Genomic DNA, 144,179 nt, shown 5'->3' with positions numbered 1-144,179 from the left:
GGAGAAAAATCACTTCAGCGATGTCAACAATTTGTCATAAGGCTCTGGAGCTTCACCTCGCCTCAGTCTTCTTAACATTTGGGAGGCCACTGACTTGTCCAGAACTGAGAGAATCTGGGTCTCCCTCGGTTGCATGGTTGCAAAGCAAAAAATAGCCAGGACATGGAAGTGGGTGGCTAGGCCATGGTTCAGTGATTGGAAGTCTGATATGGACTGGTGCATGTACGCAGAGAGGGTCATATACAAAGGGAGGGGCTGCCCATGAAAATGGACAAGAATTTTGGGTCAATGGAATGAGAGTATAGGGATGGTATGTACACCTTTCAGCGACGCTCCTCCATTTTCTGTAGACCTGGACGATGAGTAATATATTGCTTATTATAAAACGGATATGACACATGTCTACGGTATTTATCCCCTGGGTGTTCGTAATACCCGTTGTCTTTCTGTACTGAGACTGTTGCAAAAGATAGAAACTGTACTGCACTTGTATTTTATTAATTTCTGTTTGTTTGGTCCTAATTATTTGTCTTTGCAATAAAAAGATTTATTTTTTAAAAGGACGAAGAAAAAACAGGACTGAGTAAAAGAAAATGATTAAATCTTCATCTATTAGACTTGGGGTGCACCGGGAACAGATCAAGATCTGTAATGACAGGGCCATGATCAGAAATCACAATAGGTTCAATAGAAGAACAGATAAGATTTTGGGAAAGCAATTAAGAGACAAAAATGTGATCCTATCTGGAAAGGGAACAATGAGGAGGGGAAAAGAAAGAAAAGTCTTTACTAGAGGGATTGCAGATTCTCCATGAGTCAACCAAAAGGCGTTGGGAGATAAAGGAAAGAAAGTGTTTATGCATTTTGTGAGGGATAAACTTAACTGGGGATTGACGATCAATAAAGGGATCCATTATTTGATTACAATCACCACCTAGAATGAAAAAGTCATCAGTATGCTGAATACATTCTTTTAAAATATTAGGCCAAGGTATTATCGGTATAGAGACAAAATATCGACTCCAAAATATCGACTGGACATAATATCGAGTTTTAAATATAGACTGGACAAAATATCGACTGGACATAATATCGACTACAAAAATATCGTTTTTCAGGTAAGTGAAGTAATATCGACTGTATAAAATATAGATAGCAAAAATATCGATTTTTTAATAATATATAATATTTTATAGTGTATTTTTATGTAATAATATGTGTGAATAGTGTGTATTAATGTTATAAAATATTTTATTACATGAATTTTGTTTTTATAATAATTGCGTAATGTAATTCTGTAGCGGGTTGTGGGTTTATAGGGGAATAGGGTGGGAAGTAATTTAATAATAATTAATTAATTAATATATGTTTGTTAATATTTTCAATTAATAATTAATTGATAATTAATTAATATTAATTAGTTAATTAATTAATATAATTTTGAACATATTTTGTATTAGTAAATAATTGTTAATTAATTAATTGTAATTATTTAATTACATTAATTAGAGTACATTTTTAATATATATAATTTTGTGTTATTTTTAAGTAATTAATTTTGAAAAAATAATATTAATTATTAAAATAATTACAGCTAATGTTATAATATATTTACTTTATTGTTATTGTTAATTAATAATTAATTGGTAATTAAATAATATTGATAAATTTTGGGTAAAGGAGCATTTTTAGGGTTCAGGGTCAGTTTTCAGTTCATGGGTAAAGGGGTATTTTTAGGGTTCAGGGTCAGTTTTCAGTTCATGGGTAAAGGGGTATTTTTAGGGTTCAGGGTCAGTTTTCAGTTCATGGGTAAAGGGGTATTTTTAGGGTTCAGGGTCAGTTTTCAGTTCATGGGTAAAGGGGTATTTTTAGGGTTCAGGGTCAGTTTTCAGTTCATGGGTAAAGGGGTATTTTTAGGGTTCAGGGTCAGTTTTCAGTTCATGGGTAAAGGGGTATTTTTAGGGTTCAGGGTCAGTTTTCAGTTCATGGGTAAAGGGGTATTTTTAGGGTTCAGGGTCAGTTTTCAGTTTTTGGGTAAAGGGGTATTTTTAGGGTTCAGGGTCAGTTTTCAGTTTTTGGGTAGAGGGGCATTTTTAGGGTTCAGGGTCAGTTTTCAGTTTTTGGGTAAAGGGGTATTTTTAGGGTTCAGGGTCAGTTTTGTGTTTTTGGGTAAAGGGGTATTTTTAGGGTTCAGGGTCAGTTTTGGGTTTTTGGGTAAAGGGGTATTTTTAGGGTTCAGGGTCAACAAATAAGATTTAAAAAAATTATTTTTAATATTTTCATTTATTATTTAATTATTATAATTTAATTTAAGTCGTTTTAAGTATATTTTAGTAATTAAAATTTAATATTAATTTAATTTAACACTGTTTTTAATAAAGTCGATATTTTTTACATCTATATTTTTGTTAACGATATTTTGTACTCGATATTTTTGTACTTACCTGTTTGTAGATACAAACTCGATATTTTGACTGTCGATATTTTGTCCACGATATTTTGGCAAGTCGATATTTTGTCCCTCGATATTATTTCAGTGATCCGGTATTATCAACTTGGGTAGGGGTGTAATGGTTACAAATAGTTAAGGAGATAACATTAACAATTAACTTAACAAAAAACCCTTCTGAATCAATATCTTGAGAAACTGTTACCAATTGTTTATGCCTTTGACAGCGAAGAATAACAAAAATGTTCTTATTTGAGGATGGGGAGACAAAAACAGAACCCACCCAGCCGTGCCTATATTTCAAAGCTTCAGACTCAGAAAGATGAGTTTCTAGGAGAAGAACGCAGTCAGGAGAGTATTTCACTAATTGGGATGAAATTCTGGGCCTCCCACAAACAAACATTTTCTACCATAACAGTACAGTGGGAACTGGCCACAATATAAACCATCTGAACTTTTGCAGCAGCTCTCATTGTCAGACTTCAAGCTCCACATGTGGTGCTGTTTGAAGAGAGCTAGTTCAAGATGCCACCCCACCTCGGGCACACTCTGTCTTCTGACTCTTGCTGCGGCTTTGCGACAACATGCCACAGGAAACAAAACCTTATTGGATTGAAAGAATGCCCTCATTTCAGATGTGCAACATTAATGTGTTGATTTGCCAATCTCTGATTAGAGGATACCCCTACAATGCTTTCTATGACAGCTTGGGAGTCTTGTATGACAGAACCATGACTCCCTAAACAACGTATGCCTTAACAACGACGCATCTTTACCCAACTTGCCTTTACCATGCATACGTTTACAACAAATTTTGTTGTAAAGACATGATTGATACAGATATATGCATTGTAAAGTTCTCACCCCAGCCCCCCGCCTTAAGCCCTAAAGCCCAGTCCCATCCTTGCAACCTACTCTCCCTAGCCCTAAAAGCTACCCCATCACCCCACCCTGAGCCCTTAAACTCAGCACCCAACCCAAAAAACTACCCTGACCCCAGACCCAGCCCTGAGCCCTAAAACTGACCCCCAGACCTGAAAACTGCTGAACCCTAAAACTTGCCCGCAGCCCTAAAAACTGCACCAGCTAGCCACCCTGAGCCCTAAAACCTGCCACCAGCACTTAAAACTACCCTAACCCCAACTCCCCTACCCACCCACCCCCTGGCCCCAGTCCTACTTACCAATCTGCGTTCCGGTCCTTCCTCTGCCGATCCTTCTTGTTTCTCTCCTTGCCTATCCAATCTGCATCTAGAGTGCTGACTGCCTTAACCACACATATGCGTGGTTAAGGCACATGTGTGGTTAACGCAAGCATTGTTCTGCTTGCGTTGAAATGGCACACAGGCTTAAGCCCAGATTGTACAGGCCATTTCCCCTTGGGACCGATGTACTATTCTGACTCCACTGGCTAAGCTCTCTGGTCAGCATGCTCCATAAAGCAAACCATTAGCCCGGCCCCCACACTTCTGTGTCTCTCTCTTTTGGCTCCAGCGCAGTGGAAACTAGGCAGAGGAAGGCGGTCAATACAATTGCAGGGCTTCTTTGTTTTGGGGGAAATAAGATACTGCTTGCTGTGCTACTGCAGCGATATCAGTCAGCAGTATGGCAAACTTCCTTTAAGGGTGCATCTTCCTTCCCCAAAAAAGCACCAAATTTGGGAGAGCAGGTGAAAGCGGGCACCATCCCTTTCCTTGGACTTACATGTTCTCCCCTTCAACTCAAGCTCCAGCACAGCTTACAATGACATAGTTGTGAGGCAGCTAGAGTGATAAAAGGAAGTCTGCAACCCACCAGTGCCATGCTTATACCTATTCTGAATGCATCCATCTCTTCAGCAACCATCACAGATGTTTGGAAACATGCCACTGTCCTCCTATTGCTAAAGAAACCATCTGCAGATTCTTTGACGCTTGTCATCTACTTACTGATCTCACTGCTGCCAATCCCGGCCAATGTCTTAGAGAAAATCATAAGCAGATGCCTGACCAAGTACTTCAACAACTACCAACTACAGATGACACCTTCATGTCTCTGGATAGAGGAAACACATGGTCCTCATCTTCCTGGACCTCTCCCCAGCATTTGACAAGGTCTCCCACCCCATTCTCGTCAAATGCTTAAACAACATCCAAAATCAAGGACACTCACACCAATGGACCTGCTCCTTGCTGACTGGAAGAACCCAATCAGTTATCATGGCACCATACATCTCAGATACCAGTGACATCTTCTGCAGAGTTTTGCAAGCATCCTCCCTGAACTCGACCCTTGTAGCTACAGCACATAATGCAGACAATTCCCCAGCGAAATATGTATTAGGTTTGAGCATCCCCAACATATTTATAGTCAAGAAAACAACGCAACAACATTTCCAAACCAATTTAGAAGCACAGAGAACAATGTAATGATATTAAAACCTTTGAAGTTAGATCAGAGGTCACACAGATATAATTTATTTTACATTTTAAGTCAAGGATGTCAGAAAAAGTGGGGGCGCTAGGTGGCGCACTTGCGGATGGTAGCCTTCCCGTGAGGCTCTCACCGCCCAGTGATCGATATCCTGAATTTATCCTGAAATCGGCAAATATTGGGGATTTTGGAGGCACCAACAGATAGCTCTACCCCTCTGACACGCACTGGCCGAGTTTCAGCGAAATCGGCAAGGAATTCGCGTTGTGAGGAGCAGTTAACTGCACGCCGAGAAAGGGCTGTGGATGTGACCCTACCTAGAGGTGGACCGTGTCAGCTATGCAAGCCCGCGGCATTACACGAGGCTGCAGGCCGCACTGTCGAGCGGACTTTGGAGCGAGGGCTTGTGCGACCGGGGACAGTTGTGGGACACGCTGCGGCGCCTGAGATTTTCTTGCTGGCCCTCCTCCCCCCCCCCCCGTGACTGGACTGAAGGCGGGACCCACCATACGGAGGGTTTGGAAGTGAATCGGAGGAGGGCCCCATTTCTCCGCCGGCCCTCGCGGATTGAGAGGGCTGATTACACCCCCCGGGGTACCTTGAACCTTTCTGGCCCGCTGCCCCCTCCACCCCCCCCCATCCCCCCGGCCTTAGTTACTGGCATGGCCCTGCTGCGCTGCGGGAGACATCTGGGGACACTCCCGCAGCCTTCAAACATCAGTGAGACAGAGGGCCTTGGGTGCTACCGGCCTGAGAGACAGGATCATCAGGGGGGCGGATATTGACCTACCTACGTCGATTCTGACCCTTTGCACCCTCTGGCCTGGCGCTGCGGCGGAAGACGTGAGCAAGCTGCGGCACAGGCCTAGGGCGCTGGGACATGCTTGCCCCTGTGGCTGGACATATCACCATTGCTCCCGGCCCTTGTGAGTGGTTTGTGGCCGATTGCTAGCGCCTAACTACATTCGAGGAGCTACGCGTTGGGCGCTGCATAGGCGGAAAACATCAAAAGACCCTAGTGCCCTGGTGTGAGACTGAAGCGACGGAGGTTGGGCCTTGAGGCAAGAACGGACCCTGTTGTTAGTGCCACTGCTGCTCCTACCGGCCTACAGTCCTAGTTGTGAACGATGGTGTGTAGACCCCACGCGAGGTGCTGCTGCACCGCCAGGAATGTAGCGGTCATGGGCAAGCCTGGCGCGAAACAGCCAAAACTCACATTTGACGATGCCAAGAGAGAGTCCCGGTCAGGACATGATCAGCAGACTCAGGCGGGCGCTAATGGGCCATGAGAGAGCTCTCCGAGCCGGCTGTAGACCTGCAAGATGTTCTCCGGGAGTTTCGCCAGGGGTTTGCCACGATAACAGACAAAGTTGACAGGATGTCCTCAAGTATGGATGCCATGGTACACAAGCTAGATGTCCACTAGGAGCGATTAACGGAAGCGGAGCGACGCTTCTCGGACTCGGACAACACCACGGCTAGACTCACATCGCAGCTCTCCAGGATGGTAAATCTGTTGCGAGTAATTGCGGCTAAGAATGAGGATTTGGAGGCGAGAAGTAGACGCAATTCCATTCGCATTTTAGGCATTCTGGAATCGACCAAGACAGGTAGAATGGAGGAGTATGTTGAGAAATTATTGCTAGCGGCGATTGGGTCGGAGGCCTTCTCTCCTCACTTAATAGTTGAAAGGGCGCATTGCTCATTGGGGCCTCAGCCCTAACCTTGTACTGCTCCGAGACCCATAATTACTCAACTCCTAAATTATAGGGACAGGGATATGGCCTTGAAGTCTGCACGCAACCAACAATCGCTATCCTTTGAAGGTAACTCCTTTACCATATATCCTAACTTTACGCCTATGGTTCAAGAGGAGCGACAAAAGTTTCTAGATGTCAAAGCAAAGCTGTGAAAAGCACAAATTGACTACGCTCTTCTCTATCCGGCGCGTTTGAGGGTGACGCATCAGGGCCGGCAAAAGTTCTTCACAAAACCACAACAAGATGAAGATTTCCTCAAACAACTCAAAAAATGTAACAGGCCTGGCAGTGCGGAGGAGGGGCCCTCGGACTCACCGTTGGCAGTCGTAAATGAGGAAGAAGAATAAACATGCCCAGCACTGCTGTCATTGATGTTCCGGAGTTCCTCTTGTGAGTATTGGTGCATATGATGGAGGGACACTGAACATTACTTACCAATGAATATACTTTGCACCCCCCTCCTCGAGATGCCTATTATTTGATCACTGGGCACCCCTCCCCCAGTAGGGACTGATGCCTCGACTGTGGTGCTGTGGGTGTGAGGGGTCGAGAGGTCACCACCTAGGCAAGGTCCCCAGCAGGAAATACCCTATGGCTCTTCGCCAACTTCTTACGAATGGGGCTGTAGCAAGTCCCCGGTTGGGAAACAGTTCGGGGTGGGCGGGTGGGAGTATAATACTGGCAGGTTGGGGTTGCTTCAGTGGGAGGGGGGTGGAAGATGCGGGTATGATTGGGGGTTCATTGTTATGACCTTGGTAAACACATACAGCCCTGTGCTGAGATCAACTACATTGCGAAGGAGAGTTGAATTTGCAGTGGATACACAACACCTCATGATGAACAGGTATTGTACTATGATGATATGGCACAAGACGCATTGTTTGGTTTTTCTTAATTGGCAACAGTATGGCTCATGATAATATGATACACCATAAATATTTTTCAAAACACAGTCTGAGAGGGTCAATTACTTTGCGACCTCACCTACAGTGACAAATTCAATAAATTGATCACTTTACTGTGGTGTATCTATCTTCTAAAAAGAAATATACAAACTACCATGCACAGACCTTTCATCCACAGAAAAAATGTGAGAAGGAAAGAAGGCACCTCACGGTAGCAACACCAAAGGAGGCAACTGACTGGTACTCGTCAGAAATCCCACTTATCATCATTGGTTATCTTCTTTCCAAAAGGAAAATATGTGTATAATTGTTAAGACAAAGCCTCAACCCAATGAAAACAAGAAGAAAGAACCTAAAAGTAAGTGTACTTGCTATATGTGCAAAAACAATCCACGTGTTCAAGGATCCCTTGAGAACATAAAGATAATCCTCACCATTAAAAATTGGTAAAGCTTACTTGCTGCTCATATCCTTTATTCCTTGCTGTAAGCTTTTCCACCTTAGAAAATGACTCTGATCAAGTCATAATTAATAACAACTAGCCAACATGTTTCGTTGCTGTTATCAAGTTTAAGCAACTTCGTCAGGGCTAGGGATCCAGACTTGCATTTTCATGTGGGATTTACATCAAACCTGTGATGGTAGTAACAAACGACAAGAAAGATAAAAAAGGGCCATAACTGTAACTCATTAATGACAACTCACATGTGCCATATTGTACCACACCAATGTTTTGAAATCTCACAAAAGTTTCGTACCATCAGGTTGCGTCACTACAGCATACCTGCAACCTCAATCAAACGGAAAGCACACGTCGCAAGATCGCGTATCTGCAGGGTGACCAGGTCCTGTCACCTATAGGAAATTTACAAAGCAGGTTTGATGTAAATCCCACATGAAAACGCAAGTCTGGATCCCTAGCCCTGACGAAGTTGCTTAAACTTGATAACAGCAACGAAACATGTTGGCGCAGAGGGAGATGCACTTTAGGGGCAAACATTGGCAAGCCAGCAGGTATGGCAGGACATTGGCAGATAATGTCTGTATACCTAGATATTCCAACTACGTAGTGGAACTGGAAAAGACTGACGGAACGCGCTGCTGTGATACGGCCGGCATATTAACAGAATATACTAATCACTACAAAGGTTGATATATACCACCTCAGGGCCCCCCGATGTTAAGCTAGATGACTTCACTAAAGGACATAACCCTTGGCTGGCTAAGCAATGCACAGCGTCGATTTCTGTGTGCACCGTTTGAATTGGATGAAGTCCGCAAAGCCATAATGGAGCTACAATCTGGTAAGACCACAGGAATGGATGGTATCCCCATCGAATTCTATAAAACCTATATTGATATTATGGCCCCTGTACTTCGGGAGGTTTATGAGGACTCCCTGGAGGTGGGATCTCTCCCCCCGTCATTGAGGGAGGCCCTCATCATATCCCTGCTGAAACCAGATAAACCGGCCCAGCTATGTGGATCATACCGATCGCTCTCTTTGCTAAATTGTGATGCCAAAATTCTGGCAAAACTTATCGCTAAACGTCTGACTCTGCTACTTGAATGTCTTGTCCTCCCGGACCAGTCTGGGTTTGTCCCTGGGAGAGCCACCTCCCATAACTTGAGAACCCTCTTCACAGTAATGAATAATGTGGCTTCTGAAATACCATTAGCAGCGGTCTTCCTAGACGCCACGAAAGCCTTCGATTCTATCGAATGGCATTATATATTTGCGATCATGAGCCGAATAGGGTTCCCACCACTCTTTTTGGCTTGGATCCAACTTTTGTATAATCAACCGGGGGCCAAAGTACTTATCAATGGCCAGTTGTCATCAAGATTCTCGATTACTAGAGGGCCGCGACAGGGGTGCACTTTATCCCCACTCTTATTTGCCTTGGCCACAGAACCCCTGGCAGCGCGTCTGCGTCAATATCACAACGTAATAGCCTTACAGTGTAACATGCGACAAATCCTTATCTCCATGTACGCGGATGACATCACGCTATATGTGAAGGACCCGCAGAACAACTTGAATACGCTCTTGCGAGAATTTATTGTTTTTGGGCACCTATCTGGAGTTCAGATCAACTGGGGAAAATCCTGTATTTTTCCATTAACTGACTCAGTGGACCGCTTTCCGACAGATTTCCCGTTAGAATGGTGTGCGGATGAACTCCGATATTTAGGGATTGGCATCACCAGGAAAAAGCAAGAACTCATGAGGCTCAACTACGGAGTGGCATTCACTCGCATTAATGACAAGGTAAATCGATGGATTAGGCTCCCGTTGTCTCTGGCAGGTAGGGCATCACTGATTAAGATGGTGATCTTACCACAGCTATTGTATCTGTTCCTGAATATCCCCTTCTTTCCGTGACGATATTTTTTCAAGGCCCTTAGGTCTGAGATGATTCGCTTGGTGTGGGGGTGTAAACAGGCTAGACTGAAATGGGCTGTGTTAATAAGACCATACTCGGAAGGTGGCTTTGACATACCAGACTTTGAGCAATATTATAACAGCGCTCAGGCACACTATTTATATTTTTGGATACATCAACCTAAATATATTCCGCAGTTGGCGGCAGAGCATTGGCTTGCTCATCCAATACCGATAGAAAACGCTGTGTTCATTACTCTTCCTGCCCGGGAACGCACTCAGACAACGGTAAATGCCACGATCACGGCGTGGCAGCGTATTGCACGCCAACTTGGGGCCCGATACTGTATTTGCCGCTGCTACCTCTTGAATATCATCCAGATATACATCTCTTGCAGGAAGCGCTCTTTCATAAATGGCAAGACCGCACGTCCATCAAACATTGGGGAGACCAGTATGAAAATGGAACATTCCGTACTTCTGACAGCATGCTTTGCGGGGCGTACTGCACACCACTAGATGCATTCCTCTACATCCGCCTTAAACAAGGTATTAGATCCCTGCATGCAGATTTTCCGGATGAGCCCCCGATGCTTGCACCACTGCAAACACTCTTACAGCAACCGTTGCCGATAAGGCTAGTATCCCTGCTCTATCACGCCATACGCTCTCAACAACATACTGCGGCTACACCATCCCGCTCCAAATGGGAGACAGAGCTAGGCACCCATATAACGGACGAACAATGGGAATACTGCTGCTCGCAAACTGAAAGAATATCAGCCAGCAGCAGGTTGAGGGTTATACACTATAAATATCTCCACAGACTTTACCACACCCCGGTTAGTATGCACAAGTATCGTCTCCGTGATAATGATAGGTGTGATAGGTGCCAGGCTCCACAGGCCGTTTTCTTACACCTGTCTTGGAGCTGCCCGGCAGTACATGATTTCTGGGAGCATGTTTTTACAACACTGAACCAAATGACCAATGTATGTATAGAAGCCACACCACTGTTTGCTTTACTGAGCCATGATAAACATATCCCTTTGGCACACCACCGATATACGGCACTGGTATTGTTAATGGCTAAAAGGCAGGTAGCCTGTAGATGGAGCAGGGGTTTAGCGCCTAAGTTTAAGGACTGGCTCAACGATCTGATACACTGTCAGGAACAGTCTTCCCTATATGCTGAGCTATTACCTACTACATCCAGACCTAGGGACATATGGTCGCCACAAATGATTTACCTGCAGCTGAAGAACCATGGAGGAGATAGCTGATACATCCATGAGCATGCCCCCTTGCACTAGAGCGACACGAGATATGTCTATGACACACCCACGACCTCTATTACTTTATATTCTATCGGAAATTGTGTTTGGTTACACGACCTAGATGAAGCCATGGTGCCTTTCAGTCCAACGCGGCCGGCCTGACAAGGTTGTAGGAGACTTGCTGTGTTATCATATTTATGTAATGTACTTTTACTTTGTTTACTTGACGGTGACATTATGAAGCTGCCGACCAATACTGGTTGTAGGCACAGTGCTGTGTACCATTGTAATCTGCCAATATAGGTTTTTGAAACTTAAAAAAAAAAACAATTAAAAAAAAAAAAAAAGGAGGTCAGAAAAAGTAAAGTGCCATTAAACAAATGTTTTGGACTGACTGGGACAGAGGCTTGATTTCAGACATAGAAAGAGCAGTGGTTGGATTCCCCAAGCGGGTTATCACCATCATCATCAAAATGTTTACCTTTGGACTTAGTCTCTTAAAAGAAGTAAAAATCCTTTAGTGTGGTAAGGTCCAAGGCTGTGATCGCCAAGAGTCCCTCGAAGTCAGATGCATATGTTTCAAATCTTTCAGTGGGATAAGCTGGGTTTGTAGCTGATGATGTTGATTCCTCTTTGGGATTGGTTTGCCATCTAGCCTTGTTCCAGGGTTTTAGAGGTGCTCCAAGCAGGCCCCTGTCTCATCAAGGAACAGATGCCTCTTGTGCCATAAATTATACCAACTGTTTACAACTATATTTTCTTTATCTGCAGGAGAAATTTCTTCACTTATTACATTCACAACATTTGAATTGGCAGTACCACGTTTTTTAGCCCATCTCTTTATAAACACCAAAACTCACAGTGTGCATTTGACAGTGTCATTATTTTGCTTGTCTTTTACTCTTGTTTTTGTTTTATCAGAGGTGACAAAGTTATACAATCTTAATGATAGATTTCCTTTACACAAATCACAAAACGGTATACAAAATAAATCTGTATACAATATCACGAAAGAAAGGCATATAAAACATTGACTTCTATCATCCTATTCGTAATCAATTTGTGCAGTCCTACTGCGATCGTGTGGTATGGGGTCTCTAGGAATGCTAAGACCTCTATACAACTGATTTCAAGGTCCATAGGGTACGTGAGCTTCGAACCCACCCGATATTGTTGCAGCTCTGTAAAACAATTACTGAACATGTGCTTTCTGGCAAACAGATTGTACAGCCTCTTGTAATCATTCACATAACTGCTCTTAATTCAGCCATCAATTGCCTTGCAAAAGGAAATCAATACATCCACCAAGGACTGCTGGGGCAGCATCTGGCTATCGTCAAATTTCTCCATGTAATTTTCTGAGGAAAGGCAATACTTTCTTATAAGTGTGTCTTTTATCGTGGCGGGTGGAGGAGTACCTCATCCTGTTCCCCTTTCCCAAGGCCAGCAGGGAATCCCACCCTTCACTAGGTATGTGCCTCCAGAGACTGACCCCCCAGTCCTTACAGGGACCCAATGCATCTTCAAGTCAATCTCATAGGCTTCAAACCACTTATCTATATCACCCCCGATAATACAGTTAGGGACCAGATCCTTCGGAATGTGGACCCTCTTGTCTCTAGTGGTCACTGTAGGTATGCTGTCACAATTGTTACTGGACTGCACTGCACCTGTTTGACTCTTTATTACTTAGCTCATGAGCCATTCTCCTTTCCTCCAGGGGCAGTTTCCTTTCAGCCATAACTCTCTCTGCCTCAGGCATCCTCTCCTCCATTTCCATTTTTAATTTAGCAAGCTGTAGCTAGCGCTCCCTATCGGATTTTCTGTCCCCCAGCTACTTTGGGGTCAGACTACAGGAAGACACACACACTGCTTTGCTCTTTCCCCTGACTGTGGGAGCCACTCAGGGGGTTAAGCTGTCCTCACCTTCTGGGTGCTGCTGCTCAAGACCTGTGCCCAGGTCCTACTCTTGGTCCTCCACATCATTGTTACCCTTTTGGCCCTCTGCAGCTGCCAGTGATTGATGAACGTCCGCCCAGGCACTCTGAGACATCTAGAGCCCCAGCTTTCTGGTGTTGCTCTTGGCTGGAAGTCCCCTCTGCTTACAGAACTCTTTGAGCTCAACCGCAGTGTTGGCCAGCTCAAACTCCATATTTGCAAGTGTAGCCACAGGCACAGACAATCAGGTAGAATGAGAGTTAATTTCGGAAAAAGCAAAAGAGCCAATCAAGGAAAATTTTAAATAAACTTGAAATGGTCTCAAATTATTTATCTGGGTTTTTATTGTTATACCAAATCACTGTATTGTACTGTGCAAACACAAGTCCTAATCCCACAACTGAACACCAATGTGTCGCAGGAGAGGTTATGGTGCAAAGATTTGGCTCTGATAGGTAGAGAGTTATAAAGCAATGTTTGAAGGAATTTAAAGTGGCTATTATGGAAGAGAAGGGGGTGTACTATGCAAAGATCACAAAGTGTATTAAATCCTCTAGAGAGCTTTAAATGTTATCAACTCTCTCATATTCCTTCCTGTCACAGATCCTTCTGAGGTTTTGCAGGAAATCTGTGATATAATTGATGATTTCTTCCTTACTAAAATAACAGATTCATACTCCCTGTTGGAGTCTTCCAACTCTAAGACGAAGCTATCTGCTCAGTCCACATGTTACCTTAATGAGGGTGCAAACATTGAGGAGGAACCCAGGTTACTCAGTTTTCCTTGCATGTCACCAGATGTTACAGCCAGGTTGCTAGAAGGTGTTAAATCTGGTTCTCCTCTCAATGCTTGCCCTTTGAAGGTACTTAAACTAGGTAGAGAAGTTATTGTTCCCCATCTCACCGCTGTACTGAACGTGGCAATTTCCAAGGGGCAGTACCCTACCTTATGGAAGACTGCAGTGGTTAAGCCACTCCTAAAAAAGCCTTCCTTGGACCCCACGGAATTGAAAAACTATCGCCCTATTTCTTGCTGCCAGTCCCAGCCAAGATTTTGGAAACTTATTTAAACTCTCACCTTAGTACCTACTTGAAGGATCACCAGATACTGGACGGTTCACAGCATGGTTTTAGAAGCCTTCATAATACGGAGACAGCATTAACAGCTGTATTCAACAACATCCGTACTCAGGTAGATGCAGTGCACACCACTTTGCTGGTTCTACTTGATCTTACTGCAGCTTTTGATACCCTATTTTCTTTGAGGCTGGTTGAACATCTCAAGGAAATAGGGATCTGGGTCACGGCCCTTGGGCTGCTCGCATTTCTTTTGTTAGTGATCGGGCACAGTGAAAATGGGCCAATTCTACTTGGCTTCAAACTCCTTGTCATGTGGAGTTCCGCAGGGCACCTCTCTGAGCCTGACACTTTTTAATATCTATGTTGCCCCGTTGGCTAAGATTGTGAGATCATTTGGGCTGGAAGTGTTGTCTTATGCCGAAGACACCCAAATAATGGTGTCCATTACTCACAGTGTCAGGGAATCCACCACTAATTTAAAAAATTGCATGGAGGCAGTCTCTACCTGGATGGTGGAAAACTTTCTGAAATTCAATGGAGAAAAAACGGAGGTCTGGATATTTGGGAACCAACTTGACATCTGGTCTAATGATTGGTGGCCTAACATGCTCGGTAGCTGTCCCTGCCCTGTACCCCAGCGTAAAAATCTAGGGGTCATAGTGGACAATTCCCTTCCTCTGAATTTGCAGATTAGTAGGACCGTGTCCAGCTGCTTTGATAATCAGGATCCTTAGAAACATTTCCCAGTTCCTTTAGTTTGCCTCAAGAAAACAGGCTGTTATTGCACTTGTAATGTCCAGACTTGACTATCGTAATGCCCTCTATTTGGGCATTGCTAAGGGTCTGGTGTGACGCTTGCAGCTTGTGAAGAATGCCGCAGCCAGGCTGGTGATGGATCTCCTGAAATACCACACAGTCTCAGCATCCCTTATTACACTTCTTTGGCTTCCTCTGGACCGTAGAATTCTCTTTAAAACCCTCTGCCTGACCCATAATGCCTACTATGGCCTAGGCCCTGAGGCCATCAAAGCACTATTCCAGTTCTATATTCTTACTAGGCAGCTCAGATCAGTAAATAAGAATCTACTGACAGTACGGAGGTTTAAAAAGGCGAGATAGGGAGGAAGGAACTTCTCCACGGCCGCTGCTAAGCTGCGGAACTCGCTCCCTGCAGATCTTTCTGGTCAGGTGTCACACTCTCTCTTTCGCAAGGCCTTGAAGACTTGGCTATTCACACAGACTTCAGTCTGAGCATGTCATCTTATGTCTATGCTTTAGTCCTGCTGTAGCGCCTTGACGCCCTTGGGCTTAGTTAGCACTTTATAAATGTAATATTCATTCAATCATTCAATGTAGGAAACTGGGTTACTGTTTGAGGCAGTGAAACCCTACTCAAGCAGCAGCCATAATTGCTCTCAGCTTGAAGTCACAAGCAATCCCCATATTAACCTGTGCACAACCCTCTGGTAGCTTGGCACGAAAGAAGTCAGGCTTAACTTAGTGGCAAGGTGTAAAGCATTGTTTAGCACTTCAAACAGCAATACAGTGAAAACATGACACAAGGAAAATCACACCAATGTACAAGCATTTGCAATGCAATCAGTCTCGCCTGTGTGACCTTATATGTATTTAGCTATGCAGCACATTAGCCTGGGTGCTGAAACCTCTACTGTTTTTTAACATGGAGGGAAAGTAAGCACCAAACTGCATAACATGTCAGGTATGGGAACACATGGAGAGAAATATTGCCTTTCAGCAGGAAATGGTATAGTCCAAAGCTTTTTTTTTATATAAAATCAAGGCCTTCGGTGGCCATATCACTGAAAATCGGGTGCTCATGGAAGACAATTTCTATGGACTGGAATCTAGAGAATGCTAAAGTGATTCTGGTATTGTACTGACCTCTGCTGGTCGTTTTGTATCAAGACAGTTAAAAAGAGGCCGTTGCCAGAAAACTTAAAAAAAGAAAGTCCCTCACCTCTACTGGTCGTTTTCTATCAAGACAGTTAAATAGAGGCAGTTGAACAAGCAGAAAGCAATTCTGGTATTTTGCTGACCTCTACTAGTCGTTTCTATCAAAACAGTTCAATAGAGTCAGTTGAACAGAAAAATGTCCCTAAGCGGAAGGAAACAAGTCCAAGGGCTGATCTCAGAGCACACAAATCACATACACATTTAAGGATATACTAAAGTATATCCAAGAGGTCTCGAATGCTCGACCTACAAATGGAAGAAAATGGAATAAATTGACACTAAAACAACAAAAATCCAGAGGTGCTATTTTAAAAGTTTTGTGAAAATCAAGCGCGGAGAATCACAAAGTGCAAACCGTGCTTATCTAGGCATGGTAGACCGAGGCCAACAGCCAGATTCATCAAAGACCCGTTTTGCGAGTCTTTAATAGCGATTCATAAGGAATCGCTATTACAGACTCGCAAAACGGGATTCATGTAGGAATCGCAAAATAAAATGCGATTCCTACACATTCCTTATTTGCGATTAGCAAATTGCTAATCGCAAATAAGGAATAACTCCCCATTCATTCCTATGGGCCAAAAGGCCCATAGGAATGAATGGTGAGTTTTCCTTATTTGCGATTAGCAATTTGCTAATCGCAAATAAGATAGGGATTTAAAGGATGCCAGGGGTGTCCAAAGGACACCCTTTAGCACCCCTTAAATGCAAATTTAAAAGGTGTTGCGCACACACATGTCCAAAGGACATGTGTGTGTGTAACATGCAAAAGAAAAAAATGCACTAAAGTGTTTTTTACTCTTTTTTCGCAATTTACCACGAAGTCAGACTTGGTGGTAAATTGCGACCAAATATTGCGAATTCACAATTTCAAATTGGTTGATGAATTGCATTTAAGGAATCGCTATTAGAGATTCCTTAAATCCAATTCCTCGCAAATATGCGACTTCGCTAATAGCGATTTTTGCATTTGGGATGATGAATCCCAAATGCAAAAATTGCACTCGCAAAGGGCCAGATTCTCAGAATCTGGCCCTTTGCGAGCGCAATTTCGCTTGATCAATCGGGCTGCAAATGATTAAAGTGCTACTTAAGAGGTTGGCACCATCAGTGCTACAGGCCCACTTGTAAAAGGAACACCATCAGTCTATAGGACCTGGGTACATGCAGTACCCCTTTACTAGGGACCTGCAAGTAAATTAATGCTCCTATCAGGTGTAAGCCAATGTTATGTTTAAAAGAGAAAGCACAAGCACTTTAGCACTTGTTAACAGTGGTACCGTGTCGCGAGCCCTGCAGCCAACACAAATGAGTTCAGCAAAACGGGAGGGGTGAAGGCAAAAACTTTGTAGGTGACCCTGCAGAGAGGGCAAGTCCCACAGGAGGGAGTAGAGGTGACCACACCAGCGCATCCTTCCACACACCTCACATCGCACTGAGGGGTCTTCTTGCACTCTTCGTAAAAAGGTGCAGTATTTCCACATTCCACAAGTCAACACATCTTTCTATTCGTTTTCACGTAAAAGCGGCTCATGGTAAAACATTGACCTTAAAAAATCGTGTGCCCAAGCCAATGTTTATCTTGTCTTTCCGAAAAACGTGTGTTTTTTCCAACCTGCACTGGCTCCGAGGCAGGTGTCACAGCGCTGGAGGTGACTTTGACGGAAATTGGTTTTGGCTGCGAAAGAAGATTGCTGCGGTATTACTGGGCTTCGCAGGTGCCGGGCGGAGGTGCTGCGATCGGATTATCCGCCCGCCCGCGGCATTATTACATTCATAACAGAATTACAGGGCTGTCAGGGGCCGTGCCAGAGCGAGTCTGCCATGGCTGGGAGGGGCGGGCGGGCGCGCGCGCTGCCGCCTCCCGGGGCGCGCGACAGAGGCAGAGAACACATTCATGGACAGGAGGGCTGGGGTCCACTCCCCCCAACTCTCCCGTCTCCCTCTGCCCCGGGCCTCGGAAGCGGGACCAGCAGGGGGAGACAGAGAAAACATACCATGTAATATCCGGAGGCCCATCAGGCTTAGAGACATTGAAAGCGCTTCAAATTAACTCCTGATTGCTGGCAATTAGCAAGGCTTATTGACTTTTGGGAAGAAGGACTGGTCTAGAGAGGGAGTGAAATTGCCATCAATAGTGATGAGCCAGTGAAAATGCAATCACCCTTTGCAATATGACGTGGCCGTGCCAATGTGTCACGTGACTGCCACCTAAGCTCCCCCAACAATAACCGCGTGAGTGAGTCCCTGGGGGCGCTCTGGAAATGCAAGGGTACTAGGATGTGAGAGAGGCCCCAGCCTGGAGCCCGAGCCAGCCTCACCAAGTCACTCTTCCCCCTGTGCCAAGACTCAATTCTAGTTCTCTCTGATTCCACACAATAAATCTGCAGTGATTGCAACAACCAATTGAGATCTTATAATGTAAAAGAGTGTGTATCTATGCCCTGTTCTTTCCTTGTTTCTGTTCTGCTCGAGCTGGCAGAGCTAACGCCTATTTATTGCCCTACGACCACCACAAATTGCAGAGCAGCATATCATGGGATACAGGCAGTTTGCGGTTTACAGCTGAAAGGAGTTAGAAATTGACACACAACATTCATCTGAAATGATTTCATGTGATCCAGCCTCTCTTTGTGGATGGAACAAGTGAATCCCAGCCCAGGACATATTTGTGTGTTTCAAGTGTCTGAAGTATAAATTAAGAAGAATATGCCTCTGCCACACTTTGGTGCAAACTAACTGGAAATATGCCTGCTATTGTTAATACATATTCCAGCAGCTGTCAGAGTGAACTTCAGTGCAGAGTCAGAGAGACAGTGCGTGACCCACCCAGGCTGCCAGTTTAGAAGTGCCTGGGGGAGTGTGTCTGCCAGGCTCAGCCCTGCACTGGTGACAGTCTCAGTGGTGCTTGTGCTGCTCTGCTGGCATGGTGCTGTAGGAACTCTCAGGGAGACTGGTTCAGGGTTGCTTCACGTCCACCGGCATGAGAGTCTGCTGGCTGCAGACATGTGGTTGTCGGAGTTGTCACTCCGTGCTCCCTATACACAAAGAAGGGACTAGGGTGCTTTTTTCTCTCTCTGCAAAGAGGGAGGTCCAGCATATATACCCCAGAGAGAGTCTTAAAAAAGAAGGTTATGCTGTTCCTCAGGGATCAGTATCAGGACAAGGGAAATCAAACCCAACTGGACCACAGGGGTTCAAAGTTGGGAGTCCATATATTGGATTATAATGCCCTCACACACCCTTTCAGGTGTCATGCTTCATTATCTGGGCTGCTCCTCTTTGGGTTGGCGGTGCAATACCCAACGGGCTCCCTACAGCAGGGGCACTTAAGCGGAGATCTTTTTCCAATAGCTGTATGGTGAAATGGGGGCGAGGGGCCCGAAATGTGCAGATGTATGGATTGAGAGTGTAATTTAAAATAGGACTGGGAGTGCCTGTGAGAACACACTTTAATCAATAGGTCTCCTACCCTAAGTAAAAACAAATAATAAGACGCTTTGCTAACTTTTATGTCTTAGTTTTAAGTGTACCTATTGGTGAAAAAGGTCAACATGTTTCTCGCTTAATGTAAATTCTACATGCGATTCGTCAGGACCAATACAGGGAAGACTATCTACACTTTAGATTTGGTGACATGGAATCATACTCACATCAACTAAGCAACTACCTATTAGTGTACCAGTCAGACCTGGGACTACCCAATATTGCAAACTGACCAGGAGTCAACAGTAACTGGTAGGTAAAACACGAGGAGTTCCTCATGTACGTTGTGCCAATGTCACGTGTTGTCTCGACCTACCCACTCCTACCGGGTCCGGGAGGTCAAGACTCTGTGATCCCTCTCTTAACTTGACCCCAGGCTCAAGGAATTCAGGAGAGTACATTCACTGCTGCTGTGTGCAGTGCTACAAAGCTAGTGGGCCTTTGGTGTCAGGTAGGTTGATACTTGAGAAGGTATCGCTCAGGAAAGCACCAGAGAGGAAAACAAAACTTGAGGTGCTGAAGTGTCTGAGTCAGGACAATCACAAATAACCCTGCAGCCTAGTCCCAGAGCAGGCGCGTCTTGATGGAAAATATCGACAGGCAAGGCACTGCCCCATGGATCCACGAGGCCCTGGCCAATCTGCAGGTGATGGCAATTCTGTTATCACCAACTGAGGAGCAGTCACACAAGCCAAAAAGACACAGGCACAGACTCAGCTTATAATAATGATTTATGTGTTCTTTTTTCTGCACCAGCGCCTGGGCCGAGTACATTGTTGAGCGAAAAATATATGACATAATGCAAGTTCCCCCCACCCTAGGACGGGGACTGTACGAGATAAATACCGGCTGTGACAGACACAAGTGTGACGCAGAGCTAGCACCACACTATAGGTAATAGGCCAGCCGCAAGTCGATTCCCGGTCAGTAGCTCTAACCTGGATTTACGTCAGCCCAATTGTTTGTACTAGAAGCAAAGTGGACTAATCTTTTTGTATTAATCTCTGTGGACTAGCACATGAGGACACAGTTGCAGCCAGCCACCGCTAAGGTCCCAGTCCAGTGGTGCGAGCATTGCAGCCGTTGCGATATTATAATTGCCGTGCGTGCGTGTGTGCTTGCATGTGTGCGTCCCCTATAAGTGTCCTGTCTCACCATTGGACACATCATTGCAGCCTCATGTGATGGGACGTCACATGAATCAGAATGTCACAGATGAATGTTGCTAAGTCAGAGCGAGCGCAGCCGAGCCGGCCCCCAAGCTGCGCGCTGTCTGCTTTGCTCAGTCTGAGTGCTAATTATTATAGCAGTGCTCCAGCGCTTGACAGATGATAACGGGAGGCTCTAAAAATGTGTGACTTTGCATTTTAGTGTGGTGATGCGGACCACCACAATGAAAGGCTTTAGTCTAACACTGGATGCGTGGTCGTTGGCAGGGCTGACCTTTCTGCTCCTAACGTTCAGTTGTAGCAATGGCAAGCAGTCAAGGGCCTTCTCATTCATGCAATGTAAGTGAGTTCAAGCTCAGAATTCAACAATGAATGAGAAATTTCATTAGCAAATGTCCAACCAATTGCTTATCATTTGAAGATAGAAAGTATTTTATTCCACAATGCTACTAAATATTACACACTACCATAGCCTCTCTGGATGCTGATGTGGCAGGTGCTGTGCCCTCCTGTTATATCTAAGGTTTCTACCTTACATCTTCCCTGTTTCTCTGCCTCTGCTGTTCAGCCAGTGTGAGTGGAATGTTAGTGTGAATGTGATGTGTTCGGAATGTTTGGTATAATGTGAGTGGGACTGTCAGTTGGATCCTGGGCTGAGCAGCAGAGAGGCTGCTCCTGGTGGGTCCTGATTACATATCTACTGGAAAACCTAGCTAACCATCTAAGAAGAAGAAACGTATCATCTGTAACTTAACCAAGACTACTGGAACTCCTTACTAAGACACAACACATCCCTACTCCCTTACTGGCCTCCCCCTTTCCCAGGCTATCTCCTGGGTTCTTAGAGGTTCTCTCCAAGTTCTATGGCAATAGCAAGGTTAGAGTGAATCTGGCTTGGGTGCAAGTTAACCCCCCCCCCCCAAATAGTATGTGCTCTTAGTCTCATTTAGTTCCTTTCCACCCTCAAGTAGGATCGGTTCTCACAGGTTGGCCTCAGTCTGCCTGGTTCGTCTGGTATGCAGACTACAACCGACTAAGTTGAGCAACACCAACAGTCATTAAGACTCTTCTGCCTCGCCTCAGGCACCTGAGCTGTGTTCAGCAGTACACCTACTCCGAATTCTCTGTCATACAGGATACAGCAGTGGAAATATGATGCCATCCCTACTGGACCAACAGTAAGAATCCCCGGATTTGGGATCGAGTGATAGGCCAAAATCAGGGCTGCAGGTCCTCGACGAAGCCTCCAACAGGGCCTGTCAACACATGGCAGATACAGCCGCACATGTCTGCTCACAAATTAGTTGACATAGCCCCACACAGGCCAGGCACAGCTTCAGCAATTGCAGCACTATATGGACTGCTCAGCCCTCAATCAGTTGTATCCCCACATAGACCAATGGTAACTTTGGCAGATGGAGCAATACACGAGCTGATGACAGTGGTGGTTGTGGCCCCACACAGGCTAATCACAGCTGTGGCCGGTGTGGTCACACTGGCTGATCATGACACACAATTGCAGTCTCAACAGGACCACTGCACTTGATTGGCTCCAGAGTTGGGCTTCCCACTTGAGACCTTTAAGGAGAGTTTGAGGGCTCATTAATGCATGGGTCCTTCACATCTGTCTCCTACAGACCTCTCTTCTGGGCACCACACTGACAGTGGGGATGTGGCTCAACTCCCTCATTGTTGGACTATCTCTTCTCCTGAGGTTTAATGACAAAACAAGCACTTAAGATGATTGTGAAATGGACTGAGTAAGCACATGGATGTGTCACTTTACATGAGTGGGCCAGTAGGCCTCTACATCAGTGATGCTGACAAAATCATTTGTTCAAACTATGGACTCTCAAAATATGGTATGCTCCCACTACCGCTTTATAGTCAATGATTTTTTTCAAACAACAAGGGAACCCAAAAGGCAATACGGCAGGGACCTTAGGTGTGTAAGCTATTTCTAAAGACAGTGGCCCCTAGACAGTTACGAATTTGAAGCAACCAATAAACATATGCTAAATAGACAATATGCTCTTTGTCCAGCCGGACAGAAGTTAATTATTAAATAAGTGTATAAAAGGAGACTCATGTAAAATTACAAGTGGGACACAGCCTGCGTCCACAGGACCCCAGGGACCCTCAGGATTGAAGGGGACTTAATCCCCCAAATTAAAACGGCCACAGGGCGCGTTTACCCAGTGGGGAAGGGAGGGGACGGGGCCTGAGGTGGGGTGCAACAAAGTATCAAACATCCATTTACTTGCATATACAGTTATACACACACTATCACACTTACTTCTACAGAAACTTACACACACTTACTCTCTCAAACAATCACTTATAGAAACACCTACTTATTTGTACAGGAACTCTTCCAATCTCTCACTCTCACATATACTCACTTAAATACACCAATACTCACATATACTAGATTAAAACATATGTAGTTACTCATAAAGACACTAATGAGACAGTCATTCACTCACTAACACACACATATATACACTCGTCCACCTATACAGTCCTGGACACATGCTGTCTTCAACACATACAAACAGTGAGTCACTTATTCATGCATCTATGCACTAAGTAATAACCCCCACCGAACCATACAGACACTCAGACACTCATACTGATACTCCAAAAACCATTAATAACCCATGTAGACACTTATGTAGCTACTCACCAACCCATGCAGCCAATTATACACAAAGTGAGACACTGATACAGATATTTACATATTTAAACATTACTCGCTAATACATGTATTCACTAAGATACACTTAATAAGTCAGTTATACAATCAACTTTACAAAAAAAACATCCATTTAGACACTTATTTACCCATTTATTCTTCCATCGACCTTAAGATAAACATATATAAAAAATATTTATTTTTCAGAAAGACACACATTCACTGGATGATGTCATCAGTGATATCGTCAGTGATGTCATTTGAGATGTCATGAGTGATGTCATGAGTGATGTCATGGACCATGTCATGAGTGATGTAATATGTGACGTCATCAGTAGTGAATTGCGGGCGCGCGAGTTATAGTTAGCTGAACTAATTATAACAGGGGAATTTCAATTATTTAGTATGAGTGAAATGTCCAGCTAACTATAACATGTGTAAAATCTATGGTTTTTTCAGTGAATTTCTAAGGTTTTTTTAAATGCTAATTCCTAACTATAATGCAGCTGAAACCTATGGTTTTTTCAGAGTGTATATATATATATATATATATTCACTGAAAAAACCATAGGTTTTACACCAGTTATAGTTAACTGGAAATTTTACTGACATAAAACCATTGAAATTCCCACGTTATAGTTAGTTGGACTCACTCCGGGACACTTCCTACGGAGGTAGCTGATGCGCTCTATAAAACTCAGTATTATTATAACTTGCGCGTGTAATGCACTGCTGATGACATCACATATTACATCACTCATGACATGGTCAGTGACATCACTCATGACATCACTGATGACACCATCCAGTGAATGTGCGCCTTTCTGAAAAATAAACATGTTTTATATATGTATATGTAAAGGTCCATGGAAGAATAAATGTTTAAATAAGTGGATAATGGATAATGGATGTTTTAAAAAAAAAATGATTGGTTAACTGGCTTATTAAGTGTATCATAGTGAATACATATATTAGCGAGTATTGTTTCAATATTTAAATGTTTGTATCAGTGTTTCACTTTGTGTATAAGTGGGTGCATGGGTTGGTGAGTAGCTACATGTGTGTTTCTATGGGTTATTAGATGTTTTTTTTTAGTATCAGTATAAATGTCTGTATGATTTGGTGGGGGTGTTACTTAGCACACAGATGCATCAATGACTGACTCACTGTTTGTATGTGTTTTGAAGACAGCATATGTGCCGGACTGTATGGGTGAATGAGTGTGTATATGTATATGTTAGTAAGTGAATGACTGTCTTACTAGTGTCTTTATCAGTAACTTCATATGTTTTAATCTAGTATATGTGAGTATTGGTGTATATAAGTGATTATATGTGAGAGTCAGAGATTGAAAGAGTTCTTGTTTAAATAAGTATGTGTTTCTATAAGTGATTGTTTAAGAGAGTATGTATGTGTAAGTTTCCTTAGAAGTAAGGTGGTAGTGTGTGTATAGCTGTATATGCCAAAAAATGGATGTTCAATATTTTATTTGCATGTGTGAATATGTGTGTGAGCAACTTATGGAAGACTGTCGGTGTGTTAACGGATGTATAGGTGTCTCACTACATATGATGAGTGAGTACATGTATGACTGACTATATAGAACTGTTGGTGAATGAGTGCATGTGTATATAAATGGTGGAATTACTGAATTGGTTGTTGTAACTGGTATAGGTATCTCCACTTTTTTGAAAATGTTAGTTTCGATTTTTTAATATGTGTTTCAAGGGTTACTTTACAGTGAAAGGAGGTCAGTCTCTCTGTCACAAGGATGGTGTCATCAGTGATGTCATGAGTGATGTCACTGACCATGTCATGAGTGATGTAATATGTGATGTCATCAGCAGTGCATTACACGCGCAAGTTATAGTGAGTCCAACTAACTATAACGTGGGAATTTCAATAGTTTTATGTCAGTAAAATTTCCAGTTAACTATAACTGGTGTGAAACCTATGGTTTTTTCAGTGAATTTAATAGGTTTTTTAAATGCTAATTCCTAACTATAACTGGTGTGAAACCTATGGTTTTTTCAGTGAATTTCAAAGGTTTTTTTAATGCTAATTCCTAACTAAAAGTCTCACTTTATAAGTAAGACTGTTAGCGCTCTAGTTGTTCTTTAGAACACTCTGGTACATACTATCATTGGGCTATAGTTGCGCTACATCTGGCTGATATTTGGGCTATATTTGTATTTTTTTGTCTCTGGTGGCCATCTTTGGGCTACATTGGGCTACATTGGGCTACATTTGGGCTACATTTGGGCTGTAACATATATAAAGCCCAAAGTAGGCCAATATATATTTTTTTAAAGTAAATTTTCTTAAAAAAAACTGGAGCATATATCTTGATACATAGCAAACGCACATCGGGCTACCAGTTCTTACAATTTTTCACATTTTTTTAATATATATTTTTTATTTTTATTTTTTGTCTTGGAGCGCTCCCGGTGCGCGCCCCGGTGAGCGCCCCGGAAAGCGTAATATTTTGAAGCACCCCGGTGCGGGAATCGGGAAGCGTCCCGATAGCGCCAATGTCGCGATCGAAAACAACATCGTGACGCGTCGCGTAAGCGTGACGTATCGCGTAGCCGCGTGATGCGTCTTATGACGCGCTGCGTAAACGCACCCGGAAGCGCTCTGCGGCGCGGCCCGGAGCGCGTAACATAAGCGTGCCGGAGCGCGTAACGTAAGCGCATCGGGTCATGTGACTTGAAAATAACACTTTTCATTGCTTCTCATCTTTTTTTTTCTCCAAATAATGAAAGCCCCCTCCTTTTTTCCTCATTCTTACTTTCTTCATTGAGAGAGCAAGAGCTATTTTGGAGGAAACAATGGCTTCACTTGGTGCTGCAGCTGGTGCACCCCCACCACCACCGCCACCACCAAGAAAAGAAGGTCCACCACCACAGTTTCTTGGAGGACAAGAAGAAGAGGAGGAAGAAGAGGAGGAGGATCAACAACGAAGGCGCTTCCTCCCAGACGAACCCAGACAAAGGCACGTTAAAGTGCACTTCATTTGGCATTTTTTTTCTTTTCCAGATGACCAAAAAAAGGTGAATGCCCCCAAAGTCACCTGTCTTATTTGTGACAAAGTTCTCTCCAGGGGCAATCCCTCAAAGAAATATTCTTTTGGTAATTATACCATGATCCGCCACATGGAGAGGTGGCATCCCAAAAATTTAGCCCAGGCTGAAGTCCAGGAACTTCGGAACAACCCACCCCCTGTGGGCAGCACTTCCTCTTCAGTACCCTCACTTTCTGGTCCTGAAGAACGCCAAATGGTACCAAATATTCAGCCAAAATTTGGCAAGGTCAAATTTCTTTGCATTTTCTGTGGCAAAACATTATGCTACTGTGAACTTAGCGTCACCTTAATAAATAATGCTATAGACAACCACAAATGCAGCAAGGAAAGAAAACAGTAATTCTTTTCTTTTTTTTTGCTCCTGTTGAGCCATTTCCAATCCCCTGTTTTTTGTTTGTTCCCTTAAAAAAACCCCAACAAATATAAAATTGTTCAAAAACACAAAAAAAAAAGTTCAGAAAAATAATAAAAAAAAATAAAACAACAAAAAGAATTTACCTCCCATTTATAAAATATTGCCAACATTTTTTAAACTCAGTCATTCTTTTTTCTCTGTTGTGCGCTTCCCGGTGCGCTCCCCGGTGCGCGTACCGGGCGCTCCCCCCGCGCAGGCCTTTTTATAGCCCCCACATCAAACCTAGGGGATCAGGGGGGGTCTACCCTGCCCCCTTATGGTCATTTCCCCCTTTGTTTTGGCCACCTCTTGTGTCTCGATCCTACCGAGACACAAGATAGTGGCCGCTCCGGACTGTTTCGAATGTTTACAGACATCCAAGAACCAATCAGCTTTCTGCGCACAAGTCGCGTGGAGCGCCCGGAGCGCTCCCCAGAGCTCTGGAAGATCCCAAAGTCGTATTTGTTTCATTCCTTGCTCTGGTTGAGGTCTGGTGTGGACTAAGATATCCTTGAGGTTCTGGGTCCGCTTATTTGAGAATCTTGGTTTGGGCCATGTAAGATTGGCCGAGGTCAAAATTCGCCAGTGTTTGTTTATTATTTTCTTGACTTGGTTGGAAGCCGGACTATATGTTGTGACACAGGTCATAAGATCTTGTTCTTGAATTCTTGGATTAGTTTCCAGAAGGCTTTCACGGTTCTGGTTGCTGGCTCTCTTTTTACAATTCTTGATCACTCTCTTAGGGTAATCTCTTGCTGAAAGTTTGACACATAAATCATCTGCTTGGAGTTGGTATTCCTCAGTTTTGCTGCAGTTCCTGCGTAATCGCAAAAACTGGCTGTAGGGAAGGTTCTCCCTCAGTGGTCGTGGGTGATGGCTATTAAAAGACAGTAAACTGTTCTTTGCCGTCGATATCTTAGTCCACACCAGACCTCAACCAGAGCAAGGAATGAAACAAATACGACTTTGGGACCTTCCACCTGTCCAGGGTCACTTCCCGTGTGGAAGCTGCTCGGTGTGTCATCTAACAGCAACAACGAAGATGATCCAACTGTTACCAGACCTGAAATGGTATATGAAAACCCATACCAACTGCAACTCTAGTCATGTGATCTATATGATCACATGTCCATGCAATATGCGCTATATTGGAATGACATGCCGAAAGATACGCCAAAGGATCTGTGAACACAGAAGCAATGTGAAGTGCAGGAAGGCCACCACAAAGATGGCCAATCACTATCTAGAGAAGGGACACACAGTGGAAGACCTCAGATGGGTCATCCTAGAGACTCTGACTACAAAAGATCACAATGCCGAACACATCCTGTTCGAAAAAGAACAGAGGTGGGTTCACCGTCTAGGAACAGACCTACAGGGATTGAATGATAACATCCCATGGCTAAGCCTGAATAGATGAGTTATTCCACTATAATCCCTGTTTACCCGGCGACTAAACTATATACACCAGGAAATAGCCTTCTATCATCCCGGCTATTTAAAAGATCTCCATACTAGTCAAACTTAGCTAACTGGTTATGCTGAGAAGTCCAGGATAAATAACCAAAATTGACCTTCTCATTATCACAGAGATGCACCTACACATTATTACCATCTACACAGAAGCATCATTGTGAAGTACCCACACACGGGAGTCTTTCTTTTTTCTACACGAGTCCCTTTGCTTTCATGAGTCCCTCTTTTGCATAGGACCAGTTTCCTACGAATCCCTTAAGATGGTATTAATATATTTTTTCAAATTAAATACATTTTTGGCTTAATATCTGGCAATAGCCTTTCAGTGACTGTAAAATAATCTTTGTCGAAGCATTAGCGGAGAACCCGCCACTTTCCCATAGTCTTTCTTTGCTATCCATACTAAAGACTAGCATTTAACCCGGGAACAAGGGTTACTTCCCCATCCGGGCCCGATAGAGGAAGAGACAGCACAAGCTGCACGCTGGATAAGCGAGCGACGAGAAGCACCCCTCCTTCTAACCTCCGGGATCCCGTTTGAGAAGCTAACAATTTAGCCCATGAAAGGTATGTGCAACCTGTGTAACTATTGTTTGCAGTAGTAGCTGCAGAGAGCCACTCTTTGAGGGATAGAATATAAGTTTCAGACTCACTAGAAAAGCGGAAACCCTTACTAAACAACGGGGAGCACTTGCTTAATAATGAAAGAAATAGCCGAGTGCAGTACAATTTCACAATAATCCCACTTCCTCTATTCGATTAGACCAGTGTGGAGGTTATCTGAAAGCATGCCCCGTGATCCAAGAGTATTCCATATAGCGCATGCTAATCATAAAACTTAAGAACTATTTTGCCTTTTTCCAACATGTCATAAGAGGTCCTTATCCCGTTTTTGTTTGTTTGTCAGGATGAGTATGTGGTTGATGTCCCCTTAAGTAGGAAGTCTCACAGCGAAGTTTTTACTCATAAATACCTTTTAAAACATTCTCATCAATATTGTTCAAGCAACGCACACGTCCCTATGACCCACACCCTAGAAAATATTTGTTTTTTCACCCACAGGTCCAATTTTGACCTTCATTAAAGAGTAGACAATCGTCACTCTCTGCACAGAACTCACCTGGTCCTGAAGAAAGCCGAACCGACCTTTATAGGCGACACAAGGCTGAAACATGTCGACCATTGTTTAAACACCAGAGGATAGAATATGTATGAATCCTAATCACTTCTAAGAACGTATTCTGCTATATCCTCAACCTACAATTCAATCCCGGACAATAAAATTGTGTTTTTCCTGGCATGATTGGATTGTTTTTAGAAATTCACTCACATATCACCCACTATCACTAATCACTACTGTTTTTAACCTAGGGTGTTCTCCTCCTGGTGGAGGGTGCATACCAACTGACCCCATGATTCTGCACAGACGTGTAAACGAAGGCGGAGAACCAACATATACCGCCCATACCACCATTGCTACACATGTATGAGGGTCTTTTACCAAGGGTCATTCTAGTTAGAACTATGCATATATATATATGCATATATGTGTATATGTGTGCGTGTAGAGAGAGGTAGAGAGGTAGAGGTGTAGAGGTAGAGAGGTAGAGGGGTAGCGGTAGAGAGGTAGAGATTAGTAGAGAGAGAAGAAGAGAGAGGTAGAGAGGTAGAGAGTAGAGAGTGAGTAATAGAGAGTAGAGAGTGAGTAGTAGAGAGTAGTAGAGAGCAGTAGAGAGAGTAGCAGAGAGTGAGTAGTAGAGAGTAGTAGAGTGAATAGTAGAGTGAGTAGTAGAGAGTAGTAGAGAGTGAGTAGTAGAGAGTGAGTAGTAGAGAGTAGTAGAGAGTAAGTAGTAGAGTGAGTAGTAGAGAGCAGTAGAGAGTGAGTAGTAGAGAGTGAGTAGTAGAGAGTGAGTAGTAGAGAGTAGTAGAGAATGAGTAGCAGAGAGAATAGTAGTGAGTAGTAGAGAGTGAGTAGTAGAGTGAGTAGTAGAGACTAGTAGAGAGAGAGTAGTAGAGAGTGAGTAGTAGAGAGTAGTAGAGAGTGTGTAGTAGAGAGTGAGTAGTAGAGGGAGAGTAGTAGAGAGTGAGTAGTAGAGAGTAGTAGAGAGTGAGAAGTAGAGAGTGAGTAGTAGAGAGTAGTAGTGAGTACTAAAGAGTGAGTAGTAGAGAGAGAGTAGTAGAGAGTGAGTAGTAGAGAGTAGTAGATAATGAGTAGTAGGGAGTGTTGAGTAGCGAGTAGTAGGGAGTGAGTAGTAGAGAGAGAGAGTAGTAGAGAGTAGTAGAGTAGTAGAGAATGAGTAGTAGAGAGTGAGTATTTGAGAGTAGTGGAGTAGGAGAGAGTAAGTAGTAGAGAGTAGTGGAGAATATTCCAAAGTTTGGCACAGCACCACTTTCACAATGAGTCCAATCAAATCATATCACTTAGAGTCCTTATTGAAGCGCTGAATCTTGGTGTATATTCAAATGCTTTTATTTTCCTTAAGTTTATGTACCACAGCCAGCTGAAACGTTTCGTTCTGTACAACAGAACTTCTTCAGGGCATTCTTATTTCCTTCAAGTTATGTCGGTATCCTGTTGTCATATAACTAGATATTTCTTCCAAATGTTAGACGAGACATAAGTATATTCTTATTCAAAGTGACTAGGTATCAATTTTACCCACACAATTCGGGCAGACTTGAGTAATTTATAGCATCCTCAAAGTCAGTCTTTCAAAAATTCCAAAGTATAGGACATGATAATCCAAATCCAAATGTTTCTCAAGAAAAGTCATTTACAATCGTTCGGAATATCAGTGTTTGGGCAGATATGATCCAGGGACCCCCAGTATGCAAGGGGAATTAGTCCCCCCTCTGCAAACGCGCCAGTGGCCTGCATTGCAGAGAGGTGTAACAAGGGTGTGGCCTCATTACACTTCTCTGCAATGCAGCTCCCTTGCGCATACTGGAGGCTCCTGGTGGACTAGTTGACCCCAGGGACCCCCAGTATGCAAGGGGAATTAGTTCCCCCTCTGCAACGCGGCAGTGGGCTGCGTTGCAGAGAGGTGTAACAAGGGGCATAGTCTCATTACACCTCTGCAATGCAGCCCCTGGCGCATACTGGAGGTTCCAGGTGGGCTAATTGGCCCCCAGGGGCCCCCAGTATGCAAGGGGATTTAGTTCCCCCTCTTCAAACATGCACGGGGGCTGCGTTGCAGAGAGGTGTAAAAAGGGTTGTGGCTTCATTACACCTCTCTGCAATGCAGTCCCCTGGCGCATACTGGAGATTCCTGGTGGGCTTTCACGTCTTATATAGTTAGGATTTAGCATTAAAAAAAACCTTTGAAATTCACTGAAAAAAACATAGGTTTCACACCAGTTATAGTTAGGAATTAGCATTTAAAAAACCTTTGAAATTCACTGAAAAAACCATGGGTTTCACACCAGTTATAGTTAGGAATTAGCATTTAAAAAACCTATTAAATTCACTGACAAAACCATAGGTTTCACACCAGTTATAGTTAGCTGGAAATTTTACTGACATAAAACCATTGAAATTCCCACGTTATAGTTTGTTGGACTCACTATAACTTGCGCGCCTGCAATGCACTGCTCATGACGTCACATATTACATCACTCATGACATGGTCAGTGACATCACTCATGACATCACTGATGACACCATCCAGTGAATGTGTGTCTTTCTGAAAAATAAATTTGTTTTATATATGTATTTGTAAAGGTCGATGGAAGAATAAATGTTTAAATAAGTGTGTAAATGGATTGTTTTAAAAAAAAAAAATGGTTGGTTAACTGGTTTATTAAGTGTATCTTAGTGAATACATATATTAGCGAGTATTGTTTAAATATTTAAATGTTTGTATCAGTGTTTCTCTTTGTGTATAAGTGGCTGCAGGGGTTGGTGACTGACTCACTGTTTGTATGTGTTTTGAAGACAGCATATATGCAGGACTGTATGGGTGGATGAGTGTGTATATGTGTGTGTTAGTGAGTGAATGACTGTCTCACTAGTGTCTTCATTAGTAACGACATATGTTTTAATCTAGTATATGTGAGTATTGATGTATATAAGTGAGTATAGTATATATAGTGAGAGATTGTAGGAGTTCATGTTTAAATAAGTATGTGTTTCTATAAGTGATTGTTTAAGAGAGTAAGTATGTGTAAGTTTCCTTAGAAGTAAGGTGGTAGTGTGTGTATAAATGTATATGCAAATAAATGGATGTTCAATAGTTTATTTGCATGTGTGAGTATGTGTGTGAGTAACTTTTGGATGACTGCTGATGTGTAACAGGATGTATAGGTGTATCACTACATATGATGAGTGAGTATATATATGAGTGACTATATAGAACTGTTGGTGAATGAGTGGATGTGTATATAGATGGTGGAATTACTGAATTGGTTGTTGTTACTGGTTTGGGTATCTCCATTTTTTTGAAAATGTTTGTTTCTATTTTTGAATATGTGTTTCAAGCATTACATTACACTGAAATTAGGTCTGTCACTCTGTCACAAGGATGGTGTCATCAGTGATGTCATGAGTGATGTCACTGACCATGTCATGAGTGATGTAATATGTGACGTCATCAGCAGTGCATTGCAGGCGCGCAAGTTATAGTGAGTCCAACTAACTATAACGTGGGAATTTCAATGTTTTTATGTCAGTAAAATTTCCAGCTAACTATAACTGGTGTGAAACCTATGGTTTTGTCAGTGAATTTAATAGGTTTTTTAAATGCTAATTCCTATCTATAACTGGTGTGAAACCTATGGTTTTTTCAGTGAATATATATATATATATATATATATATATATATATATATATATATATATATATATATATATATATATACATGCACGAAGATCCGTCACTGGCCAAAGCAGCCGCCTCAGCCCAACAATTCAATAATGACGAAGGAACAGACCCAGTTCTTGGTGCTTTAAACGAGGTGTTTTATTACCAGCAAGCCTGCCGCCGCCATTACGCGTTTCGCCTTACAGCTTGATCACATGGCCAGTTGCTGATAGCCAATGCCATACATTTTAAAGTGCTAGTGCGCGCGCAATTTTCCAAAGGTTAACAATAAACATGGAAAAAATACTTCATCATCAAGTGCTAACATTTGTATGCAAAATTGTAAACATACCATGTTAAAAGTACAAGTGGCTTAATTTATAAAATATATAAATATATATTTACATTAAAAACCACAAAGTTAAATAACTGTATAAATACGTGTTATTTGCAAAGTGAACGTGAACCCATGAGAACTATCTCCCGGAATCACAAAAAATATTGTTCACCTAGTTACTCTCTTCCCAATTGTACAAGGCACTGAACCGAAGAAAATAAAGCCCAAGTGGGCACAGAACCCTGTGAAATTGCGCTACAATCTTACACATTTCATTTTGACATTGGCAACAATTGAGTGTATGAATAAACATGATTTCTTAAAGTGCTCGTGCTAAGTGCTCAGAATAAGACTTGAAAGAAAAGAAATCAATTCATGAACAAGAGAACATGTTGCGTTCAACCCTTGGTATTATACCATGGGCATATCCTCCTCCTACTTAAAAGAAGCTCTTGAAACAGATAGTGAGGAGGCGTCAGATGGTCAAATGTAACAACAACAATGTTACTATTTAAAAAAACCCAGTACCCATTTCGGCAGCACATGCAGGACATAAAAATTAAAGAATTCATCTTTAGACAAATACATGGCTATGAGAGTGTAAATATACAAATGCTACAAATTAAACTATAAACAAGTGTATAAATCCTCTGTCGCATTTAATCCCTGTGGCTGCTTGCTGTCTAATTCAAGGATGTATCTCGTCTCTAAGAGACGCAATTTTGCCTCACGATCACCTCCTCTTTTCATGGGCCATACTGTATCGATGACAAAATAAGAAAGATGCATGGGATTGGAACTATGCTGTTGTTCGAAGTGCCTAGCAACAGGGTAGGCTTGGTCTTTATTAGAGATAGCTCTAATGTGCTGAAGCACACGCTTGTGGACCGGCAGGCGGGTGCTACCCACATACCTGAGTCCACATGTGCACTCCAGCACATAGACCGCATAGTCTGTTTTACATATAAGGCGCTTGGTAATACTCCTAGGTGTACCGGAGAATGGGACAACATAGCTTGATCTGTTGACCCCATGTTTACATGCCTTACACTGTATGCATTTCTTAAATCCCCCTCCCAAGGCTTTCCACGTTGATGACATCTGTGGTTCCAAAGCATTTTGGACCAAGGCATTTGCCATAGATCTGGATTTCCTAAAGGTCAGGAGTGGTTTTTTCGATAACTTACTGCCAATGACCGGATCCCCCAATATGAGGTTCCAGTTGTTACAGAGTATCCTTCTTATGGCTGAGTGCTGACGGCTGTAAGTAGCAATCATGCGTGGGCTACTGACCTCCCCCACCGATGATATTTTCACCTCCCTGTTCTTGGGGATTAGGGCCGTCTCCCGGGATATCTGTTGGGTCCTTCTTTGTGCTGACTCAACCAACGATCTAGAATAACCCCTTGCTAGAAATCTATTTTTGCAGGCTTCTTGAGCTAAAATACACTCCTCCTCACTGCTACAAATACGCTTGATACGCAACATTTCCCCATATGGAATGCTGCGTATCAAGTGACCAGGGTGGTGACTGGCCGCATGCAGGATGGTATTGCCTGCCGTCGGCTTTCTGTAAAGTTTAGTTTGCATACAGTTGTCACTGATATAGATTTCCATATCTAGAAAGCAGACACTCCTAGCATCAATGCAAGATGTAAAATGCAAGTTCAGATTATTTATATTCAGCCTCTCAACAAATTGCCTTGCCGCCTCCTCCGTCCCTCTCCAAACAAAAAATAGATCGTCTATATAGCGCAAATAGGTGACCACATGCTGTTCCATGGTTACTCGCAGATCCCCCGCCAGGACCTGTTCCTCCCATAGCCCCATGTGCAAACATGCGTAGCTAGGGGAGAAACAGGCCCCCATGGCAACTCCTCTGATTTGATGGTAAATATATATATATATATATATATATACATATATATATATATATATATATATATATATATATATTCTAACAATTTATCCCCGTCAGGGGAACAACGAGTCGCCACACGAACTTGCCTTGCAGATTTTTATTTCAAGCAGAAGCGGCATTTGGACCAACATGTTTCGTTTCCTCTCGAAACTTCTTCATAGGTATGCCCCTCCGATTCAAAACGCCAGGTCTGCCACAGGTGATTTTCAATGTTTTTACCCGCCTCCCTCCGGAGGCTCCGCCCTTTGGGATCTTTTCCAGTTCGAAGTGCCTGATGGGCCCTGTGGTTTCTCCAGCGAGTCAATATTTAAAACCCTCCAGTGGGTATTATATTTTACTGCTTTTTCGCTGCTGCAAGTCCCCTCCCGGTCAGCCGACTTTAAAAGCTGACAGAGGGCCAATTACCGGAGTCCTGTCCCCGGGAGCACCGCATTCCCCTTCAATCCGTTGCCGGTTACCACCTCCTGGTTCATGCGGGGATGCATGGCGCTGCAAGTTTGGCTGTGCGTTTCTCTTCGGCAGAACCAAGCCGATACATATTCTAACAATTTATCCCCGTCAGGGGAACAACGAGTCGCCACACGAACTTGCCTTGCAGATTTTTATTTCAAGCAGAAGCGGCATTTGGACCAACATGTTTCGTTTCCTCTCGAAACTTCTTCATAGGTATGCCCCTCCGATTCAAAACGCCAGGTCTGCCACAGGTGATTTTCAATGTTTTTACCCGCCTCCCTCCGGAGGCTCCGCCCTTTGGGATCTTTTCCAGTTCGAAGTGCCTGATGGGCCCTGTGGTTTCTCCAGCGAGTCAATATTTAAAACCCTCCAGTGGGTATTATATTTTACTGCTTTTTCGCTGCTGCAAGTCCCCTCCCGGTCAGCCGACTTTAAAAGCTGACAGAGGGCCAATTACCGGAGTCCTGTCCCCGGGAGCACCGCATTCCCCTTCAATCCGTTGCCGGTTACCACCTCCTGGTTCATGCGGGGATGCATGGCGCTGCAAGTTTGGCTGTGCGTTTCTCTTCGGCAGAACCAAGCCGATACATATTCTAACAATTTATCCCCGTCAGGGGAACAACGAGTCGCCACACGAACTTGCCTTGCAGATTTTTATTTCAAGCAGAAGCGGCATTTGGACCTACATGTTTCGTTTCCTCTCGAAACTTCTTCATAGGTATGCTCCTCCGATTCAAAACGCCAGGTCTGCCACAGGTGATTTTCAATGTTTTTACCCGCCTCCCTCCGGAGGCTCCGCCCTTTGGGATCTTTTCCAGTTCGAAGTGCCTGATGGGCCCTGTGGTTTCTCCAGCGAGTCAATATTTAAAACCCTCCAGTGGGTATTATATTTTACTGCTTTTTCGCTGCTGCAAGTCCCCTCCCGGTCAGCCGACTTTAAAAGCTGACAGAGGGCCAATTACCGGAGTCCTGTCCCCGGGAGCACCGCATTCCCCTTCAATCCGTTGCCGGTTACCACCTCCTGGTTCATGCGGGGATGCATGGCGCTGCAAGTTTGGCTGTGCGTTTCTCTTCGGCAGAACCAAGCCGATACATATTCTAACAATTTATCCCCGTCAGGGGAACAACGAGTCGCCACACGAACTTGCCTTGCAGATTTTTATTTCAAGCAGAAGCGGCATTTGGACCAACATGTTTCGTTTCCTCTCGAAACTTCTTCATAGGTATGCCCTTCCGATTCAAAACGCCAGGTCTGCCACAGGTGATTTTCAATGTTTTTACCCGCCTCCCTCCGGAGGCTCCGCCCTTTGGGATCTTTTCCAGTTCGAAGTGCCTGATGGGCCCTGTGGTTTCTCCAGCGAGTCAATATTTAAAACCCTCCAGTGGGTATTATATTTTACTGCTTTTTCGCTGCTGCAAGTCCCCTCCCGGTCAGCCGACTTTAAAAGCTGACAGAGGGCCAATTACCGGAGTCCTGTCCCCGGGAGCACCGCATTCCCCTTCAATCCGTTGCCGGTTACCACCTCCTGGTTCATGCGGGGATGCATGGCGCTGCAAGTTTGGCTGTGCGTTTCTCTTCGGCAGAACCAAGCCGATACATATTCTAACAATTTATCCCCGTCAGGGGAACAACGAGTCGCCACACGAACTTGCCTTGCAGATTTTTATTTCAAGCAGAAGCGGCATTTGGACCAACATGTTTCGTTTCCTCTCGAAACTTCTTCATAGGTATGCCCCTCCGATTCAAAACGCCAGGTCTGCCACAGGTGATTTTCAATGTTTTTACCCGCCTCCCTCCGGAGGCTCCGCCCTTTGGGATCTTTTCCAGTTCGAAGTGCCTGATGGGCCCTGTGGTTTCTCCAGCGAGTCAATATTTAAAACCCTCCAGTGGGTATTATATTTTACTGCTTTTTCGCTGCTGCAAGTCCCCTCCCGGTCAGCCGACTTTAAAAGCTGACAGAGGGCCAATTACCGGAGTCCTGTCCCCGGGAGCACCGCATTCCCCTTCAATCCGTTGCCGGTTACCACCTCCTGGTTCATGCGGGGATGCATGGCGCTGCAAGTTTGGCTGTGCGTTTCTCTTCGGCAGAACCAAGCAGATACATATTCTAACAATTTATCCCCGTCAGGGGAACAACGAGTCGCCACACGAACTTGCCTTGCAGATTTTTATTTCAAGCAGAAGCGGCATTTGGACCAACATGTTTCGTTTCCTCTCGAAACTTCTTCATAGGTATGCCCCTCCGATTCAAAACGCCAGGTCTGCCACAGGTGATTTTCAATGTTTTTACCCGCCTCTCTCCGGAGGCTCCGCCCTTTGGGATCTTTTCCAGTTCGAAGTGCCTGATGGGCCCTGTGGTTTCTCCAGCGAGTCAATATTTAAAACCCTCCAGTGGGTATTATATTTTACTGCTTTTTCGCTGCTGCAAGTCCCCTCCCGGTCAGTCGACTTTAAAAGCTGACAGAGGGCCAATTACCGGAGTCCTGTCCCCGGGAGCACCACATTCCCCTTCAATCCGTTGCCGGTTACCACCTCCTGGTTCATGCGGGGATGCATGGCGCTGCAAGTTTGGCTGTGCGTTTCTCTTCGGCAGAACCAAGCCGATACATATTCTAACAATTTATCCCCGTCAGGGGAACAACGAGTCGCCACACGAACTTGCCTTGCAGATTTTTATTTCAAGCAGAAGCGGCATTTGGACCAACATGTTTCGTTTCCTCTCGAAACTTCTTCATAGGTATGCCCCTCCGATTCAAAACGCCAGGTCTGCCACAGGTGATTTTCAATGTTTTTACCCGCCTCCCTCCGGAGGCTCCGCCCTTTGGGATCTTTTCCAGTTCGAAGTGCCTGATGGGCCCTGTGGTTTCTCCAGCGAGTCAATATTTAAAACCCTCCAGTGGGTATTATATTTTACTGCTTTTTCGCTGCTGCAAGTCCCCTCCCGGTCAGCCGACTTTAAAAGCTGACAGAGGGCCAATTACCGGAGTCCTGTCCCCGGGAGCACCGCATTCCCCTTCAATCCGTTGCCGGTTACCACCTCCTGGTTCATGCGGGGATGCATGGCGCTGCAAGTTTGGCTGTGCGTTTCTCTTCGGCAGAACCAAGCCGATACATATTCTAACAATTTATCCCCGTCAGGGGAACAACGAGTCGCCACACGAACTTGCCTTGCAGATTTTTATTTCAAGCAGAAGCGGCATTTGGACCAACATGTTTCGTTTCCTCTCGAAACTTCTTCATAGGTATGCCCCTCCGATTCAAAACGCCAGGTCTGCCACAGGTGATTTTCAATGTTTTTACCCGCCTCCCTCCGGAGGCTCCGCCCTTTGGGATCTTTTCCAGTTCGAAGTGCCTGATGGGCCCTGTGGTTTCTCCAGCGAGTCAATATTTAAAACCCTCCAGTGGGTATTATATTTTACTGCTTTTTCGCTGCTGCAAGTCCCCTCCCGGTCAGCCGACTTTAAAAGCTGACAGAGGGCCAATTACCGGAGTCCTGTCCCCGGGAGCACCGCATTCCCCTTCAATCCGTTGCCGGTTACCACCTCCTGGTCCGGCTGCTTTGGCCAGTGACGGATCTTCGTGCATGTATATATATATATATATATATATATATATATATATATATATATATATATATATATATATATTTTTTTTTTCACAAACCGCCTCCAGGCGTTTCCCTGTAAACGGAGCTCATGGCACTTCAGGGCGGCTTCATGAAAGGGCACAGGGTGGCCCCCTAACACCATCATGGCAAACAAACGAAGTGAGGCCCAATGCAGTGGTAACAGGCTTTATTTCCAAAGTGATGAAAGCGCCTGCCTCAAAGAGTCCCTTAAAGTCATGTCTTTTTCTCAGACTGGACTAGCAAGCGCCCAGGTGTGTGCGAGTTCAATAAAAATGGTACATCACGTGACAGCAATCACAAACTACTGCTCCCAGTGTGCATTGTGCATGTAATGATAATGGCAAAGTTCAGTTTTTCAGCACAAGCACACAATCATGGAATTTCATTTCAAGCAGTCAGGAGATGAAAAATTACCGCTGCTCTGGTAAAGATGTGAGGGCTCTGGAAATGCCGTTTTCCAACTGTAAGATCAGAACGGGATGTATATAACTTCTGTTAGGCCAAATCCAATTTATTCGGCGCAACAAATCAAAATGGGCAGCATCAGGCACATTTTGGCTTTTCAGGATGCCTGCGTACCGTCAGCACATCCTATTTACAATCACGTACAGACTCTAAAATTGGACTGGATGTCATTATTTTTACATGGGGGCCATTTTGGAACAGCTCAATCCATAAAATGGACCATTAACATTCTACTGGATAATTCGCAATTGTAATGTAATTGCTTCATTGTGCCCCAGTAGCCATATGCACTTCTTTCATAAAAGGAAATATTATTCAAGTGCAATCAATTAGAAATAGAAAAAAAATATGATAAAAAACACCCATTATTCCACATTGGGCCAAGTGAGCTGTAATTTGTCAAATGCATTATAATTGGATTCCCTGGGTGATTGCCCTAACATAATATAAATCACGGAGACCTGAAAACACTTTTCCTTCCTGGGCACAATCCATTTAAAGCACAAAGGCCCATATAAAATCACATTGGGCAAAAATTGCTTCAATTTGAAAAACGAAGTGAATACAAATTCACTAGCTTAATCGTGCGCCATTGGGCTTAAAATAATCCAGTATGAAAGTAATGGGAAAAAATTATCTTAGCTCATATGCATTCCAAGTGATTCCTATTCATATCAGTGTGCATTACTGCATACATTTCTGTAAGGAGGCAAAAAATGATATGATCAGTGTTCATTACAGCTAAAGAACAGAACGCATATTCTGTGCAATACTTAACATATAAAATGTAAAACCATGTAAACTTATTAAAACGAAGACTGTTCATATTCCTTCATAAATATATGTACATTTCTTCATCGGTGTTCAATCCTACAGGTTCATTTGTTCCCATTTATAGAATATATCTGCATTCTAGTTGTCCTAAACTTTTTTCTCTATCCTCACCTCACGGTGAGTTCTTTACCTGATCCAACACACTGTAAATCAAAAGATTAGGATTACTTCTGTGGTATTCCTTGAAATGACATGCTACAGGGTGTCGGCTTCATTTTTTACCACCGGTAGATGCTGTAAAATTCTCTTATGTACTTGTAGTTTTGTACTAACTATGTATCTTTTAGGGCAGGGGCACTTGAGTGTACACTCTGCATATTCTGATTCGCAGTTTAGTACTTGCTTAATCTGTATTCTTTCACCAACGTCAGTTTTGATCTCGGTAATGTTTTCTCCTTGCAGACTGGCTTTGCATTTACTGCATTTTTTAAAACCATTCTTAGGTCTTAACCAGCTACCTCTGGTACATTTTTCTATAAGTTATTTGAGGTTTAGCGCTGATTTCCTGGCCTAGCACTGGATCTTGTTGAACAATGTGCAAGTGTTTCTGAAAAGCATGTCTTACTTTATTGTGCTACTCACTGTAGTTAGTAATAAACCTGCACTTGCTTGCTGACGCTATCAATCTGAGATTTTTTTTGTTGGTCTTTTAAATAATAGCTCTGCTCTATTTTATGTGGCTACTCTAGATCTCGCTCATCTTAAAGTTTATTCATTGTGTCCACTGGCCCTCAATCTCTTAGTCATATTGTCCTCTGTTTCTTCAAATAGTGGTTGGGAACTACAGATTCTTTACACCCTTAAGAGTTTGCCATACAGTATGCTATTTTTGAGTGCTGTTGGGTGGTGTAGGGTAATGTGGTGTTTCATGATGTTTCTCTCCTAAACCCGATTGATGTAACGTGTTTGCCTACCACTTCAAGTCTCATATCTAAAAATTCAATGCTGCTGTTGCAAATACTTTATTTTCACAGTAATACATTTAAAATATTAAAAAATAATATAATGTAAAATAAATAATTGTTAATAATTATGTTACACCATATATATATATTTATATATTCACAAACACATATATGTGTATATTTGTGTGTTTATAAAATTATATACATTATTACATATTAGAGGAATTTATTTAATTTACATTATATAAACTATATATTAAAATATTTTACATGTACTACTTTAAACCCTCTTTAAATTAAACAATTTAACATTTTGTATATTTTGTTTTACGATAATGCGGTCAACAATATTTTTGTAATTGCCATTGGGAATCGATATTTTGGTAAACAATATTTTTGGCTCAATTTTTGTGTCCAACGATATTGTATACCTCAATATTGTGTTAGTGATCCGATTGTTCACGTTTGTACTGCAATTGCGACCTGTCAGGTGGCCTACACCCTACTTTTAAATATTAATGCCACCTCTAAATTAGCCTTATATGTCCATAAGGCTGGGTGCATGGTATTTAAGAGTAGGACGTGCAAAAGTTGAAAGCAAAACACATCCTTACAGTAATAAGGCATAAAAAACTATTTTCATTATTTCCACGTAAGAACCAGATAAATAGCTAAACCTTGGACTTTTTTTCATATATATATATTACAAATCCAATTCATTGGCAAAGTCAGATTATGGACAAATATTTTACAAATGGTACTCTAGAATCCTATTAGCCTGAGCATCCAGCTGTCACCTAGGGGATGAATAGGTTTCTAATGAGGGGGGAATTGGCTCCCAGAGCTGTGACAAAAGGCTTGAGTGTCAGATGGTATCCTGTTTCTTGGATGATCATCTGGGCAGTTCCCAGAAAAGTAATTATCTTCAAGGGTATGCCCTGTCACAGTTAAATGTACCTCACACCTAGGCCTTGCCCCTCTATTGTTCTCTGAGGAACTGGGAACTTTTTTCCTAGTGATCAGGGTGGGACCAGGACCTACCCCCACCCATAGGCGAGTGCCAGGTATAAATATGGCACCCCAGGGAACCCTCTTCAGAATGCTGCTGGACCTGTGCCCATTTGTACTCACGACTGAGAAGTGGACTCCAGGAATCCGTTTGCTGACCTCCTGTTAGGCTACAGGGATACAAAAGCTGCAAGACACCCACTTTCCTGATAGGGCCTAGCTCACCAGTTTTCACTGGACCTGCTCTGAACCCTGGTGGTGGCCTCTATAGGAGGAAGTCCTGATCCTCCAAGTGCTGTTCCTGAGCACATAGAACCCTTGGCTGCTGTCAGAGTGTACTCCTCCTGCCTGACAATAAAATGTAGGCCTTAGAAATCTTGTTTGCCAAGATTCTGCGTGGAGAACCATGGGGTAAGACCTCTCACTGACACAAATTTCCTTTATTCCTGAACTGTAAAACTCTTTCAGCCCATACACTCTACCCAACACTGCCCCTAAAACCCCTCAGCACCCCTAAAATCCACTCATTCATGAACCCCAAAGTCCCTTGATGACACCTAAACTCTACCCACCATTGACCCTTAGAAACCCTACAAGCCCGAAACTCCACCCATCTGTGATCCCAAAGAAAACCTCTGATCCCCTAAACTATACACATTTCGGATCTCTATAAATACTCACCACCCAATGTATGAATCATAAAAATCCCTTTCTGTGCCTGAACACAACCCGTCTCTGACTCCTAAAAGCCCCTGGAAACTCATAAACAGTATCCATCCCTGAACCCAAAACCAAAATTCCCAAACACCTCCCAAATTTTAGGGTAACATTTTATTTTTCTTTGCATGTATTTTTCCATTAAAATGTTTCCCTTTGTTATCGATGCATTTATATTTCCTTGAAGTGGTATTTCCTTAAAAAAATGGGGGGAGATTTACAAGCCCCTTGCGCCACGTTTACGCCACCTTGCGTGACGCAACAGCGGCGTTAACGTGGTGCATCACTGCGAGGCATTTACAACGTGACACATCTAGGGGGATGCGTCACGTTATAAAGCCCAGCGCGACAATGGGGGCATTCCCACGCAGGGTGGGCGTTCCGGCGCCTGTGCGCCTCGCAAAAGTGCCTGCGTGAAATCTACAAGATTTCAAGCAGGCACTTCCGCGACGATGCTACGTCAATTCCTTACGCCTGCTTGAAGCAGGCATAAGGACTGACGCAGCATGTTAAGTATTGGGCGGCCCTGAGCATTGCTGGAGTTGCGTCGCGCTTGCGACGTGACTCCAGCGATGCGCCGCCCTTACGTCACGAGATGCGTCACGCATCTGCGTACCCTTGCGCCACGACGCGCCGCATTGTAAATGCGGCGCATCTGTCGTGACGCAAGGGTAGTTTTGCGTGACGCATTTGTTCTGGCATATCTCTGCTGATATGCAGAGATGCGCCAGAACTCGTAAATATGCCCCTTGGTTTTCCATGATTTGTTTTTCTCTAATTTGTTTTTGGATTTTCCCACTCATTTGTGCATCAAGGTCTGTGTGTTTTGTAGAACACAATCTTACCCACTGAAGTTAATCCATGCTTTAAAAATGATTAATATTCGAAGCATTTAATTAAATGACAGGGATGTGCCATTAAGGTAGCAACAGGTCACCTATTTTATTGTAGCACTTTCAGGCTCAGGTGATTAAATGTTTTTAAAAAACGCCTGATTAATACTGTGGAAGTGCAATTCCTCCCGCGGCACCTCATCATTTCCCTGGAGCAGGCACATTGTCACCAGCTCCTTGCAGAAAATGAATGTATGAAGAAAAGGAGAAGGAAATAAAAGCGGTTTGCCAGACTTGATGAGTTTCGGTTGACCTTTAGAAGATAAAAACTCAGTGGCAGAAACTGATCATTTCCGAAGTTTGGAGCTCCGATTCCTGCAGGAGGGCAGGGGGTTGAGGGAAGATTCTAGAAAGGTCATGCAAACAGAGGTGAGATGACACACAAACACACATTGTGATAAATAAAGAAGTGGGTCAGGGGGCAAGAAAGGGGGTCTTATGAGAGCTGACAGATTCATTTTCGGGCAGCTGGCCTGGGAGGGACATTTCCTTTGAGGTTGCTCGGGAGTTGCTCTTTTGATTGAGAGATAACACTCATTTAGAGCACACATGATTGCAAAAATAACGTGTGCACTTTGTTACCTCGCACTGAGAAGCTGGAAATGCCCAGTTCCGAGAGATTCAGCCGGAACCTCTCTCACTCTTTCCAAAGACAAACGTCGAGAATGTCTGAGACCTTTTGTTTCAGGTCGAGAGTAAACAAGCTCTTGAGTGCATTACATGGCGGTGTGAAACAACAAATACATTATTTGTGAATCCAAAGAGAATGTATTAGCAAAGATCCCACAGAATCTGATTACCGTTTCATAAATATGTATAAAGGTATAATCACCACAAACCAATTTGTGAATCGGTATCTGTGCCCTCTGTAATCCTAAAGTTAGTCAATAAAATACACATTTTCAGAGAGATTGTGTTTAACAGTCTAAGGGGCTTATAATGAGTCTGGGGCGCGGTGGTGGCAGTCTTCTGTCCACCCTATTAGGACCAGGGAAGTCGGGCCGCCCTTGGACCACCGCAACCGCCAGGGACTGGTGGTGACGCAGCAGCCTTGATCCCACAATATGTGTGGCGGGGCATCGGCGGCTGTGCTAAGCATATTACAACTTTCCTCACTGCCACACTTTTTATGGCAGGGTGGTGAGGAAACAAAGGGTCACTTGGTGGCTCACGCCATGTGTAGGCGCACCAGCACCTGCACAACATGGACTGCAGCTGGTACTGCCTTTGACTGTCCCATTGAGGTGCCTATATCATAGGAACCACCCTGAGAAAGCCAAAGAACTGCCGCCAGATGGGGGTTCCTACATAGGGTCGGCGGTGTGGGAGAGGGCAAATATATATCTGTATGGATGTTTCATGTGGCGCATGCTTACGCTCTGCGGAGTAAATTACATTATTGCTCTCAGAACAGGCTCCCCCCACACATGCCAACAGACCAGATTAGTGCGGGAAACTCACGACTTAACCGCATGCGCGCTAGCGGTTTTCCCGCTGCGCGCTGAAAATGTAAAAATCACGCATTACGTGACAAAGCCAGCTCGTCATGCGCGTAGCGCAGGTAACGCCCATGACGAGCTGGCTTTGTCATCAGCGCTGAAGGGGTTAAAAAGCCAAAGCAGCTTAATGTGAGCAGTGTCCCGCCTGAAATTGCCTCTTCTTCAATGATATTGAGAAAATACAATCCCCACAAATTCACTCACCAAAGCAATGGCCTACTTAATGCTAGATCACTAGCAAAGCATATGGAGGAAATTCATCTGCTACTAGAGTTAAGGGACTGGGATGTATTATTTAAAATGGAGACATGGACTACCCCTGACTTAGTGGCAATCTTAGGCACGACATCCATTAGGGTTTAAAGCCTTCCACAAACCACGCACTAATAAAAAATGGCAAATCTCAATGCTTGAACTCAATGAGTCAGGTGCCCCTGAGCTTTTGTTCTTTGCTCTAAAAACCAAGAGTAGTAATGCCTTCTCTGGTCTCAATGTTTTACAGACCTCCAGGACTCCCAAATACTCTTCTTGACCCTTTGAAATAATTTCAAAAATGGAGCTCACTCACTCAATTTTTTTCATCTTGGTGCAATTCAGTCTATTGGCAGAAGAGGGTTCCTCTTCCCCGATTAAACAACTGCATGGATCATGTGACGCTATGAGTCTCCATCAACTAGTGCATAGCCCCACGCATAAGCCGGGGCTGACTTTAGACCTTATATTTGCTCCTGATGGGCTTATATCTGTTTGAGATAGTCTTCCATTGCACTGGACTGACCTTGCCCTGATATCATTCCATTCATTGGTTAAGCAATTTAGTCCCCCCCCCCATGCCTTACAAGGAAAGGGAGGGATGGTATAAATTGAGTAGACCTACAATCAAATCACTCCTGCATTTTCCTAACACCTTTGACCCTAGTAAATTACTTGAGGACATTAGTCCAGCATGCAAGCAGGAGATTGTTCGTATTTTAGACAAAGTAATCCCCCTCACTAATTTGAATTATGCAGGCGACCAGCTGTACGTAGGTATAGTGAACCATTAAAAGAGCTCAAATTGACATGTAAGAAGCTTGAAAGCAAGGGACGTAGTGGCTACTCTGAGGATGATAAAACATGTCTTAAGAGTACATTAGGTGCCTACAAAAGAGAGGTCGGTAGAGCCAAAACCAATTTCTACGCTAATAGCATTCTAACAGCCAACAATGGACAAGAATGTTTTTTGAGGTCCCTCTGGCACATAAAGACCTGGATTATCTAAAACAAGAAATCCACTCTTCTCGAGAACTCTGTTATGACTTTTCCGATTTCTTTGATAAGAAGATCAGCAAGACCCTGGAAGATATTGGTACCTCTACTCAGACAACACCCCTCAAAATGAAAATTGTTGACAATCCAGAGACACTGATAGGAGTAACCACCAGTGAGTTCTCTACTGAGTCATAAGGGTAAGGTTCCAATACGACCCTAAAGGACATGGATGCTGGTGACAGCGTCACTAAGCCCGCTAGTTCAGCCTCTCCCTTGGACCGCATACCTCTGAGGATATGGAAAGAGCTGAGAGACAAGCTATTTCTTTCTACTTTGCAGGAGTGCAACCAATCCTTGAATTTGGGTATGGGATCTTTGAGCTAGAATAAAAATGGTCAACCACCCCCTGGAAAAAATCGTCACCTGACCCATCAACAGCACCCTTTTGCTCCTCCTTATCCCTGTGAAGATTCTGTAACGATAAGTCAGTAGGAGATTATCAAAATATCTAGAATCTCACTCTGTCCTTGAGGATGAACCATTTGGTTTTCAACCTATACATGGTACAGAATCAGTCTTATTCATCCCTTTGGAGGACTTACGGATCCTGGTGGATGGTCGGCAGTCGATAGTCCTGATCATGCTTGATTTGTTGGATGCCTTTGACATCGTTAACCACAAAGTTCTTTCTAGACTAACCTCAATGGAGATTGGAGGTACAGCATTAAAGCGGATGGAGTCTTACCTATCAGATAGATATCAGGCTCTGGTCTTGCCTCCCTACTGTTGTAAATTAAAAAATATATGACAGGGAATGCCAGAGGCCTTAGCACCTAGCCCTATTGTGTTCAATCAGTGGCGTAACGAAACTTGAGGGGGCCCACCTGCAAAGTGCATGAAGGGGGCCCCTCCAACCACACACAGGAGCTCTGCTGACAGGGTACTGGGCTGAAGGGGCCCCCTGGAGCTCATGGCCCCCGCACTGCGGGGGCTGCGGGGGCCTTTGTTATGCCCCTGTGTTCAATATCTATATGAGGCCACTTATTACTTTGATAAAGTAACATGACATTAGGTTGGTCAACTATGCGACAACACTCAGCTGATTCTGTCCTTTTATAGCACTAAAGAGGCGATAGTAACAGCATTCCAGAAAGGCATCTGGATATTGTCAACTGGATGAATGCAAATTCATTCAAATTAAATGGGGATAAAACTGAATTCCTCTGTTCCTCTAACTTCTGGGCAATCAGATACTGTTGGAACTTGGGTTCATATTTGACAACAAGCTAGCCTTGGGACAAAAGTGGCAGGCACATGCTTTTCCCTTTTACTTAGACTTAGAAGGTGCTACCTTTGCTGCCTACTCAAGCAACATTTGTAGTGTGCAGCATCATACTCAGTTGTCTAGACTACATGGGGGGCCCCTGACTACTTGCTGAATAGACTTTTGAGTCCAAGTGGTAGCAGCCAAACGTTCCTTAAACATCGAATTACCCGAAGGAATTGCACTGGCTATCTCTGGAGCAGAGAATCTTTTTGAAAGCCATGTGCATCTTGTTCAAGGCATTACAAGGCATTTTTTGCCCAGCACCCCATCAACGATGACTAAAGGGGTATATCTTCGCCCCAGCACTGCAAACTTAGTATGTATTAATATGTTTCAGAAGGTCAGATATGGGGGTCAGGCCTTCCCAGTCAAAGCAGCCCAATTTTGGAACAAATTGCCAACATCTCCTAGATTCACAATGGATCTGCTGCATTTCAGGAAAGCTCTGAACACATGGCTTTTCCCCAAATAATTCTTGCCTTTTTCCCCCTTGTTGGTTATATGTTGGCAGCTGGTACATATCTAGATGCAACTTAGCGCCAGAATACCAGTTTTGGTGACAGTTTGTGCCTTATTAATCGTATAAATAAGTATATACTTATATACACCCAAACACACACACACACATATATATATACATCAACATTCAGGGATTTGGTATTAATCCATTCAGTAGTTTTAGAGACATTAAAGTCAAAGAATATTGATATAGAGGAAGGCATATCCTTCACTGATCTACTGTGGGTCTATCCGCGGTTCCACAGGCCAAAAAAAGGATCTGATTGGCTGGCCACAACCTGACAGAGAAGTTGGGGCCACCCTTTTCGCTTATCGTGAAATGGTCCCTGGGTCTGATATTTCGGCTGTAATGTTCATGACGGTGTTAGGGTAGAGATTTCCTGACCTCATGGTTGAGGGGATATAAGTGAGCTGTAAGGATAAATTGTTAAGTTAAAATGGGTGTAAATTATTTTAAAGTTGTTTTCCAAGAACCCCGGATCCATCCGCAGGGCTGTGCGAAACCCCCTGTGTATATCTGTAGGTGGATCCGTGGATTTCGGCAAACATAAACAAAATATAAATATACAGTCATACAACCACTAAAACAGGCAGCCAAACAGTCTCACAGCCATTCCCTCTTACAACCATTCTTACAGCCCGACAGACACCCTCACACACACTGTACAGCCAGTGACACCCTCTCACACCCAGTATCACATGCAGACATATAATCTCACATTGACTCTAACAGATACACTCACATCCAGAGAGATACTCTCCCAATCAATTTTACACTCAGGCACCCACTCCCTTACTTACGCTCACACCTAGGCACAGTCTAACTCCTACTGTCAGACCCATACAGACATTAAGCAAAGTAAATTGATACTTGTATAGCGCACTACTCACCCGCAAGGGTCTCAAGGTGCTTGTACGAATACTGCTGTGGAACCCATCCTGGCCCACCCTGTGAGGCGTCCACTCCTGGGCACCCCCAAGGTGGAGGCCAGGCATGCTTAGTGTTGTGGGGGCCGTGGTGGAGATTAAGCAAGCTATTGCCCAGAGTTGCAGAGTGGGACTCCATGGTTGGAATAGGCACCGAGGCGAGAATTATCAGGTCCGTGGAATTTTGAGCCCAAGACCCGCCGAGGCGGGGAATTGAACCCTGGTCCCGGGCTAGACCTCTGCATCAGGGTCTGCCACTCTAATCATTGAGCCACACTTCTCCACCCGTTCACAAACTCATACAGACACTCGCACACCCACACTTATACCCATAGAGACACTCACACCCAAGGACATACCCATCCAGACACTCTCACACCCATTCACAAACTCATCCAGACACGCTCACCTCCATTCACAAACCCATACAGACACTGTCACATATATTCACAAACCTATGCAGAGACTTCTCCTCACCCACACTTAGATGTATAGACATACTCTCACACCCACTCATCTAGCCATACAGACACTGTTACACCCATTAACCTACTCTATAGACACTGTTACACCCATAAAGACCCCCTGAGACCCAATGTTACACCCATATAGGCACTGTCATATTCATTCCAAATGTAACTCAGATCTTTTATCAACTTTGAATATAAGAAGTGGCAAGTATATTGCAGTTGGAACTAAATTGGAAACACAAACTACAATTTTTAAAGCCGCACAATTCTCTGTTTCTGGTAAAACATATTCCAGTATAGGTATTATTTTTCATGGGGGAGAAATGTATCTGAACACTACACTATCTCCTAAAAAAATACAAGCCGATGGACAGAGTGTAAACATAGCAATCTTACATTCAATCAGAGATTACCTTATAAACTACCAATTTCTTGCATTCTCTTTCTTGAACCAAAGTTCTAAGGAGGATTACTATTAATATGTTATGTTAAATGAATTTATATAGCGTAATGAATACCCAAGGGTTTCTTGGCGCTGATAGCTCAGCAAAGTACAAGAGCATGGTGGACCAACAGTTTACAAGTTGAAAAGCTAAGTCTAAAGCCCAGCAGGGAAGATGAGGATCTAATTTGGAGGGTCAGGGTGTTCCGAAGTCTGGTGGCTCCTATGTGGGACCTGCTGCTGTCTCATCTAGTTTTCTTAAATCTAGATGGTGTGACTTTGTAGGTACCCAGAGATCTGAGGATACGATAGGGGTCAACCATTAATTTTATTATTTATTTATGTAGAATCTTATAAAGCACACAGCTACCCCCAACAGGGGTGTGCCGACGCTGCGAGCAGCATAGATTCATACAGGACACTCAGCAACTAAAGGGAGGTGAACAGCCAGGTTTTTAAATTGCGTTGAAAAATGCCTTCCGATTCTGTCAAACAGAGAGATAGTGGCAAGTTGTTCCAAGCTTGGGCAGTGATGACTTGGAATGCTCTTCCCCTATTCTTGCGCGACGGAACCTTGGAGTACGTATGAGAAGAAGATGGTTGGATCTGAAGGAGCAGGAGGCCTGTGCATGTTTGAGTCTAGCTCTAAGGTAAGCCGGCCCCTGACCCCGCACAGCTCTGTAAGCCAAAACTAAGGATTTAAAGTGAAAGCGGCTCATCACGGGCAACCAGTGTAATTTGTTTATGTGCGTGAGATTGAGTAGCGATATGGGATGTTATAAATCAATCTTGCAGCTGCATTTTGCACTATCTGTAGCTGTTTAATTTTATAGGCTGGGCTCCGGCATACAGGCTGTTTGCGTAATCCAGATGGGAAGTAACGAGAGCGTGGATGATGGTACGTCGGGCATCCATGGGAAGAAATGGGAGAATTTTCCGGATCATGCGGATTTTGATTTGAGTTTTGCGGGATAGTTTATTATCAAATATGAATCCCAGATTCCTGGCTGAAGCTACCAGAACAGGAGGGGGATTCAATACAGGAGGCCACCAAAGTATAGAAGAAGGGGAGTGTTATAGTTAAAAAACAGCACCACAGTTTTATCTGAGTTAAGCCTGAGGGTATTGCGTGACATCCAGGCTGCAATGTCACAGAGAAAGTGGCAGGAGTTCAGAAAGCTGGCATCAGAGTAATCTCAAAATGAGAACACAAGTTGTGTGTCATCAGCGTAGGACATCACTCCGACCCCACAAGATTCCGACTTTGCCGCCAGAGGTGAGACATAAACATTAAAAAACAGCTGGGCTCAGGGCAGAGCCCTGTGGGACCCCACAACTAAGCGGTTTCCTCTCCGAAACAAATAGTTGGAGGAAAGCCAGTTGGGTCCGGTCACTTAAAAAAGGTCTGATCCAGGCCAGAGGAGTGCCCCAAATTCCGATATCATACAATCTCCCAATCAATATATCGTGGGAGACCATGTCGAATGCCGCGGACAGGTCGAGCAGCACTAACATTGCTGCCTCGCCTGTGTCCACGGATTCACGAATGGTCTCTGAGACTTCCAGAAGTGCAGATTCGGTACTGTAGCCGGCTCTGAATCTGGATTGCAAATCGTGGAGGAGTTGGTGGGACTCAATAAAGTTCGAAAGTTGTTGCTGCACAACTTTCTCCAGGATTTTGGCTGGGTAAGGCAGAAGGGAGATGGGTCTATAGTTGCTAAATACCGAGGGATCGGCGTCAGGTTTTTTGATGATGGGGATAAGTAAGGCCTGTTTCCAGGATACGTGGTAGTATCCCATTTGTAAGGAAGTGTTCCATATCAGGTTCACTGGGGGCAGGAGCAGAGGAGCAAGAGCGTTGAGTGCATGGGCCTGACAGGGGTCAAGAGGGGATCCTGAATTACATGTCAACAATAGTTTAGCAAAAGTCTCTGCGGGGACAGCCTTGAAGGAGCTAAAAATCTCCTTGTTGGTTGCCCTTAAGACTGGAGCAGGGGAATCCCCAGAACGCTTAAACTGCGAGAAGATGTCTAATATTTTGTCATAAAAGAAATTTGAGAGACCATCACAAAGTACTTGGCTGGGGGCGATTGGACTTGAAAGTACGGCTGGTTTCGAAAAAAAATCACTATATTAAAAAGAGTTTTGGAAGAATTGTTGGCGGAAGAGATTTTTCCATTCAAAATTCTTTCATTATGGACCGTTTTAATTTGTGGAAATTCTTAATGGCAGCTCTATAAATAGCTTTTGCCTCAGGATCATAAGAGAGCCTCCAGGATCTCTCAAGTTTTTTGCAGAAGCTCTTCTCAGAGCACGGGGCAGAAGAGAACCAAGTGGCCGAGGGTTTGGATCTACAAGAATGTATCGGTCGTAGAGGGGCAACGGTGCCTAAAGCAGGGGAGAGCCAGCCATTCAACTTTGAGACGTCAGAATCTAAATCCCCTCCTGACTGCCTCGGACCATGGGCAAGAGCTGGGGCCAATGAAGCACAGGTGATTTTACACCACTTCCTACCAGAGGCCCTGACTTTCACTGGAATAACCGTGCGCGGGGGGAGGATAGACTGAAAGGAATTAGGAAATGATCTGTCCAAGTGAGGGAAAGGGGGGGAGAAGGTTTCCAAATTAAGATAGTTAGTGAACAATAGATCCAACGTGTGGCCAGCCATATGTGAAGGGCCACTAACCTGCTGTGTCAGGTTAAGGCCATTCATAGCATCGAAAAGCAGACTAGCTTTAGCACATGAGGTGTTATCCATGTGATGGTTAAAATCCCCAAAAATGGTGAAGTGGGGGTGTTTGAGCGATAGGTCAGCAGCCAAGGTGAAAGAATCAGTAAGGGGTTGAGGGGGGGGGGGCACCGGGAGGTCGATATAGGAGAATCCCTGCTAAAATAGAAAGTGAATCATCAGAAATACTAAAATACATGGCTTCAAAGGGGTCAATATTAGAAAGCTTTCTTGAGCAACCATGAAATGGTGTTACTCAGGAATTCTGGACCTATGCCAGGCAGGGCCTTAAAGGTGAGACAAAGGGTTTTAAATTTGATGCAATTACTGACAGTCAGCCAATGTAAATCTTTAATGGCCAAAGAAGTACCCTGGAAGCAGATTTCCGCAGAACCTGCAATTTATTGAGATATTGTTTCTGCACGTTGATATCTAGGCCATTGCAGTAGTCTATCTTGGATAAGATGAGCAGGGAGATAACTATTTTTCAGTGCTAACTGGAATATATGGGAGAACCTTTCTGATGATTCTTGAAGTATTGTAAGAGGTGGATAAGATAGAGTTAACTTACTAAAATTAAGTTTATTGTCCAGAATCACTCCCAGGATTTTAACCTTGGAAGTTGGAGTAGGAAGTGGGCCCATCGCCAGCAATCCGGAGTCCAAAAGCGAGGATTGTTTCTGAAGAATATCACTTCGGTCATCTCAGAATTAAGCTTATGGCAATGCCTGTCCATCCAAATGCAGATTTCTTTCATACAATTGTGAAGCTGAATACTTGTATTATTAGCCATATTATTAATTATTATTAATTAATGGAATACTACTCTTATGGGCTTTGAATACAAAAAGTTAAGCTATCATTTGGCCTAACAAGGGTGATGACTTTATAAGATATTCCACATCTTGTAATATAGTTACTCTTGCAAGAAAACAATAGAGATAGCACTGAATTGGAAACACAGATCACAAACTACAATCCAGGACAAACATGCACTGAAGAGAAAATGGAATACTGCTAAACGTATTGTTCTTAAAAATTATTTTGGATATTTTATTTATTTTTTTAAACTTAAAGTGGAACCACAGAATATTATAAGAAAATCACAATTAAACATATGTTTGAAGAATGTCTGGAAAACTATATAAAGAATTTGACCACTGATATACTCTACTCCTGATTAATGGATTACCAGATTTTATGACATCACGCGGCCTGCAAAGAGTAAGGTCTTTTTATGCCTTTTCATTTACCACTATTATTCATACACATGAATACATTATGGTTTGATCATTCTCACAGTCTTAGTCAAACAGTTTATTAGATACAATGTTAAAAGAACTAGGTTGAGCAAGATTTGTCCTTTGGCCTAGTCCATTCAGGAAACTTTCTCTGAGAACTTATTCTGCTGACTTGTGTGAAACTATGAAAGTTTTTTTCAGTAACACAATCAACAATAATATCACATGACACAAGATGACATCTAAACAAGATGGAGGACAATGTAAGCACAAATCAGTATTAGCTCAAATAGTGCATTATTTTTATCAACAGAAAATTAGCGCTCATAGAAGTATAAGAAGTATACTTTCAAGAAGGAAGATCATTTATATTACCCTGCGAATGGCAGTGTATTCTAAAAGCATCAGACATTGTCAAAGACAATAGCGGTGACCCTAAAAATGGAACAAAGAGCAACAGGAAATAGGGGGCAGAGGGATGTTGAAAGGAGAGAAGTCTGAGTAAGGGGCCACCAAGAGGCAGAGAAAAAAGCTGCAGGACAACACCCGGGACATAACCAAGCCTTCCATTCTGCACTTGACTCAAAAGCGAAGCCAAAGAAGAAATGTTCGAGGGGCAGGAGATGATGGACGCACATCTCAGTACTTGCAGGGATATGGGGAGGAAAGGAGTAATGGTCTCTTGTATTGTGAAGTGGTTGGGTGGTGGGAGGGGGAATACAAACAAAGAAAAAGAACTATAAATATATAACATTGCACTTACCTACTCTGACAGCCGCCGCCTTGCTCCCAATCCTCGCCTTCCAGATGTCCAGGAACTGCTGCACACTGAACAGGCTCCCAGATGACAATCCTATCGCTGCTCTCATGCTTGAAATATGCCTGGATTGGTCTGAGCTCCCTAGTGTGGTGCTCAGACAAGGGCTGGGAGCCTGTGTTGGTTCTCCTTCCAGCTGTACAACCCACTTCGGGTAGGAGAAAGGCTAAGTGCGCATGATGCTTTGGCTGGCCCCAGAGGGCCGGCCAAACCGCTCTTATCAGTGCCCACCACTACGGCCATAATGGGAGAGCCGCCCCTGGAGGAAAGGGACAATGTGGGGGAGTTTCAGAATGTACTGCGTAAGAAAATACAGGGCACCCCAAAGTCGGCCATCTGATACCAGGCAAGTGAAGCTTATGTCATTATTCTAATGAGAATCTCGATGGGGAGGCTTAGAGAGTGAGGAAAAAGTACACAGAGGACAGGAAGGGGCAGAACTGGCACTCTGTTGGAGCGCTAAATAAAAAATAGAATGCTAAAAAAGTACGGATACACCTCCAATCAAAAGCGGAGCCAAATAAGAAATGATCGAGATGCAGGACAACTATACGAATAGGGATGAACAGAGAAGGAACTGAGATAGACAAAAAAAACTGCACAATCGTGAGCAAGAACCTGTCAAACAAAACTACTGGTGCATCCCCAGGGATGCGCCAGTTATTGTGCGCACCATGGGGCAAAAACGTAAAGGCGGCGCATTGCAGCTCCAGCAATGCTCTGGGGGGGCCTATCTTGTTATTGCTGCGTCAATCCTTACGCATGCGTCAAGCAGGCGCAGGGTTTTGACGCAGCATGGGCCTAAAAGTGACTGAGTGAAATCAGGAACGCCCCCCCCCCCTGCATTGGAATGCCGCCTTATGGCACAGGGCTTTACAACTTGAAGCATCTCCCAGATGCGTCACGTTGTAAATATCCCGCACCATGGCGCATCTTTTGCGCCACCGCTGCGTCACAAAAGTGACGCCCACGGCGGCGTAAAAGAGGCGCAAGTGGCTTGCAAATCTGCCCCCTACTGTGTAGTATTGTGTGCAGTGCTTCCTTTGACAGACAGCTAAAGTTGTCTATAGTGAGAATGTACAAATGTTGCTGTTACATTACAATGGGTCATATTATAATTGATTAAACAATACTATAATTTGGAAGGAATATTGGAAAGTTGTTTTATTGAAGAAACTGAGCATAAAAATCGTCTTTATGAGATGGTGTTAGTAAATCAGGTCAATCAGTGAAAGACCACAAAGCATACAACAAATAGGAAGTATGTAATGGCTGCTTCCGCTCAGGGGGGTTCATCCTGAAAATGGACTGCGGGAGAAATAGGACATGTTATTTCTGGGTCGGTGGGGAAAGCAACAGAATTAGGCATATATAGGAGTGATTGACACAAAATTAGTGGAGAGAGGGTGTGAGGAAAGATCGCTGAAAATGACTGCATTGCTCCACACTGCTAGGCCTTGGACAATCGCCAAATGAAGCTTTAATTACAAGGATGAAACAGAACGGAATTTATTCTGAAATCAATTTTAAATTTTTATTATGGGATTTATTCGCAAGGATTAACAAGCTGGTGTTGATATGAGTAAAACGCATTGCAGGTAAGTGCTGTGTGTTAATTACAGTTCAGACATGTCATTGTAATATAATCAAATGAGAACAGCTGTAAATTGCTTTTTTTAAATTAGAATATCTGAAGGCAAATCCCTGATGGAGGGAGTTTGGAAAATGTGTTGGCAAACGTGAAAGTGCCTGAATGTTATAATTATCAAGATAAAAATAAAAGAAACATGCAGTGGAAACTAATCACAAGACAAGAATAAAATGAGAAAATTAATGATTAAGATGCTTGCTCTTGTTCTTGCTGAAATGTTATCATGAAAAATTGGGGAAAACTTGGGTACGGGAGCATGAGAATCCTGAACCGAAGACAAAGTATCAGCCCTCGTCAGAATTTGTATATATAACAGCGGGCGGAAAGGCTTTGATAGATCATCCATGCTGCGCACCCAATCATGTGTCCTCCGTGTGTCCAACTTTATCCAACCACCACTGCACTTCAGACATACTTCTCCTTGACCTAACCAGCAATGTGCATCAGTCATACCTATCCTTGACACAACCATCACTGCGTATCAGTCATTCTCCTTGACCCAACAACCACTTCACTTTAGTGATACTTCTTCTTGACCCAACCACCACTGCACATCAGTCATACGTCTCCTTGACACAACCACCACTGCACATCATTCTCCTTGACCCAACCACCACTGCCCTTCAGTCATACTTCTCCTTGTCCCAACCACCACTGCACAACAGTCATTCTCCTTGACCCAACCACCACTACACATCAGTAATACATCTCCTTGACCCAACCACCACTACGCATTAGTCATACTTCTCCTTGGCACAACCACCACTATGCATCAGTACGTCTCCTTGACCAAACCACCAAAGCACATCAGTCATACTTCTCCTTGACCTAATCACCATTGCATATCAGTCAGACTTCTCCTCAACCCAACCACCAATGTACATCAGTCATACTTCTCCTTGACCTAACCACAACTGTGTATCAGTCATTCTCCTTGACCCAACCACCACTGCACATCAGTCGTTCTCCTTGACCCAACCACCACTGCACATCAGTCATACTTCTCCTTGACGCAACCACCACTGCGCATCAGTCTTAATTCTCCTTGACCTAACCACCATTGCGTATAAGTCAGACTTCTCCTCGACCCAAACATTAATGCACATCAGTCATACTTCTTCTTGACACAACACCCACTGTGAATCAGTCATTCATCTCCTTGATCTAACCACCACTGCACATCAGTCATACTTCTCCTTGACCAAATCACCATTGCATATAAGTCAGACTTCTCCTCAACCCAACCACCAATGTACATCAGTCATACTTCTCCTTGACCTAACCACCACTGTGTATCAGTCATTCTCCTTGACCCAACCACCACTGCACATCAGTCAATTTTCAATTTCTTTATTTATGTTTTGGAACTCATAATGAAATGAAATGAAATGAAATGAAAAGAGATTTATAAAGCGCATGGCTGCCCATGAGCGTCCCAGCGCTAAAACAAAACACAGGACCACCACCCAAATACAACTGAAGCAAAAGCCTAAAGGGGGAAGAGATAAGTTTTCAATGCCTTGCGGAAACGCACTAGGTTGGGTTCTTTCCGCAGGGCCATCGGCAGAGATCCACATAAAAGAAATACAACATATATTTGTACATACACATACTTTACATGACAAGATAAAAAAGCATATAGTATTAGGCATTTGATTCCCAAGCCCTCTAATAAATATCTAGAAAACATTTTAAAAAGTTCAATATTTTAAAGCAGAACATTTCATTGGGTGGATTGTACAAAGCATTTAAAAAAGAGCTCGCCGACAAGAGACCCAATTTTAAACATATATGTCTAAACCACTTTCTACGTGATGTCCGCAAGGCTGGGCATATAAAGAGAACATGTACAATATCCTGGGTGAACATATTGCAAAGATGACAAATTGCAGGGGACCCATACCATCTAGATGTTAAATTATTTAAAGGAAGGAGGTCCTGCCTCAAGAGGAACCAAAAACGCCGTATACCGTGAGGTATATTCCATGACACGTCGGTTGCATTTTCTTATATAGGCAGGAGTCAATAAATGGTGAGGGGCCTTTTTTTGCAAGAATTGCCTCCCTGTCTAGGCTAAAACTCAGTTTCCAAGTGGCCAGTTTTAAAACAGCCTTCAACTGGCCTGGAGACAATGTAAATAAAGTTAATTCATCTAGTTGAAGGTATTCAACCGCCTTTCTAAAATTCCTCACAATTCTTGAGTGTCCTTTTAAGGATCCCAACAATTCTTTTTTCATGAGACTCCACATGGTCCCAGGTTCCCCCCGAGCCATGCACGACACCCAGCGAACAATCCCTGCTAAAGCCTGCACCCAACTACTACGGATTCCAAACTCTAATCTAAGAGCGGCCGTTGTGCAGGCAGTATTAACTGAGGCTAATTGTCGGAGGATTTTTCCCTCTACAGAATGCAGAAAACTCCATTGCCCCAGATCAATTAATTCAACACCATAGAGCAGGGATGCTGAAATCTTTGCGCGAAAGACCTCTAGCAAAAAGGGGAAATGTCTTTTCCCCGTCGCGCAATATAAAGCACTCAGACTTTTACCCTGAGCCAGAGCCTTTCGAGAATTGTTAGCAACATGATCCTTATCGCTCAAATTGGCAGATATTATCTTCCCTAAGAACACATAGGAATTCACCACCTCCAGCCTGTCTCCTCCCACCATCCACCTAAAGTTCTCATATTTCGCCTTTCTTCTACCTGCCATACACATATTTTTACTTTTTGCTACGTTTATTTTCAGGTGATGATATTCTGCATATATGTAAAGTGCTTGTTTATTCAAACCTTTCGGTGTTAAATCCAATATCAGAATATCGTCCGCATATAGCATACAAACAATTGGAGAGCCCCCTAGTACTGGGGTGTTACCATCACTTGAAGACAAAAACGAAGGTAAGTCCGAGATGTAAAGAGAAAATAATAATGGCGCTAATAGACATCCTTGTTTCAATCCATTTGCAGTGGGTATCGCCAGGGATAGCCCTCTTTCACCACCCAATAAAACCCTGCACCAGGTATCAGTATGGAGATCCCTAACTAAATCTAAGAGCAGTGAGGGCATTCCAAGGGAAGATAGCTTCCTCCACAGCAGGGGGCGATCAACTTTGTCGAATGCTGTGGAGAAATCTATAAATGCAGCATAAACTATTCCGCCTCGAGCCCCTATGTATTTATCCAAAATTATCTGCAAGGCGGATAAATTATCCATTGTGCTGTGACGATTACGGAAACCCATTTGCTCCAATGGCAGCAACTGACCCCCATCTACCCAGTCAGATATTAATGTTAAAAGACGTTTCGCAAATACTTTCCCTATAGCATCAAGCAAAGCTATTTGTCGATAGTTTTGGGGCACATTCCTATCCCCCTTCTTAAACAGGGGTACCAGAATACTCCCCCTCCAAGAGGGAAGAACAGTTCTATGTAGGAAGCAAAATCTATATACTGGAAATAAGATTTTGCTCCATGATTCGGCATCCTGTTTTAACACTGAAACTGGGAGCTCATCAGGGCCCATGGCGCCGGACGAATGCAAGTCCTTTATGGCTGATTCAATGATCTTTTCAGAGGGCGGCTCAAACAACGGTCCGACATCGCCCACCCTTCTGTCATCCTCAACAGGCCCATTACCAGCATATAATTGCGTAACATAACCCACCCAAACTTTCTCGGAAATAGGAGTGGGGAAGGGACCTGATTCTTGTTCCCCAACCCTCACCAATGAGAGACCAAAATAGTCGTACATTCCCTCTATTTACAGCCTCCCTTAACTTTATCCATAAGGAATCTTCCCTCTCTTTTTTAATTGTTAACCTTACTCTCCTTCTCCTTCTCCTTAGTAAGGTTATTTTGCGAGACCTTTCTGTGGACCTATTCAAGTATTGTTCCCTAACCAGTGTGTTTATTTCTTTATTAAGCAGGCGTAAGGCACTGGGGACAGGACGCATATTTCTGTGCGAATTAGATTTTCTTGCGACCAGGACTACCTCCTTCATAAACCCCACAAAATACGAGATTTACGACCCTTTCCAACTAGGAAGTTCTTTTACAGTTTTATCTAGTAAAATGGACAAGCCCCTTAGGGCCCTTGTATTCCAGAAACATCTCCCTGTTTTACCACTAAAACTAACCAGATCACCATTAAGCGACCATGGATCCGTTTTAGGTGTATTTATATTAACAGTTAGGGTTATCACATTGTGATCGCTGTTTAGGGTTTTAGTGACTATCAGATCTTTTAGGAGATAAAAGGAATCATTATCCACAGCCACGTAGTCCAAAATAGACTAACCCTGATTGGTTTTGTGAGTAAAACTTGCTGGAATGTCAGAGGGAAGCCTACCATTTACGATGATCCCCTCCAATTCAGCCAGTTCTTCCAGAAACAATTTCCCTCTCTTATCTGTTTTGATGTTACCAGGGAATAGAGCCTGTGGGATCTGTAATGATTCCTCTTTATCTTTGTTTCTGAACAGAGCTAGACTCGTATTAGAGACCTTACAATTAAAGTCGCCCACTAAAATTACATGGGTTGCAGGTGCTTTGGCCTTAATACTCTTTATGTAAGAAAAGACATGTTTCACAATTACATTATAGCAAGCATCTGGGGAGATGTAAACATTTATCAGCGTAATAGATTTGGGCGCCTCAACCTCAGCATGACCAAACAATGTTACCACCTGAAAGAGGTTACTTGAATCCAAATAGTGGGTGAAGTTCCACTTGATCCGATTAGATAAGAGACAAGCAATGGCCCCTTTGGCATGACCTCTCCTGGAAGGAATGGCTCCACCTTCCAAAGAAATATAGCCCCCTCCAGCAGAAGTTCTATCCACACACCAAGTCTCTTGGAGACAAATCACGCTAGCATCAAAAGAATGGAGGAATTGAAGTTTATCTGGGCTGTTTTTTATACCTGCGGCATTCCACGATAATATCTTTAATGAGAAAGGGAAATCATGTTATCTGTTGTCCTTCTAGAAAGGACACCAGGTAACCAATTCCATTGGGCACTCTCCTCAACTATATCTCCACGGGAAATAACAGGAGGGGAATTTACACTGGAGACAAGACGTGTATTTTTAGAGACACAGATTTTTAGGTCATCAAAGCCAGCCAGACCACCCAGTCGACTGAGGGGAGGAAAAATGCTTTCCCCTGCTAATAAGCTATTCCGTGGGCACCCCAAGATGGGAATACCATCAATTCCACAACTTTGAAAAAACTCAGACTGCTTCACAACGAGATTGGCAATGAGCTTAGAATAGAATTTCACCCTAGTCAATATTCCAATTTCCAATCTCCGGATTGTTACCAGGTCAATGTCTTTTGAATTAATCTGCACATCAGTCATTCTCCTTGACCCAACCACCACTGCACATCAGTCATACTTCTCCTTGACGCAACCACCACTGCGCATCAGTCTTAATTCTCCTTGACCTAACCACCATTGCATATTAGTCTGACTTCTCCTCAACCCACACACTAATGCACATCAGTCATACTTCTCCTTGACACAACACCCACTGTGAATCAGTCATACTTCTCCTTGATCTAACCACCACTGCACATCAGTTATACTTCTCCTTGACCTAATCACCATTGCATATCAGTCAGACTTCTCCTCAACCCAACCACCAATGTACATCAGTCATACTTCTCCTTGACCTAACCACCACTGTGTATCAGTCATTCTCCTTGACCCAACCACCACTGCACATCAGTCATACTTCTCCTTGACGCAACCACCACTGCGCATCAGTCTTAATTCTCCTTGACTTAAACACCACTGCGTATCAGTCAAACTTCTCCTCAACCCAAACACTAATGCACATCAGTCATACTTCTCCTTGACACAACACCCACTGTGAATCAGTCATACTTCTCCTTGATGTAACCACCACTGCACATCAGTCATACTTCTCCTTGACCTAATCATCATTGCATATCAGTCAGACATCTCCCCAACCCAACCACCAATGTACATCAGTCATACTTCTCCTTGACCTAACCACCACTGTGTATCAGTCATTCTAGTTGACCCAACCACCACTGCACATCAGTCATTCTCCTTGAACCAACCACCACTGCACATCAGTCATACTTCTCCTTGACGCAACCACCACTGCGCATCAGTCTTAATTCTCCTTGACCTAACCACCATTGCGTATCAGTCAGACTTCTCCTCAACCCAAACACTAATGCACATCAGTCATACTTCTCCTTGACACAACACCCACTGTGAATCAGTCATACTTCTCCTTGATCTAACAACCACTGCACATCAGTCATACTTCTCCTTGACACAACCACCACTGCACATCATTCTCCTTGACCCAACCACCACTAGACATCAGTCATACTCCTTCTTGACCCAACTACCACTGCACATCAGTCATTCTCCTTGACCCAACCACCACTACACATCAGTCATACGTCTCCTTGACCTAACCACCATTGCGTATCAGTCAGACGTCTCCTCGACACAGCCACCACTACACATCAGTCATACTTCCACTTGACCCAACCACCACTGCACATCAGTCATTCTCCTTGACCCAACACCCACTGTGCATCAGTCATATTTCTCTCTGACCTAACCACCACTGCGTGCCAGTTATTCTCCTTGACCCAACCACCACTGTGCATCAGTCATATTTCTCCTTGATGTATCAGTTGTCGTTCATACTGTCCCACTCAACACTTTTACTTCATTTGCAGTTAACGATAAAGCTTTCGAATGGTTCTTCTCTCCTGTAGAATCTCTTTTTCTGTGTTTCCCAGTCTTCGGCTCAGTTCTCCACCCCCTGCACCACAAGGCATATCCCAGATCTCAGTCACCACTGCATCTACTTTTGTCACTGCGCCCCAACTCTGTGAGTGGTATCTACTCTAGCACACCCTTTTTCAAATCTCTCTCTTTCTGTTATAGGCACTGCCTAGCTTTACAACCTTCAATCCTCATTTTACACAAAATGTAAATCTCTTTAAATGAATAACATCAAATGCAGTGCCCTGGTAGCACTTAGAGATGGATCAGGATAATCTCTTTTTTCCTTTTCATCACTGTGATCTATTTAATCAGACCTAAGAGTGATGATTCTCTGTTCCATCAACAGTGTCACTACAGTGTGACCTGATACCTTGTGTTTAAATGTTGACCAGGGCAAATCAGTGTTTCATACTTCCTAGGTTGATACATTGCGTACAATGCTAATGAATGATAGTTAAACCTGTTATTTAACGTGACGGCAAACTACACATCTGTAGTACTTAACACAGTATAATAATAATAATAGTTATTATTATTAATGTTCTTATTCTTATTCTCATTATTGCATGTAGGTGGTATTAGTAGAGCAAGTATTGGTATTAATGATAATATATCATATTGTTCTGCCTACTGCACTGGTGTTGAACCTTACATGGATAGAATCAATATTACTTGTTAAAGTTTTATAGCTGGAGGTTTTCGCCCCTGGCAGAAAGTACTTTTTGGTAGTATGGAAGGATAGCACAGGTTCTTCAATATCTCATATATGCTTACATTCAAATTCCTTCAACATTACTGATTGCACTTACAAGAGTAGCATGTTATCACGTCTCATTTTAGAGTCATTTTCTGGAGTCTGTACATATATATTTTCTGTGAACCTATTTAGATCTTTATGTTGGGTCTGACCTGCTTGCCAAGGATAAAGAGAGCCCGATGATGCGGCAAGTCATTCTCAAATCAGGCGACAATGCTATGGAATTCTCTGCCCACATAGTTACGCCTGGAATGAATAGGATCCGGTTTAGGAAGGTCTTAAAGACCTGGCTATTTACCAAATCCTAAACTGGTACAGTTCATCCTAGTCCTCATACAGCGCCAAGACGCCTCAGCATAAGTGCGCTTAAAATATAATTAAGTCCGTTTTATAAATTGAATTTCCTTTCTTCAATATTGTAAAGGTTTTAAATAACCATGCACAATAAAGTATAACTATCAGTCAGTCATGTTGTCCAAAATGTCAACGTTGATGCCAATTTTCTTCTAAATTAGGTCAAATATTTGGGAATGGGTTTAAAAATCATGGTTGTGTGATGGAGCAACGCATGCCTCGACAACGCGTACCTTAACCACGCGGTCTTAACCACGACCACGTCTTTACCATGCTTGCCTTTACCATGCAATTTTGTGGTAAAGACATGATTGGTAAGGGGACATGTGTGATAAAGCTCACACTCCTGCTCCTCTATCCTGAGCCCTAAAATTCGGCCCTCCTGCGGTCTATTCTACCCGCCCCAGACCTATAAGCTTCCCCGACCTCTATTCTGAACCTTAATACTTGACCCCCCAGCCCCAATAACTACTCTGACCACTGCCCCCCTCCCTGAGCACTAAAACCAGCCCCCGCCCCCTAAAACTTACCTCCAGTTCCCCCTGCCCCAGCCCAACTGCCCTTCGACCTGAAAACTGCCACTTTCCTATCCCCTGCCCTGAGCCCTAAAATTCAACCCCTAAAAACTACGCCGACCCCAGCCCCACGTGCTGAGCCCTAAAACCAGCTCCCACCCCTATAAATCTACCCCACCTACCCCATACCCCAGCCCAACAGACCCTTTAGCCTATAAACTGCCCCATTCCTGTCCCCTGCCCTGAGCTCTAAAACTCCAGACCCCCAGCCCTGAAAACGACCACGACCCAAACAAACTACCCCCCACCCTGTCCCCTTCACTGAGCTCTCAGACTCCTGACCCCCAGTCCTGAAACTACCCCCAACCCAAACAAACTACCCCATGCCCCCAAAAAACCCACTTACCTCACCACCTCATCCAGATCTTTCCTCTTCCTGCTTCCTGTTCTTCCGCGGAGCTGCAGCCAGCAACTAGACGGCACATATACCTTATCCACGCATATACGTGGTCAAGGCATGTGCATGGTTAAGGCAAGCGTGGGTACGCATGCGATGTAGGGACACGCATGGCTGACGCCGCGTGGTTCCGACTGTTTCCCCAAAATGATGCTTCTTTTAGTCTCACATCATTTGCTATATATGCATTTAAAAATGCTATGCGGACAATATATTATCAATTGCTAGCAAACTGGCAGCATGCTAATAAAAACACAGAAAGGTGGTCACCACAGCAACAGCCTGGAGGAGGTTTGAATCTGAAATCTTGAGAGAAATACTTAATGACACCAACTCTTCCCACCTACAGTAGTAGAAACCCCTAAGGCAGCCAGCGGCAGTGGCCTGACCCTTGCAAGTACCTTCACTCTTAAAATCAAAACAGTCATGCCCTAAAGCAGGAACACTGTCTTGCCAACAGAGATAGCCATGTTTTCTTAAAAGGATTTAGTGTAAGGTTTGTTGTACAAACCAAAAGAAAATAATTGCATGTCACGAATAAAAACATTTATGAGATTTAGAGTAAATTGAAACAATCTATAATTTAATGCTGAGAAGAAAACGTCGAACTTCGCCATGCAACAGAGCTACTATTTTAGATGCTTAGGAGGTAGCGCTATTTCATGAGCCATGTTTTTCTTCATATTTCTAAACAAAACTTTGGACGGTGCATCCATAAGGTAATGCTTACATTTATATAAGGCATTGCTAAAACTCTGTTTAGAGCATGATGGTGGTAATTGAGGTTCTGGCCTTTTCAATTCTGGCTTGGAAGTATAGCTGTCACCAGTCCTTATGTGCTAAAAAAAAGAGTCCCTACAAGGAGGGACTGTAGCTCCACCCGGATGCTGTTTAATCCGATTACAGTATTTGATTTGTAAAAAGTTCTATGCTTTGATACAGCATTCTGCACCATGCAAATGTTTGGTGCAAATTCAGGCTCAGGTTTCACTTTGATGGATCTTTAGTTGCGGGTCAAAGCTGTTGATCACAATTCAATACATTAAAAAAATGTAAAGTACATTTGGCCCCACAGCAAGTATTGAACTTGCAAGCCATTAATGTTCCTTAAAAGATTAGCACCGTTAGCTTAGATACAGTTCGATTAGCACAGTCATAACTTCAAATCATCAAATTAGTTGTAAATCAAATACATTAGTCAATGTAATTCAAAGCAATTTAAAAATAAAAATCATAAATGCAAAGACAAAATGTTATAAAGCTTTCTCTAAATGTATTAAGGCAGACTCAATTGCCCTTGAAGGGAAGTGCCTATTCTGCTCAGCTAGGGAAAAGTAGGAAAGCTTGGGAAAAGTCAGGCAGGAGGTGCCATAGTGGAAAGCCTCTGAAAGGTAGATAGGTAAATCAAATAAAGCTTTGTGTAGCAAGTGGGGAAGGTATCTGTCCATGAGTTAAACTCCTTCCGCAAGAGAAAAAGTCATCTGCCTCAAAGGAAGCTAGAAGGGAATCTGCTCTAAAGGAAGCTAGTAGGGAATCTACTCTAAGGGAATCTAATAAGAAATCTGCTCCAATGGAAGCTAGAAGGGAAACTGCTCTAAAGGAAGCTAGAAGGGAATATGCTCTAAATGGAGCTAGAAGGGAATAAGCTCTAAAGGAAGCTAGAAGGGAATATGCTCTAAATGGAGCTAGAAGGGAATAAGCTCTAAAGGAAGCTAGAAGGGAATATGCTCTAAATGGAGCTAGAAGGGAATAAGCTCTAAAGGAAGCTAGAAGGGAATATGCTCTAAATGGAGCTAGAAGGGAATAAGCTCTAAAGGAAGCTAGAAGGGAATATGCTCTAAATGAAGCTAGAAGGGAAACTGCTCTAAATGGAGCTAGAAGGGAATCTGCTCTAAATGGACCTAGAAGGGAATATGCTCTAAAGGAAGCTAGAAGGGAATAAGCTCTAAAGGAAGCTAGAATGGAATATGCTCTAAATGGAGCTAGAAGGGAATATGCTCTAAATGGAGCTAGAAGGGAAACTGCTCTAAATGGAGCTAGAAGGGAATATGCTCTAAATGAAGCTAGAAGGGAAACTGCTCTAAATGGAGCTAGAAGGGAATCTGCTCTAAATGGACCTAGAAGGGAATATGCTCTAAAGGAAGCTAGAAGGGAATAAGCTCTAAAGGAAGCTAAAAGGGAATATGCTCTAAATGGAGCTAGAAGGGAATATGCTCTAAAGGAAGTTAGAAGGGAATAAGCTCTAAGGGAAGCTAGAATGGAATATGCTCTAAATGGAGCTAGAAGGGAATAAGCTCTAAAGGAAGCTAGAAGGGAATATGCTCTAAATTGAGCTAGAAGGGAATAATCTCTAAAGGAAGCTAGAAGGGAATATGCTCTAAATGAAGCTAGAAGGGAAACTGCTCTAAATGGAGCTAGTAGGGAATCTGCTCTAAATGGAGCTAGAAGGGAATATGCTCTAAAGGAAGCTAGAAGGGAATAAGCTCTAAAGGAAGCTAGAATGGAATATGCTCTAAATGGAGCTAGAAGGGAATATGCTCTAAATGGAGCTAGAAGGGAAACTGCTCTAAATGGAGCTAGAAGGGAATATGCTCTAAATGAAGCTAGAAGGGAAACTGCTCTAAATGGAGCTAGAAGGGAATCTGCTCTAAATGGACCTAGAAGGGAATATGCTCTAAAGGAAGCTAGAAGGGAATAAGCTCTAAAGGAAGGTAAAAGGGAATATGCTCTAAATGGAGCTAGAAGGGAATATGCTCTAAAGGAAGTTAGAAGGGAATAAGCTCTAAGGGAAGCTAGAATGGAATATGCTCTAAATGGAGCTAGAAGGGAATAAGCTCTAAAGGAAGCTAGAAGGGAATATGCTCTAAATTGAGCTAGAAGGGAATAATCTCTAAAGGAAGCTAGAAGGGAATATGCTCTAAATGAAGCTAGAAGGGAAACTGCTCTAAATGGAGCTAGTAGGGAATCTGCTCTAAATGGAGCTAGAAGGGAATCTGCTCTAAAGGAAGCAAGAAGGGAATCAGATTTGAATGAAGTTAAGTAGGAATCTCTCTCTAAAGGAAGTTGTAGGGTATCTCCTCTGAAGAATGTTAAATGAGAACCTGAATCCAAAGCACTGTAAACACGCCGCTAAAATAACAGAATTCTAACAATATTAGTAACAGGTAATTTCTCCAAAGAGCCAATCAATCAAATGGAGATAGTACAGACACATTACCAGTCTCATTATACAAACCTTTCTCACAAGCAGGATCTGACTGTGACCTTCAAACCAGCAGGAAAGACAAATGGGCTGCCCACATCTGCAGGCGCTGTTTAAAGGCCGCTCTGTTCAATCAAAAAATTCCTCCACAATCTCAAAAAACAAACGTTCTTTCCTGCATGAGAAATTTAAAAAATAAGCATTGCACATTTTCACTGTTGTTTCTGCTTTTCAGCAAAAAAATATAAGGGGCTCATTTATGTGAAAGTAACCTCGCCGGTCTGCACTGTGTGACATGGAAAGGGGAGGAATGTACTGGATTTAATACAATATGACGCATTCCTGTAATTTCCCCTGCACTGGTGCATAATGGGTTGCTCTGCACCAATGCAGGTACCCTTTCACCATGGTGCAAGGGAACCTGCATCACACGCAGAATGATCTTTGTGCAGGAAGGGACACCTACCCCCACAAACATAATCCTGGGAGGGATATTTCCCTTTCTGTGTGTGCTGCAGAACACAGCACACACAGAAAGAAGAAGAAACCAGGAGAAATTGAAATATTTCTCCTCGTTATGCCTTCCCTTTGGAGGGTGTAACATGTTAGCACATCCCTAGGATAACAAGTTCTTGTCATTCGGGGAATGCGTTAAAAACCATAGGAGTTGTGTGGAAAACTCATGCAATGCCCATGGAATGCCTTCCAAGGGCAGAGTAACGCAACACAGCGATTTGTGCTGTGTTGCGTTACTCCAGATGTTTGAAGCCACTCAAAGTTACTCAAAGTGGCTTTGCGTGGCTTCAAAACTCTGCCTTAGAGGTTTGCGTCACGCATGTACCACATTGCGCAACCTTCTCATATATAAGCTCCTAAATGTATAAGTTTTACAAGCAAAGTAGTTAATTAACTTAAGTCTTTTTTTAAATACATGCCTACATTAACTAGAATTAGTTTGGAAAATGTGCAGAAAAAGCATTTGCGTGTGGCATGTGACTGATGATGAGTGCACTAAAGTTTTAATAAGAAACATTTAGTTTCAGCTCCCACAGAAAGAGTGCTCACCCTCACAGATGCAATCATTTATCCAGTTTTATGAGCCAGGCTCTTTAGCAAACAAAGCAACTGTGCTTGACTTGTGGGTCACTGACTACAACTGCGGATGCTATTAAACAACTTCTCCTGGATAATAAGATTAGAATGCTCTTTGTCTTGTTGGTGTTTGTGTTAAAGATTATGCTTGATACAGAAGAGCTTTGGAGGTTAAGTTGGCAAGCTAGAGACCAAGGCTATCACCTAGATTTTTTTACTACTAAACATTAGAATAAAGTCAGTGACTTATTTACTGTGAAAAGGATATGTTAGAGTCAATAGGCATTTAAGGGTTTATTAGTATTACTCTGTAATAAACCCTACAGTTAGGTATTTTGTTAAATGGAATTTGACTGCTTAACATAGCAGGCGAGGGGTTAGGTGCTGGTTACTCCCTCGGACATAATATAGGGATACAAGGATTGCAGTGTGATCATCCATGTTATACCCTATTTGTTTGCATTGCTAACTGTAATGTTGCTCACGTTTTTAATTTAGTGGCTGTATACTAGATGTTTGCCTTATTGGAAAGCATGCACTCAGTATAGTTTACCTGAGCTGGTTACGGTGACAAGCTAACAATAAAGGGTACTGGCCTGGATGGTTCCCTGGTAAAAGTTACATCTGAAGCCACAGGTCTTTTCTCTTTATTACATAACATTATGACAAAGACAATAAGCTTGATGTATTAGTTGCACAAAAACAATTTCTAAAGCCAATAGGACTTTAGCAGTGTATTGTTATCGCACATTGATACAGGCTGTCGACAGATATTTTGTTACATAAAATCTCTCCGTTTACCATATTAGGCAGGCGTTTTATTATTCCTTTGTCACAAGGAGTGATGTGGCTCACTGGTTAGAGGCGGCAGACCGGTAAGCAGAGGGTGGCCTGGGACCAGGGTTCGATTCCCGACGCGGCAGGGTCGTGGACCAGGGTCAGCGGGCTCGATAATTCTTGCCTCGGTGCCTACTCCAGTCAGGGAACACACTCGGCAACTCTGGGCATTAGCTTGCCTCATCTTCACAACGGCCCCCCCAGACCGCCGGGGATGCTTGGTCGCACCTTAGGGATACCCATTAAGGACCATCTCTCAGGGTGAGCCAGGACGGGTTCCCCAGCGGTCGAAGCGTGGAGATACTCCTCCGGGAGTCGATTCCTAGTGCTATATAAACCCGCAATTAAATTAAATTACAAACCCTAAGGGTGAACCTTTTAAGTTTGCTAATCCTTGTTAGCTCTTTTAGGGGGGGCTTGCATGTAGTTGTGTCAACTGCAATTTTGGTCATACTTCTATTTTTATTACTGTATGCATGATGGTTACTAGCATAGGCACCCTTTAGTATGCCTCGGTGGGCTATTGTGTCAAGCCAATGATAAGGACCTTAGTCCAATTGGTTCACTGGCGAAAAAAAGATCAGTTTTTATAGGTTTGATCTATTTATTTTGAAAAGCTATGAGAAAGCTACTAGGCCTGAATTACGTATTGTGAAAAGCATATGCTAGAGACATTTGTGAAACGCTTAAAGTTTTTAACAGTGGATTGTTAATGCACTGTGGTTAAAGCCCATGGGCAGGAATTTTGGTGAATGGAACCTCACAGATTACCTGTGTAGGCAAGGGTTTTGGTGTTGGTGACCTACTTAAATAAACCATGGCAGATTTAGAATGTGTTAATCCTTATAAACCCTCTTATGAGAGATTTTATATGGTTTTGATAACCGTAATTGTATACATATCTGTACTTTTATTGCTGTCTACCTGATGATTTCAGTTTATGCCCAATACTGTAGGTTCTAGTTGGTTATGATGACAAACCAATTTTAAAGGCTTAGGGCCCGATTCACAGAACTAACTTAAGACAAAATCCTAAACTTACTACTTTTGGCATTCACAGAAGTTAGGATTTTGTCTTAAGTTTGTCTTAAAACAGACTTAAGACAAAATCCTAACTTAAGTCGGTCTTAAGTCTGTCTTAAGACAAACTTAAGACAAAATCCTAACTTCTGTGAATACCAAAAGTAGTAAGCTAGGAATTTGTTTTAAGTTAGTTCTGTGAATCGGGCCCTAAATGCCTGATTGGTTTATTGGGAAAAGTTCAGCCAAATTCCATAGTTCTGATCTACTTTTATAGAGGTTACAACAAAGGCAATACGTTTCATTTATTCATATATTTATTATTTATTTACTATGAAACACATAGATTAAAGCCCAAAATCCTTCAAGGGTTGATAGTTATTTTCTACATTAAGCCTGTAGACATGTATTTTGTTAGATGAAATCTCACAGATTATCTTTGAAGGCAAACATATAGGCCCAGATGTACTTTGAGTTTGCATCGGGGTTGCATCATTTTCGTGGCGCAACCCCTATGCAAAATCCTTTTGGGCTCTAACTAAGCCATGCAAAGTCACTTTTTTTGGTTTTGCGTGGTTTAGTAAATGCATAGTCATGTAGTGCATAGCCTACCTGAACAGAGGTGTAACAAGGAGAAATAAAGCAACACATATAGAAAGAGCAATTTTCCTCCAACAAATGTTTGTGTGCAGGAAGATGTTCCTTGCTGCGGAAAAACAACCCTGCCCCTTGCACAGTCACCTTTGCAAAACGCTGCAAGGGTGCCTGTGTTGGCGCTAGGCAAGCCACAGTGCTACCTTGCAATTGTATTGTACAAGTAAGTATGGAGCATTTTCTACTCTCTATTTTTCACCCAACAAAGCGTAGCAAATTCCCATGCTGCATTGCATGAAATATTAGTAAATGTACCACATAGTGTAGACTACCCCCTCTGACAAATCATAGGGGGCAAAACATTTCCACTGTAATAAATACTTTTCTTTTTTTGATGAGGTTTGACAAGTCTGATATGTTTCTTGTAAGAAAGAACCTTAAAAATATATACTACATACACAATAGAGGAGAAGGAACGACATCGGATCAGAAAAATGCAGTGACAGGGAAAACGAGTAAATGTAATAGAGCCAATGGCTGAAGCACTTCGATTGCATCCATAATAATATTCAGCATGTGCCAAAGGGTCAGCGACTTCAACCACTGGCTCTCTTGCCTTTGAGCGATGCCATTTTTCTAATCACATGGACATCTACCTGAAAATGAGTCTGCTTCAGTGCCAGGACCGGTGGGCCCATCATTCAGTGTTCCATGATTTCTTATCATTTCTTACCTTCTCCTCTTTTTATTTTCATTATTTGTAGAGCATACTACAGGGCCTCAAATGCTGCAAACAGGATGCTGGCTTGCTGTTCATTACATCTATAGTATGCCACATCCTGTGAGGCCACAGCCTCTAGACAATGCATCATCATGGCATGGTATTGTCCATAGTTTCACTGTTTTACCATTCCAATATGTCTAACACATTAGTCTTGAGCATGACAGCCATGATGGAGCATCAGAATAACAAGATGGCCTCTTGCTCCTATGTTTAATTGTATTTGACATTCCAAGAATATGCTTGCAATGTCTAAACTGTGTCAATGATAAAAGGACAACCCTATATGTCCACGAGGACCCACGAGTATACAGATAGATACTTATCTCTACGATAGTGAATGATTGTACAAACAGTGGCTTTGGATAGTGTTGATGTATTTATTTATATATATATATATATATATATATATGTCTTCACTATGGCTTGGGTAATATATTACACTGCTGGCAGAAGTTTGGTGTAACTGGGCGTTCTGCCCAAATTCTGTATACTGCCGTGTGGCAAACTTTTTTGTAAATGGTAAGTTGGCAGGTGCGAGCAAGATTTGGTGTCCCCTAGCATGATGGTTGGTTGCTAGGAGGGCACAGTGTGAGATTTCTCTAACGCAGGAAGTCGTGAGTGTTTGTGGCTATAACACTGCCGCTCACTGTTGGAAATGGTGTCCCTACTTGGCAGTAGTTGCACTCTGTCCCAGTAGGGACACTCACTTCAGTCAGAGTAGGGGGATTACACAGCTATAATAACCCCTGCTCATCCCCTTGAAATCTTTGGCACAAGACGTCAGGGTTATCTCAGAGGCAATGTGCAAAGAATGTGTACATACACATACAGTGACAAAGTGGAAACACTTCAAAATGGCAAAAATTCCAACATACACATTAAAGATATCCTTTTTAAAGGTTGAATATGTTTAGTACATAGACATCTATGGATTCATCACTTTTAGCACAAAGTACCATGGATGTGTCTTACTGCTGTGCCGGGGAGGTGATGCGTTGGTTCCTTGCAAGTTAGGGGAGGTTATGCGTCAGTTCCTTATTGGAAGGAGAAGTGATGCATCAGTCTCCAGGCATGCGGCCTCGGTTGGGCAAAATCAGTGCCCAGGGATGATGCCTCAGCAATCCAGGCATGCTGCATCGATTCCACAGCGGTGAAGCAGGTGCCATGTCAGCTTTGGAGCGGTGCATTATGTACTTCAGTGATGCGGTGTTTGAAACTCATGCTGCAGCAGTTCTTCTGGCATGCTGTGACCGAAAGCTGGGCCCTGCGGTGGAAACCGTAGTGAATCCCTGATCTGGAATTAAACTCCAGTGCCGGCAGTGGCAATGTGTTGAAGTTTGTAGCAATGGGTCGCTAAAAACCAAAGCTAGGAGTCGATGCTGTGGAATTCCTCCTTCAATGTGCCAGATTCCACCTCGAGCGGAAAAGGGAACTCAGGCCTGCGGTGTGCGCAGAGTGCAAAGTTAGCATGTTGTCCTGACAAGTGCAACCACTTGTCAGGCCTGACTTTCCCTTTTACTTACACATTGGGCACCCCTGTGGTAGGTCCCGGGTAATCACTGGGCAGGGTGCAGTGTAGGTAAAAGGAAGGACATATACTAAGGTGTGTTATGTCCTGACAGCGACACACACTCCATTTCGTTTTTCACTGCTGAAAAACCATCATGCCCATAGGACAGAATGGGGGAGGCTGGGTGTTGTGTTTGTCAGCCTAGTTTCCTGTCAGTTTATAATGGAGAGGTGACATTTAGTATGTATGAACTCAGTGTCATAATGCATCTTTCTGTGGTTTTGTCACTGTGTGTTCAGAAACCACTCTTTTAAAAAGTGGCTGAGTTTTGTGCTCTAGGCATTTCTGTGTGTCTTTGCTGAAATATGGATTGTCTGTCTGGAACTGAAATGTGAAAGGAGCTGGGAGTGGTCTTGACCCGGGGAGGGGTTAAGATGGCACCAAGCTGCCCTGCATCTGGAGAGTAGGGGGAGGAGATTCCCGGGAGGTGAAAAGGCCTGGGCTGGTGCCATAACCCAATTGACCCATCTCCTGCTGAGTGATTAAGGATCCAGACCCCCAGTATCAAAGGGGGGAGAGGTGACACTGGGAGGGAGACACCCAGAACTGATTTAGGGAGGGGTCAGGGACCCCTGAGCCCAAACTAACTTCAAAGACAGTAAGGGTTATAACTATGAGAGCTGAAACCACTGAACGCTGGAATGAAACAGATATGGATTGAGACTGAAAAGGCTTGGACCCATTCTATGGGCAAGAGGAACCTCTGTTAAAGAAGGTGCAACTGGAGAGACTTCTGTGGAAAGACCACTCCTTCCTTCGTGATTTGGGGCTGGTCTGCAGTTTGCTGTTCTAACTAAGGAAGAGGCTGTTGGGACTGTGCTTGTTGGGCTGGGCCCCCCAGCTTGAAAAAGACTGTACTTTGTGCTGTGTCTTGTAACCCCAAGGGGTCGAGGTGAGCTGGCTCCCTGTTTGGAAATACAGGATCATAAACTTTTCTGGAGAAGACCCAAGAAACGCGTTGTGCGCATGCTATTGCAGCTTGAGATCCTCCGAAGTTGTGCCTTGTGATCGTGGGCACGCAGGATTAAGCTGAGTCTCAGACATGCTGGGTGCGTGTTGTGGTTCAGGCCAAGGTGTTGGTAAGGAGCCCCTGGTCGTTGTGTGCACGGGGAGAGGAAGTGAGACTCGGACGCGCTTGGTGCATGTCGTGGTGCAGGCGGGGGGCATTGGTGAGGAGCGCCTGGTCGTTGTGTGCACCAAAACTAGAAGTGAGTCTTGGATGCTCACAGTGCGTGTCATGGTGCAGCCAGGGGGTTGGTGAAGAGCGCCTGGACATCGTGTGCACCAAACGAACAAGTGAGTCTCAGGCGCACAGCGTGTGTCGTGATGCAGCCAGATGCAAAAACCACAGTTGATGGACAGAATGCAGAACAATGTCATACATTCACCCCAGTACAGAGATCTGGGCCTAAATCCATATTTTTTTTACACTCCACACCACCCCAGTTCAGTGTCATACATTCACCCCAGTACAGAATCTGGGCCTAAATCCATCATTTTTTTGCACTCCACACCACCCCAGTTCAGACATGGCCATATGCAAATCAGTCTGACCCTGTGCCTCATAGGAACAGTTCAGCCCGAACTGCCAAGCCATGCCTTCCCTGGACCGGAAACAAGCTTCCGAGGACCGTTTTCTGGCATTCCAGCCGTCTTCAGCCCGGCTTGCTTGAATCCAGTGGTGTGGAGTGCATGGGACTCACGTCTGAACTGGGGTGGTGTGGAGTGCAAAAAAACGATGGATTTAGGCCCAGATCTCTCTACTGGGTGAATGTATGACATTGTTCTGCATTCTGTCCATCAACTGTGGTTTTTGCATTTGCCACCCTGAGTGGGATGGGTATGCTCAGACGTGAGTCCCATGCACTCCACACCACTGGATTCAAGCAAGCCCGGCTGAAGACGGCTGGAATGCCAGAAACCGGCCCTCGGAAGCTTGTTTCCGGTCCAGGGAAAGCATATCTTGGCAGATCCGGCTGGACTGTTCCCATGAGGCACAGTGTCTGACTGATTTGCATATGGCCATGTCTGAACTGGGGTGGTGTGGAGTGCACAAAAACGATGGATTTAGGCCCAGATCTCTGTACTGGGGTGAATGTATGACATTGTTCTGCATTCTGTCCATCAACTGTGGTTTTTGCGTGATGCAGCCAGGGCAGTGGTGAGGAGCGCATGGTCATCGTGTACACTGGGAGAAGAGGTGAGACTCGAACATGCAGGGTGCGTGTTGAGGTGCAACCTGAGGCGCTTGTGAGGAGTGCCTGGGCAGGGTGTGCACTGAATTTGAAGTAAAGTATCCACAGTGCTGAGGGCAGATCTCTGTGTTGACTGAGACCGCCGGAAGGAGGGCCAAGTGATTGGGCCCTCGGAGTAGACCAACAGTGGCCCGGTCCAGCAGCCCCAGAGGAGCTGACCCGCCATCTTTAGTCAGCCTCACCCCGTGACAGAGTTCTGGATCAAGGCCCAATTCACTGAAGTCAGAGAGGACAGTAGGGTTGCGCACCCCCAGGTAACGTGGATCACTACCTGGGGTGGGGTGCGGGCCCTGAGGGAGACTCTCTCGGCCTCTCACTGCTACCAGCTGCGCAAGCCTGTTGCTTCATCTCGGATCTCGGCCCATGCTGACCCAAGGAGGGGCAGTTCTGGGGTCATAGTTGGAAGCAGTACTTATGTGTCATCATTTGATCCATAATGGGGGCACTGTTAACGGAGCACCCAAAACTGTTGTATTACACTTTGCATTATTGCTGCTAATGAACTATCGAACTGTCGTATGATGCCTGACCTCATTTGTGCCTGAAGAACTACATGATTAGTGCACTACGCACTGCGTTATTTTTCCCTTGCAGAGTACATGATTGTAACGTGGCGCATTGCATTATTTTCTCAGTGCACAGTATCTGATTATAACGTGGCGCAGTGCATTATTTCTTCATTGCACCATACAAGATTGTAGTGTGATGCATTGCTTTGCTTCTTCCTGGTACATGGCATGCTGGTAGTGATACACATTGCATTATACCTTCAATTGCAAAGTACATGACTGTGGCGCTACATATGGCATTGTTTCTTTGTTGCACAGTACCAGAAAATATCATTACGTATTGCAGTATTTGTTTTCTTTTGCAATATGTGTGATTCTAGAAATAGGACTTGCCTAACATTTTGGAAACGGTTAGAAGTGAGCTAAACTGTTGGTTAGAAGTGGTGGTTTAGATTAGAACCTGCCAACCACCGGAAGGATTACTACCCATTCTTATATGTCGATTTTGTATTGTGTAGTTGTATCATATAATTTCTTGTATAAAGATTATATTCATTTAATAAAAACTTTTGTGGAGTCTATTTGTGGTGACATCATTGGGTGACTGTGAGTGTGGTTGCACATACTGTACACTTGTGCCTTGGAGATAAGCCTGTCTGCTCGTGCCAAGCTACTAAGGGGTTGAGCAGGGCTATCTCAGACACTGTCCTTACTTAGCCTAACGTTGAAGCGAGGGGTCCGGGACTCCCACCTCCAGCATTTAGTGGCGGCGGTAAGTGAGAAGGACCCCCACCTCCAACATTTGGCGGCAGAGCTATAGGATTCAATCGTAATATAAATTAAACACGTATGTGCAAAATCACTCACAGTAATTGGTGTTCTTCATAAATTGATTGCAGACCATGACGCAACAACATATTGTTTTTGATTTGGTGGTTCTATTGTTGAGTAATCTTTTGATCCACACATCATGTCTCAGGGGGAGAGCCAGATAGCTGGTGAGGCTGAGGCTTCAGAATTAGAGTTTGACATTGAGGCACTGTTTACCCACAAGGTTGATCAGTTGAGGAAATTCTGCAAGGCTTTGGGATGTCCCAAGAAGAGTAGCGCCAAGAAGACGGAGCTGCAGGTGGCTTTGATGGCCTGGTGTTAAGCCTAAGAGGCTCAGGAGACAGGTGATGGTGAGGTGGATGAGGATGACCCAGGGAATAGATTTGGTCCACAGAATTTGCCAGTGGAAGGACCAGCTGCAGGGGCTGGTAGTAGCCATTCAGGGAGGTGTTTTTCACCAGAGGAGTTTTAAAATATAAAACTCAAGCAGAGGAGAGCAGGAATGCTCTCGCATTGGAAGAGAAATGGATTCTCTTTGCTCTTGAGTTAAGCATGAGGGAACTGGACATTAAGGGTAGACAAACCGAGTCCAGTGTGATTGGTGGCAGCGTACAGCCAGTGCCAAGTGTGGATGAGTACAAGAGTGCACTGGAGGATTGGGCAGTGGCTAGCATGGTGAGTGATTTGGAGGGGTTAGCCAGCCAGGTCCCAGGGGTGCCTAGGCTCAGAAATTATTATCCAGGATTGCGCCACCCAGGGTTAAGGTGTGGGCTCTGTGATTCCTGAGAGCCGGCATGAGAACTGGACCCCTGGTCATGGGTCCAGGGGCCTGAAGGGGCCCCAGAGAGGGAAGAAGGGCCAGGTGGTGCGAGGAGATCCCAGAATAGGGAGGAGGGGATGCTGGCTAGCTCCTTGCCTCCAAGGAGGGGGAAATTACACTTAAAAAATATGTCAAGGGAATACCTAATGAGAAAGATAGTCCTTGCAATAGTAAAACATTAAATTAGCAGCATTTCACTATCAGGACCTGTAAAACACAACAGTGCATGTCTGACCTTTTAAATACACTGCACCTGGCCCATGGGTCTGCCTTGAACCTAATTTAGGTGTGACTTACATTTAGTAAAAGGGAAAGTTTGGGCCTGGCAAGTAGGTGCACTTTCCAGGTCAAAATGAAAGTTTAAAACAGCACACACATACACTGCAGTGGCAAGTCTGAGACAGGTTTGCAGGGTATGGGTGGCACAATTAGTGCTGCAGGCCCACTGGTAGCATCTAATTTACCAACCCTGGTCCCACCCGGTGTACTTTACTAGGGACTAACTAGTAAATCAAATATGCCAATCATGGATAAACCAATCACAAATACAATTTAGACAGAGAGCATAAGTACTGTAGCACTGATTAGCAGTGGTAAAAGGACCGAGTCCTAAAGCCAATAAAACCAGGTCAGAAAAGATAGGAGAAAGAAGTAAAAAAGTTTGGGGATAACCCTGCAAAAAGGGCCGGGTTCAACACTCACATAGAAAATCTAATTGAACAGCAGCAAAATTAGCTTGAGAAGCTGTGCCCTCTGGCGTGCTGCATGGTGTCATCTACGCTGATGTTTCAGTGTGAAACAAGCTCCCAGAGCTAAATTGAGCAAGCAGCTTGACATGCCTATTTTCACCCAATCACGGAATTCCACAGAATTATGCAGAGTTTTTTCATGAGTCCTGCCCAGGCCTAATCTTCAATATTGAGCTCTGCGTCATCAGCACTGATACAACTTTGTATATACTGCCCCAGATTTCATACAAGCAGAAGAGAGATTGACAAAAAGATAATTGTGACATGTACGATTTTTGCTAACATGTATTTGTTCTATCTAATGTTGAATGAATGACCAAAGTATGGATAATACCTCATCATCATACAAGAGGTCTTTTAATGAATGGGTCCCATGGGACAACTGTTGCATTGTAGTGCTATGTCTAGACAGCAGCATGTTTTCTTTTTCTACTTTTATTCTTTTAAATGATCTTATATATGTTGTTGAGTTAGTGTGTGGGTTCATTGTGGTTGTGTAAGCGTATGAATGCATTTAGTCAATGGCTGGAAGAATGGACATATGAGTGCTAAGATAACTAACAGAGTGCACTTAGAATGTGTGTATGTATGTATGTGGTATTTCTATGACATGATGAACTATTGAATGCTTAAACCAATCACTGACTTAGGAGGCACATTCATTTAGGAGCCAGACCAATTGGCATTGGCAATGCTTGTTATTACACTCTGTACTACCAAGATATACTTCATCCTGTTAGTGAAAATGTATTTTATTTTGACAATTCCATTATTTTTGACTGCTTACAAGCAAGTCTTGGTGAAAGCATCTCTTTTTGATAATAAGAGATATCCTACTGTAAAGATACATTTTTCACAGTAAAAATTATGTATTGGGATCAATGAATAAGCGTCAATCAGAAACATATGTTACAACACCACTCTAATATGCCAAAGGCCCTAATCTCAAATTAAAGACCAAAGCAGTAGGTGAGAGATTATAACAAAGATGAAGGACATAACAACTAGTCTATCCCAAGGAACAAGTGCTTTAAGGCTATTAAGACATCCCACCCATGGAGGATAGAATGTGCAAATTGAAAAAGATAGACAAAGAAAGGCAAATATAGGAATGTTTGAGCAGAAGACCTATAACAGCCATTATTAGCCCTAAGCCCGTGTATTTGTTTTAATTGGGCTTCCAACATTTCAATATTCTAATAATATTTTAGGGTTCTTTGTTGAATGCTACCTAACCTAGCAGTATACGATTTGTACTTTATGTTTCCCAAGACACTTGCTGAGTTAACTGCAATTCTAGTTGCTGAGTAAAATTGAGGTCACTGTTGGAAATGGTCCTTTCGGCAGGGTCACCCCCCAGACATTTTGCCTTCCTCCTCCCCTTTTTGTGAATTTGTTTTTGTTGGCTTTACTACTCTACCACGGCTAACTAGTGCTAAAATGCATGTGCTCTCTACTTAAAACATGGTAACATTGGCAATCCCACAATTGGCATATTTAATGTACTTATAAGTCCCTAGTTAAATGCACTACATGTGCCAAGGGCCTGTGAATTAAATGTTACTATTGGGCATGCAGCACTGATTGTGCCACCCACTCATATAGCCCTTTAAACATGTCTCAGGCCAGCCATTGCAGGGTATCAGGAATCAATCTTGGAAGATGAACGTTGGAACAAATTCTTCTCTCTGCTGGACACGCAGAGGCAGCTGGACCCCAACAATCCCCAGAAATCATCAGACGACCACTGAACGAAAGACAACAGTGTTCACCCGATAATCTGAGGGAAGGGGGTTTGGGAACAAACAATAAACAAAAATAAATAGTTAAAACAAAAACCTAAAATGAAGAAAGAAACAACTGGTCCATGTTTGTGCCGTTGGAGAAGCAAACTCTGGGTCACAGAACAATATGGCACATCTGTCCTAAAGTCCTGAAATAAGGGGACCGGTCAACCTTTACAAAGGGCCTTCCACTGCGCAGCAACATGTGTTGTTTTAGTAACTTTTGAACCGTTTGAGCTTGAAAAAAAAAGATTTTTGTTAAAATCTGCAGATTATGCAGGGGATGATGGATTATAAGGCAAACGTGGCAAATTTATAACTATGTGACAACCACCAAGATCGCACAATCACAAAATTCCAGTGGCTCTGGTAATACCAGAACATTTAGCTCTGTAAGTTGATTGTAGTTCATACAAACTGGATAATTATTCTCTTTTGTGCTTGACACTCTTCCACTCACATAAAAAATCTGCAGTGGGTCATGTCCACCACCCAGTACTGTACCCGTCCACAGCAATTGTCAAGTAGACAGGCATGGAGGAACTGTCCACTAGCCAATACATTGCATTAGTTTAGACTACCTCTGCGGGTCCCAAAAGCTACATACTATAACCAATTCTGGACACCTCTCAAAGATATTCAGATATTGATGTTACTAATTAATTAAGTCCATTCCAGCAGATCTAACCACAGTTTCTTCCTCTAACCTACACCTGCTCAGGACCAGAAACTTAAAATAAAATATCTCAGAATGGGCAACCCAATGTGGTAATTAGCTAAGTGGACTATGCTTGTAAGAAATACTATAAAGGGCCCTGTACAGCTGTTTAAAACTGCCGGCTTATTGAAAACCATCACATGAGGCCTTCTCGTTCACACTTCTTCAGTCTTCAACCAATTCAATTCAATTAATCTTTATTCAGATTATTCAAAAATCCATAAGAGCATACAGACAGACAACATTATTCATCAAATAAAATTAATGGTGTAAGTTTACCATTAGTTTTTTTTTAAAGTTTATTTTCTTAATTTGAAAATCAAAACAAGTCATGGCAAGCACCATTTACAGAGATATGCAAAACCATCAAGTAAAAAAGAAAGAACAAAGCACATGAGGAACACAACTGAGAATAAGAACTAAAAAACATCACATAAAATTGAGGATCAGTTATAGAACCTAATAGGCAGGATAAAGACAACAAAGCAAGACAACCGTAGAAAAACGTTATACATAAGATTTACATTTGGCCCTTTTCCATGATAAGAAGTCAGTGCTTTAACCATTCCACTAGCAGGGCCTAGATCTTAGAGACTACACAAAATGGGAGTCAAGAGGGAAAGACAAAAGAGACTAGGACGCCCTCCACTCAATAAGCTTATCAACAAAAAAAGTCCTAGTTCTTGTGGCAATATTTAATTGTGGGACTGTAAACAGTAACGGTGGACATTCGTCGCCCGAAGGTATCCTTTCAGTGTAAGGATAATCCCAATGTTTCAGTCTATTGCCTCTTTAAAACAACAACCTCTCTGATCTATACATATAAGACAGCACAGACAAAAAATGTGAGAAAAGCGAGATGGCACCTCACGGGCGAACCACCAATGGGGACCCCTGGCTGGTACTCACCAGGTTGGCCCTGTTCTCATCATTGGTGCCATCAAGCTGTAACGTAAACGTGTCTCAGACCCCCAAAAAATAAAAAGACAGTGGATGGTGCAGTGAACACAACTTATATGTAACAAAACTAACAACATTAAACATTTAACATATAAGGCACTGTGCAACTAGGACTATCAACTTTACTTTTGTTCCTATCTTTGTTGCAAGCAGTGAACACACAAACAGTAAAAAAGGAGGGTGTGGATACTCCCTATCGATTCACACCCTACTTACAGCCGACATGTTTCATTGCCTTGGTGTCTATCAGGCAATTTCTTCAGGGCAACTCACTTTTAATGCCACTGCAAGAGACACTGATTCTCGAATGCCTTCAAACAGTTTTGCCTCTCATACCAGGACGGAGGACTTTTAAAAACCGGAATCCAGCTCCCATGGGTGAGCGTGGTCCTATCTCCCCGTAAAGAAGTTTCAGTTGGAGAGTAAGGGTCGGCGTCCTCTCAACACTCGAGTGTTGAGAGGACGCCGACCCTTACTCTCCGTCCTGGTATGAGAGGCAAAACTGTTTGAAGGCATTCGAGAATCAGTGTCTCTTGCAGTGGCATTAAAAGTGAGTTGCCCTGAAGAAATTGCCTGATAGACACCAAGGCAATGAAACATGTCGGCTGTAAGTAGGGTGTGAATCGATAGGGAGTATCCACACCCTCCTTTTTTACTGTTTGTGTGTTCACTGCTTGCAACAAAGATAGGAACAAAAGTAAAGTTGATAGTCCTAGTTGCACAGTGCCTTATATGTTAAATGTTTAATGTTGTTAGTTTTGTTACATATAAGTTGTGTTCACTGCACCATCCACTGTCTTTTTATTTTTTTGGGGTCTGAGACACGTTTACGTTACAGCTTGATGGCACCAATGATGAGAACAAGGCCAACCTGGTGAGTACCAGCCAGGGGTCCCCATTGGTGGTTCGCCCGTGAGGTGCCATCTCGCTTTTCTCACATTTTTTGTCTGTGCTGTCTTATATGTATAGATCAGAGAGGTTGTTGTTTTAAAGAGGCAATAGACTGAAACATTGGGATTATCCTTACACTGAAAGGATACCTTCGGGCGACGAATGTCCACCGTTACTGTTTACAGTCCCACAATTAAATATTGCCACAAGAACTAGGACTTTTTTTGTTGATAAACCTAGATCTTAGAGGCCAGCTCACACCTCCTTCTCCCCCTTAGTAGAAAAACTGAAGACTCCAAATTGTACAGAGCTAACTAAGCATGGGCGAATTTTGCGAATCTGGAGTTCGCGATTTTGCGTATTTGCGAACTCGCAATCTGCAAAATCCGCGAATTCTCGCGAATTTTCGGATTTTGTTTTTTGTGTTTGCAAGGGTTTCTGCCAGTTTGCGAGGGTTTTGTACTAGTTCGCAATTGTGAACTTACTTGTCGGCTCGCAACGGTCACAACTATGTTGTTTCTACGTCTGGTTCATCATCACAGGTTCCCAGCACCCTCTGTTTCACCACTGCCACCCTCTGTTTCACCCATGCCACCCTCTGTTACATCAATGCCAACCTCTGGTTCATCATCACTGTAGATTATGGGGGGGAAAAGCAAGCACACCTGCCCTGCTTCAACTGACATGAATTAATTTGGGGTTGATTTATTAATGTGTCACTGTTTTAAAATTCCAGTCTGGCACCTGCTTCCTTATCTGTAATTTGCTTTCTGTTGCAGTGCAAATTTTTTTTCCAGGACCTTTGTGGCCTAGTTGTAGCTATTCTATGAGCCTGCTGTGAGGGTTCGAGCAGGGTCAAAGAATTGTTGCAACTAGCAACTGAACTCTGGAGGGGCCCCAGTCAGGAAGCACTACAGGGAATGGTTACTAGTACTAATGATGAGTTTGAACTTTTGCACCTGCTGAGTGCTTTCAGTTTTGAAAAACTCGTTTTTCTGCAGAACAGCAACTGTAATGCCCCAAACAAACATAGGCAACTGAACTCTGGAGGGGCACCTCAGGAAGTACTACAGGGAATGGTTACTAATGATGAGTGAACTTTTGCAGCTGCTGACTGCTTTCAGTTTTGCAAAACTCGTTTTTCTGCAGAACAGCAACTGTAATGCCCCAAACATACTTACTTGTGAAAGTTGATTTCTAATCCAAAATTGATCCAAAGAAAGTCAAAAGGCCTCAAATCCAAAAAAGTGCAGGCAAATGTCAACCTGAGGACTTATTCTGATATAAATCATCATTTTCAGAAGGTCTATGCTGCTTGCTAGTGGATTTCTTGTGCAGAATTGCAAATTTGGTAATTTCGCGAGTGCGAGATTGTTGCTGCCCGCCGCACCTACATGTTCGCAATTGCGAACTCTCGCGATGCGTCGCCAAACTCCCGCGGGATCCCGCAGCAAGATCCAAAATGGCGCAGCACTCGCAAAATATCAAGAAAAACAACTCGGCAAACGCTGAATGACGGTAAGTGAACGCCGCACGCCGCAATATTGTATCACCAAGAAAAAAAATCCGCTGCGTGCAAATTTGCGGATTTTCGGTAAATTCGCGAGAGTTCGCCGATTGCGAATTTACCGGAAATCCGCAAAATCCGCGAGCAGAACGGATTTTCCGCCCATGCTTAGAGCTAAAATCCTAGCTCTCCAGTTAAAAAAGATGGGGGCTTCGGGGCTTAACCATTGGGATGTGATACACAACTGAATCATAGCCATTGCTACAAAAAAGAAAGCGGTAACATATCTAATTCTTTCAACCATCCCAGTGCCTTCATACCCCATTATCACAATCTCTGGGGAGATAAAACCGGGATATCAAACCTGCGAATTTATGAAGCACTTCACTTCTCGAAAAAATTCCTCAGATTTGGACACGAGAAAAACATGTGTATAGCATCGGCTGCTTGAAGCCCACACCTAGCACAGCGGTCACCCTTCCGCCCCCCCCCACTTTGCAATTTTTGCTGGTGTATAGTATAAGTCAAACATTGCCATGTAGCTTTGAGTCCGTAGGCTACCGGAAACTAAAACATGGCTTGCTAATTCCAATGAGGGCCTTATATCCACCCCAGTCTTACCGAATTTCCCCTCCCACTTAAGATTCTGTAGATCAAGATCATCCGGGAGACCAGATAACAGATGTTGATAAATTGTACCTATTCTAACCCTCCTTTGAACTAATTCAATTACGGTAACCTTATCAAACATTGTGGGTGTGGCATGTTGATGTTTATCAATAAAACTTCTAATCTGGATACATTTGAAAAATATCGTGAATATTTAAATGATACTTTTCCATTAAAAAGGAAAAAGAGGCCATTTGCCCCCAGTGCTTAGATCACCTAAATCCTTTAGACCCAGTAGCTGCCATATAAAAATGGCGTGCTCCTGAAAAATAGAAGGCAAATCACCAACAGCTTCAAAGGGCGTGTGGATATTAATATTCTGAATTAACCATTTGTGGCGGATTTTCCGCCAGACCGAAAACAGAGCCTCGATTACTTTAAACCTTGCTTTTTTAAAGTAGCTCAGCTCAAGAATTCGCATTAAAATATCCTTGGCCGCCTCTCCCAGGCCTATCTCATAGATAGTTGGTCTATTGGAAAGCAGAACCTCTGTCCTATCTCCCACCAGCAGTAGCCCAAAGTGTTGCAACATGGCTGACCAATAATATAGTAAGAGATTTGGGACCACCCATCCCCCACGACCCGCAGGAAGAAACAGTCACTTAGTTGCCCTGCGTGAATGGTGGTATCCCCAGAGGAACCTATAGCAAATCCTTTCGGCGCTAACCAAGCTCACTTGTGGGAGCTCTAGTGGAATAGTTCTAAATGAGTACAAAAACTTTGAGAGTACCAGCATTTTAAGTTCATTACAGCGGCCTTACAATGAAAGTTGCAAGTGGTCTAATCTTTCCAACTTAGCATTGACAGATTCGACCACAGGAAGAATATTCAATTTGGGAATGTTGGCTACAGAAACAGTAATTTTGACCCCTAGATATGTTGCTTCCGTGACAGCAGGAACACCGGAAGAGCACATATCGATTGACTGAATAACCTGCTTTTTTGAAACATTCAACTTGTACCCTGATAACAAGCCATATTGTTCAGCAAGAGTCTTTAAAGCTGGTTAAAACCACAATGTTGTTTGCATAGGCCAGCGTCTTGTACTCTGTACCATTGACCCTGATCGGCAAGATATCTTTTTTTTTTCTAATATATATTTATTGATTTTATTTCAGCAATCAGTTATATATTGATTAATGAAAACAAAATAAATTTCACTTATACAGGGGTCCGAGATAAACAATCATTGTATACATATACATAGACATAAACATACAAACAAAATAGTATGGCAAAAGTCAATCAATAAAAAAATGTACAAGATCAAATCCATTTAGAGATAGAAGCCCATACATTTTGACCAAATGTTTTCCTTTTTAACCCCTTTGATCTATAAACCGCCATTTCTAATTGATATATAGATAATAGTTTCGATTGCCAATGGTTAAAGACTGGTGGTTCAGGATCTAACGAGAGGTAATACAGAATCGATAAATTGACATACAAATAAATAAGAACCCTTCTTCAGCTACTGATCTTTTCCCTATTTGATTTGTTTGAATCAGCGACAACTGTACTTCTATCCCCAGACTATTATTTTTAAAAAATTGAACACCCATGATAAATTGAGATAATTTTAGACAATTAAAAAACATATGGATAGAGTCAGCAGCAAAATAGCCACATCAATTGCATTTATCACCATTTCTAGCTTTCCATTTTGCTAGTTTGGCTGGAGAATAATATAAATCAAAGATAGACATTGGGGCGATTATGATGGCGGATGGACCTGAGTCCGTCCGCCACCATAGAGTAGGAGGGAACCTCCGCATTGCCTGCGGAGTTCCCTCCTGTGCAATTAGGATGTGGCCGACACCCTCCTCAATCTTTAAAATTGCGGCGGGTGCAGCTTCAAGCTGCACCCGCCGCAATGTTAAAAATGCATGCACGGCATTTGCGTGCACAAAGCAGCAGGCACCGCGCGGTGCCTGCCACTTTGTCCACGCAAATGCAGGGGGGTACCATAGGTACCCCCCATGTGCACCCCCCACACCCTCTTCACCCAGGGGGCCTGCAACGGGCCCCCGAAGTGAAGCTCCGTATGCTTTTCCACAGCGGAAAAGCCGCCGTGGAAAAGCATACTTTGTACTCCATCCTAATATGGATGGCGGTGTCTGATAGACACCGCAAGCCATGTTAATGCTTTTCCGCCACGTTCGCCTTCCAACCGCAGCGGAAAAGCGGAGGACAGATTGTAAGACCCACCAGCCATCCTAATTTGGCGGTGGGTCTTTCAAGCCTCCGCAGCGGATTTCCCGCATCCTCCGGGCCGGCGGTGGCTTCCGCCGGCCCGGAGGATGCGGGAAATCCACCATCGTAATGACCCCCTAGAGGTTGACTTTGTAATGAGCCATTAAATAGCATTTTAATTGATAGTTCAATTGCTCTAGGTATATCTATATTGTCTATTTCAAGTTTCCTTTGCCATTTATTTTCAAACAAACATATATCATCTTCAAATTTGTTTATCATCCTTTGATATACTGCGCCAATTTTCTTCTCTCTTCTGCTACTTTCCAAAACATCCATTTAGTCATTGAGGAGTGAACTAAAAGACCCTCAGATTCCAGAAAACTTCGTATTTGAAGGTATTTAAAAAAATCGGTTCTAGGAAGATTATATTTCTGTTGTAAAAAAGAAAAAGAAGCAACCTGGTCCCCCTGGTAAAGATCTCCCAATAAACGGATTTGAGTTGAATACCGTCTTGTCATTACTTGATCCTTGAAGATCTCAGGTAAAATACGATTATTCATAACCGGGGAATAGTAATTTAGATCAGCACAAAAAATATTTTTTTTTATTTGCCTCCATATTTGGAAAGCAGTTATCATAATTTTAAATTTAATCTTTTTATTATAGCTAGGTTCAATTATTCTTACTAGGCATTGCCAAGCTTCCTCCCCTAATAACATTTCATATATCGAAGGATTAACAGATTCTTCCAATCTAATGTCTTGAAAAATAAGGATGCCCATATGTCTCAGTAAAATCGCCCAATAATATATCCGGAAATTGGGAATCCCCCAGCCGCCCTTCATTCTTGGGAGAGTACACCATTTCAAAGCTCTTCTGGATCGATGATAGCCCCAGAGAAATCTAGAGGACATTCTTTCGATCTTAGAAAAATAAAAAGATGAGAATAAGAGGGGTATGGTACGAAATAAATACAAAAATGTAGGAAAAATCAACATTTTTAGTATATTAGTGCAACCATATAATGACAAATTTAAGTTATTTAGGGCCAGATGTTGGTAGGCGTTTACCGGGTGGTAACGGCCGAATTCGGCCGTTACCGATCCGGTAAGAGAAATTTGACATGTAGGTCCCTGTATTTTACAGACTCGGTAAATTTACCGATAAGTAAATTTACCGAGTATGTAAAATACCGAGTCGGTATCATTACGGATTCCGGTAAATTGGTATGTAGGTGGGACTCTTCTGAGTCCCACAAGCAGTACAAAATCGGTATTTTACCATCAAATACTACTTGATGGTAAAATACCGTTTCTGGTGTGCATGCACATGTGTGCATGCACACCTATGCCATATGACAGGCAGACCTGCCCTTAGGGCAGGTATGCCTGCCACATGGCACCCGAGCCTCTTTTGGGGGTGCCAGAGGGTGTCAAAGTGACACCCCCTGCACCCTTGTGACAGTCGGTATTTTCAGATGTGGTAAATACCGACCGGTAAATGCCCAATCAATCCTATGGGCTTCAAAGCCCATAGGAATGAATGGGCATTAACTGGTCGGTATTTCCCGCATCGGAAAATACCGACTGTTTCCGAATCGGTAATTGCACATCTGCATTTACCTACATCTCGGTACTTTTATTTTCCGACCTCTGAAATACCGAGTCGGTATGACTCGGTATTTAAGAGGTCGGAAAATAAAATTTACCTACATCTGGCCCTTAGCCTCTCCAAAGTTCTATTAGTGGATTTTAAAACAGGCTCTATATTAAGGCGTACTATATCTTCTATTTTGGGAGACATTGTAATCCCGAGATAGGGGGCGTCTGGAACAAAGACCAGGTCGTTTGGACGGCCCTTATCCGAATGGATCAACTGCGTTTTGGAAACATTTAGTTTGTATCCCGAAAGCCCCCCAAATTCCTTAGCCAAATCAACTATTTTGGGAAGAGCCTGTTTAATATCTGAAATAGTAATGGCAATGTTGTCGGCATACGCAAACACTTTGAATTCAGTCGGCTGGATTATACCCGGAATGATATCAGCCTCCTTTTCCAACTTGTTGAGATATGGTTCAATATACAATGCAAACAACAAGGGGGAGGAAGGACAGCCTTGCATTGTCCTCCTCGTTATGATAACATTTTCAGATAATGCATCTGTTCTTCGGATTGCAGCCTTCGGTTGCGAATATAATGCTTGTATTGCATTGATGTATTCTTTGGGAAATCCCTTCTATACCAGCACAGACCACAAGAACCCCCAGGAGACCCTGTTGAATGCTTTTTCAGCATCCAACAGGGCCACCCCGACATGGGATTCCGTTGCCTGCGCCCAGTCCAGAAGTGATATAATCTTTTTTACATGATCTGTTGTATCTCGATTTGAGATAAATCCGTGCTGCCTTATTGAGACAAGTGCTAGCATAAAATCATTCAGCCTGTTAGCCAAGATTTTGGAAACAATCTTGCTATCAGCAGTGATAAGAGAAATGGGTCTATATGACGCTAACTCGTTATCAGCCTTCCCTTTTTAAAAAAAAATAACTATAGTAGCTAACGACCATGAATCAGGAGGATATCCCAGAAAAGCGTGCTGGATTTCTTTTTACGCATTTCAGATTTAATCACTCTGCGAATTGTACGATAAAATTGCAGAGGTATGTTGTCTGGCCCCATTGCCTTCCCAGTGGCCAAACCCAAAATAGCTGTCTCAATTTCTTCCCATACAATGGGTGCAGCTAATATAGTTTTCTGTTCTTCCGATAACCCTACATTATCTAGATTTTTAAAATACTGTGAAGCGTTCATGCCTATATCTGTGGCGTCAACAGACTCATGATATAGTAACTGATAAAATTCGGAAAATGCTTTTAATATATCCGTTTTGGAAGTCCGGATTACCCCATTTAAATCACATATTTTTTAAATATCATTAAATGCAGCTGTTTGCCTAAGCCTTTGAGCTAGCACTCTGCCGGTTTGTTCACTAAGTTCGTAACTTTCTGTGTTATACTGTCTATATTTAGATGCAATCTGATCAGCTATATGAGAATAGACTGTACTCGTTTAATAGACAAAGTCTAGTTGGGTTTCTTCAATACCCCGGCCAAGTTTAATGTTTTCTGCTAACTTTATCTCTGCCTTCATGACCATGTCACAATCCCTCCTAAACTTATTTCGTTTAGTTTTTTGTTGGAAATTCGAGTAGCTAAGGGTTTCCCCCTTATTATAGATTTAAAAGTATCCCAAACAATTGGAACAGAAGCAGTATTATTATTATTCTTAAAAAATTCCTGAATAATTTTGGTCATATATTGAAGATAATCATCTTCAAGTAGTAGATTCCTTTGAAATGACCAACTAGTTTTACTGCTTTTTATAATAGGGGAAAATTGTATTTCCAACATTAGCGGATTGTGATCTGATATAAGTTTTGGAAGGATTTCGATATCAACTTTATCAATAAAATACTGGACACGAAAAAATAATCAACACAGACAAATTTCCGATGAGGGGCAGAGAAGAAACTATATCCAGGATCCTTGGGACACAGAATATTCCATACATCGATAAGGCCATTATCTAAGACTAAATCATGGAGAGCGCTACAAGTTCGAGGTTTCTTCCCCAGATATTTCTCATTTTGCCTAATATCAAATCCGGCTTCAATATGAATATTTAAATCCCCACAGAGAATAATGGGTTGTCTCCATAAAGCTAGCTCTAAATTCAAAATGTTTAGCAGCTCAGAATCATCTATATTCAGACCATAAATTGTACAAATCGTAAATCTGTTTTGATGAATCTTAAGTGCTGCCAATCCCCATCTCTCCCATTTATCTACTGAAGTTTTGATACATGCCCCTAAGCCTCGTTTCATAAAAATAGCAACTCCCCTTTTAATCCCTGTCTGCTAAGAGCATACTAACAGGTCTAAACCTAAATCTTTTAGCCAGTCCCTTTTTTCCCAAATGACATGCGTCTCCTGCAAGCAGAGAACGTCTATTTGTAAGAGTTGAATCATTTTAGACAAAACTCTCTTTTTCTTATAGTCATTAAGCCCATTATTATTCAGCGTACAAACCTTCAATTTCCTAGCCATTTTGTGAATCAAAAATAAATGAGCACATCTTTTCAGCTTTTAATTTCAAAGCATATCTAACAAAAAACTTTGTCTTCGAGAATAGTTTAGAACAGACCCCGACCGCCTTGTATTCAATAATAACTGTTGATGTTTTACACCCTTCCCACCACCACCAACCCCCCACCTTCACCTTGATTTTCTAACTCTGTGAGCTTGAAACTGATGTCATCACGTTGTGCTTTAACAGAGCTAAGTTCTAATTTTTGTGTGGCAACTTCGTCCTCCAAAGCAGATATTCTAGTCTCAGCTTCAGAAAATCTTGTGGAAATATCCGTACAGATTTTCGGGACTCCCCTTACTGCGTTCTGAACCTTGCGGCATGTAGCTTGAGTTCGGGCACTCTCAGTTTTTGTTTCCGATCTATGTGCCATCATTGTCTGGTAGATCATGGTTAATGTCACTTCCTGATCAGAACTGGACTCCTCAAATTGTTTATGCCCTCCCAGAAAACCGGGTTGCGATGCTGCTTCAGATGGAATATCAGGAGTGTCAATGGATTTATTTCTGGCACCCTGTGTCTTCCTGACCTTGTGCTTTTAACTGTTATAGCTGCTCCTGGAGAGATCTCGCTGAATCTTGATTGTTACTATCACCTGGGTAATCCGCCCAAACTTTGTCAATACTTTCATCCGAAGTATGGTCAGACATAGAGAAAAATCTATCCGGAATTTCTTGGGAGCCAGTAAAGTCTTGACATAGAACCTCATTTGTTTCGGACACAGTTATTGGAATTACATTGGTCATACTGCCCGAACTCTCGCTGACTACTTCAGAAACTACAGTTCCCACAATGCCTCTTGATGGGCTTTGTTCATTGCTTTTTTCGATTGCGGGATCAAGTATTTGCACTGCTTCAGGTAAATTAACCACCACGTCTTGGGAAGGCTCCTCCTGAGTCGTTATGGCCATAGCACCAGGATTACTATTAATCGATAAGTCCATATTTACATCTGAAGCTAAAGTCTCAGTGCGCTGAGTCTGAGCGTTTTTAATTATTTGCTTTTAAAATAGTGCGGGTACAGTTTGTGCCACCATATTCATTTTATTTGCACCTTTTTTTGACTCGGTAGATGTTGAATTTGATTTAGTGAGTCAAACACTAAGCCCGACCCGCCTGACTCACCAGCCGCTTGCGTATCATGTTCAAGACCCGCCGGGTAAGCCATCGCCGAGGTCTTCGTCTTAACGCTCCTTGTAACGGGTGGTTTCAACAAAGGTTTTGGAGGCATTTTCGTTGTAATGTCTATAGTATTGTGGATCGGCAAGATATCTAAGTCCCCTTCGATTTTACTAAGAAAGGGTTCGTTGTACAGAGCAAAGAGTAAGGGCGAGCAGGGACACCCTTGCCTGGTGCCCCTGCTGATGTTAAAAGACCATGACTCCTGACCCGAGATACGGAGTGTTGCAGCTGGACTGAACGGCCTGGGCAAATTCGATGCTAAAACCCTTCCGGCGGAGCACTGCCCATAAGAACCCCCAGGAGACCCTGTTGAACGCCTTCTCGGCATCCAACAGGATCACTCCGAGGGGAGAGCCCATAACCTGAGCCCAATCCAATAGGGCAATGACCCGCCGAACATGGCCGGCCATATCCCTACCCGGGAAAAACACATGCTGGCGTAGAGAAACTAGCGGAGTAATAACCTCCACAAGTCTAGAAGATAGAATTTTTGAATATATTTTACTATCTGTATTTATCAGTGAGATAGGTCAATAGGATGAAGGGTTTAACTCGGACTTGTCTTTTTTCATAAAAAGAACTATCATGGTTTGCCGCCAAGAATCCTGTGCTACCCTGAAAACTGATAACATGTCCTGGCAGATCTCTCAACAAAGCGCCCTATAAAATTCTAAGGGAATGGGGTCAGGGTCAGCAGCCTTTCCGTTGGCCAAAGATTTTATTGCCAGCTCAACCTCCTTCCACGTAATTGGAGCAGAAAGAGCCTCATTCTGTCCTGTTGTGACTTTAGGAGTGTCAATATCCTGATGAAAGCCCTCAGCCACTGACTCACTCTAAAGTCTAGCACTATCTTCGTTATAGAGCAAGGTATAAAACTTCTTAAACACATCCATGACCCCCTCCTGCGTGCCCTGAGTATCACCCTGCTGATCCTGAATTCTAATAATTTGGTTAGCCAAGCTATTCTGTTGAATAAAGAAGGGTATTGCACTCGATATCCTTAATGACTTAAACCTTCTATGACGATATGTGTGCTGTACCAGATTAGTGCCTGCCAACTGAAATTCAAACAATGTATATGGCCTAGTGTCAAAAGTCACTAGGACTCTAGTACGCACTACAAAAGAATTTCGTTTTTAGCTTTATACCATTCAGTTTATTTTACATCATTATCTCTAAACCATCAAATATGTTACAGATACGTGTTTCTAATCATTTGACAACATTTGAAACATCAATACATAGGTCATAAACTCATAGTTTTTGGGAATAACCAAAACAACAATTTGTTAACACACAAATTTGCAGAAAGAAAAAGAAAAAACAGAAAAAACCCAATGCATTTCGGGGCAATGGCCCCTTCGTCGGGGGTCTGAAAAAAACAAGCAAACAAAGAGGCTATTATTCATCAAATTCTCAGAAGACTTAAGCATTTCGCCCTGAAGAGTATTTTTAATTGGAGCTTACCTAAAAAACAGGGATTAAGTTGATTTCTGTGTGTGGTTATTATTCTCTTTACGTGACAATTTCTGAAACACCAAATAAAAGCCATAAAGAGTCTATTCAAAAGATGCCTTTTCTGTGTTCTAATAACCAACAGAGTGTGAGTTGATTAATGTTACCTGTTCTCTTTGTGAAAGTTGCATCTATAACATGAAAAAATAATTTACATGAATGTCTATAATTTAATTCCAGTAGATAGCACATATATGCTTTGTGAGGTAGATGTTACAAGGCTCACCTGTACATCAAGCGGGTCTCTTATACGCAAAGGAAACCTAGTTAGAAAGAATAGCTACCGTCAAAAAAGCTGTTCGTCAGGCTGGAGTAAGTAATGTATGGGCTCAAGAAAAAGCGGCGTCATTTACCTGCAGGTCTAGGCGCGGGTATATTGATCTTGCAACTGTTTGCCTTCACGGTGCTATGAAAACGAAGGTGAAAGGACTATTAGTATTGCCATTTACATCTTGTTGTACCGCTAAATAGTCTACGGCAACTAAGCGAAGGAACTCACCATTTAGTATTTTAATCCGGTCATTACGAAAATCAAGCCGTCCCTTTCCTAACCGGTTGGGAACTTTTTCCAATACACTGGTCCTTCACCTATTTCTACCATCCACTCCAAAACAGTGAACAATGAAAACAGACTCTAGTCAAACTGCCGGTTTTTGCGGATTGTCTATCCACGTTACGAGAAACTTTGTGCGTTTTCGATCCAATCGACACGATCGGCAAAAAAAGCCCATATTTTGTATTTTAAACTGCTAACATGCAGATCATCCTGTGGCCCGCAGTCCACTCTACCGTCAATGTTAAAACGTGCCCAATATAAAAAGGTTGTAATGTACAGTCATATGTGCTCATGTGACAACTATTTCTCTAAGTGGATAATATGCGCATGACGTAAGTTTGAAACAGATAAACTGTTTGCGTCTTGAAAATATAAAAGAGACCAGCATAATAGTGATGTTACGCATAGTTAGTATATACTAATTACATCTAATTGAATATCGTGTTTTATGGGGTGTGTATTGAATTTAAGGATCATTCTTCACCTCGAATATTAGAGAAAACATGCCATATCTAACTTATCATTTAATCCGAGGGGGGCCATTGTCTGTAGTCTACGGATCCAATAGACTTCTCTTTGCAGTAGTGCCTTGGCATTATCCATGCCTAATCTTTGAGGTATCAATTCTATAATTTGAAAGCGAAGTTGTGCAATATTGTGATTTTTGTCCAACCAATACTGTGCCAGAGGTGACGTTACATTTTTGTTCCGTATACGACTCTTGTGCTCAGAGGTTTGAGATCTTAAATAAGTGCTCACTGGACCTAATCCTGTTGCTAGTTGAAGAACTTGCTAAAACCATCAAAGATCTTGAAGAAGAAATCTTCAACATAAAGCGTGAATTTTCTGAACGTTTGGATGAAGCGCAATGGGCAAGAATATTGGAAGACACTAACACACGGCTCGATAAATATGGAAAAGAGTTGCTGGAAACTAAGCTGCGTAAATTTAAGCGCGATACCATCGATTATAAGCTTAACGAGACATACACGTGGGCAGAAGTTTATGCTAAAAGGAGGTTTACTGGTAAGAAACAAGAGCCTGCCTCCTCAGAGGACAGTGTGGTATCTGATAGTGAGTTAAATACCACAAGACAACCTATTGCATCTCAACTACCGCAAAGAACAAGTCAAACCACTGATGCAATGGCGACAATACCTGGAACATCATCAATTGCTTTTTTAGAAAAGGACCTGCCCTCCAGCAGACCGCCGGATTTACCCTCGACACAACAAGAAAAAAGACGAGAAGAGGACAAGGAAAAGGAAAGGGAGAGAGAGAAAGAGAGGGAACAGCTAAAAAAACCATCACTGCGGAGTCAGACCAAAAACTTGTCATAAACATTTCAAAATATTCGCTTTCGGATTTCGAAGAAAAACTTTTGAGCAAAGGAATCTCCTTTGTCAGAACATACCAGTCGAATGAATTGGAAACAGAAATATCCTTTTTTAAATTCATGAGAGTTCTGAGACTAAAATATTTCTTCATGGTTCTGAACCCGACAGAAAATCTGGATGAAGCAGACAGACTATTTAAACCCAAAAGTAACTTCATGGCACCATTGTCTCACAAAAGTTTGGATACTTTTGAAATCCTAGTGAAAGCTGATCTAAGCAAAATACATTACAAAAGGAAACTAAACAACTTGACAAGAGCGGAACAAAGTGCCATCCAACGATTAAGCAGAAATGACAACATCACAGTACAAAAAGCGGACAAGGGAGGAGCACTTGTGATAATGGACTCTTCTTTTTACAAACAAAAAGACGACGAGCATGTGAATGATGTGAACACCTACGCCCGGCTCGAGCAAGATCCAACGACTAGCATCGTTCAAACCTTGGATGAAATACTAAATAATGCAGAAGAATTGAACTGGATAAATAACAACACCAAACGGTACCTCAAGCAGATTTACCCACGGAGGCCAAAAATTTACTTTTTGCCTAAGGTGCACAAAAATATTGAAAATCTGCCCTTTAGGCCAATTGTATCAGGTTGCTCATCTATTTTTGAAAATTTGGGTATTTTTATTGATACGCATATGCAACCATTCATTCAAAATTGGCCAACCTATCTACAGGACACATCTGACTTTCTCAGAAGTTTGGCGAATATCAACACGACAGGATGCGGCGAATGGACTCTTTGTACCATAGACGTCACTTCGCTATACACATCAATCCCGCATAAGCAAGAGATAGAGGCCATGGAGTGGGCTCTACTTAGAGCAGACAAACCCAATGAACTCAGGATACTATTATTGCAACTACTGGAATTTTGCCTGGTCAACAGTCATTTTCTTTGGCAAGACAAATACTACAACCAACTGACAGGTACGGCGATGGGTTTTCCAGGGGCATGTATATATGCTAATATATACATGGCAAAATTTGAATTGGACTACATCTTACAGGATCCAACTTGGCAACAGGGTTTGATCTATTACAAGCGCTATATAGATGATATCTTCATCATATGGAAGCGTCCGAAGGCAGAACTAATAAACAACATTTGTAGTTTGAATCTTGTGGACCCAAGGATCCAATTCACGTACAATGTGAGTAGCACAACACTACCTTTCTTAGATGTTCTCGTTGAAATTAAAGATGGATCTATTCAGACTAAACTACATAAAAAAGCAACGGACAAGAACACCGCACTACTATACAACAGCTTTCACCCAGCCAGCCTGATAAATAACCTGCCAGTATCTCAATTCATGAGAATCAAACGCATATCTTCTAATTCTGAACAATGCGATAAGAGTTTAAATGATTAAAAACAGCGATACCTGGATAGAGGTTATCCGAAGAAACTACTGGAAGCACACCTTGAAAAAATAAAAGCAATACCGAGAGCAGAACTTCTCAAAAAGAAACCAAAAGATTCAAGTAATAGAATGGTTTTCATGTCTAAGTATTCGACTGCCTCTAGAGACATAAAAAGAACAATATCCAAAAGATGGGAAAATTTGCTAGCAGAAAAAGACTTTGATACACTATTCAATGAACGACCTCTGTTTGCCTACAAAAGAGCCCAAAATCTCAAGGAACTGCTCAGTAAGCCATCTATAATGCAACAAGAATTGACTTATAAAGGAACTACCAGGTGCTTCAACTGCAAAAACTGTAATAATGTAATCTCAGGTAACGTCTTGCAGCACCCACGAACTGGAGAAAAAATATTGCTTAGACATTCCACAAACTGCGACTCAGAACACGTGGTATATTCGATCAAATGCCCATGTGGCCTATTGTACATAGGTAAAACTGACAGAAAGATGAAACTCAGACTCTCTGAGCACAAGAGTCGTATACGGAACAAAAATGTAACGTCACCTCTGGCACAGCATTGGTTGGACAAAAATCACAATATTGCACAACTTCGCTTTCAAATTATAGAATTGATACCTCAAAGATTAGGCATGGATAATGCCAAGGCACTACTGCAAAGAGAAGTCTATTGGATCCGTAGACTACAGACAATGGCCCCCCTCGGATTAAATGATAAGTTAGATATGGCATGTTTTTTCTAATATTCGAGGTGAAGAATGATCCTTAAATTCAATACACACCCCATAAAACACGACATTCAATTAGATGTATCCTTGGATTATGAAATACTGAACATCCACACAACTCAAATTTTCGTATCTGGTATTGTAAATGTATGTATAGCCTGTAAATAGGCAGGAATCAGTGAAAGGTACTCCACAAAATATGAGATTGAATTGAATGCAGTCTATATTATGAGAAGCTGAATATAGGTATGGCTATATTTTCACACCCAGTATTTGAAATGCACATATAGTCTGTAAATAGATAGGAATTTAATTATTGTGTTTATGGTTTTGTTTCAGACAAGAAAGCTGTCACCTTTCTATATCACGCATATCAGCTCAAAGCACACTTTTTGACATTAGATTGCCTCAGAACCTGAACATAGGCTCCTATGTTTACGAATTTTCATTATGTGTACCGGCTCTACACGAGTATATTATATTACTTAACTCTGTTAGTCTAATAGCGCTCAACCAGTGGTTTAAGCATAACATTACTAGTCATGTTTAGCGCGTTAATGACGCGTAAAATAATTCCATATAGGAGTCGAATAGTAAGATGTACAGTATATACTAACTATGCGTAACATCACTATTATGCTGGTGTCTTTTATATTTTCAAGACGCAAACAGTTTATCTGTTTCAAACTTACGTCATGCGCATATTATCCACTTAGAGAAATAGTTGTCACATGAGCACATATGACTGTACATTACAACCTTTTTATATTGGGCACGTTTTAACATTGACGGTAGAGTGGACTGCGGGCCACAGGATGAACTGCATGTTAGCAGTTTAAAATACAAAATATGGGCTTTTTTTGCCGATCGTGTCGATTGGATCGAAAACGCACAAAGTTTCCCGTAACGTGGATAGACAATCCGCAAAAACCGGCAGTTTGACTAGAGTCTGTTTTCATTGTTCACTGTTTTGGAGTGGATGGTAGAAATAGGTGAAGGACCAGTGTATTGGAAAAAGTTCCCCACCGGTTAGGAAAGGGACGGCTTGATTTTCGTAACGACCGGATTAAAATACTAAATGGTGAGTTCCTTCGCTTAGTTGCCGTAGACTAGTTAGCGGTACAACAAGATGTAAATGGCAATACTAATAGTCCTTTCACCTTCATTTTCATAGCACCGTGAAGGCAAGCAGCTGCAAGGTCAATATACCCGCGCCTAGACCTGCAGGTAAATGACGCCGCTTTTTCTTGAGCCCATACATTACTTACTCCAGCCTGACGAACAGCTTTTTTTACGGTAGCTATTCTTTATAACTAGGTTTCCTTTGCGTATAAGAGACCCGCTTGATGTACAGGTGAGCCTTGTAACATCTACCTCACAAAGCATATATGTGCTATCTACTGGAATTAAATTATAGACATTCATATAAATTATTTTTTCATGTTATAGATGCAACTTTCACAAAGAGAACAGGTAACATTAATCAACTCACACTCTGTTGGTTATTAGAACACAGAAAAGGCATCTTTTGAATAGACTCTTTATGGCTTTTATTTGGAGTTTCAGAAATTGTCACGTAAAGAGAATAATAACCACACACAGAAATCAACTTAATCCCTGTTTTTTAGGTAAGCTCCAATTAAAAATACTCTTCAGGGCGAAATGCTTAAGTCTTCTGAGAATTTGATGAATAATAGCCTCTTTGTTTGCTTGTTTTTTTCAGACCCCCGACGAAGGGGCCATTGCCCCGAAATGCATTAGGTTTTTTCTGTTTTTTCTTTTTCTTTCTGCAAATTTGTGTGTTAACAAATTGTTGTTTTGGTTATTCCCAAAAACTATGAGTTTATGACCTATGTATTGATGTTTCAAACGTTGTCAAATGATTAGAAACACGTATCTGTAACATATTTGATGGTTTAGAGATAATGATGTAAAATAAACTGAATGGTATAAAGCTAAAAACTAAATTCTGTTGTAGTGCGTACTAGACTCCTAGTGACTTTTGACACTAGGCCATATACATTGTTTAAGCTTTTCTGTTGAAGCTTTTTGGCAAGAATTCTACCCGAGTTTTACCCAAATTCATACATCATTGTACGATATTGCAGATGCTTTGCAGCCAAATCCTGCGTAAAAAGTTCCAATAATTTAGACTTAATTATGGCCACCGTCTGCTGACTCTGATGTGTGTTAAGGCCATCCTTAATATTGCATATTAATTCCATCTCTGCCACCCGCAGCTCCTTCACACGGCCCTTGATCTGCTCCTGAAAAATCTTCCATTGAAAGTCTCCGAACATTTTAGTCAGGCATGGAGGAACTGTCCACAAGCCAATGCATGGCATTTGTTGACACTACCTCTGCGGGTCCCAAAAGCTACATACCATAACCAATTCTGGACACCTCTCAAAGATTTTCAGATATTGATGTTAATATTTAATTAAGTCCATTCCAGCATATCTCACCACAGTTTATCCCTCTAACCTACACCTGCTCAGGACCAGAAACTTTAAATAAAATATCTCAGAATGGGCAACCCATTGTGGTAATTAGCTAAGTTGACTATGCTCGTAGGAAATACTATAAAGGGACTTGCACAGCTGTTCAAAACTGCTGGCTTATTGAAAACCATCACCTGAGGCCTTCTCGCTCACACTTCTTCATTCTTCATCCAATTCAATTAAATTATTCTTTATTCAGATTATTCAAAAAACCATAAGAGCATACCTGCAGACAACATTATTCATCAAATAAAATCAATGGTGTAAACTTTACCGTTAAGGGCAAATGTGAACATTCAGTGCAATTTAACAAATGATGTTAATGATGCAAGCCTTCATATATAAATAAAAATGTGCAAGAAAACGCTCCAGGTTAAGATATTTCATATAAATCGAAATACCATTAAGATAAACCAATTAATGCAATTACAATCAGTCATGAAAATTTATCCAAAAACAATCATAAGTTCTACATAATTGGAACGAGATCATATTCCAGCCAGATTCATAAAGCGAAATGCGCTCGCAAAAGGGCCAGATTCTGAGAATCTGGCCGTTTGCGAGTGAAATTTTTGCATTTGGGATTCTTCATCCCAAATGCAAAAATCGCTAATAAAGAATTCGCAAATTTGCGAGGATTAGCATTTAAGGAATCTCTATTAGAGATTCTTTAAATGCTATTCATGAAACATTTAAAAATTGCGAATTCGCAATTTAGTAGCTCTATTTACCACGAAGTCAAACCTCGTGATAAATAGCGAAAACTTTGAAAAACTTTGAAAAATGCATTTAAATGCATTTTTCTAAGTTGTATGTTACACACACACATGTCCTTTGGACATGTGTGTGTGCACAACATCAGTGTAAATTCACACATCAGGGGTGCTACAGGGTGTCCTTTGGTCACCCCTGGAACCCTTGAAATCGCATCCTTATTTGCGATTAGCAATTTGCTAATCGCAAATAAGGAGGATGTAGGAATCGCAATTTATTTTGTGATTTCTACATGAATCCCGATTTGCAAGTCCTTAATAGCGATTCCTTAATAATTGCTATTAAGGACTCGCAAATCGGGACTTTGATGAATCCAGCTGTTAGTGCTTTACGCCTTCTAATTACAGATTTAATGAAAGTGGCAATCACACATCTGGAACGGGCATAATCCAATTTACATCAAAATGCAAAGGCCTTCTGTTAATGGACCAGCCTCTGTGATAGAAATAGTGGCCACAGTACAAATAGTCTAATGTCTTCATAAATTGTGCAAATAACATAAGGTGAATGGTTGGCCTTTCCATCACAAGGGCACTTAGGTAAGTGTCCTGATCAAGGCTCTGATTTAGGAAATGCAACCATATAGTGTAGTGTAGTTCCTAGTTTCCCACTAGGCCCTGCGCATTGGAATAACATAAACAGTAGTATCGACGTGGAACTGCGGATATTCCAGGCCTCCACTGACTATGCTAAACTTAATTGGGTTGTGTTACCAACTAGCTCAGAGGTCACTGGAAACTTTCTTCTCTGCATAGGAAGTGATCAGCTTCCTTGGCACAGACAAGAAGGGATTCAGCTTTCCAACAACCGTGCAACATGACAACTTTGCTCCTCAGATCAAGAGTCAATCTCTAGGGTCGTGTGAAACAATAGACAGGTATTTCACTCAGTCAGTCTAGTGCAGTTTACTTTCACGATATGTAGAGAATAGAGAGACGGGCGTTTGTCAATAAAGGGTTAACATTTATTGAACAGTCTTTCTTCTCGTACAAGAGAAATGTATTGCCACAATTGCAAGACTTGTTATGATAAAAAGTACGTACAGTAGGATAAGTATTGCGAAATAGAACTGTAAAAGCATTGATATGGTTTCTTAGCCATACAATGGTTTAAAAGTAATAAAACATATATACAGTCATATATACATTAGGCTAACATACTCAACTGGTGCTTCTAACTAAGCCTACCCCAGTGTGCCTGACCTAAGCCTAACACGTGGAAGGGGAGTAAGTAAGTAGCTTTAAGTTAAGTTGGTTTTGCCAAGGTTTGTTTCAAGAATTCTCGTCTAAGGGTTTAGTCAACACCATACCTCTGAATAGAATGATGGAGGATTGGTATCTCCTTCAGGGGTCACTCTCGATATCCCAGTCACCCGCGAGGGTAGACCGGAAACGCCGGAGCTGGATTTCTCTGCACGAGAAAGGCAGCGGGTCTCTTCAGCGCGTCGAGGAAGGAGAGGGGACAGCGTCCGCGGGCAGCTGGAATCTGCTGGATGTCTTCGCAGAGGGACGGCTGTTCAGCTCCTAAGCGTACTGCACCATAGTTCGCGCTTTAGCAGCGATAATGGTATCAGTAGCTTCACCACCACAGGGACAGCAGGCTGCAGCGACAGAGTGCTAGATTTACCAACACGGGGTCTTGCAGGCAGCTAGCATCAGCAACAGTAGCTCATTGCTTAAGGCAACGTTGGTAATATTTATACCTGACAGGTGCCGGGTTTGACGCAAGTTTGCTGGACATAAGACGTCAATTAAAGATGTCACTAGGAAGTGATAGTTATCAGTTGCTCATTAGAGTTCCATTACTAATCAAAACACAGCAAGCGGGGATTTCCAGGTTTGCTGAGTTTTTATCTTGTTGAAGAACTCGGAGTGTTAATCTAGGAATATCAGATAGTGACTTCTGCTCTGTCATTGCACTAATTGGTCGCAAAGGAAGTGGCAGAGAACTATGCTGGAATGTGGCTCTGTTCGTGTGAGGCCAGAGATGACTTTTCTGAAAATCGCACTTGAACGGTTATGCCAATATAGGGAATAAATGGATTTATAGCCGAATAGGGGCATAAGGTCACAGTATCGATCAGGAACCTAGATAAACACGCAACACCCACTCCACGTGTTCATGTCCATCAAATTACTAAAACTAAAGCAATTAGATGCATGTGTAACATTGCCCACCCCAAAATACATAAATGCATTTGAAATAGGCGTACTTGAAATACATGAAATTTAGGTACTGTACGTTTTTTGAAGCATAGAAATCATTCAAAAATATTATTGCATATGAAATCAATGAACGATTATGCAAAAAGAATTACACATGAAGTATCTCTGACAGAAGAAGGGCGAGATAAATCATCACATAAAAATGCATTGTAATAACATGTGCTAGAGGCTGGTGTAATGTTGTTATGTCTCTAGATGTGATTTTAGAAATAGAAGTTTGAAGCTTCTGTTCTCTAAGAATAGTTTTTACGTTAAGCAAAGAATTGTTCGTGCCAAAAAAAGGGTCAATATTAAAAAAAAATGTGTCCAATTCAAAGAATTATTGCTTGAACGGGAAAAAATAGATTTCCAAAGCTCTTTGCAGTTTTTGTTGATCAAAACTGAAGGCCGAATTCAGAGTTCATGGGAACGCTGTGTGTCGGAAAGCTTCTCAAAAGTTATTGTTTCTGTATGGGTGAGAACATCGTATCAGACAGGCTCTCAAAGAATTGGTCTACAAATTCAGGTGATAGTTCAACCAAATTAGATAGCGCTGTAACTTGGCAGGTGTGAGAATGATTGCTGTCATCATAGTCGGAATGAGTGTATGGTAATTTCCATTCAGATTTTACATATCCTTTACCCAATTGTTCATATTGGCCAGCAGGTATGTACTCAAGGCACTTTTTAAATCGGAAAGTTGTTATCGGAATTGTGATAATTCCGTGTATTATCCATTCAATGACAGGACTCTCTGACATTGTCAATGGTAATCTCTCAAGTTTTTCGATGCTCAGGATTGTATAGTCTGCTCATTTCTGTGCCAAACTGATCTGTTTATCAGTAAGGTTAAAACTGGAAAATAATGACGTTGTGTTGATTAAACGCCAAGGCACATAGCCTGAACGAAGATTTTGCAGCGTCCAGCCTAATTCTATAATAGAACGTAATTGAGATTGGCCATGTTGTAACATTAGCAAGTCTCTGTCTATCACATCAAAGGCAGAGGATACAATATTGTCCAACGAATATATTCTGGAAGACAGAGTCATTAACCCATTGTCTACCACAGAAAGTGATTTCTCCAAATTAATACGATCAATTTCTCGTATTTTTTCAGCAGTTTCAATTTGCTTTACTTTCCAAGCCTCGTTGTAAGCAGCATAGATACTGGTTGCTATGAAACGCTTTTGACGCTGTTTGCGTGGTCCAAGAATGAAATCGCGCAAATCAGCACCATCTTTTAGTAAAGACAAGTGTTGCTTAATTTCAGCCAGTGTGGACGAAGTTAGCCATTCAAGGCAGAGTTTCCCTACACTGTATGTAGTTATAATCCCTGGATGTTGTCTCTGGGAGTATCTCGAGTCTAATCTGGTCATTTTTAACCCCTGTGTTTTATTCAGGAATCTATCTTGACAGCTATTTGTGTCTGTAGGCCAGATTAACCACTTTTTCCAATCAGGATGCGTTCTGTTGAAATGTAAAATTTGTGACACGTCTAACTCAATATCTGTGGTTGCATTCTCAGGTATTGGCTTTGGTATAGACGGTGTTTTAAGGTCTTTGATCTTAGCTAGGCCAAGACAAGATGTTTGGTGCATTGTGTCATTTAAAAATAACATTTGTTCTGGTATCATGCAGGTTCTAAATAGTGCTTCAATGCCTTGCACCTGCCAATCTTTTGTACCCCAAATAGTTTTCGTTTCAATATTATTTTTCCAATAATCAAAACCAAATGTCATCATTTTGTCATAAAATGCTTCTGAATATATCAATTTAGAATTTGTCAGCATTGTTTTCATTCCTGTTTTATCTAACAGTTTGTAATAAAACGTTTCTGCATCACTGGTGTTAAACCCTGAGAAGTATTTGAATTTCTCAAAAAATGCTTTAGAACTGCTTTTAGGTGGTGTAGAACAATGTACCCATTGATTATACATAAAAACATTTCTAGGCTGTGCAGATTTATGCAAGTAATGATCCCCATAATGGGTATAACAGAATAGCTGCTCATAACTAGATGAACCTTGTAAATAATCATGATCTGTGAATCTAGCTGACATTACTAAATCAGACATCATGTCATTAATACTGTTAAAGTCCCAATCATCAGAGAATGTACTAGGTGTCACAAAGTCACTTAAGGAAACCTTTAGTTGATGAGGATACTTCAAGATTTCGACCGGACCATAGATCTCATAGTCTGTTTTCTCCCATACTACCCCAACAGGTATTGGAATTGCTGTGACATTTACTGTTGACAGTTCTCTTTTCTTCACGTGGGATGATCTGTGTGGTTTCAGGACTAGGTTGATGTTCTGACTTGCTGTGTCCATTGTAATATATTTTCCTTCAATGAATTTTCCTAAACACAGTACCATGATGAGCCAAAGCAGGAGGAAAAATACACCTAGACCGAACCAGAACTCTAGCCAAGGGGAAATAAGGTAGATTTCCTTTAGTTGATGAAAGAGTTCTTTTGCTTTATTTTTAAAAGTCTTTTTTGTTTCTGGCATCACTTCGGGGTCGTTAAAATCTTCAGAGAAGTTGTCGAAGTTGATGAAATAACCAGAGGCAGTTCTGTCAATTGATGGGATTGTTCTTTCAATCTGTCTCTCGGTAGCATTTTCTGATGCCACATCATTGTAGACTGGTGTTGTTTCTTGACGAACTGTTTCAATCTGTGTTTCAAGAGGCACGAGTTCCATGGCTTTATTGCATAGTCCTTCATTGTGCACTGCAGGCTGATCGAATGTGATTAGTCTTTCAGTTTGAACCTCTTGGATTGTTGCAAGTTTGGGTATTCTGTTGTTTCTTGGGAGTCCACTGGGCCTACTGTTGATTATAGGCCACATGCTTGTGGTTTTACCAGATCGATGGACACAACTCTGTTCTCCTTTTTACCAGCAAGGGGCGGTAGCACAACCGATCTTGTTCCGGTGACCTCTAAGACAGGTACTGCTTTTCTGTAAGAAGGCCCAAATTCCTTCTTAACCGCGATCTTTTCTCTGAATAGATCCCCAATCTTTGGAATCCAGACAGGCCTTGCTGGGGCTGTTGCTGGTGGTGCCTCGTCAGTGGTACTTGGCTGTTGCTTTAACTTTATGTTGCTTAAGGATTTTCTTGTTTCATTCAGTTCCTGTAAAACAGCCAAACGATCCTTTACATCAAAGTGCGTTGTTTCTTCTTGTACCACTGACATCTGACTATCGAGGTCCTGAATACGCATTCTAATTCCGAACAATAGTTCGTATGGGCTGAAACCTTTTAGAGAATTTCTTGGCATGTTGTTAAGACTAGTCTGGACACTTATTAAATGTTTGACCCACCCAGCGCCTGAACCTAATACCTTCGCTGTTATAGATTGCTTTATGTCACGGTTTTTTCTTTCTACCACACTGTTCCCTTCGGGGTGCGACGGACAAGAATACCGCAACCCAATTCCCATGCTGGCCATGGCCTCCTTATAAGCTCGAGAGCTGAAAGCAGGACCCTGGTCAGAATGGAACGTGGTAATTGCGTATGTGCCGATAAAGACTCGCAAATCTTTTATAACCGTTCTAGCGTCAGCCGAGCGCTGGGGCCACATCCATATGAACCTCGTACAGGAATCCACTGCTACCATGATACATCTATAGTTGCCGTCCCTTTGTAGGGGACCACAGTGGTCCAGGTAAACGCATGCAAATGGTTTATCCGAGATGAGAAGGGGTGTCTGCGCTGGTCGTTTTACTGTTGATACTTTTATCCTTTGGCATATGTCGCATTCTAATACATACTTTTTAGTTTGTATTCTCAAGCGAGGCCACCAATATCTCTGTTTTAATAGTGATATTGTTGCAGAAACGCCAGCGTGTGCAGAAGCAAGCCCTTCGTGTGCCACTTTGATTAGTCCTAGTCTGTGTTCCTTGTTTGGAATTACTCTATCCCCCACTCCAGGGATTCGAGCAAAAGGAACATTATTTGTATCCGTTAAGTACAAGTACTTTTCAGGAAAGCCTTTTGGGAGTGTTTTCTTATCATTTTTTACTGACGCACTGACAGCTTGTAGAATATCGCTGTCTATTTTTGTTTGTGACCGAGTTATCGCAGCTACGGAAGCCGTTTGCACAGCTGCCTTCGCGGCTTCATCAGCCAATGAATTCCCTGCAACGTGAACGCCATCACGTTGATGACTCAGTGTATGGATCACGTGAGTCTTTTGTAGTTCTTTCTGTAAAAGAACTACCTGTTCCCAAAGCATTTTATGCTTTATTGTGCCACCTTTTGCATCTTTGAAACCATTTTCCACCCAATTCTGCAGGTATTCATTATAAGATTGTACGCAATAAAAAGAATCGCACACTATTAGTGTGGGGAATTCGTGATCGGTATTTTCTAGCGCCATCTTAAATGCTACTAATTCAGCTCGTTGAGCCGAGCAATCTCCTAGAGATTGTGTTTTAGTGACCAGTGGTCTGAATTTTCCTTTGTGCCAGCGACCTTTTACAATCGCGCACGCAGCACTGTAAGCTTGCTTACCCCCAACTGCGGGTTGTGCTGATCCGTCAGTATATATAATACTTCCGTATTCTTCGAGAGGCAGGATTTCAATTGGCAGAGGACATTCATATTCATATTGTAAAAATTCCTGTGTTTTTAAGTTAGGATCAAATTCGTAAACTACGTCTGTTGCAGAAAGAGAATTAACCCACTGAATCCATCTCGGATGTAAAGCTTTAGCATTAGGAATGCTTGCTTTAGTTACCGCTTCCAAAGCTGGTATAGGTGTTACGATTATTATTCGTTTACCTTGTGCTAAGGGCCTTTCTTTCGCTACAGCAGTCTGAACCGCAGTTAGAATTTTCTCAGTTGAACTGAATTTTATTTCAGCCTTTGTGTACAAATGTGATTTATAAGCTATTGGTACCTTTTCTCCCTCATTAGAGGTCAGGTACGTGAATCCGCATCTTCCTGGGATGACTCGGATTACAAGATCACGTGTGTTGTCACGTGTATCTAACTTTGTTTTTGCTAACATGTCTGTTTGCAGTGATCTCAAAATTTCTGTGTGTTTTTGAGTCCAATTGATTTGTTTAAAATCAGGTTTAATTAGTTCGTAGAGAGGTTTCACCCTCTCTGCGTAATTTAGGATGTAAGTTCTTCCGAAATTCAGAAAACCTAGTATGGATTGTAAATTCTTCAGCGTTTTTGGAGCTTGGAGTACAGCGCACTTCTCTAAGAAGTTGTCCGCTAGGCTTTTCCCTTCACTTGATAATTCGTACCCCAAAAATAGTACTGTCAGATGGGCAATTCGGGACTTTTTAAAGTTGAATTTGTAACCCTCTGCTGCGAACCCAAGTATAATGGTGTTCACTCTTTTCAAGTGAGTATCCAAGTCGTCGTCTGTGAGATAAATATCATCTACGTAAGACAATGCTTCATCATCATAGATTTGTAGTAACTCTGTTACCCTAGCTGAGAATAGTCCTGGGCTGTTCTTGAACCCCTGTGGGAGTCGACAGAATTTTTTCTGCGACCCAAATGCAGAGAAAGCGGTCAAATATCTGCTTTCTGGTGCAATGTTTTGACAAAAGAAACCATTAGAAATGTCTAATGTCGTTTTATATTTTTTCCTAACTATGTTATTCATTAGGGCTGCACTATGCGAGTTTTGTACTGCAAAAGTTTTGCAACATGTATTAAGATGTCTGTAGTCCAAAACTAGACGATATGAATTGTCTGGCTTGGAGACAGGAAACAAAGGATTGTTCATTTGAGAGGTGCATGTTTCAATCACCCCCTGGTACTCAAGTTGATCTAAGATCTCCCTGACCTGTTTTTTAGCTTCTTGCTTTATGGGATACTGCCGTTGGGCAGTCAGTTCACTTTTTAATTGGATTTTGTGAGGAGGTGAATCCTCATCCCATCCTACATGATTTTTATATAATGCAGGTGCCTGGGCTACTGCCTATTTCCTTGCATAGGTATATTTTTTGTGAATCGGAATGTGATTCGAGAAGGCAGGCATAATCACTTCTTCGCCACGAGGGCACTCCCTGACAAACTCTGGGGGCCAATCTTTTTCAGCTAACAGAATATCATAGCCTTTCGAGAGCTTATCCCAAAATAGACCCTTTATTTTCCTAGTCTTATCACCCTCTATACGCAATGTTATTTCATATATTTTATGGGGCTCGCTAAGTCTGGCGTCGGCAGTTTCAACTTGAATGTATTCATTCGTGTCCACTGTCTCCAGATGACTCATCAAGATCTTGCGCGCTATACTGATTTCTGCTGCACTGTCCAACATTGTCAATGCCCACTCCCCGTTTTTCAACTGTGTCCTCAGTATTCTCGGCATTGTTGATTACTCTAATACTGGCTACCTTCTTTTTCTGAAATTGAGATTTTTTACTCTGAGCAGGTTCCTTGTCTTTGGACTTGGTGTGCTCTCCTGGGTCTGACCGTCCTCTTCTTTCCGAATTCTGTGGAAAAGATCGAGAGGGACGTGTATCAATACTTTGATATCTATCAGGTTTTTTTAGATTATCCCTATTTCTAAGGTTACATCTTTTCTCAGAGGGCTCCCTCTGGGGAGACTGGCGTTCTCGAGTCGGAGTTCTTTCCCTCCGTCGAGGAGACCTTCCTCTGGACTGGAAAACCTTTTCCTTGGGAGTGGATTGTTTATTTCCATTCCAGCTCTTTTTAGGAGTGTTTAAATTATTTTTTATAAATAATTTTACTAACTCTCTATAAGCTTTAGTTAATTCTCCTATGTTAACTAAGAGATCTTCTTTTGACATTTTTGCAATGTCAGGATGTGGTGTGTAGCTGGCTAGAACCGGCCACGTTGCTCCTGGTCTACCTAGTGGACCGAGCCTGGTAATGTGATCATTGTGTTTTAGGGCGCCATTAAACCAGAGCAGGTGCTCTTGAAATTTAAGTGGAATTTCAATCTCCTCGAAAGGAGCGTACTCTTCCGGAGGTTTCTCTATTTTGTAATAGTGAAACTCTTTTGTTCTAGCGTTTACCGCTGGAAAGTTTATCCATGAATAGAATTCCTCTGTCTGCCGATACTCGTGAGCCTCTATCACGAAAATTACTGTACCACCTTGAGGTGTCAGTCCGTTCTCTATAAGTTTTAACGTTATAGATCTTCTTAATTGGACCGGGATGATAATAGCATCCGGGTCTGTGTATTCGGGACCTTGCTGAGTCGCATCTACTGCGGCCCAAGTGGTTCCGTTTTCTCCTGGCATTGTAAAAAATGCAAGGTTTGCAGAGTAGGTCTCCAAGGAGACAAAGATTAGGTGCACAATACTTTGGAACACTGTATCCTTCAACGTTGAATAAACCAGAGCTTTACATAGGAATCTCTTCCTACTAAGGTCGGGTGGATTTTAACCTTTCACCCACTCCAGACGTCTATTGGAGTATTTACGGGAGAAAGGGGTCTGTGTGAAATATGCACGACTGAGTTACTCTAACTGTCTTGCGTTAGTTTATCGCCTTACCAAACGTTGGGCGCCATGTAGTGTAGTTCCTAGTTTCCCACTAGGCCCTGCGCATTGGAATAACATAAACAGTAGTATCGACGTGGAACTGCGGATATTCCAGGCCTCCACTGACTATGCTAAACTTAATTGGGTTGTGTTACCAACTAGCTCAGAGGTCACTGGAAACTTTCTTCTCTGCATAGGAAGTGATCAGCTTCCTTGGCACAGACAAGAAGGGATTCAGCTTTCCAACAACCGTGCAACATGACAACTTTGCTCCTCAGATCAAGAGTCAATCTCTAGGGTCGTGTGAAACAATAGACAGGTATTTCACTCAGTCAGTCTAGTGCAGTTTACTTTCACGATATGTAGAGAATAGAGAGATGGGCGTTTGTCAATAAAGGGTTAACATTTATTGAACAGTCTTTCTTCTCGTACAAGAGAAATGTATTGCCACAATTGCAAGACTTGTTATGATAAAAAGTACGTACAGTAAGATAAGTATTGCGAAATAGAACTGTAAAAGCATTGATATGGTTTCTTAGCCATACAATGGTTTAAAAGTAATAAAACATATATACAGTCATATATACATTAGGCTAACATACTCAACTGGTGCTTCTAACTAAGCCTACCCCAGTGTGCCTGACCTAAGCCTAACACGTGGAAGGGGAGTAAGTAAGTAGCTTTAAGTTAAGTTGGTTTTGCCAAGGTTTGTTTCAAGAATTCTCGTCTAAGGGTTTAGTCAACACCATACCTCTGAATAGAATGATGGAGGATTGGTATCTCCTTCAGGGGTCACTCTCGATATCCCAGTCACCCGCGAGGGTAGACCGGAAACGCCGGAGCTGGATTTCTCTGCACGAGAAAGGCAGCGGGTCTCTTCAGCGCGTCGAGGAAGGAGGGGGGACAGCGTCCGCGGGCAGCTGGAATCTGCTGGATGTCTTCGCAGAGGGACGGCTGTTCAGCTCCTAAGCGTACTGCACCATAGTTCGCGCTTTAGCAGCGATAATGGTATCAGTAGCTTCACCACCACAGGGACAGCAGGCTGCAGCGACAGAGTGCTAGATTTACCAACACGGGGTCTTGCAGGCAGCTAGCATCAGCAACAGTAGCTCATTGCTTAAGGCAACGTTGGTAATATTTATACCTGACAGGTGCCGGGTTTGAGGCAAGTTTGCTGGACATAAGACGTCAATTAAAGATGTCACTAGGAAGTGATAGTTATCAGTTGCTCATTAGAGTTCCATTACTAATCAAAACACAGCAAGCGGGGATTTCCAGGTTTGCTGAGTTTTTATCTTGTTGAAGAACTCGGAGTGTTAATCTAGGAATATCAGATAGTGACTTCTGCTCTGTCATTGCACTAATTGGTCGCAAAGGAAGTGGCAGAGAACTATGCTGGAATGTGGCTCTGTTCGTGTGAGGCCAGAGATGACTTTTCTGAAAATCGCACTTGAACGGTTATGCCAATATAGGATATAAATGGATTTATAGCCGAATAGGGGCATAAGGTCACAGTATCGATCAGGAACCTAGATAAACACGCAACAATAGTGTGGTACCTGAAGGCGTAGCTTAGTCAAATAGAATCTATCCTGTATCTTAGTTACATTAATCAGATAGACTTGTATCCCACGTTTCCATGGTTCCCGGCAGTATCTATCCGCTGTCATCTTAGATCTATCACACAGCTCTCTCGCGGCCTCCATCTTCATTATCAATGCTGCCCTTATTGCTTTTCTGCTGTATTGCCATCTACTCGCAGGCGATTGGATGCGAAGTTGATTGTCAAGGTCCTGCAATGGATACTTATATACCGCAGCCACTGATTTTTCTAATAATGCTTTAGTTTTAGACAGTCCCTTAAAATTTGTCTCGTAAACTTTGTACCCTTCTTGACCCAAATACTATACCTTTGAATTATTGTACTGAGGTGGATTGAGTCTTCAATATGCACAACGTCTAATTTTTGTGGGTAATGTATGTTGGGGTAAAGCACAGAACTGCCAAGAGCCTGCACAGGAAGGACTTCTCCTGTGACTGAACCAATGTACTAATCCATACAGTGCAACTGGGAGGCATTTACCTTTATATCTTTTCACCATTTCTCTATTGGGTTTTGTGCCAAGTTTATAAGAAAATCTAAAGACCACATCTTTTAAAGTTAAAATTTGTTGATTTGACATGCTGACCCCAAGAGACGTCCTGTGAAAATTATATCCCAGATCACTGAAGGTGTTCCTTTGTTCAAGCTTCTGGCCTGCCACGAAAAGGCCTCTACTCTTCTTTTCCCCCATTCACAAACTATAGTATATGCTTGATTTTGGTTCAGCTTGAGCTCTCTGACCTACACGTAGGATGGAAAACTTTCTATCAGAAGTTGGAGGCCGGTTGCTCTCCCTGACAGCAACACTGCATCATCTGCATATAACAAAATGCCTGTGACTATAGTCCCAACTCTGAAAAAAGGCATCCAACCCATGTATGTACAAATAGAACAAGAAGGGGGCAAGAATGCTGCCCTGCCTGATTCTTTATGTCAAACTGAGGGCCTTATTTATGAAGGCTTGCGGCACTTTTGTGCCGCCGTTGAGTCACATTTTTGTGAGGCCCCAGCGGTGTAAAAAATATGCCATGGCGCAGCATATTTACAAAGTGACGCATCTAAGCAGATGCTTCACTTTGTAAAGGCCTTTGCTACGTTATACCTGCGCCAGGTATAATGTACATAGGGTGGGTATTACCCCGCAAAAAGCCTTGTAGAAGTGGCTTGAAATCTATCAGATTTCACTGTGCCACTTCTAGGACGCCACTGCGTCAAAATCTTACGCCTGCCTCACAGCAGGCATAAGACCGAGGCAGGCCCTTTTGTCTGGTGCTTGCCCTATGAGAAAGGACACATTGCTGGAGATGCGTCTGTTTTCAGACACACCCCAGCAATGCGTCACCAGTGTGCTTACAGATACGTCAGTAATACTGATGTATCTATAATTCCTTTCGACATGGAGTGGCAGACATTAAATATGGTGCATCCATCGTGTCGCAAGAAAGGTGCAGTGAAAACTGTTGCATTGCTGTTTTCATGCTGCGATGCAACAGTTTTCATAAATGAGACCCTGAGCCTCATTTATGAGGCTATGCATCACTTTTACGTCGCCGGTGCGTCACTTTTTGTGACGCACCAGTGGCGTAAAAAATGTGCCTTGTTGCTCCATATTTACAAAGTGACGCATCTAGGTAGATGCGTCACTTCTTAAACCCCTGCGCCACATTATACCTGCGCCAGGTATAATGTATGCAAAGGGGCGTATTGACGCAAGGAAGGGTTGTAGAAGTGACGCCGTGAAATCTATGAGATTTCACGGCGTCACTTTTAGGATGCCGTTGCGTCAAAATCTAGCGCCTGCCTCACAGCAGGCGTAAGACTGACCCAGGCCCTTTCACATGGGGCTTGCCCCATGTGAAAGGACGCATTGCTGGAGTTGCTTCACTTTTGTGACACACTCCAGCAATGCGTCACTTTTGCGCTTACAGATACATCAGAAATACTGACGTATCTGTAACTCCTTGCGACATGATGCGTCATACATTAAATATGACGTATCAGGAATGACGCAATGAGTGCGCACTGAGAAGTGACGCATCGCTGCTTTCACGCATCGATGCATCATTTCTCATAAATGAGGCCCCATGAATTTTTTCATGCATTCCCCATTCTTCTCAAAGTGTATTCTCACTGAAAGGGAGTTGTACATCTAAGAGAGGTGGCAAATAATATCTTCTAGTACCACCAAGTCCTTTATGGTCTGCCACAATTTGGCATTGTTTACTAGATCAAAGTCACTACTTAATCGCTTCGCCACGGCGGACCTTTCACCGGGATGCGGCCGAATCTGACACGCATCGAAAAGGTTAAATCTGCAATGCAGAATGAGTGTGCCGCTGTCATGCCCTAGTATACTTACTGATAATTACATTCAGGTTAATGCACTGCTCCACAGTGCCCATATCCTTTCTGAAGCGTTATGATGGATCTGTTAAAATATGGCCTAAGCCCAGGCTTCCAACCTGCCTAAAATCACCCTTCCTGTTGTTTTAATTGATTCTAGGAAGGATATCTGGCAGTAGCACCTTGAATTCTCCTGTCCCCCTTCTTAAAGATGGGTACAATTATGCTCTCACTCCATGTCGAGGTGAAATATCCCTTTGCTGCTACATTAAAAACTTGGATTAAAATAAGCACCCATAATGGTATGTGAGACTTGAAGGCATGCACTGGAACCCCATCAAGCCTTCCCAAGAGCACTGCTTTCTAAGGCTAAAGTTACTTCTTCCAAGCTAATTGTCTATAGGGGTAAGAATTATGGAGGTGGCTGTGTGCTGACTAAACTTGGACCAATTTCTATATTATCTGGATTAAAAATCCCTCCGAAGTGTCTAATCCAGGCTCCTGAAGCATCCACGGCCTCTACAGTTGCCTGAGAGTTATCTTTTAAGAAGGGGACATTAATAGTTTTCCCAAAAATAATGGGGTCACCCTTTTCGGCTGCAGGTTTCAGATCTTCCTATGCCTGTTCTTGAAGTTCTTTCTTCCTTACTATTAGAGCTAGTTTATAAACCCTCCTTAACTCCTTGATCTCCTCTTTATCCATGTTTTTTTTTTGTAAAGCTTTCCTTAGGTTCTGATTTGCTCTAGTGCACTGTTTGTCGAACCACCCATGAACTTTACCAGTACTACAAGATTTCTTATAGGGTGCTCTTAAGTTATCGCAATCGCTATAGTGATTATTTGGAACGCGGTTAGCAGGGTATCATCACTTGCACCCCAGTCAATACAGATGTTAAATGCTTCTTGATTTTCCCTGATTAAATTTTCTAGAAGCCTGGTATCACTGATGCCTGCCCACTTCAAATTAATTGAAAGCATAAAGGACCTTACAGGCGCAAAGGGGATAATCTGAGCACTCCTGTGTGCTAAAAAAAGCAAATGTATCCAAAGTTGTGTAAATGTTCAAAGTTTTAATCACTTTGTGACTTTATGCAAATAATTCTTCAATTCAAAAGGTATCCATGTTGAAGCAATAAAGTTTGAGAATGTTTTACACAATGGTTTCCAAACATTCCAAGAGAAGATTCATAATGTCATACTGGTTAACAATAATCCAAGTCCCCAATGCATTTCGAGCGGGATGCTCTTCATCAGGGGGTTAAAGTATTTCAGAAATATGAAGCGTGATGGAACGTCACAAATCGAAAACGCCATGGACCGCCATCAGAGAGATGCGGAAGTATAACAAGTAATTCTGCGCATGCGTGTATAGCTTCAACATGGATACCTTTTGAATTGAAGAATTATTTGCATAATGTCACAAAGTGATTAAAACTTTGAACATTTACACAACTTTGGATACATTTGCTTTTTTTAGCACACAGGAGTGCTCAGGTTATCCACCTTGCGCCTGTAAGGTCCTTTATGCTTTCAATATCTTTTGCCCCTCCAGGACAGTAGGGGCTGCACCCTGATCACCCTAAAAGACTGAACTTTCTTCGAGTACCTATTAGAGTATCTTACTTACCTCTGGAGTGCAGCGGACTCCTGTGTCTCACACTTCAAATTAATGCCATTTCTGCCCGCTGTCTCAATAGATGACACTAAATTAAAAATCTTTGCCTGATTGCAAACAATATTGAAATTAAAGCTAAGCACTGAATGGTCATTAAGGGTGGACGGTTCTATCTTAAGGGATTTAACTCAGTTCAAGACAATTACAGAAACTGCAATATGGTCAATTATAGAAAAGTGTCCATTGGTAGTGGAGCACCGAGCCCCTCTTGATCTTGCTCAATCAGCTCCAGTTTAAACTTTGCATGGCTTCATATAAAGATTTACCACAGAGATCATGTGGGAAGTGCAATAGATCCCTTCCAAAGCAATTGCGATAATCATACATTGTACTGAGCGTAGTGAGTGCGTGTTGTTGTTTACCTATATTAAAGTCCCTAGCTCAGATATACACAGTCTGGAGGCCTCATTTATGAGAAATGACGCATCGCTGCATGAAAGCAGCAATGCGTCACTTCTCAGTGGGCACTCCTTGCATCATGATTGATGCATCATATTTATAATATGACGCATCATGGCGCAAGGAGATACAGATACGTCAGTATTTCTGACGTATCTGTAGGCGCAAAAGTGGCGCATTGCTGGAGTGTGTCACAAAAGTGACGCAACTCCAGCAATGTGTACTTTCACATGGTCAAGTCCCATGTTGTTAGTGCCTGTGTCAGTCTTACGCCTGCCATGAAGCAGGCATAAGATTTTGACGCATTAGCGGCCAAGAAATGACGCATTGGAATCTTATAGATTTCACTGCGTCACTTCCATGACCCTTTCTTGCGTCGAAACGCCCCCCTTGCATACATTATACCTGGCGCAGGTATAATGTGTCGCAGGGGTTTACAAAGTGACGCATCTACCTAGATGCGTCACTTTGTAAATATGGCGCTACAAGGTGCATTTTTTACGCCACTGGTGCGTCACAAAAAGTGACGCACCAGCAGCGTAAAAGTGATGCACAGCCTCATAATATTTTTACTGCATATGGTGTTTTTAGTCGACGTTTCGATGCCAAAACTAAATACAGGGCATCATCTTCAGGACATTAGAATGTAACATGTTTGCCTTGAAATCGTAATGTATTATGCCTTTTCAAACAAACTGTCAAGCGTAGATTGCTTAAACTTGTAAAGTTATAGGCACGTGTAACAATATTTGTTCCGGAGGGGCCAGCTGGTTAATACTGCCTCCCAAGTTGAAAAAGGCCGATCGCTAAGGAAAAAAAAATTAGCGGTCCCCGCCAAACTGAAGCTGGAGATGCCACTGTGCTACCAGTTTTAAACGAGATGCGATTGGGCTTTTACTCGTAAAGAACTGCCACTTCGACTGGTTGCTGGCACTAACCCGAGAAATCGGCCTTTTTCAACTCGGGAGGCAGTATTAACCGGCTGGCCCCCCCGGAACAAATATTGTTACACGCGCCTATAACTTTATAAGTTTAAGCAATCTACGCCTGACAGTGTGTTTGAAAAGGCATAGTACATTACGATTTCAAGACAAACATGTTACATTCTAATGTCCTGAAGATGATGCCCTGTATTTAGTTTTTGCAAAAAGCGCAGTTGATGGACAGAATGCAGAGCAATGTCTTACATTCACCCCAGTACAAAGATCTGGGCCTAAATCCATCATTTATTTGAACTCCACACCACCCTAGGTCATACAATGGCTATATGCAAATCAGCCTTGACCCTGTGCCTCATGGGAACAGTCCAGCCCGAACTACCAAGCCATGTCTTTCCTAGACCGGAATCAAGCATCCAAGGACCGGTTTCTGGCTATCAGCCTTCCCAGCCTGGATAGCTTGACTCCAGTGATGTGGAGAGCCTGGGACCCACGTCTGAGCATACCCAGCCCACTCGGGGAGAAATTTTCAAAAAACACAGTTCATGGACAGAATGCAGAACAATGTCTTACATTCACCCCAGTACAAAGATCTGGGCCTAAATACATCATTTTTTTGCACTCCACGCCACCCTAGGTCAGACAATGGCTATATGCAATCCAAGGACCGGTTTCTGCTTAATTCAGAAACTCTGTCCATCACCACCCCCAGTTGTTTAATTATTTTGTCCACCATAAGCGTGGAAGGGTATACTCAGACGTGAGTCCCTTGCCCATCGCACCATCAGGATTCAAGCAAGCCGGGCCAAAGACGGCTGTAATGCCAGAAACCGGTCCCCGGAAGCTTGTTTCCTTCCCAGTGAAAGAATTGGCTTGGTAGTTTGGTCTGCCCTGTTCCCATGATGCACTGGGCCAGGGACAGACTAATATGCATATAGCCAGGTTCTGAGCTGGGATGGTGCAGTGAGCTAAATAACGGTGTTGGATCAAGCCCTGATCTCTTGACTGGGTGAGAGTATTCTGCTTAATTCAGAAACTCTGTCCATCACCACCCCCTGTTGTTTAATTTTTCTGTATTTAGTTTTGGCATCGAAACGTCGACTAAAAACACCATATGCAGTAAAAATATGCAGTAATGTTGTATGCAATGGTGATTAAGAATTTGAATCAAGTCTGTTCACTGAGTACAAGTACACAGACCGCTTCGCTCGCCTTTTGTTAAACTTTTCTTTGTTTTGTCTTGTTCTCTGTGGGTCACAGGTCGTGCCCACTTGTTATTTTTCAGTAATTCATATGCTATTACCTATATTCAAAAATAAACTCTTGTCCAGCTGGACAAAGGACATACTCACTATCTAGTGTATGCCTATCATTCGTGTGATCCTCTGAAATACTAGGGACCCCTGTTCTCTATAATAAGTTACCGCCCAAGGTCCCTAGTGAATTACCTTTGTGTTCCCTTGTTTTTTCATAACAATCGGCTGGAGGAAGCGCTCCATGCACCAGTGATGACCAGCGTTTATGTGGCACTATGCACCGAGATCAGGGCCGGACTGGCTGTAGCGGGCACCGGGCAATCCCCCGGTGCGCCGCACGGGTGGGGGGCCGGTTTGGGGCCGCTGGGCTTTTTGTTACAGGGCCGATTTTGCAGCATAGCTGCAAAATCGGCCCGGGAAAAGAGCTGGGTGGCACCCCCCCACCCCACCCCCACCTTCCCAGCCGAGCACTTTGCCAGGGTCGGTTTTGGATCCCAGTCCGGCCCTGACCGAGATGTGTCGGTGGGACCACACTACAATCAGAATTACAAAAAAATATGGGACATATTATCAAGCACGCCGTTAACATTATCGTTAACATTATCGCCGCTTTAGCGGCGGGAAACTGCCGCTAAAGCGGTGATAATGGTTTTGATAATACGCCATAGAGAATGCCCATAGAAGCGCATGTTCACACCAGGACATGGGCTTCTATGGGAATTCACAAGGGCATAAAGATAAAGGTAAAGGTAAGAAACGCTCGGATGGGGGGCAGGTCCTTCCGGTATCTGGCAGCCAGAAGCTGGAATGGACTGCCGTCGGAGCTGCGCATGGAGCCATCCGAATCCAGATTCAGGGGGAAACTTAAAACCTATTTCTTTATCCGCTAGACTTGCACTGTTATTGGCTGCCTGATTCTGTTGCTTCCACTTGTCACAGCGCGGGGACACGCCGGTGCGCGTAACCAGGCGCTCTACATATCTCCCTATTATTATTATTATTATTATTATTATTATATTTTCAGGCCCATTATCGCCACTTTCGCAGCAGTTTTCTGCTGCTAAAGCGGCGATAATGTAAATGTTGTTTCTTGATAATATGCCCCATGACTCCCTCCCATCTCTGAGAGGATCTACGGCTTCCAAGCTGATTCCTGGCTGCTGAGGCGTGACAGCAATAATGCAACACATACATTTAAAAAAAAGTGAAATGAAGTGGTGTTAGGCAATGTTCCATACATCTGCATCAGCGCGGGCAGGTAATCAGATCACAAGTCTGCTCCCAGCCGGTGGGAGCAATTTAAAGCTCTTAAAGGGAGCCTTCTGGAGGGGAAAAAAGGGAGTTCCATGGACCCTCTATACTTCCCTCTGTAGGCGCGTGCAGTCACTCACTGCGCCCACCTGCAAGTGCCTCACACTCCTCTCTTGAAAGTGCAGGCAGGTTGCCGCCTGGAATGTGAAACATGGAGAAGCTTTAAAACAGCTATTCCGTACTTTACTTGAATGCGTCTCCCCCGGAGCAGCACACATTCATGGCTGCCCTGGGGGCAGCACATTCTTTGTAATGTGCTGCACTGTCCTTGTTTGCGCAGCGCGCACCTTTTGAAAGGGACACTATGGCGCAATCATGGAAAGTGCATTGTATTCATAATACAGTGATACAATTCTGACCCCTCCAAAGGGGTTCTTACAATAGGTTGTTTAGTGTTGTTCATTGGTAATGTATCCTGCATACTTGCTGCAGGAGACATGCACTTTCCAAAAGCACATGCTACATATTAAGGTACAAGTTGAAAATGTGTGTCCTTCAATTCTACACTCTATATCTGCACTTTCTACAGTGGAGAAAAACCTCTGAACATAGACCATTTATTTACCAAAATGACAAGTGTATCAACTCTAAAATACAAGGGATATTCTTTTATACTGAGCACACATGGCTAAAGCATCATCAACAGACCTCCAGTCCTGGAGAGGTGAAATCCACCAGGGGGCTCATGTTTGAAAGGAGTCTTGCAGCCCAGTTTTGTAGTGGGGTAACACTAGCCTCTTGTTTTGTGGTTGGAGGGCTGTACAAAGCATCTTGTACAGGAAAATGACCCATCAGAAAGATCTGAAAACCTCCCACCGCATTAATAATGGGGTGGGAATAACCTTGGACTGTTCCTAAGGTTGGGCCTGAGGCCTGCATTGGACAGCAGCCACCATGCTTTAGTTCATTCCCGAAAATACACTAAGAAATTTGAAAATAATTAGCAAATGAGTAATTCTGGATTCTGTTTTGCCTGTAATCCCTCATTTTGGCCAGGCTTTCTCTTCTATAGTTTGGCTGAAAGCTCTGGTTGCTAGCAAAAGGAGTGCAGGTGCTCACGCGGTTCTCATAATTCCGATGAGGCCGAAACTACAGTTACCTTACTTGTAATGAGGGCCATAGTTTCTTTAAATTACACTTTTTGTAAGTAATTTGTTTTTTGATTGTCTGACAATGTCTGAGTAGTGTTAGCTGAATTTTGTTTCAGCCTCGAATCCACCGCCGTGTGTGGGTGCACTCACAGCTCGCACCCAGTATATTTTTATACATGTGTCTTTGTATACAAAGTGTTAACACTGGCGAGGGATCAGTTGTTGCAAGTTTTTGTGATTGCCATTTGATCTCTGGGACAAATGCTTAACTGCCTGCATTATTCATAAGATTTATCTAAAGTTGGAACATACATGTGTCCATTTAATTGTAATCTATCTACCAAATTTAAAAAATGCTATGCAAGATAGCAGCTTGATCAGCTACACTATAGATGGAATATGACTTTTTCAGAAATTGTGATAGCAAATAGACCTTTGTCAATAGCAGATAGATGCCTTAGGTTACTCAGGTGATGTGCAGGCTACATTCTTCAGAGCAGTTTCAATCACAGATTGTTGGACTTGTTGGACTTGGCCCTTATTGTCCTAAAATGTTACGCTTTCCCCCCTAGCCTTTTTACTGACATGGTGTGTCTGAACTGAAAATAATAAATGTTGTGCAATGGCGTACACACCTTTATTTCCACTATTGTAGAAATGCACCTTTGTAAAATGTCACTTTTAAAATGGATGCCATTTCTGTCTGATGGGTCGCCTGCCTGAGGTGGGTTGGCGGTCTAGTGTTTGAAGTGACAAGGTGCTCTACACTTCCCCCAGTGACAGTTGAGGCTGGAACTGCCAGGGACCTTCTAGGGGTGTGTATGTAGGGCAGTAGAGATGCCATGTGCTCAGACTGAACGCTGCTGCTCTTGCCCAGCCTTGCCTGCCGGCTCTACTGCCCTAGCGCCTTGTGAGCGCTATACTTTGATTGCCTGCACTCCAAGGAGGAGAGGAGCGTGGGCGCTACACCCACGGTTGGGACCCTGGAACTGTGAGTCACCTAGTGCCTGGCCATATTTGAAGTAACTGTGCTGCTCTTCCTGCACTCTAGTGCCTGGTGGGCACTGTTTTCCTGATTACCAGAAGAGGTACACTATCTTTTGTCCCTGAAGCTTCTATTGGGACCTAGTGCCTTGCAAGCGCTATATTCAAGGTGCCAGGGGAAGAGGAGCTGGCGCCTGCAGCGCTGTGATGTCAAAGCGCTATATTTCAATTCCCCTGCGTGTGTACTGGCATTGGGGTGCTGCCAGAGTGCCATATTTGCATTGACTGTGCTCTGCTTGCTGCCAAGGCGCTACAACTGTGCCCAGGAGAAGAGGAGCTGACGTCTGCAGCGTCGGGATTCTAAAGCGCTGCAAGGGATTCCCGGCGTGTGGGATTCCCCCCTGCCTGCTTGGTTGACAGCGGGCAGCTGCAACATTGTGGGGCACTCTTAATTGCAGAGTCCAGAAGAGTGACTCCAATGTCCCGGTGTTCTTTTGGGGGCAGTTTTGAAGGTAGTAGCCCCGGAGGGGGCTCCCAGGACACAGTGGGCCAATTCTATTGGTATTCAACACAGCTGTGTCGCAGAAGAGAGGGCGGCTGCACAACAGGGGGCATCTTTAATCTTAGAGTCCCGGAAGAGGGGCTCCATTTTCCCCAGGCACTGTGGCACCAAAGGCTAACCTGCAAGGCTGATGGCACTTATAATGTGTGCCACTCTCCCTCAATGACTGCATGGCTGTTAATGTTTTATGCCCCTTCCTAATGTGACTTACGCTAATGTGGAGATCCTAGTGCATTTATGCTAATGTGTCAATGTGAGATGCTGCATGCCAATGCCCTTCCCTAGTGCTGGCACTGATTGCTAATATGTTGCACATGATGCCTACATGGTAAGGGGGCTTAGGCTGGTCTGGTATATAAGGTGTTCTTGTGCCTATGATAATGCCATGATGTTTACTTTTTATGCCTAATGCTTTGATGTTAAGGATGAAGCCTCGAGGCGCACACGTTCATGCCTATTGCTTAAGGTTTCTTTTCCCCTAAGGCTACAGCGTTGGTGTTCTGTATACTGTGCCTAACCTGATGTTTCCATTCCAGGCCTACGGCAGTGGTGATTTATGTACATGATTTTTGTCAAATGTGTTTTCATGCCTAACGTAGGTTATGATGTGCAGAGGTTAGGCCTGCGCTATTGAGTTCATGCTAATGCTTTTATCCCCAATGTGCAACTCGTGTTTTATACCTGCCGCTCCATAGCCTAAGGTTATGCCTTCACCCCGATGAGGTTGCCTCTATGGCCACAGGTTTATGCCTAGTGCTAATGTGGTATACATTTTAGGGGCAGGTCCATCGGGAAGCATTGCTAGGTTCATTATTCTACCAGTAGGTATTGACTGATTACCTTTATTATTGCTGATGGACTTTACATTTACTGATTATACCTTGTGTTGGTTCTGGCAGCAGCCCGATTGGCCCTGCCTTGTAAATGGTCACCTGTGAATGGTTACCTGGTGCCGGCTGGCACCGAAGATATGCACCTGTGGTCTGCATTCTAATGTGTTTTATAAATACACAAGTTACTTTTCATGCAACGTGGTATGGAGTCTCTTTTTGTAGTGTGCCTTGTGTGTCGCCTGTGTGTGCTGCGCGGATGCTTTACACATTTCCTCTGGAGTTTGACCTGCCCGCTCTGCACCACGCTACCCGTGTCTAACACAGATACAGTTCAAAGAACTGAAGAGGACCCTTGGGTTTTTCTAAGAGAAGAGCCTACTCTCACCGAAGACATCACCTGTGAGGGCATTCAGGCACTAGTCACCCGTGTGGGTATCCAGACACTAATCATCATGAGGATATCAGGGCACTGAGTACAGCAGGCTTGAGAGAGGTGTAGGAGATCATGCACATGTTGTCTGTAAGGGCCATTTCTTCAGGGAGGGGAGGTTCTGAGGTGTTTTGGGGGGTTGTTCCAGTTCTTGGCTGACAGTTATGAGAAGGAGTGTCCTCCGCTTCTGGTCTTCTTGATGCAAGGGAAGTGTGCTCTTTCCTAGGCTATAGATCAACGTTGTCTGGTGGCTTGGTAGATGTTGAGTCAGCGATTGAGGTACATTGGACCAGTATTGTGGGTGGCTTTGTAGGTGTGTTTGAGTAGATTGAATTTACATCTTTTCTGGACTGAAGACCAGTGTAGCTTGCTGCTATGTGGAGAGATTAGGTTATTTTGCTGGATGTTCAGGGTGAGTCTGGCCGTGGCGTTCTAGGTGGTTTTGAGTTGGCTTAGGACCTGGGCTGGGATTCCCACACAGAGGGGATTCCCTAATCCAGTCTACTTCTAATAAGATTCTGGGTGACTGTTCATCTGATATTTAGTGGATTAACTTGAAAATCTTGTGTAGAATTTCCAGATGTGGGATCGTGAAGAGGAAACAGTGTTGATCTGTCTACTCATGGAGAAGTTGGTGTCTAGCATGATTCTGAGTTCTTGGCATGGCCTGCTGTGGTGGGTGGAGGGCCCAGTTTGGAGGACCACGAAGGGCTGTCCATGGGAATGGTTGTTGCTGAAGATTAGGACTTTGGTTTTGTCTGTGTTGAGCTGGAGGCAGTTGCTCTTCATGTAAGCATTTAAGAATGTTGGACTGAGTGGAGATCCTTGAGGGACTCCGGAGATGGATTTCGTCAATTCTGATTTGGTTTGTGGATTCAGCCCTGGTGTAGGTGTATGATTTCGTAGGGAGACAGGATGGCTGTGGCGATGTCCGGGTTGGAGGCTGGGTTGAGCCAAGTTTCAGTCAGAAAGTGAAGGTCGGACGTCTTGCTGTTGAGGAGCACCCAGATTTCAATGGAGTGTTTCCTGAGGGATAGAACATTGAGGAAAATGGTGGAGAGTTGGTAAGGGGTGGTGGTGGCGTGTGTCGGCGTCTGGAGAAATCCCAATGGCTGCAGTCAAAGTGTTCTCCTGTGGTGCTGGGGGATTCGCTGCAGCAGTGTGTTTGCAGGTATGTGTGTGTTGTTGGGGTCAAAAAGTATGGTGGAGGAGTAGTGGCAGCATTTGTTGACTCCGGTGGCAGCTGTGGTTCTGTTGTTGTGTTAGATGTTTATAGGACCAGGGTTCCTGGTGCTAGCGCAGTCCAGGCACGGATGGGTGCAGACGGGCTTGCCTTTTGTGAACCACTTTGGCCTGCGTGCCCTGTGACCTGCACTAAGTAGGTCCTGTGGTGGGAAGGACTTCTGTTAGTGGGAAGAACAGTGAGCAGGAAAAACCCATGCATTAAAACCCGGGCAGAGTCAGTGTCACTTGGTCAAAAGGTGCCAACTGGAACAAGCAAACCTGGAGGCCACCGGCAAGTGACATGCTGGGTGTACATGTGCCTACTATTTAAGGAAGAACCCTGAGCACTGGCTGGGTAATTCCTAATGCCCTGAAATGGCAATAAATGCATTGTTGGTACTGAGCGCAAGGCGCTATATTCTAGCATGCCACATACCTTCCTGGCATCCCTTGACTTGCGATAATCCTGCCTAACCTGACAATTTACCTGGTGTGTGTGCACCTCCATGAAGGTCCTATTCACAAAAAAGCATGAAAATCAGAAATCCACTCATTTGGGGTTTTCTATTTTGCACACATTTCTACCTTTTAAGTAATTCACAAGTGATAATAAGCATAAATCACTGATTTCCATGTGTGCTTCTCCTCTTCAAAGTTTATGGCTTCGGAGTGTTTGCTTTACAGAAAGTCAAGTGCAAATGTGTATTGGCTTATAGAAAGTTTTTATTTTTTTCCACTAGGAAATGTTTGTCTATAATGCTAATGGCCAAATGGAAGTGTTATACATTATGGACCAGACTAATCAAAGAATTGTGTTGCTCTTGGATCACTAAGAATGATGCAAGAGCAATGCAATCCTTAAGTCAGATTTACTGAGCCACACAAGGCCACTTTGCGTGGCTTGGTAAATCTGGACTAACGCAAGGCAGTGACTGGCTTTACATGAATGGAAAGTGATGTATTTTTGCATATTCCCAGAATTACAAAGAGAGGTAAACATGGGAATGCTTCAAAAGTGTACATCGTCCCAATAGAGGCTCAAGGTGGAGAAGTGTGGCTCAGGGGTTAGAGGCGGCAGACCCGGAAACTGAGATCGGTCCTGGACCAGGGTTCAATTCCCCGCCTCGGCGGTTCTTGGGCTCAAAAATTCCACGGATTCGATAATTCTCGTTCCGGTGCCTACTCGACTCACGGGTTCACACTCTGCGATTCTGGGCAATAGCTTGCTTAATCTCCACTACGGCCCCTTGCGGTGGGATGCCTGGCTTTCACCTTGTGGATACCCTGCTGGGGTTATCTCACAGGGTAATACCAGGACGGGTTCCCAAGGCAAGCGCCTTGATGCCTATGGGTGATACGTGCGCTATATAAATTGCAATACATTTACAAAGAGGAAAAATATGTTTATCTATCCTCTTCTTTTCGTCTTCTGAGTGTGATGCAATTATAAAGAGGGAAACAATTCTGAGGATTTTTTGGTGCAGAAAGGTATCACCATGACGCCAGCGCGCCTTAGCTGGCACACAGTACGCTAGCGCAGAAAGAGAGCAGGCATGCACCATATGCTATTTAAAATGGCACATTCTTGCTCTCTCTATTTGATGCAGCACAGCAAATTGTCTTGCTGTGTTTTGCTGCATTAAATAATGTTAAATCCGGCCCCTCGTTTACACACTTACTCTAGCCCAGTCTCTTGAGGCAGTTAGTGCAAGTGTGTAAATAGGATGCCCGAAAACCACTGGGAAGGATTGTGAATATCCACACATCTATGACATTTGAACCACTTTGTTTTAGATCCATTGCTATGCTGCCATTCCCTTCAAAGTTATTGGAAAGGGCTCCAAACACAGAATCAACATCCTTCATTAATGATAACAAACTGTTGGATCCACCTCAATTTGCAGTTTGAGCTGTGCATAATACTGAGACTGCTTTGGTTGCAGCTTCTGAAGAGCTTCGATATATAACGGACGAAGGAGCAAAGGCCGCCCTGATTATGTTGGATCTGTCGGCAGCTTTTAATACAGTCAACCATGATATTTTAATCGACTGACTATCTGAGCTTGGAATAAAAGGCACAGCTCTAACACTATTGAAGTCCTTCTTGTCCGATAGAGTACAGCATGTAGTAATGGGATCCTTCTCCTCTGATAAATTACGTCTGCCTCATGGGGTGCCACAGAGCTCTTCATTGAGCCCTACTCTCTTCAATTTAAATGTGACCCCACTGTTCAGGATTATTAACTCCTGTGGTTTCTCAGCAGTATCGTACACTGATAATACCCAGATTATTGTTTCAAAAGCTAGCAACCAAAGTGAAACTGCGGAGATTTTTAAGAGCTATATGCCCCAGGTCAATGAGTGATTGAAGCTCAACTAACTCTGGAAAAAAAGAGTTTCTTCTTTTTGGAAATTATATCTCATTCTGGACATCTAACTGGTGGTCGACTGACCTAGACACTTTGCCATCTCCAATGACAAAAGTGAGGAATCTAGGGGTTATTTTTGTCGATAGAATAACCTTCAACGAACGGATTAAGGCCCTGGTATTGTCAGAGTTTTTTATCTTAAAAATGATCAGGAACATCTCCCTGTTTATTCCTCCAGACCTCCAGAAGACAGTAACCACAGCACTAGCCCTATCCAAAATGGATTATGAGAATGTCCTATTTCCTAATATAAAATATAAGATCCCTGCAGAGTCTGTAAATGGTGCAAAATGCCTCAGCACGACTAATTTTGGGTATTCCCAAATAACAATCTCAGCTTTTGGTGAAGCTACATTGGCTCCCATCCTTCTGGAATTCCCTCCCCGACCACTTACGTCTGGCCACACAATATTCCACTTTTAGAAAAGATCTCAAGACCTTTCTATTCACTCAGGCTTTCTGCAATGTAAACTGACCCCCCTTCTTTTTTCTTTTTGCCAGTTCTCGTCCCTACTGCTAAAGTTGCTTCCACAGCGCCAAGAAACCGCCTGGTGAATGATGCGCTATACAAATATTTTAAATTCAAATTCAATTTGTAAAAGGATTGGATTTAAATCTTTATGTATAGCCTTTAAGACTCTGAATAATACTGGCCTGGACTACTTGACAAAATAGTTTATCTGGTACTCTCCATCCAGAAACATAACATATCCTATGCAAAGCTTCTGGTGGTCTCTAGGACCAAAAGAGCCCAGTGGGGTGGCAGAAGCTTTATTTCAGGGACAGGTAAACTCTGGAAATTCCTTCCCTTCAGATTAAGGGACAGTACCGATCTTTTGTCTTTTAGGAAAGCATTAAAAACTTGGCTCTTTAGCAACTAGTTTTTTATTATATGGACGCAACACATTGATCTCCTTCGTTAAAGCAGCGTCAAGATGCATCTGGGCATTCCAGCGCTATATAAACTATAAATAAAAAATAAAAACGTTGGGGCTTCCTCGTAGGTCAGTCAAATTTAAGGTTGGAACTATCCATAAAAGCTAAGTTTGTGAATCAATATATATGTTTTTTAACAGACTGGTGTTTCAACTGTCTGGGCACCTTACTGAAAATTCTATGTTCCTTACACCCATTGCATCACAAATAAATTCATTCACTTTGTCGACTTGTTGCTTTTCAGACATTTCTAGTCCCGTTGTCCCAATATTGCAAGGAATCCCAAAATACAGAGCCATGGATGGAGAAGTCATAGAATGATGTCTAACTAATAATCATATCCAGTGTTTTTGCGAGGTTATACTTCTTTATTCATTCTCACTAACCCTGGGCGTAGCTTGTGTAGTAGCGCTACGCCTAGCTACGTAAAGTGCACTTTGCACTACGCGAGCTACGCGTAGCTACGCAAACTGCTTAGTGCGGTAGGGAAAATGCTGTGTGCACTGATTACACAGTGCCGGATTCTTGTCCGTACTGTGCAATCGCAAACGGCATCTTGCACAGTGCAAGCAGTCGTTTTCTGCCGCTCGAGTAGATTTGTACATGAGCGGCAGCTTTCCCAACGCGGACTGGTAGTTTCTCATCATGAGTAGTCGCGAACATACTCGAACACTCGCAATGAGAAACCTGACCTCCCTACGTTGAGAATCTTGCCAGGAGGTTTATTTTCCACGCTCGCGATCGGCAACTTGATGTTGCTGATCGCGAACGAAGAAAAAGTCTCACCTGGATGCTGATTTTGCTCGCTCGCAGTCACCAACTTGACGTTGAGGACCGTGAGCGAGCAAAAAACGCCTGCTACGCGTTTTTGCACTGTGCTACGTGCAATTCGCGTAGCGCATAGTTGCACAAACTACGCACACTCCGCGAGCGTAGCATAGTGTTCCGCCCAGGGTTAATTCTCACAATGTCTCGACACGCAACACAACCAGTTAATAAACATTAAAAATAAAGCTCAAGGAATAATGACTGTAAATAAAGACATTTCCAAATAGAAAACAATAAAACATGAAGCACTTTGGTGAAACAATCTCAGTCTAAAAGCAGGGCAGGCTTTTGGAATCAAAAGCCATTAGCATGTTCCTCAGCATTTAACGAGATGGTTGTTTCTGCATTCCAGCCTAAATATAGATAGATGTACAGACAAGGGCTGGAAGGCAGAATGTTAATGCATTCCTTCCCAGACTCATCATTGTCAAGCTTCTGATGTAAAGAGCTGCTCCTCAGGAGTCAACAGAACAGCAGGATGGCGGCCGGAGATGGCTGAGGTCTGCTCTCGTCTTCTCATGACTGGGAGATTTAAGTCTGGATGAGGAGACCTTTAGGGTCTCAGGAGGACCATTGGCAGTGCAAGGTGCACAATAAGAGGTGCATTCATTAGTCCTACTTAACAAATGTACATATTACAGATAGTTACATTATTCTATGATTTTAACATGTATATATGTAACTGCATAAATAATTACGTTTTTATCATAACTATTTATCTACAATTGCTTCTCTGTTGAATTACAAAAAACATATGAATCAAATTAATTTAAAGTACAACAAAACTTGAAATCTGGAGTTTATTTAATGCATATTTAATCTACATATACTATCTTCCTTTATGCAACTATATACCTTCCATATAATTATGAATCTATATACTTATTACTTTTTTTCTAATTCCGCATATCCAGGGCACTACCCTATTTCTCACCCTATACAGTTCTCAATGTATCTCCACTCTTTCTTTCATCCCAAACCTCATGCCACTGCTATGATCCCCAAAATAACCCTTTCTAGAATCTTCCCTACTCTACCCCTTCTTGCATCATTTCATACCACTTTTACTATTCCGATCCCCCCAAAACAAGGCTTTCTAAATCCTTCCCTCTGACTATTCCCGCTCCACCTCCCCTTTACTCATCCCAAGCATCCCCTTACTGCTATGAGCTCCCCCCAAAAAAACCAGCCCTTTCAACCCAAATAAAAGACCAACATATCCACCACTCAAATTAATTTCATATTTTACTATGCTAATTCACCACTAATTGAGTGCAGTGCGAGCAGTAACCTGCTGCTCGCCAAAAAAGCATTTCAACACCTCATCAGGGGTAGCAAGGGCTTCTTCTATCCCTCAACAATCCTTCTCAAGCTAAATCACTGACAAACATATCCACCACTCAAATTACTTTCATATTTCACTATACTATTTCACCACTAATCGTTTATGGCTTCCGGAGTAGCATGTTACTCGCTGAAAAAGCGCTATGAGGCCTCATCATGGGTAGTAAGTGCTATATAAATGCAATTACAATACAATACAATGTACTTGAAATGATACAATGCTCTTTGGAAGTGTATGTGCAAATGTTTGGGAGAGGAGAAGAGGGCTCAGGGTCCGTACTGTGGCATAACACTAAATGATGCCCCCCACCCAATACAGAATGTGATGAAGGGCCACTAAGATAACAATAGCACATAGATATTCCTAGGTCTTGGGATGCATGGGATTTCACTGAAGAGTGGGGTCCCCTGTACCGCACATGCCACTGGGATCTGCGTTGCACCCCTGGTATTAAAGTTAACAAGTCCCTTGCATGCAAATGTCTCGGTCCCTCCCTTGTCTGCATACACCCTACTCACAAGCTCCAGTCCATAGAGGCTTGGGTGAGACTGGCATAGCTGTCCTGCGGGTAGATAAACTCGGGGGCCTCCTCTGCCTGGCACTGCTGCAGGCCCTGATGATAAGTGGTCCTTCTGCATTGCTATGCCACAACAGGGATGCAGGCTGCCTAAAATCTGGCGCTTTCAAAAGTCCTCGGTCGCCTCATATTGTAACCCATGTTTGTCTTCACTAGGAATAGCACTGGTGGGCCTGTGGTCCATAACTCATCTCAGATGAGGGGTAATGAAGGCTGGCAGAGGTCTGAATGTGCCATGTGTCTGCAGCAGCTGGACTCTGCATTTTGCAGCCATCAGAACCGGTCCAGTGCTTAGAACAAGCAGACAAAGGAGAGGCAACTGTGATAATATCTACTGTGGATTACGACACTAAATGCAATCGGCAATTAGCCAACTGCCCCTACTACACCCCAATTTCCATTGATCCCACTGACCGCCTTACCACTATCATCACTGCAATGGGTTTCGCAGCTGAAACTCATGGATGGGTCAGCAAGAATGAGGGTGATTTTCTCATCAATATTAAACCATGAGCACCCTATTTTTATATCCTACCCAAAATTCACGCAGCCAAAAACCCTCCTCCTGGAAGACCTACTGTATCAGGGATTGATTCTCCCCTCGAGCCCATGTCACGGTTCTTTGACCACTCTCTACAACCAGTGGTACAGAAAACACCCTCATTCCTACAGGATACCAGGGATATACAATGGCTAATTGAAAACATTCACATACAAATGAAGTTGACTTATTAGTCACGTTGTACATGGACGCACTCTACACAAACATTCCCCAAACAGCAACTCTGGCAGTGATAGAGACTGCCCTCCTAGCGGAAGTTTGGGATTCATCTACCCCTGTCAACTTCATTATGGAATGTGCCACACTAGCTTTAACTGAAAACCTATTCCAATTAAAAAAACAACTATATCGTCAAACCCAGGGTACTTCCAGGACACCACATTTGCACCGAGTTTGGCATGTCTTTACATGGCTGCTTTTGAAAAAAGGATGATCTTTGACGACTCCAATCCATACAACACAAATATATTACTCTGGCAAAGATACATTGGCGATATCTTGATTTTTTGGAAGGGAGAATTGACAATGTGTGAGGATTTTTGTAAGTGGATTAATACTCTCAATCCCTACCTCCACTTCACCAACACCATATCCCACAAGAACATCCCCTTCCTAGATCTTCTGATCACATTGACTGATGGACAGTTAAGTACCACAGTCTATTAAAACCTACAGATTGCAATAGTCTTCTCCTATACAGCAGCCCCATCCAAAAGCCCTGAAACACAACCTCCCCATTGGACAGTTTTTATGGCTGCAACGCAACTGTAGCAGCATGACTGGTTACACCACCTAGGCCGACCAACTGGCACGTAATCTGACCTCTCACGAATACCCCACACACACCATTAAACTGGCTAAGAAACGGGCCATAAATAATAATAGAGAGGCGTTGTTGAAATAGAATCAGAGACAAACGACAAACGCATTGACATGCATCACCACATACACTCCAGATTCTAATTGAATCTGTAACATCATTAGAAAACACTGGGGCATTTTACAAACTGATGAAATGACTTTACCTCCCCCACAATTTGCATTCAAATGGACAAAGAACTTAAAGTACATACTCGTCCATACCAAACCACTATCCGAGATCTACAGTAACCAAAAACCCATGTGGGGTTTTCCCCCCAGTTATTCTTATTCTTATTCTTAAGGCTTGTATAGCGCTCAGCTTCCCCAAGGGGGTGTCCCGGCGCTTGCAGAAACTGCAAAAGATGAGGAAGAGATGAAATAGCCAATGCCTAATATGCTATGGGAGGCTGAAGAGCCAAGTCTTCAGAGCCTTTCGGAAAATGAGTTCCGACCTCAATGAGTCACACTCCCCCTGTGGGTCCTGCACAGTGTGTGCTTTCACCAAAATCACTAAAGAGTTCAGGCTCTCCGACACATTCAAATGGGTACAGAAGAAACATACCAACCGTAACACTAGCAACCGCATATATACCCTCACATGCCCTTGTAACTTACGATTCATTGGGATGATAACCAGGATGGTCAAAACTCAAATCATGGAACATCGCAGCAACATTCGTTGCCAAAAATTAAATACCAAGATGTGGACACACTTTGAACAGAAGAGACACACACGAGACAGCTTACTTTGGACAGTAATTGAGGCACATTCACAGATTATTAAGAATGCCTTCTTTGAAGAGAGCGAAGTTGGATTTTACGACTTTCAACAGACAAACAGGGTCTGAATGAGGATATACCTTGGTGTGACCTTGACAGATAGACTCCTCCATTGGATTTTCCCTTGTTTCCTTTTAAATGACCTTAGTGCACCACGGTCACTGACTGGCTTTACCTCCACCACCACAACAGTGCATTGTCCTTACTTCACATTAGGCAGGTGTTTGCCACAGTCTTGACAATGACACCTCTTTTGTTTGCTGTGATCTATGGTTACCATCTCCAGACTTGATCACATTAACTTTGCATGTATGTGTTCTCCACTAGACTTTTTCTAACGTTGCTCTCACACAACCAGCTGTAGCGATCTGTCCAGCCCTACAACTTAGAGTTGACTCCGAACAGAGCCCCCTGACCTTGGATTCATTCATGGAGGGACACGCTTTGTTAGTAATGGACACACTAGCGCGTTTTATACCTTTTGATTACTCTTCCAGCACACAATGAACCTATGCTCTGTTGCCCATGACCACCCATACTTTTTCATGCTGTACACATCGGCCATCCACTGGTCTGTGAACGTTCCAATATGGCACCCACATCTTAGCCATTGACTGAGCACACTAACCAGAACATTACTGTTCCAACATGGCGCCCGCAACTGAGCTTGCTGCCTACTTTGCGCCCATGTAAATACAAAAACTTGTTTCATCACCCTTCCATCTTCCTAATGCAAGATGGAACAATTTTACGTGCGCCCATGGCCTTCAACAATCCTCTCGCGCCACACTCTGAGCCCCTCAACTGGATCATGATTTCCAACATGGTGCCAAGAATAGAGCCCACAACAGCACGACCTGTCAATGCCGTGTCCCGAAACATATCAAACCCCCCCTTTGCAGACCGCACCCCTTAAGGGGCGGGCCACTTCTGTCCTTCCTCCTGCTTTGTTCCAGCAAGTACTTAACTGGGCACCACAACCCTCTTTACACTCTGTCGAACTGGTGGAGAGAGGGTAGGTGAATCAGCTAATGAGCAACTGCTCAACCATAATTACCTCTTCATTGTGTATGTTAAGGGAACACCCACTTTACCTCCCCTTTGGTAAGACTGCTTCTACTCATTTCTCCATTGTGCTGCTAAATTATATATTTTTCTCCTTTCTGTTTGTTACATACAAGGATGTTAGGCATACTCTGACGTCCCCTTTACCAGCATTTGAGGTTGCTGGTGATCCGCCCAACTCGGGTGAGTTATAAGTAAATTTCATCCTGGTGGTTATTTTAGCCACCCCGCCGGCATCTCTCCCCCTAGATGTGTCACGTGTTCGCCACATATTCCTCTTCCTTGTCACTACGTTTTTCACCTGTTTGCCTCTGACTAACAGCTTGACATTACCTATTAAATGTTGCATTTATTGAGGACTTTTTATGATTTTAATGTACCTTACCATTTGACTTCTGTAGGTCGGTCTATAAATCAGGTACCTCACTGTTAGGTTATCCATGTGCTTGGTGTACCCTGGATATTAACAAAGGAAATCAACCACTGTGTAGATAGCTTTTATTCATTTTTGGTCCTGAGAATTGCCATTTGATCCTGCGACAACCTAGGCAAGACAGGAAACCATCCCTCACTTATATCATAATTTTTACAAAATGAATGCCTATGTGATAATGAACTTAAACATTTTTTTATCATGTTTTATCAATAAGTCAATGATTTTACTCATGACGTTTTTTAATGAAATTTGTTAAAATGTACTTTATATGCCTATTCAGTTGTGTATCATTAATTTTGGTTTGTTTGCCATCTAACCTGTGCCAGTAGTCATATTGTTTGCCTGGGTGCGTTACTCTACATACAACCTAGGCAAGAAACATGTTGAGCTTAATACTTAGCCACTACTGAACATAACATTAGTAGAGTGCCACCACAGTTTGTGGACTTGCTGATTAAAATTAATTTTGAGTACCACTACATCCCCTTTTAATATATGCACCTCCACTTTGCACCCTCACCTTTTACACTCATCTATACCACAAGGCCCTACACCCGCACCGCACAAAACGGCAAAGGGAATAAAAGACCGCAGACTAAGATCCTCTCATAGGGTGCCTGTCAGGCATTGTAGCGCCGGCCTGACAAGGAGCATGCCCTATGATGAAGCAAGACACCCAGCTGGGTGTGTGAGTGCCCTAGTCTTACAAGTGGGAGACCTCCTCCTCCTTTTTGGGACATCCACCCACACCGAACAGTCCCATCCTATATTTTCTTGGAACTGCATACCATTACTATTAAATAGATACCCAGGTGCATGTATGCTGGACCTACAAGCGCCCACAATCCCCCCTTTTCATGTTTGATATAGAGGTCTGAATGTGCCATGTGTCTGCCAGCAGCTGGTCTCTGCATCCTGCAGCCAGCAGAACCGCCCCAGTACATAGAACCTGCAGTTGTGTGAAACCCAGCATTTATGTGAACAAATATTGCATTGAAACAGGGATATTAGATAGGATGACAGTGAGGAGATAGTGGGTGGTTGGATGAAAGGGTACCCTGGAATTATAAATGCAATGGAGTGGTTTGTGCAGAGGTCTGGTGGAACATACTGTGCTGTGACTGCACATCGTATTCAGACAGTTGATGTACGATCTCGTCCAACACGAGTTCTCAATTGCCACCTACATCTTGCTGTCATGTTTACAGAGGCAGTCAAAAAATCACAATCTTTCCATCGCTTATGGCAGGACCAAACACATTCTTCATAACAAAGTCAGCAGGAATGAGTGAAGGTGCATCACCATCTGCCCTTTTTACAAATTCCATACCATTCAATAGAATGAATAAGATGGATTTATCTTTCCCTGTTCTACCTCCAAATTGTAGAATTTGTAGAGGCCAAATTCATCTGGGGTCTAGTGCAATCTGGCTTATGTGCTGTTTATGGAAAAGGGACTATTAGCGTCTCTTTAAATATCATGTTCATGTCTAACATTTCCACCTAATATGGCAACATCGGAGTCGAATACTTTCAAACCATGGAATCCGTCATCCCTCCGTCAGACCTTAGAATGGGATCACTGAAATAATATCGACTGACAAAATATCGACTTGCCAAAATATCGTGGACAAAATATCGACAGTCAAAATATCGAGTTTGTATCTACAAACAGGTAAGTACAAAAATATCGAGTACAAAATATCGTTAACAAAAATATAGATGTAAAAAATATCGACTTTATTAAAAACAGTGTTAAATTAAATTAATATTAAATTTTAATTACTAAAATATACTTAAAACGACTTAAATTAAATTATAATAATAAAATAATAAATGAAAATAATAAAAATAATTTTTTAAAATCTTATTTGTTAACCCTGAACCCTAAAAATACCCCTTTACCCAAAAACCCAAAACTGACCCTGAACCCTAAAAATACCCCTTTACCCATGACCTGAAAACTGACCCTGAACCCTAAAAATACCCCTTTACCCATGACCTGAAAACTGACCCTGAACCCTAAAAATACCCCTTTACCCATGGCCTGAAAACTGACCCTGAACCCTAAAAAGACCCCTTTACCCATGGCCTGAAAACTGACCCTGAACCCTAAAAAGACCCCTTTACCCATGGCCTGAAAACTGACCCTGAACCCTAAAAATACCCCTTTACCCATGGCCTGAAAACTGACCCTGAACCCTAAAAATACCCCTTTACCCATGGCCTGAAAACTGACCCTGAACCCTAAAAATACCCCTTTACCCATGAACTGAAAACTGACCCTAAACCCTAAAAATACCCCTTTACCCAAAATTTATCAATATTATTTAATTACCAATTAATTATTAATTAACAATAACAATAAAGTAAATATATTAGAACATTAGGTGTAATTATTTTATAAAAATTAATTACTTAAAAATAACACAAAATTATATATATAAAAAATGTAATCTAATTAATGTAATTAACTAATTACAATTAATTAATTAACAATTATTTACTAATACAAAATATATTCAAAATTATATTAATTAATTAACTAATTAATATTAATTAATTATCAATTAATTATTAATTAAAAATATTAACAAACATATATTAATTAATTAATTATTATTAAATTACTTCCCACCCTATTCCCCTATAAACCCACAACCCGCTACAGAATTACATTACGCAATTATTATCAAAACAAAATTCATGTAATAAAATATTTAATAACATTAATACACACTATTCACACATATCATTACATAAAAATAGACTATAAAATATTATATATTATTAAAAAATCGATATTTTTGCTATCTATATTTTATACAGTCGATATTACTTCACTTACCTGAAAAACGATATTTTTGTAGTCGATATTATGTCCAGTCGATATTTTGTCCAGTCGATATTTAAAACTCGATATTATGTCCAGTCGATATTTTGGAGTCGATATTTTGTCTCTATACCCTTAGAATGATGACACAGCGTCTCGGCGGCTCCTACGCAATGGCGGAGGAGCGTCGCCCCCCTACCTGGCTCTGAGTGTCAGCAAATGTATATTAAAATGATGTTCCTACATCATTTTAATTTACATTAGCTCGCTCTTAGCCAGCGGTGTTGGGAGTGGCAGGGCAGAGGGTAAGGAGGGAGGAGGAGGAGTGCTACTTGCACTCCACTCCCTAAGTGCTAATATGTGTTTTGGCTGTCCCTCTCAGGCAGACCAACACACTCATGCGCACTTAGGTTGTCTCCAGTCCAGCAGCATTGAGCAGATGGACTGGAGAAACCCCACAGACTCCCTGGTCTGAGCAGGGTGTCTTTCTTCCCTGCTCAGACCAATCCCTGCACTGCTCTGCAGCACAGGGATTTGATGGAAGTCCTTCCCAGGGGCTGCTGGGACCTCATCAAGGAAGAGGGGGAGATGCACCGCAATGCTGGAGGTAGCTAGCGGATGAAGGTAAGTTTTATTTTAATTTTAAATTGTATTCCCACCACACGCGACGCCTCCTGCATGACCCCACCCACCCCACCACCCTTTGCTTATGGCGGCCACCGACCTCTCCAGTTGGATAATCAAAATATTTGTTTCAAGTGAACTCACGTGACTCACCTGAAGAATATAAATCATTGCAAACTCAGTATCCTAGCTAATTTCTCGTGTAGACCCTCTTCAGCAAATGTACCTTATTCTCAAATACTTTATTGATTCCCAACCAACAAAATATGTCAGATCATGGCCCTCTGCCTGACTCAAACCGATTTCAAAAGCAACTCTTGAAGTATTTCTTCACCTTGATCCACAAAAACCCTCTACCTTAGCACATTGATTATTCTTCTTTCTGCTTGATTAAGACCCTCCTTAGAATCCTCATCATTGAGAGGCAGAGCATCTGTGGAAAGAGAAGATACACTTTGAAATGTCCTGCATTTTATCGCAGACATTATAATATGTATCATATTCTGAGATCAGCTGAAGAGACGGGCCTTATTTATAATTGGGTGGATATGGTAGTCTGTCACATACTTAGTGTATGTCCAACCCCCTTACTACAAGTACATTTTAGTCTATGGCACCTGTAACTGGGCATCCCTCACTTTAGTGCCGGGGTCCCTATCCATCAAATTTTAAATGTGCCCCATGGTTTTTCCACACAGCATGTATCCTTGCCCTATTGAGTATTTACTCCTCCATCTGGTTTTATAAGTGTTGTAATGGGGATTTCTGCACTTAATAAATCAACAAAATGAGTAAATAAATTAAAATGCAAGAATTAACACTGTTTATTAAACTAACATATGCTATGGATGGTGATTGCACAACATCTCTTCTCTGCCCGTTCTATGGGATGGAAACAGTGACGACATCAAAACAATCCATGCGGAAGCCAAGCACTTACATGTGAATTATGACATAAGCGCCAGTGCTTAATTTGAGTCGGTGTTCGGCACCAGAACTTAATTGTCAGCACTGGCTCTAGTGACAGTCCACCACATGGTGGCACAGTCTATTTAATTTTGAGATGAGCACAACAACCGTGTTTATTAAGGCGAATTGCATTAAAAATTAATAATACCAGCCTCTCACATCATTATTATAGATGTGTATGACCTGAAATAGTCTGAATTGTCACACTTGTAGGAGTGCAATGCTTAGGTGTTATGTTGGTACTGTCATTGGCAGTACTAGCAGGACCAATGCATGGTGCTGGCAGTAATGGCTTTCTGAGAAGGCCTTTTTTTTTTTTTACAAATTAAGCACTGGATAAGTCCCTTGCAATCCAGCAAAATCATAAACTGCCCCTTTCTCAAGGTCCATTGAGGTGAACGTGGTGCAATTGAATTCTAACATTAACATGGCCTGGTCCGTCTGTTACAGGATGTCCCTGCCATGCTATCCTCAAGTTTTTTGTTACGGAGTCTAGTAAGAATCTTGAGTTCCACTTATAACAGGGATAATGTAGTTTGAGGATTTTGGCCTGACTCGAAGGTATATTTGGAACCTGCTCAGTATATATTTGTATTATTTATTGATTTTAACTGCCAAAGTGACCAGGAGTTTCCCCAGATTTCACGATTCGATAATCAGCTGAATCTCAGTCTCTAATATTCCTTTGATAAAATTCTGAAATCTATTTCTCAAAGTTTAAAGGATTCGGCACATTATTAGATGTGCTGATATTTTCCATTGTTGAAATTAATATGGATAGAATTAACTATACCAGGAGGTTTTTCCTTTTCCCCATACTCATCTTCCATTGATATCATAATTGAACGGGGTACTTTCATAGATAGTGGTCAACAAGTTACAAATAATGTATTCTGAATATCGAGCGGTTTCTGTCACCGCCTGTCAAATATATCATTTTTTACCTGTTTCCTAGTACTGTTGTTGCACATTATTTATTCCCTCTCTGAATGGGAGCATATATTGATAATGGGTATTTTAAGCGGCATTTCTAGAATGTATTCTTCCACAGTCTCTTTTTGGTTCTTGTCTTTCTAAAAATGTTTGTCTTTTCCCTGATTAATGTCTTAATTAGGTAGGGAGGCAGAAAATTCCAAACACTTCTGTAAGGGGAAACTCCAGAAGCTTGTCCCACTTCAAAGGGGGATCGGTATAAAAATAGGACCCTTAGGCTCACTCGAGTACACTTCGGGACATGTGGATGCTACAGAAAAAGGTCTGTCCTGCTGTTTGAGGCCTTCCCTGCTGTTTGGGAAGGAAGGCCCAACCTGCACTCTTCATCCCAGGCTGAATTGACTCCAAGGGTAAACTGACTGGCCTCGTGTTCTGAGCTACAGGGACACAACAAGCCCCAGAGGCTTCTCTGCAAATGCCCAGCTTTCCTCCTGTACTGGATCAGCCTAGACTTACAAGTGGACCTGTCTTAGCCCTGCTGGGCTCTGCTGGAGTGAGTTCTTTATCCCTAAGAATTGCCCCTAAGGTTCTTGATCCTTGGTGTAACATCAGTTGAGTTTTGTCTTGAAGAAAAGGAGAATTCCTGAAGTTTGGGTTCTATGCGATCGCAAACAGGGCTTGTTCGTACCATGATCAAGATCTGCATTTTGTGCTACAGAATCAACAGCCCTCAATGACCGCCAACGTGAAGCTCCAGAAAATTCCATCCGAGCTGCCCGCCAGGATTGTCGCAGTACAGTGATGACTGTCTGTGATGCCCAGTCTTCGCTTTGAGCAACAGCGTCGACTATCATGGCACCCTCGCACCTCTTCATGGACTTGTTCACCATGAACAGAACTCTTCACACAAGAATTTTGAAGGTAGCCTTTTCAGCTGGACTGATCAGGTCCCGGTATTTGGCCCACGCTTCACGTGGTCATACTGAACTGTGACTTTCACCTGGTCTTGCATGACCAGATAGCAGCTTTGTGATTCAAGGAGCTATGCATTCCTTTAATTTTCGAAATTGTATATCTCTGGTTCTACTGGTATAATTTTCCTCATTTTGGTGTCAAATAATTGTATACCTTTTACTATGTTTTTCTACATTGATATTGGGTTTGTCTTGTGCTGTGTTTTCACTTTATTGCTGTTTGTGTGCTGCATAAAAACGTTACAAATTACCTTTAAGTTTAGCCTGACTGCTTTAGTGGCAAGCAACAAGAGCGTTAAGCACAGTTTAATTTAGTCACTTTTGTGAT

Source organism: Lissotriton vulgaris, chromosome 8 (genome assembly GCF_964263255.1).
Source record: "Lissotriton vulgaris chromosome 8, aLisVul1.2, whole genome shotgun sequence".
NCBI lineage: Eukaryota > Metazoa > Chordata > Amphibia > Caudata > Salamandridae > Lissotriton > Lissotriton vulgaris.
The sequence above is the reverse complement of the archived record's forward strand: the minus strand, read 5'-3'. Positions refer to the sequence as shown.